The 118494-nt window shown below is 45.3% G+C and overlaps 3 protein-coding genes, 1 long non-coding RNA gene and 1 other non-coding gene across 12 annotated transcripts; 2 read left to right on the forward strand and 3 right to left on the reverse strand.

Annotated features, from left to right (window-relative positions):
- The first annotated feature begins 9100 nt into the window (after window positions 1-9100).
- Window positions 9101-72975, forward strand: EP300 (E1A binding protein p300). Its single transcript, XM_020876955.2, has 31 exons — window positions 9101-10450; window positions 28119-28756; window positions 33738-33914; window positions 35178-35439; window positions 36498-36611; window positions 37393-37638; window positions 40903-40996; window positions 41558-41695; window positions 43359-43476; window positions 44134-44305; window positions 46170-46247; window positions 46687-46796; window positions 48258-48395; window positions 49179-49616; window positions 51268-51447; window positions 51649-51793; window positions 53566-53684; window positions 55279-55518; window positions 55937-56025; window positions 57818-57898; window positions 59692-59748; window positions 60367-60444; window positions 62047-62114; window positions 62763-62913; window positions 63031-63177; window positions 63799-63912; window positions 64627-64792; window positions 65580-65744; window positions 66797-66958; window positions 69168-69449; window positions 69707-72975. The coding sequence occupies exons 1-31, from the start codon at window positions 10357-10359 to the stop codon at window positions 71879-71881; spliced, it is 7236 nt and encodes a 2411-aa protein (XP_020732614.2). The 5' UTR covers window positions 9101-10356; the 3' UTR covers window positions 71882-72975.
- LOC110126977 (uncharacterized) lies at window positions 57414-86571 on the reverse strand. 6 transcript variants are annotated; one of them, XR_002310603.2, is made up of 6 exons: window positions 86479-86571; window positions 83583-83622; window positions 66436-66573; window positions 59597-59686; window positions 58841-59025; window positions 57414-58000 (listed from the first exon to the last, which is right to left on the reverse strand). It is a non-coding gene; the product is annotated as an uncharacterized lncRNA (long non-coding RNA). The 6 variants fall into 6 exon arrangements; XR_011482927.1 differs by having other exon boundaries at window positions 66436-68941; XR_011482931.1 differs by lacking the exon at window positions 86479-86571 and adding an exon at window positions 84778-84863.
- Window positions 86572-88526: 1955 nt separating this feature from the next.
- On the forward strand, window positions 88527-107261 carry L3MBTL2 (L3MBTL histone methyl-lysine binding protein 2). Of its 2 annotated transcripts, none has more exons than XM_020876959.2 (17): window positions 88527-89119; window positions 90941-91181; window positions 92721-92854; window positions 95860-95983; window positions 96892-96971; window positions 98152-98269; window positions 98660-98794; window positions 99056-99144; window positions 100338-100569; window positions 101098-101174; window positions 101346-101450; window positions 102262-102409; window positions 102790-102872; window positions 103182-103416; window positions 103888-103953; window positions 104797-104885; window positions 105342-105431. In XM_020876959.2, the coding sequence occupies exons 1-17, from the start codon at window positions 89096-89098 to the stop codon at window positions 105357-105359; spliced, it is 1998 nt and encodes a 665-aa protein (XP_020732618.1). In that variant the 5' UTR covers window positions 88527-89095; the 3' UTR covers window positions 105360-105431. The 2 variants fall into 2 exon arrangements, with proteins under 2 accessions (XP_020732618.1, XP_020732617.1); XM_020876958.2 differs by having other exon boundaries at window positions 88530-89119; window positions 104797-104913; window positions 105342-107261.
- On the reverse strand, window positions 94728-94800 carry TRNAG-UCC (transfer RNA glycine (anticodon UCC)). Its single transcript has one exon. It is a non-coding gene; the product is annotated as a tRNA-Gly (tRNA).
- CHADL (chondroadherin like) lies at window positions 104770-116182 on the reverse strand. Of its 2 annotated transcripts, none has more exons than XM_070453408.1 (6): window positions 115861-116182; window positions 114187-114355; window positions 111947-113647; window positions 111302-111468; window positions 110455-110653; window positions 104770-108121 (listed from the first exon to the last, which is right to left on the reverse strand). In XM_070453408.1, the coding sequence occupies exons 1-6, from the start codon at window positions 115866-115868 to the stop codon at window positions 108089-108091; spliced, it is 2277 nt and encodes a 758-aa protein (XP_070309509.1). In that variant the 5' UTR covers window positions 115869-116182; the 3' UTR covers window positions 104770-108088. The 2 variants fall into 2 exon arrangements, with proteins under 2 accessions (XP_070309509.1, XP_020732620.2); XM_020876961.2 differs by having other exon boundaries at window positions 104770-104986; window positions 115861-116180.
- Between the last annotated feature and the right edge of the window lie 2312 nt (window positions 116183-118494).

The following is a 118494-nucleotide window of genomic DNA, read 5'->3' on the forward strand; positions in this document are numbered from 1 at the left end:
GTGGATAAGTTAACCCTTTGTTTGCCACATGAAGTGCCAATTCATTTTTGATAAATTAATAAATGACTTCACGAATCTTCTATTTAACTGGTAAAGAATCTACCTGCAACATGGGAGACCTGGGTTCGATCTCTGGGTTGGGAAGATCTCCTGGAGAGGGAAAAGGCTACCCACTCCAGTATTCTGGTCTGGAGAAGTCCATGGACTATATAGTCCATGGGGTCCCGAAGAGTCGGACACGACTTAGCGACTTTCACTTTCACACACCTTTAGCTACAGCAAGAGTGATTTCACTGGGCCTTTGTAGAGTCTGTTTCCCTTACTTGGAAAGCTGAACTGTGTGAAAGCATAGAATTTAATTAAAACTCAAGGACAGGTGAGAAGATTGATTTGGACCTGACTTGAAGTTTCTCTGACTTTGATTTATGCCAAGATGAACCACAGAAATAGTGCCAAGAGGGACTTCCCTGGTGGTCCAGTGGCTGAGACTGTGCTCACAAAGCAGGGGGTCTGGGTTCAATCCCTGGTCAGGGAACAAGATCCCCAACACTGCAGCTAAAGATCCCTTATGCCACAACTAAGACCCAGCACAGCCATAAATAAATACATTTAAAAAAAGAAATAGTGCAAAGAATAAACCTGCAGTGAGGCTGCAGGTAGGAAGACAAGGTGGGTATTCCACCTGAGTCTTGTGGAATGAGATGTCTGTAGGTTGGCAGAGTGGGGAAAACACCAGGTTTGCTATCTTATCAGCTTCTAATGACCTCAGCACCTCAAAACACCTTATGTCACCAGGTGGTACATGCAGCTCCCCTGTAAACCACTTTATCAGTGGCCATTGTCCAGGTTTGAGCTTTATAATGTGCACTGTGCCAGCTCTGGGCACTCTTCCCTTACCTGTGCCTGGACTACACAGCAAAAAGGAGTTGTTCAACTCTTTCAGGTAGGCCTCTTCCTTTTTAAAAAAAAAAAAACAAGCATAACCACTCTGAATTATTCAAGAGTCAGCTCCTAGGCTGTCTCCTAGAAGGACATCACAAATTCCAGGCCAAGGTGGTCATACCATCAACTCTGTGAACCTCTGTGTTAGCCTTCACTGCAGAGTATTGTAACCGATCTATTATTAATATATTTACATTTGTTTCTTTCACTCCATAGCAAGACCCTCCAAGGCCAGGACTGAATTTGATTTTCCTTCAGCTCTGTACATCCAGCTGTCCACTGGAGATCTCCATACAGGTGTCCCACAGGCAGATCACCCTGTCCAAAGCTCAGCTCATCTGCCCCCCAAGTGTCCAGAAAGCACCCAAGCCTCTTTCCTTGCATCTTTTTTCAAAATTTCTATTTATTTATTTTATTTTTGGATGTGCTGGGTCTTCCTTGCTGCTCACGGGCTTTCTCTAGCTGCAGCAAGTGGAGGCTACTCTTCATGGTGGTGCCCAGGTTTCTCAAGCGGCGATGTCTCTTGTTACGGAGTACAGGCTCTAGGGTGCTTGGGCTTCAGTAGTTGTGGAGCCCTGGGTCTAGAGCTCAGGCTCAATAGCTGTGGTGCATGGGCTTAGTTCCTCCATGGCATGTGGGAATCTTCCCAGACCAAGGATCAAACCCATGTCTCCTGCATTGGCAGACGGATTCTTATCCACTGTACCACCAGGGAAATCCTCTAATTGCATTTTGCATGTAGGTTGTAGTTTTCGGTTTACAAAACTCTCCTGTTAGATAGTGAGAAACTGGGGGCAGAAACCATATGAATTTTATTTGTCTTTGTATCCTTGGATCCCAGCCTAGACCTCCAATGTAGGAGCTATTGAATAAATGCCCACTGAACTGAACTGGGTGTCTATATCTTCAGGCCCAGGTTCCATACGGGTACCTGGGAAACGCTCAAGACAGGTTTGTTCCATTAGATTCGAGGAAAGATGCTTGTCCCAGAGTCCTCTGCCCGCCCTCCTTCTCTAGCAGGCTTGGATTAACACTGAGAGCCAATAGTTTGTCACATAGCAACAATAGTAAAGAATGAGCTACTGCCGCAGAGAGCAGAAGCTTGCCTGCTGCAGAGAGCAGAGCTATTTTGAGATCCTTTAGGTAAAGTCACAGTCTGATAGGCCCACGCGTTGTGGCAATAGTTACCCTCAGCTTAGGTGTACAAGGCACTGAAAACATCTTATTTGCATATCTGTCTCTTTTGCCATCCTTTGGAGCACCCTTTTAGAATACGAAGTAGCACATTTTAGGTCATGGTTTTTCTTATTGTGAAATCAATCAGCTTTTCATCTGCAATACTACTAACATATTTTAATATTCCACTGAATTACTGTACAGATGTGCTAATTTAGAGATCGAATGGCCACAAAACCCAAAAAAAAAAAGCAGGACTTAGGTCTCAGTCCAAACTTCCCGGCATGACACACAGGGCCCTTTGTGGCCTGGCCAGGCCCACTTTTTTGGGATCTTCTCCTCCCTGGCTGTTCTCATCAGCATATGCTCCAGGCTTGGTGAGCAGTATTGAGGCACCAATGTGACAAGTGCTTTCGCTCATGAATTATCCATCTTTGTTTGCCTTGAGAGAGACTCTATCACTCTTTCCAGGAACTGTTTACCTCTATGAGTTTCTTTCCAAATAGTGTGCCCAGAGGACAGGAATAATGTTTTTTCCCTTGTTGAAATCGGCAGTATCCAGCAAAGTGCTGGGCACAGAGAAGATGTTCGGGAAAGGTTGGTTCAGGTATAAAGAATGCAAGTTCTTCAGGTACCTTTCAGGCTCTGCTAGTCCACTTCAGTCCTGGTGGTGGGACACCATGCCTAATGACATGGACAATTATTACACATTCTATGGTTGTTTTTGTGGCGTTGGCACTGTGTGTCATTTTATAGAAAAGACATTGTGACTGTGTGTTTATGTATACAACTTTCTTCTTCCTTTATTCATTCATTCATTCAACAAACACTCACTGGCTGTGAATTCTGTGGCAGTTCCTAGAAGCGGTGCTTCCCACCCCAAAGGGTCAGTCGTAAGAGGCCTGTGCTTGAGGTTGGAACACCTACAGTCAAGGAAGCCTTGCCTTTGCCTCAGTTTGGGGTCCCGTACTGGATGGACACTTCACTTGCTTTAGCGTCCTAGTTTCCTAGATCATCAGTGAATACAAACACTTATTCTCCTTCTGTTGTAATTGTAAATAATTTGGGTCAAGATATTCAAGATATCCAGGAGAGAGGAAAATAGGCTGGCATCTTGATGGACAGGAAAAAAGAAAAAAAAAAGACCAAGTCCTTTTCAGGGCCAGAAAATCCTCCTTGCTGCATTAGAACAGATGAGGGTGGGAAGGGAGACCCACCCACCCAGACCAGATTCAAAAGTCAATGATATCCATTCATTTGTTCAAGAAATTTGAGTTGAGTTCTTGCTTTCCCTTGTAGCTCAGTTGGTGAAAAATCTGCCTGCAATGCAGCAGAGACGGGTTAGATTTCTGGATCAGGAAGATCCCCTGGAGAAGGAAATGGCAACCCACTCCAGTACTCTGGCCTGGAGAATCCCACAGAGAGAGGAGCTTGGCGGGCTACAGACCATGGGACCGCAAGAGTTGGACACGACTTACCGACTAAATCACCACTTGAGTTAGGAGCTGGGGAGAGAGAAATGGACCATATGGTCACCCTTCTCACTATCACAGGGAAAGACCAACAAGGAATGTAACAGCGTGTAATGTAGGGCAATTCAGAAGTGTAGGATACTGGCCATGGAGGCCCTGGGAAGGGTCAGTAACTTGGACTCAGGGACTGGGGAGGACTTTGGTGGAAACGTGCATGTAAGCTGAGATCTGAAGGGTGAATTGGCAATTAGGTGGAGAAAAGGGATGAGGGCGGTGAGTGTTTCAGACAGAAGGAATATTTGTATGACTGTCCCAGGCACAGAGATACCACAGCACGAACAGAACAGAAATAATTCCATTTGGCTGCAAGGAGGGAAGTTGAAAGGAATAAGACAGGTGGGCAAGAGCCATTTCTTGAACACGAAACTTTACCCTCATGATAAAGAGGAACTATTGAAGGCTTTTGAAAAAACACTTTTGGGCTCTGATGTCACACACCACAGAAATTCATATTGCAGAATGAAAGCTCTCACTCCGACACTGGTAACAGTTGGGTGCATATTCACTCCCATTATTATGATTAATAACATTTGTAAAAATAGAGCCATTCTTTACCTGCTGTCTTATCATTTTCTCCCTGTCCTTAGTAATATGGATATTTTTCTACAGTAGTACATATCTACCTACTAGCTTTTAAATGACCACATAATATCCCATCATTGTAAGGCTGTTTGATTGCTTTGTATTGTGGTAACAAAAAAAAAAAAAAAAATATATATATATATATATATATATATATATATGTATATTCCCTGGTTTCTCAGTTGGTAAAGAATCTGCCTGCAGTGCAGGAGACCCAGTTTGATTCCTGGGTCAGAAAGATCCGCTGGAGAAGGGATAGGCTACCCACTCCAGTATTCTTGGGCTTCAATTGTGGCTCAGCTGGTAAAGAATCCGCCTGCAATGCGGGTAAAGAATCCGCCTGCAATGCGGGAGACCTGAGTTCGATCCTGGGGTTGGGAAGATCCCCTGGAGAAGGGAAAGGCTACCTCCTCCAGTATTCTGGCCTGGAGAGGTCTATGGACTGGATAGACCACGGGGTCACAGAGAGCACAGTCGGACTTGACTGAGTGACTTTCACTTTCACTTTCTCCATCCCTCCTCCCCCAGTCCCTGACAATCGCCACTCTGCTTTCTGTCTTTATGCTTTTGACTGCTCCCGGTACTTTATATAAGTGGAAACATATCCATAGCGTTTTGTTTTGCTTTTTAAAACATTCACATGAAAGTGAAAGTGAAGCCGCTCAGTTGTGTCCGACTCTTTGCCACCCCGTGGACTGTAGCCCACCAGGCTCCTCTGTCCATGGGATTCTCCAGGCAAGAATACTGGAGTGGGTTGCCATTTCCTTCTCCAGGGGATCTTCCCCACCTAGGGATCGAACCCAGGTCTCCCGCATTGCGGGCAGACGCTTTAACCTCTGAGTCACCAGGGAAGCCCCATTCACATTCACATAGAGACAGGCGATTGGTTTGTTTCCCCTTTTTGGGTGAGGGACATTCTCATCTCTGTGTACTTGTATAATACATCCTAGAGATACTGGAATTTTCAAAGTCTGTAAACATTTGGTACGAATCTAAACATTTGTACTATGCTCTATCCCCACTAACAGTGTACAAAAGCCCCAATTCTCCACATCCTTGCCAACTGTTGTTATTTAGTTGTTAACTTGTGTCCGTGGACTGTAGCCCACCAGGTCCTCTGTCCATGAAATTTCCCAGGCAAGAATACAGAATGGGTTGCCATTTCCTCCTCCAGGGGAGCCTCCTGACCTAGGGATCAAATCCACGTGTTCTGTGTCTCTTGCATTGCAGGCAGATTCTTTACCTCTGAGACACCAGGGAAGCCCATCCTTGCCAAAATTGGCTATCAAAAAAAATTTTTTCAATGATGTAAAGTAATTAGCCTCCAACTAATAAAAATAAATGGAAAAAAAAATTTTTTAAGAACAGATCTTATTAAATGTGTGGTATAAAAAATATGTTCTTGCAAATGTGGACAACATTTTACATATAATATATCAATCAATAATTCCTTGTGATGGGTATACAGTCACTTCCGTGCACGTTCACATTTGCAGGGCCAACCCAAGTTCGTGAATCGTTTTTTCCTTGATGGCAAGTGCTTTGGAAAAAACTTTGTTGAGGCCGCACCTGTAAGAGTTCGCTTTAATTTTTGTGAATAGGTGACACTTGCATATGGTTCAATATCCTCGATTTGGAAGATAATTCAGGAAGTAGTATTCATAGGGCTTGATGACTCGGTGTGAGGAAGAAGGAACAGGGAAGAAGACTATGTGGATTCATGGATGGTGCCCAGAAATCCATCCACAAATAGACGGATAGTGGGGTTATTCGTAGGAATAGGAAACACAAAACAAAAGGTATAGATCCTGGGGAAAGGGGGCAGGGATGAACTAAGGCTACAGTGCCAGTGGGTCATAGGGGTAGCATCTCGACCAGATGCAACTGATGGATACACCCTGCAGTAATACCTATCTCCTCCTATTCTTGTGCCCATTATCTATGTGTGTTTGTGCTCAGTCATGTCCAATTCTTTGCGGCCCCACGGACCGTAGTCCACCAGGTTCCTCTGTCCATGGAATTCTCCAGGCAAGAATACTGGAGTGGGTTGCCATTTCCTCCTCAAGGAGATCTTCCTGACCCAGGGATTGAACCCTTGTCTCCTGCATCTCCTGCATTGGCAGGTGGATTCTTTACCACTGAGGAGTGGAGTGAGTGGAGTGAAGTCGCTCAGTCGTGTCCGACTCTTTGTGACCCCATGGACTGTAGCCTACCAGGATCCTCAGTCCATGGGATTTTTACCACTTTACCACTGAGCCACCTGGGAATCCCCAATATCTAGATGTCTGCTTTTGGCAATCAGGGGATCTGGAAAGCTGAATTAGTGATGAGAAAGGTTTCAAGGTGAACCGAGAATGTCTTAAAAGGAGTTAGATGACCCTGTTAGACATTTCCTTCTGACTATGGAGAAGTGAGTGTGGTAGCTGAGGAGTGATTGCCAGGCCTGACATGCAGGCCTAATCACCTTACATGCAGTGATCTCATTTTCATTCTCCCAGCAACTTTCTGAATTAGGTAAGACCTCTTCCCTTTTAGAAGGAACAACCAGAAACAACTAAGGTGTACTGAGTACTTGTATGCCAGGCACTGTGACAAACATTATTCATAAATTATCATGTTTAGTCTGTGAAACAGTAAAGTAAGTCTAATCAAGAAGTCCATTTTACCAACGAGGAACCAAATCACATAGCTGCCAAGTGACAGAGTCAGAATTTAAACCCAGTCCTGACTTTCTTACCTTCCTGTCTCTACTGTCTAGCGTGTGTCCCCCACTCTCCCACCACCCAGCTACCAGCGGGCAATTTCTTCTTTATGAATGTACTCTTCATTTACATGTAAATTTTCATTTGATTAGGCTAGATACAATCCAAGCTGAAGATTCAATCCCTCGTTTTTGAAAACATGTGCAGTTTTCACCCTGATCGCATTTTGTGTGATAAAATTCCTCCAGTCACTTGCAACATGGCTGACTTCAGCGTCAGACTCAGGGTGAAGACCCAGAGGAGTCAATTGCCTGGAGAGAAGGGCATTGAATCAGAATTCCCAGTTTACAGCAGAGCCTTCCCTTTGCCAGGTCCATGGCCCCTGACTACTCTCTGCAGAATTTTCCCAGGATGTTTCACAAGATATTCTCTGATAGGTGTTCTATACCTAGTCCCATGGTATGTGGGGCTAGGTGGGCCAGGGATGTTTGAATGCTGTTTAGCCTCAAGCTGCACCGTCGGCAAATGAGGCAAATCTTCCCCCCCAAAGTCATGAACTCTTAAAAAAAAATCAGATGAGAAACCTCTCAGGAGGAAATGATGGGCAAAATACCTAGGTGTTGTGGATGTTTTTTCCTCTCTGTCCTCTTTACTGTGAACCTGGGTATAAACTACTAAAGAGAACTGAATTATTCCTGAAGGCCAGTTCTGACTTTAGCCCAACAAGGTGAATCCATTCTATAACTTTAAAGGAAGTTGGTACTGCCCTTTTCAATTTGCCTTTCTGCTGCTGCTGCTGTCACTTTAGTCGTGTCCCTTTCTACTGCAGTTGGGGTAAATTAGGCCTGAAGTCACAGGACAGACTTCATCCCTGTTGGTAACCTGAGTTGCCTCATTAAGATTTTCACTTCTAGGTTCTTATTTATTCTAGTCATTCATTTAAAAGGCAATAAACAACATTTACAAAAATCAAAGTAAACTTGACAGTAAGGAAACATCAACTAAGAAGCATGAGATCTGAAACATGTTTTAAAAGTTTTTAACTATCTCCATAGAAACTGGTTTAGGGGTTTCTTTGGGGAGACCTTGCCATCAATTTACCCAAGGCCAAACAGAGAAATCCTGTTAACGTGTAGGATTGAACGAATGCTGGTAAGGCCTTCCTCTGCAAAACTGCTGTCACACACACATTTTATTTATATTCAAGCATTTTCCTCCATCATTTCCCCCATAATTACATTATCTTTAAAGCACTGCCTAAACATGGTGTTTTTGTTTTTTTTTTTTTCAAGCTGTTTTATTGAGAGCGGATTAAGAGAAATATCCTAAAATGTCCTCACGTCTTGGATGAGTTCAGAAAAATAATTCAAGGCTCCTTTGGTGAGAGTGCCGCCTGGTAGGGGCATGTGTACAGGTGGTGGGCAAGAAATGAGTTTAGTAGATCTGGTCTTAAAACATCTTCCCACTGCTGTTATTTTTGTTTCCTGATTATCAAAATAAAATATGTTCATTGTCAAAAAAACGTAACATTAAAAGAAAAAGGAAACAACTTGTAGTTGGTGTGATTTTTGGAAGGGAGCCCTGGGAAAGCGACGGAGAGGAACACACTATCTGTGGTCTGGAATATTGGGCGGCGGGGTATCCCTGCCTAATAAATTCAGCAGGGTTGGGAAGCCTGGCTTCCCAAGGGCCCTGGGCGCAGTGCCATCCCCAAGGCGCTCCTCTTCGGCCACCTGTGTGGCGACTTGTCGCCTGCCCTGAGTAGCTACGCGGCCCCGTCACACCCTCACCCAGTTCCCACCGATCTCCTACGCAAAGACCCAACCCAGGCACCTTCCCCCGTAAGTGTCCACCGACTGAAAATAGATCCCAAGCCCGCCCCTGACCCCCCCCACCCCGCGCCGCCTCCAAATCCTCCCCTTTAAAGGGAGCCACCGGGTGACGCCGGGGGAGTTTGCGGAAGCGCCAACCGCGTTGGGGCCTTGGGCGGATCCCGTGATTGACCCGGCCCCGCCCCCCGGCTCCTCTTCCCCCATTGTGTGAGCGGCTCGGGCCCAGGCCCCGCCCCCTGCCACCTCCCTCCGGAGGCCCAACCCCTCCCCTTTTTTTCACCCCCCCCCCTTGGCTCATTTCCGGCCGCCGCTGCTACCGCTAGCCTGTAAGGAGGATTCGGCAGAGGGAAGAAACAACAGCCGCCATCTTGTTTGTGTGCTAGGCTTGGGGGGGAGAGAGGGCGAGAGGGAGCGGGCGAGAGTGGGCAAGCGGGACGCCGGGCTGAGTGCGAACTGCGGGAGCGAGAGTGCGGAGGGGAGCTGGGCCGGAGAGAGGCGGCAGGGGGCCGAGACAGTGGCAGGGGGCCCGGGGCGCACGGGCTGAGGCGACCCCCAGCCCCCTCCCGCCCGCACACACCCCCACCGCGGCCCCGGAGCCGGGCCGGCGTCGACGCCTAAGGGGGGACCATTACATAACCCCGCGCCCCGCGGCGCCTTCGCCCGCCGTCGAGGGCGGCCCCAAGCGGAGCCCCGGGGGGCGGGCGCTCCCGGCACCTGGCCGCTGAGGGTGGGGGCCGTAGCGGCGGCCGTATTTATTTATTTTCCGCGGGAGGGGAGGGCGAAGGAAGAGAGAGCGCGGCGCTAGAGGAAGCCGCCTGCGCCGCTCGCCAGAAGCGGGGCCTCCTCGGTGGGCTCGGCGTCGGCGCGGGCAGGCGGCGCTGCTCAGCCCGGCCCCCCTCGGCCCTCTGGGCCGGCGAGCTCCGCGCCCGGCGTCCTCTCCGCGCCTCCGCCGCGCGATGTGAAGCGGCGGCGCCAGCCTGGCTCTCGGTTCGGGCGAGCTCTCTGCGGCCATTAGGGGCCGGTGCGGCGGCGGCGCGGAGCGCGGCGGCAAGAGGAGGAGGAGGAGGGTTCGGAGGGTGGGGGCTCAGGTCCGGGAGGGGGCACCGGGAGGAGGTGAGTGTCTCTTGTCGCCTCCTCCTCTCCCCGCTTTTCGCCCCCGCCTCCTTGTGGCGATGAGAAGGAGGAGGACAGCGCCGAGGAGGAAGAAGCTGATGGCGGCGGCGGAGCTCCGAGAGACCTCGGCTGGGCAGGGGCCGGCCGTGGCGGGCCGGGGACTGCGCCTCTAGAGTCGCGAGTTCTTGGGGATTCGCCGCAGCGGACGCGCTCGGCGCATTTGTGTGCCTGTGCCCTCCTCCGGGCCTGAGCCCAGGCCCGGCCCCTCGCACTTGCCCCTACCTTTTCTATCGAGTCCACATCCCTCTTCAGCCACCGCGATCCGGCGGAGAGAAAAAGGAACTTCCCCCCACCCCCTTCGGGGGCCGGCGGAGCCCCCTAAGCCCACCCCCAGGATCCGGGCGGGGACCCCAAGCTGAAGAAGAGATTTCCCGAGGATTCTCCTTTTCCTCGCCCGTATCTCCGAAAGAATTAAAAATGGCCGAGAATGTCGTGGAACCGGGGCCGCCTTCAGCCAAGCGGCCTAAACTCTCATCTCCGGCCCTCTCGGCGTCCGCCAGCGATGGCACAGGTTAGTCTCGGGAGCCCTGGCTTTCCACCTCCTCCTCAATCTTTTCTGCTCACTGCACCTTTATTCGTCCATATTTTCTTCTTCTCTCTTCCTAGTTCTCTGCTTCTTGATTGATTTTAAAGGTGTTTGAATGAGCTGATCGAAGGCGTCCAGTAGCCCAACCATTTTCTTTGCTTCCTAAACATTCGTTGCCACACTATGTCATATCGATGTGTGTTCTGGAATTAGGGCTCTTGAGTGGTGCTGTAGAAATGGCCTTTATTGTCGTTATCATGCAGTTTAATTTTGGAAATGCTAGTGCGTTTGAGTGTGAGTTTTTTTTTTTTTTTTTTTGCACTTTTAGTTGTAATTTGTGGTTAAGTGAGGAATTGTGAATTCTTTCTTCCTGATCGTTACTTGTCCTGTTTCCTCTACTTTCTACTACTCTTCAAGAATTCCTTTTTGCATAAGATTTTCTGTTGAGGATGAAGGTGTGAAAATTCTTGTTTTTACTTGTTTGTGTGTGTGTGAGATCCAGGATTTCAGGCTTGATGTGAAGTTAAACGTCAAACCTGAAATTTGGTATGAATTATTTTACTAACCATTCCTAGCTCCCTCCGCCCCCTTATTTGCTTTAAAAATCAATATGGAGCGCAGTTCATTTTATCTCTCATTTCTTTGGTGCCAGACCAAAATGTCTGAAATTCTGGGGTTTTAGGTTCGGAGAGAGCAGAGGCATTTTCTTTGCAGTTTGTAGTTACTTTCTCTTTGGGAAGAGTTGGGGGGTTAACTGATTCTATGGAGTTATGTACTTGGAAATCAAGACTAGAAATTAAGAGAGTCCCAGTCAAGAACTGCCCACGTAAACCGATCATACAAGAATTTGAAATGTGTGTTAAGTTTTGTATTTGTGGGTTTTGTCTTTTTACACTTTAAACAATGTATGAGGATCCAGATTGCAGTTTAAAAAACTTCAAATTTTTTACATCATTCAGTTGTGGACCAGCCTTTTGTCAAGAGAAATTTAAAGAGACTTGTATCATTCCCTTCTTACCGTGAGTTTGGTGCTATCCTGATGGGCACCAACCTTCTCTTTTGCTGTCATAGTTGTTTGAGGTGCCAGAATAATGAAGACGAAGAATGGCTGGCCATCTGACAGTCTACAAGATGTTCCCCTTTACTACGGAGCATCTCTTTAACACCCTTAGAAAACAGGCTCAACGTCATCCCTCCATCTGCCAGTGATAGTGCATAATGGAGTTAAATGTACCCTTTGAGTTTGTAGAGAACTTGTAAAGCATGGTTTTAAGTAGGTTTCCTTTCAGTGGATGAAAATGTAAGGATATGGCAAAATGCTTTGGATTCTTTGCTTTTATAAGATGTATCATGAGTTTAAGATAACCTGCAAAGATTGAGGATTTTTGCAGTTCTTCTGCTTCAGGCTTGTAACATTGACAGTGCGTGAACTTTGATCTGTCCTCATTCCTTGAAGTTTCTGTAGTCTTCAGGGATTTTTTTTTAACCTGTTTTTTTTTCTCAGAATTCATACACATATCGAGTATCGTATTCCTTTGCGCTTGTTAAAATGTCGCTCGGGAGGACTTTCAGATTACCTTTAGACTCATTTTCCACCTGTAGATTTTTGTGTTGTTTCTTTAGTTTTTGTGTACTGTGGCAGTTTTTGCTCTTTAGTTTTTGTATAATATGGTAATAGGTTTGAGTTAGCCAGGGACTGGGGATATTGTAAAGAAAACTTTTTACCTGTACTATTTTGCCAATTCCTCATTTAAGCAGTTTAGTCTTGGGAGTAATGCAAGGCCTGAAAGGGAGACTGTGCTCTGTTGTTCAGATACTTCTGTTCAGGTTGATCTGTGTACTTGGTAACTTTAACTTTTTGGTAGTGTTTCATCTGACTTACACACAGAAACTGATTTGTTCCTTGAAATACATGTGAATAATTGTAAGAGTACTAAATGTATCAAGTAGGTTTTTATATTAAAAAAATCCTCAATGTTGAGGTTTAACTCAGTCTTAGTATTAAGAGTTTATCTTAGTTACTTTTCTCTAAATTTTGTAGTGAAGATTGATTTTTGTACCCCCACCCTGCTTAAGATTCTATCTAATCCAGGAATTGTTTGGTTGTCTTAATTTTTAATGTTAACCAGTCTGGATTTTTTGATTGGGGCTGGAGGAAGGAGAATGAGCATTAAGAATATACTGTCCTCCTGTGAACTTCACATTGGGCGCCATTGTATTTCGATCTTGCATCCAGCACGGTGTAGTTTTAGGTTTGCAGGCAACTTGAATAGAAACATTTCACTCTTTATTTAAACTTGCAACTTCTGCATTTTTAGAGTTGCCACCCTAGGTAGTTTTTAAAAGTGAATGTAAATAATTCCTCAGTACTTACGGATTGATTTTATCTAGAACTGTTCAAAATGATCCCCAAATTCTAGACTCCAGAAACTTTTTTTAAATGATTGAGGCTTGCAGTTTTAGTAGTGTACGTGTACCTGCCAAGAGTGTTTACGTGTGCCAGTTTTATAGGGAAGAAAGTTGGAACCCAATTGGGTTGACATGCTAAAGCATTAAAAAACAAATTAGTGCTTGAATCTCCAAATTTGAACTTCTAAGGTTATCCACTGATGCAGAATGAAAATGGCTTATTTAATTCTCAGAGGTTCTTCTAAAAAATTTTCCAGGTTGCTTATAGTAGCTTGAATTAAGTTCAAGTTTTAGATGTCAAAATGAGGAGAAAGAGAATTACAGCTTTTGCATCTTTATGTTCCTGTCTCAATATTCCTACACAATCCATTGAAAATTTTATGTAACTTGGTATGGTTGGATCAGAACTGTTTGAGAAATCAAATGACTTTCTGTCCTACCACATCTGCTACCACCCTGCATCATAAAAGTATTTGTAAAAAAATTTGTTTTGGTAAAATTATTGATCAGAATAGTTAATATGTAAGTCCTGAAAATATTTCTTGAACCTGTTTCTGGTAACACCTTGAGTGACGGGAATGATGGGGATGATACTTGCCTTCATTGCTCACTGGACATGTTCTAGCACTGCTTTGTGTACACTTGATGCTGTATGGACAGAATGTGGAAAGAAGCATGACAGCATGATCTGGTATGTTTAGTAGGATTAAAGCTCCTTCTCATCTTGATACATTAAGTTTTGTGTATTTTTTTAGTGGCTCTACAGTGTACTCTGTCAGAATTGGCTTGGATTTTATGCCTGTTTTCATTTTGAAAGCAAAGGACAGCTATAGCTGCATTGAGCACTAGATTATGGTACACAAAGGATTTTTTGTGTGTGTGGCAAGGATTTTTTAAGTGTGTTTCTTTCTCAGGATACCATTGTCTCTTAGTGGTTTATCATCAAAGAAAATATTTTTGATTGGAGACTATTTCCTTTTTAGCTTTTACACCTGTGATACTATGTTTTAATTTTATTTTGGGGGCATGAAGGTTTGCTTGAGAGTTCTGCTTCTGAAGTTTTTGAGTTTTGGCTGCTCAGTCCAGCAAAGTATTGCTGACCTTGTTTTAAGTTAAATTGCAAAACATTTTAAGTACCTTAAACTCTGGCAATTGCTTATTCTTAAGACTTTGTAAGTTCATTTATAGGGCTCCCAGAAAGTTGTCTGTGGTTGATAGTGAGATAAGGTGATGTTTGTTAAGTTGTAAATCTTGTATGTGTTACAGTAAGGGTTCCCTTTTTCAGCTAGAGTTCATATTCTTTTGCGGAGGTAAGAAATGCATTGCCATATCCAGCGATTGGATGAAGGGGTGGGAGGAAAGGGTTTCTGCCTTGGTTGCCTTTTGGCATTGTTTTCTGTTTTACTTTGCTTTTGAAGCTTCTCCTTAGTGTGTTCTATAAAACGGAGGGGAGTTAAAACAAAAAGTTGAATATTAGTGCATAGTGGGTTTGTGAGAATAGTAAGCGGTAAATAGGGAAGAAAAAAAGAGTAGGAAGAATGTTGCAGATACAAGTGGGAGTGTAAAAAGCTTCTTCCTGGTGTATTTACAAAAACAATTCAAGAGTTATTCTGTCAGTTCTTACACCCAACAATTAATGGAAAAATAAGACATCTTGTTTGGTGTGATTTAAATTTTAAAGGTTTCCTCCTTTGAGAATTTCTGAAGTTTATTTATTTATTTTTAACTATGGCAGGCATTAAGAGAAATTAATGGGCAAGCTGAAACTTAAATTATGCCACGTGTAAAATATTTAAAACATTGGCTATTGCAGATGATTTTTTTTTCATTAGATGGATAGTAGTTTTCTTCTGAAATTTTAATGGGAAAATTTTTTATTACTGCTGAACTTAAATCAGAAAAGATTTAAGAGAATAAATATTGAGGTTTTAAGGCCTCTTCTGAACAATTTGGATATCATTTGTTTTTACATGTAGATATTTTAAAATAAATTCCCCAAAAGGCTATTAGGAGTAATTTAGTTGAGAGTGTAAAATTTAAACTACTGGGGGAAAAAGTAAAATTTAAACTACTGAGAAAGTGAGTGGTTGAGAGGATGGGTTTTAGAGTCCAACTAGTGGAGTTCAAATCCCAGACATGCCTTTATTAACTATGAACTTTAGGCCAGTTACTTACTTAATCTATCTGTCTCAGCTTCCTCACCTGTAGTACCCAATGTGTAGGATTGTGGTGAGGAATAAATGAGAGTTCTCTTTATTAAATGCTTAGAGTAGGGACTTCCCTGGTGGGCCACTGGCTAAGACCTCTGTGGTCCCAATGCAGGCAGCCTGGGTTCGATCCTGGTTGGGGAACTAGATCCTACATGCTGCAACTGAGACCAGGCACAGCCAAATAACTAAATGAAATAAATAAATACTAAAAATGCTTAGGATGGTGCTTGCTGTAATATAGTATGAGCTCATTAAATGTTAAGTGTTGTTAACCTTACTGCTAAATATACCCCCAAAAAAGCAGTGCTAGGTATATTTTTTAATGGATATACAGATAGGTTGGCTGAAGATAAAACCAAGTGCTTGAAGTTGAGAGAGTAGTCTTATAAGTAAGACTTACGGTGCAGAGTTAGCCTATATATCATCTACTCAAATGTGAAGTTTTTTGAGAATTTAAGAATATGGGAGCAGAGATTATGAGTGTGTGTATATATACTGTCACATATTGAAGGCAATTAAGAAAGCAGATTGTTACTGGAAATGCTCAAGGTAAGAATGTCTTTTTTCCTAAAGAATCGTGTGGTTGAGCATTATTTTTTATTTATCTGGGTCTTAAAACTTTCTTAAAGGAGGAGGAAGAAAAGTAGAAGGAGCAGGGTACAGCTTTTCAGTATTTTTGGCCACACCCAATAAGAAATACATTTTATGTGGAGAACCGGAGACCCTGTCTCAACAAGTGAACAAACAGTGCTTATCCTGCTTACCCTTACTTCTTGTGATCTACTCTGATATTTTCTGTTTTTTATTTTTTTTTTTAAAGTGGTGGTTGTGATCCACTACATTGATTTCATGACCCACTATGGCTTGTGGCTCATGACTAGTATTTGAAAAATACTAGTTTAAGAGAGTTGACAGGCTGCCAGTTAGTTGTCCTGTGTTGGACCAACATTTTCTGTGTGCTGGGCATTTATCTTCAGGATGAGGAATATTGTGGTAATCCAGAACGTCATGGACCCCTCGGTTTGCAGGTAAGGGGAGGAGAACAACATTCGAGTCCAATGGGGCCAGTGTTGTATTTGGGAAGTACAGTGGGAGAAACGGGGTTACCTAACCTGTAGCTACTGTTGCTCTGGTGGCTGTCTTTGAAGAAACTGGAATCTGATCTTGGGATTTGAAGGATAGACAGGGTTGCTAAGAGTGAGCCCAGGTTGAGGAGAAGAGTCTGGTCTGTCAGGGAATCTATGCATTTCATCTAGTTGGGGGAGAGCAAGAAATATAACTGCATAGGTTAGCAAGGGGCCAGTCATACAGGACTTATCTGGCGTTACGGTTTACTGGAGTTTAGACTTTCCATTTTAGCTTTTTTAAACGGATAGACAGAATTGTACCTTAGAGTCTAAGGCTTAGATGATTGACAAATGAGGAATGGTTTGAAAAGGAAAAGGAGAAAATAGGGAGACCAACGAGATAACTGTTTCAGAGTTCCAGCTGTGATGAGAGTGGCCTGGATTAGTAGATGAAAAGAAGTGAGTTTGAGGGGGCATGGGTGATCAGCAGAGCTTGGCGATTAATTATATGTCAGGATATTGCCAGAGAGGGAAATTCCCAGATTTCAAGTTTGGGCAGCAGGATTGATGAGGATGTCATTTACTGAGAAAGCAAGCATAGGAAGAGATGTGTGTGGGTATGGATGGGGGAGGGGTTTTGATGAGTTAAGTTTTGCACATTTTGAAGTTGTGCAATTCTGAATTGAGTAGTCATTATTTTCATTTGAAGAACCTTTCATTTCAGCTAACAAACATTGACTGCCTACCAAGTTGTAAGTGTTCGCACATAAAGACAAAGCAAGATGCAGTCTGGTCTCAAAGCCTTTAGAATCTGGTTGAATTGGTATACATATCTACACAGTTTCCCCATAAGTTATACTCTGATACAAGTTGTTAAAATGGGTTAGATGAAGGCAGAGGATAGAGATTACTTCTTTCTTGACATGTACACACTGCTATATTTATTATTTGTTTTTGGCCACACTGGGTCTCTGTTGCTGCAGGCAGGCTTTCTTATTGCAGGGAGCCGGGGCTTCTCTTGTTGGGGTACACGGGCTCAGGAGTTGCTACTTGCTGGCTCTAGGTTGAGTGGGCTTCAGTAGTTGGGGCTCACAGGCTCAGTAATTTTGTGGCATGCGGGCTTAGTTGCTCCAAGGCATGAGGAATATTCCTAGACCAGGGATCGAACTTGTGTCCCCTGCATTGGCAGGTGGATTCTTACCCACTGTGCCACCAGGTAAATCCAGGGATTATTTATGACAAAATGGATTTGAAGTATTAGGGGAAAACTTCATAGAGGAAATGTATATTTGAATAAGGGTAGGAGAGCATGACCTACCTTTTCTTAGAAGTAGGGAAAGTTGGGAATTTCCTGGCGGTCCATTGGTTAGGACTCCCGAGCACTTTCACTGCCGAGGGCCTGGGTTCAGTCTCTCAGCAGGGAGCTAAGATCCTGCAAACTGCAAGGGGCAGTTAAAAAAAAAACAAGAAGTAGGCGAAGTTGGAATGGTATTTCAGGTGGAACAAACATAAGTAGTTTATATGTGACAAGAACACAGACTATATGGTGGAATGTTTTCATAGGAGACAGATGGAAAAGGATGTTAGGGTCCTATTTTGAAAAAGACAAAAATATGAATTAGTGACATGGTCAGGGAAAGAGTAGTTCTAGTGACCTTGCACAGAATCGGTAGCAGCGACTGAACCTAACGGCTGGAACACCTAGGATTTGTCATTCATCTCTTGGACATGCACATACCTTTTGTCTTTGAGGGTTTTGGTAAGTTGTAATTACCAAAGTGAATTGTATATTTTCTTAAGATCCAAGTTTTGTTACCACTTGTTTGTCATACATGTAGAAAATACAGCTGATTAACAAACAGTCATGCTCCTCTTTTTCTTTACAGGTGTACAGTTTCTAGGAGCCTTTTTTTTTCCCTTGAAAGAAAAGGGTATGATAGCTTCTCTAGGAGCCCCTTAGGCATTCCCTTGGAACAAACTCCAATTAGGCAAACAAATCCAGCCCTCAGAGCAAAGCTTCTCACAAGATGTTACTATACTCAAAATCAAGAAATGATCAGTGGTAGTTAAGTTAGCATGCCGTTTAGGCTTAATATAAACATGTAATTGAGTTGATTGGGAAAGTGGGTATTTATTGAAATGAAAATAATAGTGTCCTCATCTTTTTAATTTCACGCCGAGAAATATCATAAATGTGTTAGTGTTAAGAAAAAAACTTCAGGTCAGTCACTTCCCAAAATATAGGTACACCTTTTGATGTCATGGTTGCAAGACTGTTAAGAATGCATATTTTGAAAATTAATGTGTGCTTTGCCTTTTGGCTTTCGAAATTTAGCACCAGCCAATATGCACAGCTGTGTGATCCTGTAAAACTTAATATTGATTGTTGTCTTTTATCAAATTTGTATAACTTCCAGATGTTTCATGAAGTATTAGAAGTCTTATCTGGCTTTCCAGCGTGGATATTTCTTTTTTTTTTTAATATAATATAGTTTTTGGCTGTGCTGGGTCTTTGTTGCTGCAAAGGCTTTTTCTCTAGCTGCAATGTGCAGGCTTCTCGTTGCAGAGTCGGGCTCTAGGGTGCACACACACGGGCTTCCATACTTGGGGTGCTCGGGCTCTAGAGCACAGGCTCAGTAGTCACAGTGTGTGGGCTTAGTTGTGGGATCTTCCCAGATCAGGGATTGAACCCATGTCTCCTATGTTGGCAGGCAAGTTCTTTACCACCGAACCACCACGGAACCCCCACTGTGGATATTTCATTACATTTTTTAGCGTTCCTCTAAATTCAGTATTGTAGTTTTGAGTGTCTGTGATCTTTTCCTTGACAGGTGGGTTTTTATGGTTAGATTAATTCTGCTTCATCTACAGAGTATTAAAATACTTCTGAATTACAGTACTGAATATGTTATTTATCATGAAGTTTACAAAATTGCCTCGATTTTAAAGGCCAACATTGTGCTTTTTTAAGCACCCAAAACAGCTGAGTTAATTTAAAAATAGAAGTGCCCCAAACCATTAAGGAGAGATCTTTGTGAGATTGATAGTTTCATATCTAGCCAAACTGTTTTCAGAATTATTAAAGTTCTGTAGATTTGACTTTCATCTCCAATCCTTATTTTTTTAAAACCTCAGATCTCTGCCCACCTCGTCACTCACCTGGCTCCCTTCAGTTTGCTGTGGCTCAGTTCCTCTCCACTCTTAACTTGTCCCATTCCTACTCGTCCTCTGGCCCCACCACGGGGATGAAAGAAAGGTTTTGAGATCTGGATTGTACATTCATTTAAAGGCACTTTTAATATCACCAGGGAAGTCCTTTAATATCACAGAGAAAGCTAGCTTAAAGGAGTGGATGGATAGATTCTGTCCTTAAGCAGATACTTGTGAATTGACTAGTTTTAGAATACTTTGTACAGGTATTTCACTTAATGTACACAGTTTAAGAAAACAGTTTTTATTTGAATTCAGCTTACCTGAAGTACAAAAAATAAGCCTGTTTATTCAGCAAATAAAGTTTGAACTTTCTAAGTGGGAAAAAAAATTAGTGCAAGAAATTCTCATGCAGTAGAATTAGATTTTGAGCCAAAATTATTTCAGTTTTGCATCCTAGTTTGTGGCTTTAAACTTCTTTATACTCAGACAATCAGTGTTTGGGGTTATATTGTTAGTAATCCTAATTTTGAAAGTTATACTTCAGTTATATATTTCACAGTAGTGAATGTTTGTCCAATTTCTCAGCTAACTATTTATTGCAAGAGATGATACAGCTAAATCTGCTGTGAGGACCACAGAAATATAGAAGACACCAAGGGTGATCTACAGAATCAGAATGTAAGAATGAAAGGGTGTTTTGACTCAAGACTAGTTTCCTACATGTTCAGTCCAAATTCGTTTTTGTTCAAATTGTCAGATTTTTCTTATCCACGGTCCATTGGATAAACTTAATGTATTATGCTAAACTTTTCAAACCAGATTTAAATCTGTCCTGTTAGCCACATTTTGTGTCACCATGTTTGGACTGAATGTATACTCAGGTGAAGAAACATTATTTTTGACCACATCACCTGGCATTTGGGATCTTATTTCCCTAACCCGGGGTTGAAACGAGCCCGCTGCAATGGAAGTGTGGAGTCTTAACTATGGACCTCCAGGAAAGTCCCGAAGAAGCATTTTACTCAAAGTCCTTTTGTATTTGAGCATCTGAGAACTGTATATGGAAACTTCTCAATAAACTGTTTGATAGAAGTAGCTTGCTGTTATGTTGATCAGTTGATACTTTGGAAAGTAAGCCTGAAATGCCTTACTGGATAGTGTGAGTTCATCATTTCAAGTTGTTCGTGATACTGTTCTACAGTGTTTGTCATGGGATGCTTCAAAGGTAATGGGATAAATTTCAGATTTGTACATTTGGATCTTCCCCATCCGGGGATCGAACCAAGGTCTCCCACATTGCAAGCAGATTCTTTACCAGCCGAGCCATCGGGGAAGCCCAAGAATACTGGAGTTGGTAGCCTGTCCCTTCTGCCCAGCCCAGGAATTGAACCGGCGTCTCCTGCATTGCAGGCGAATTCTTTACCAGATGAGCTACCAGGGAAGCCCTTTGTTCATATCATAATTTGCTTAAAATTCTTCAGTTGGGAAATTTTTCTCTTTACAGTAAAACTCCCAAGGTATTAACGTTAAGGACTCTCTAGGTTGCTGCTTTTATTTGTTGAATACATAAATTTTATTCAGCTGATCTGAACTAATCCCTGTGAAGGACAAGTTGAGATGGGGGCCTGAGAAGGTGATTATTTGAACCTTTGTATTTTCCTTTCCTTGAAGGAAAAGGAAGAAGCTGAGGAGCTTAGTAAGAGTCATGTATTGAGGCTGGTCAATATTGAAACCCACTGTTTAGTATTTGTTTAAATCCTGACATTTAAATTTCTAATTATTTTTCCCTTGCATCTCATACATACTACCTTTTGTTTGGGATTTGCTTTTCTACTAGTTTTAGACCATTGGGTTTATTTCTGTTTATGACAAACTAGTTAAAGATATAATCTCTCATTTTTAGTCATCTTTTTCCTATATGCTGCTCATGAACTTGCAACCAGGTTTTTTTCTGGGAAGCCCCTTGCGGAAGAACCTAATGGGGAAAGATTGGAAGTTTGATTGCTTAAATAAAACCCTCATGTTACATTTATTGAGCTTTAGTATTCTTAACCCTTTGGGGTTTCCCTGATGGCTCAGCGGGTAAAGAGTCTGCCTGCAATGCGGGAGAGACAGGTTTGATCCTTGGGTTGGGAGGATCCCTTGGAGGAGGAAATAGCAACCCACTCCCATATTCTTACCTGAAAAATCCCGTGGACAGAGGAGCCTGGCTGGCTGCAGTACAAAGGGTCACGAAGAGTCAGATGTGACTGAGCACACTTCTTAACTCACCAGTATAGAACTCATAACAGTTTGGGTAATTTTTTTAGTCTGTAAATATTTAAGTTTTGTTTAAAAATGTTCAGAAAAGTTATAGATCTCATAATGTTCACTGCTACTCTAAAACAACTGCTAAAAATGAAGTCTGTTTGCTTACTTACATAGAACATTCAGCTGGAATCCAGGGACTCTATTAAGAGTCCCTATTCAGTAACAAAATAGTACAGTCTGAGGGAAGCCAGTGTTGTATCACTAACTGCACCTATAAAATGAGAGAATCAGTAATTTCTAATCTTGGGCCCTCCTTGGGAGGGGCAGTGTTCTCTGAGAGCCCTCTCCCAGCTCCCCCCCCCCCCCCCCCCCCCCAGCATGTCCCTTCTGTGCTCGGTCGCTTCAGTCGTGTCTGACTCTGTGCGGCCCACCAGGTGCCTCTGTCCATGGGCTTCTCCAGGCAAGAGTACTGGGGTGGGTTGCCATGCCCTCCTCCAGAGGATCTTCCCGACCCAGGGATTGAACCCGTGTCTCTTGAGTCTCCTGCATTGGCAGGTGGGTTCTTTACCACTAGCGCCACCTGAGAAGCCCAATGTGGTTCTGCTTTTATATTTTGTCTGTTTCCAACTAAATACTACTAGGTGATCCTGAAGGATCCTTTGCTCAGTCCCACCTGGTATATAACTTTTAAAAGAGGATTAATGAATTTACACATTTTTTATAGACACATAAGTACTTTGGAATTTTAATTTTTTAATATGTAAGAACCATCTCATGAGTTCTTTAAAAAAAACTCCATTCATTCATGGGAGTAGAGTAAGTAGCCTTTTGATTGAAGAGGTAACATGAGCTTAGTTGGAAAGTAATTGGTAAATTAAGTCAGCTTGTAAGAATTAGGTTTAAACCCCAGGTATTTGGACCCCTTGAACTGTGCTGTTAGGTAGGTACCAGTGATGGCTGATGGCATTTGGGAATTCTAAATGTGCCGAACTCAGGCACAATCAGACCAGCTCAGGACAGTCAGTGGTAATCAAATGAAATGGTAAGATCTGTTTAGTCGTGGGTCGAAGTAGATACAACCCTTTTGAGTCATCTTGGCCGTGCCAGCTTTTCACTGATTGCAGTGAGCGGGGCTACTCTAGTTGCAGTGCACAGGCTTCTCACTGCATGCGGTGGTGTCTCTTGTTGTGGAGCTTGGGCTGTATGTGTGCGGGCTTCCGTAGTTGTGGTGTAGGGGCTTAGTTACCCTGTAGCATGTGGGATCTTTCTGGATTCAGGGATCAAACCTGTGTCTCCTGGATTGGCAGGTGGATTCTTTACCACTGAGCCACCAGGGAATCCCGTGACACTCTAGCATAGTCCTCCAAATTTAATTAATATAGTCATTGAAAATAACAAGTTTTAAGGAAAGGTTAAGAGAACTTTTATAAATTTGTGAATTATCCAATCAGATATAAATATAGTGTACAATTGCAGAATTGCTGGAAACATTTATTATCATATTCATTTATTGAGTATATGTGAGGTGCTATGGGAAATGTAAATGTTAAATGAGACCCTTATCTTTCAATACTCAAAAATTTGGTAAAGAAGATGCACACAAATATTTAGCTATAACAAAAGGTAGAAGATAGGAAGTACATAGTTGAGGTTGTAACAGTGAACCATCTTAGAAAATAGGAGTACTTGAATCAGACTGAGTTGAAACCTCAGTGGATCTTTTGTAGTGATCACTGAATTAGGTCTATTGAAAATAGAGGATTGCCGTTAAAAGAACAACCCTATAACCATTGTCAAGGTCTACCAATGTTAACTTTCCTGTCTGCTTCACAGTGGAGCCTAATTTTGTAATGAGATGTTGAATATTTTGCAACAGTAACCAAGTGCAGCAGATTTGACTGTAGTACAGGTTAAATTAAATCCTCAAGACAGGGCCTAGAGTAAGGCTTCTGTATTACTGAAGTTGATTTCTCCTCAATGAACTCTCTATATGTGGCTTTTAACTACTACTGAGATTCTTGGAGGATTAATGAGAATAATGTATTTATTGAGGAACCGCAAACAATATGACACATTGGAAGTGCCTTATAAAAATTTGTTTTCGTTATTATAAGGGAAGTCCCCTGTTAGAATTTTGAGTGGCATTGCATTGAATCTATAGGTCAGTATTGGGGAAGAATTGATGTCTTTATATAATATTGAGGATTTGTACCCATATGTTTTGTGATGTTACTCTGTTTATTTAGGTGGTCTTTAGCTTCATAGTTAACATATATCTTCTACTATTGTCAGATCCCCCCCCCCCCATTTCTTAAATTATTTCTAATCATTTTTTACTGATAGGCAGAAATGCAATTTAATTTCCTAACCTCTTACTATTTCCACTTCTTTGCTTTGGAGTTTCACTGTTGACAGGTGTATTGTTTGCATACAGTAGGTTATGTTTCTTCCTTTTCAGTCTTGACTCGTGAATATTTCTCGTATTATTGCTTTGACGAGAGACTCCAGTTCAGCACTGAATAGAAGTGGTGGTTTTGGGTATCTTTGTCTTGTTCTGATGCTAAAGAGGCTATTTTTAATGTTGGTGCATTATCCATAATTGCTGTCAGTTTTTAGGTTTTGGAAGAGCCCATTTTATCAATTTAAGGAAGTTCTTATCAGTTGTGTGTGTGTGTGTGTTTTTTAATTTTTTATTTTAAATGGGGGTGTTATTGATTTACACAGGCTTCCCTGGTGACTCAGTGGTAGAGTCACCTGCCAATGCGTGGGATGTGGGTTCAATCCCTGGATGGGGAAGATACACTAGAGAAGGAAATGGCAACCCACTCCAGTATTCTTGCTTGGAAAATTCCCACAGAGGAGTCTGGCAGGCTACAGTCCATGGGGTCACAAAAATAGTCAGACACAACTACAGACGAGAGCATAGTTGGTTTATACTGTTCTGTTAGTTTCCAGTGTACAGCAAAATGATTCAGCTATATGTATGTCTGTTCTTTTTCTCATCAGGTTTTGATTGCTGTAGTTTTGTTTTTAAAATTGTGATTGGGTGTTGACTTTTATCCAGTGCTTTTATTACAGTCATTGAACCTAATGTTTTATTTCTTCTCTGTTACTCTGGTGAATATGCAAACCTCTCTTTCCTGGATTCCTGAGATGATCCCAACTTGATCATGATATTACACCTATAAGACATTGATGAGTTTGGTTTGCTTTTTTTTAAGGATAATTGCTCCTGTGTTCATGACTTTTCTTTTCTTTTACTGGCCATGTGTGGCTTTTAGAGTATTTCTGTTTTCTAGAAGTATTTGTGTGAGATTGAATTGTCTTTTCCTTGAAAGTTCAGTAGGACATGCCTGCAAAAATTTATGTTTGGTCTTTATGGAAAAATTAAGTAGTGGTTCTTTGATAGTAATAGGAATATTCAGGCTGTCTATGTTTCCTTTTAAACGTTTTAAATGGAAGAATTCAATTTTTTTTTCTTTTTTTTTTAATTTTTACTTTTTCCATTTATTTTTATTAGTTGGAGGCTAATGGAAGAATTCAATTTAATAGAAAAAAGAATTCCCATGTGTCTGTTACTTCAGGTTACTAATAATTTTGTCCCCTCCCCCCCTCTGTTTTTTCTGCTGGAGTTTTAAAAAATACACCCCAGACTTCTTGTTTCACTAGAAATGCTTAAATATGTATCTCTTAGGATTTATTTTAATAACTTCTGTTGTCGTACCCAACAAAATTAATGATTTTCTCAATATTATCCATTAATCAGTATTTGTATTATCTTGATTATCAAAATGTATTTCCACAGTTGAGTTGAATCAGGTATTCAAACGATGTATTGTTGAATCTCTTGATAACTTCTACCATTGACTTGTTGGAGATGCAGGGATACATATAATTAGTTTTTGATTGAGGTTTATTGAGTGCTTAACAGGAATTTATTAATTTTTTCTCCAGTTTTTTTGGTATAAAATTGATTCGTAATGCCACTTTCTCTTATTGTCTTTTCCCCTTAACTTTCCCAGAAGTTTATCTTTTATTACTCTCTTCAAAGAACCAACTTCTGGTTTTGTTAATAACCTCTCCATTTTTTTTGTTATTGTTGCATTGCTTTTGTATTTGATCATCTTTTTCTTACTATTTTTCTTACTTTTTTTTTTTCAAATACCTTGGATATTTGTTGATTTCTAGCTTTAAAGTTTTGAAATGTATTCTTATTGTTACTCAGTTTCTTGTGATTTGTCCTTTAATTTGTCGCTTATGTATGTGTGTGTTTTTTACTTTTTATGTTTTTGGCCTTGTCACAAGGCTTGTGGGGCCTTATTTCCCCAACCAGGGATTGAACCCAGGCAGTGAAAACCTGGAGTCCTAACCACTGGACTGCCAGGGAATTCTCCATGTGTATATTTTAAATTTCTAAATAGGTAGAGATTATTTTTTCCTAAACACTAAAAATATGCTGATGGTGGAATGTTTCCTTGTGTACTCCAGGGGGACAGTAGAATGCAAAGTTGCTTAAAAGTTTGTATGATTCCAGTGTTGTGAATTATGTAAATAGAAAGAAATGAAGGAAATATATAATTGTATTAAGCAGTTGTCTTGAGTAGTGATGTCAGGTAAATTTTATTTGAAACCTTATTTATATTCCAAAACTATTCATGAGATAGTTTATTTTTATGATGGAGGGGCACATGATTTTTCAGAAGGAAAGAAAATAATTCTGTACTCTAAATCACGTCCTGAGATCCTGAGGTACAATTCAGTTCAACTAAAATACCACCCTTTAAGGAGTTGGTATGTAAATAAGTAACACATGTCATTCCCAGAGCTACAGTCTGGTTGCATAGGTGGGGTGAGGGGTGGTGGTGGGGAAAAGATGGCAGGAGAGGAGGAAGAGAAAGAGACATGCATGTAATTTCAGTGCCATGACAGAGTGAAAAAGAACAGGAAGTTCACATAGAGGAAGAATTATACTTATGAACCTGAGGGTAATTAGACCAAGAAGATCATTATTAAAGTGGAATCTTGTCTTTGGATGAATTATCTTTAATAGGATTATCAGGTGTAGATTCAACTATATTTACTTTTTAAATACCCAGTAGGGCCTTTTTTGTTTGAAATTATTTTTGGCTGCACTGGTTTTTCTTTCCTGCGTGCAGTCTTTCTCTAGTTGTGGTGCTGGAGCTTCTTATTGCAGTGGCCTCTCGTTGCTGAGCACAGGCTCTAGGACACCTGGGATCACTAGTTGTGGCATTTGGCCTCAGTAGTTGCAGCTCATAGGTTTAGATGCCCCCATGCCCAGTCAGGGATGGAACCCATGTCCCCTGCACTGGCAGGCAGATTCTTAATCACTGGACCACCAAGTAAGTTCAGCAGTACCCTTTTTTTTTTTAAAAGCAGTGCCCTTTTAATGTTAAAAAATACTTGGAGAATTAAAACGCAAAACACCTCAGTCCTTTATTTACATAACACTGCAATCATATATACTTTTGAGCAGCTTTCATTCAACTGTCCCCCTGGAGTACACAAGGAAACATTCCACCATCAGCATATAATGAATTAATACTGTCAACAACCAGGGACAGTTTTGCACTTCCAAGGCACATTTGGTAATATCTGGAGACATTTTTGATCGGCACAAATGGGTTAGAGGTACTACTAGCATTAACAGGAGAGACCAGGGATTTGCTGAATATGGTGCACAGGACAATTTTTCCTTCCTCACAAGCAGAACTATCTAGCCTAGAATGTTTAGTGGTGCCGAGAACAAGGGACCCTAAGTTAATCTATGATTTTCGCATATTCTTTTTGGCACGGGGGTAGGGCAGAGATGGAGTGGTAATGGTTTGTAGGTTGGTGAAGGAACTAGACGCATGGTTTCATATCTTACTCAGCTAGATTTTGGTTAAGGAAAACTAACCTGTGGTTTGAAGTCAGGTGAACACAACTTCATTCAGCTTTGTGGTAGGCGCTGTGTGATAGCAGTTAGAGGTAAGCAGCCCCTGTCTTCCTGGAGCTTACACTGAGTGGTCTACAAAGAGCAGATCTTTTTTTTTTTTTAATATATATCAATTGTCTTTTTTAATAATTATTATATTTTTAATCTTTTGTCTCATTCTGAATTAGTTTATGTATAGATTCTTTATTTAGTCCATGTATAGATTAGTTATTTTAACCCCTTTTAAGAAATTCTGGAATAGTAAACAATTTTAATTGTATATCTTTTTCATGACTGTCAATACAAACTTTCAGCGATTTGTAATGCGTATCACACTAAGATGTATTCTTCTTTGGTTTTATTTTAGGTACAGTTTATAAATGTTTAAACTTGTTAAATAAATAAACTTGTTGGTGTGATAGTACTCATATATATTTTATATGTACACACACACATACACAAACATGTAAAATAAAACTTTAGTATAACATGAAAAACTAATACAAATAGATAGTATTCCATGGAGTGAGGTTTAGAAATGATAGTTAATGCTTATCAAGAACAAGTATAGAGAAATTTGTAATTTTGACTATCATACTTTAACCTTTATCTTTCCTCTTTGTTTTTAGATTTCGGCTCTCTATTTGACTTGGAGCACGACTTACCAGATGAATTAATCAACTCTACAGAATTGGGACTAACCAATGGTGGTGATATTAGTCAGCTTCAGACAAGTCTTGGCATAGTACAAGATGCAGCCTCTAAACATAAACAACTGTCAGAATTGCTACGGTCTGGTAGTTCCCCTAACCTCAATATGGGGGTTGGTGGCCCAGGCCAAGGCATGGCCAGCCAAGCCCAACAGAACAGTCCTGGATTAGGTTTGATAAATAGCATGGTCAAAAGTCCAATGGCCCAGGCAGGCTTGACTTCTCCCAACATGGGGATGGGCACTAGTGGACCAAATCAGGGTCCCGCACCGTCTGCAACAGGTATGATGAGCAGTCCCGTCAATCAGCCTGCCATGGGAATGAACACAGGGATGAATGCTGGCATGAATCCTGGAATGTTGACTGCCGGCAATGGACAAGGGATGATGCCTAATCAAGTCATGAACGGTTCAATTGGAGCAGGCCGGGGGCGACCTAATATGCAGTACCCAAACCCAGGCATGGGAAATGCTGGCAACTTAATGACTGAGCCACTGCAGCAAGGCTCTCCCCAGATGGGAGGACAGACAGGACTGAGAGGCCCCCAGCCTCTTAAGGTGAGTGCGGTTTCGGTGTGTGCGCTCTGTCAGTATATCGTGAGTGTTCCAGGGGTGGAGGAGGCGGGCCTCGGGTTATTCATTTATTCTTTACTGTTCATGTTTAATCTTCTTATATTACGTAGCATTTCCCACATAGTATATGCCAGGGATCTATTGTCGCAAATTTTATACTATCTTCAGATAGACTTCATTTGTTCCCATTGCTTGGAATGTCCCTGGTTTTTAAGAGATGTGTTTTTTTTTCCTTATTGGTTGATCGATTTTAAGATGCATTGTTGTTTAGTCACTTAAGTCATGTCCAACTCTTGCGACCCATGGACTCCAACCTGCCAGGCTCCTCTGTGCATGGGATTTTCTAGGCAAGAATATGGGAGTGGGTTGCTATTTCCTTCTCCAGGGGATCTTTCTGACCCAGGGATCTAACCCATGTCTCTTGCATTGGCAGACAGGTGGAGCCTCCTGGGAAACCCTAAGATGCACTAGTTTGCCATAAAACCCCAACCAACATTCCAGGTGTTCTAATTAACCTGATTTTGGCTGTTATTTGAAAGGCTTTTCTTTTTTAAAAAGCCTACTTTCTTACCCTTATTAAGTAAAGAATGTTAAATACATTTTTAAATACATTTAAATATGTACTCTGTATAATTAAAATTTTATCAGCATATATTTGATGTTTATTCCTTCATATTTTTCCTACACATTTTATTCCTTTTTCTTGAAATGGCATCACACTATAGTTGCCAGTGTCTGACATGTAATTATTCCTAAGTTCTTGTTGATTGAAAGAGAGGGCTTCACTTGTAAGGTGACATTAGAGGTGGGAGAGATTTTCACATGGAGTTAGAAGCAAGCATGCTCTACTAAGAGGAATAATTTGAGCAGCAGCAGTACTTGTGTATTCTGAGATACCTGAGAATCATGATGGTGAGAGTTCTAGAATGAAACTAAAACGTAGATGAAGTGGGAGTGGGAACCCTGAGGTCACGTAGATAAATGAAAGCCCTTAAATATATATATATGTGTATGTATATATATATATATATATATATATATATATATGGGGGGTGTGTATTTTATAGCTACAGGGTAAAAGATATAGACATCTTAAATTAGGAAAGGATTCTGTTTGGTGTCAACTACCTACTCTGTAGGTTCTCCCTTTCTGGCACTTTTATGTTGCTGTGTTGATGTGGTTTACTTAAAATATTTGGAATGAGAACCAGAAACAAGAGGTAGAATATTTCTTTACCTCTTCTAGATTCTAGGGATATGCCTATTAAGAGTCCCTGCCCTCCTGATGTTTATATGGGGGCAGGGATGACAAACATTACACCTTCACTGATTGAGCAAATATTTACTGAGTTGTAGCTTTGATGCTGAAGCTAGAGCAGTGAATAAACTCACTTCATGGAACTTACTTTCTAGGGTACACATAAGATGTAAAGTAATAGTATTCTAGATAGTGCCGTGAAGAAAAATAAGAAAAGGCTCATTAGGAGAATGCCTAGGTTGGGTGGGTCACTGTTCTATTTATAATCTGAATCACAAATTTCTACATCAGCATTGTTTCAGGTTGGATATATAGCAGTAAATTAATCAGACAAAAAATCTTTGTCTCTGTGGAGCTTATATTTTCATGGAGAGGGGGAATTCAAATATAAAGACTTTATTACTAAAATATTTGTTTTAAGTGAGTATCACCTATATGAGTACTGAACCCATAAAGTTTAAGTAAAAGTATTAAGTATAAGGCAGAGAGGAAGAATCCATGCTGAGAGAGAAAAAGACAAGTCTTTATGCCAAATCCTGATGGATTTTAAAGGAGACTCTTACTCCCAATTTGCAGTCTTGATGGGTGTGGTTTTAAGTGTGCTGTATCAATTTGAAAAACAGTCCCTATGGGGAGGTGAGGTCCCTGAATTAAATCAGCAGTGTGAGAGTCATAGGAGTGAGTATGGGAAATGCTTAGGATTAGGTGTCTTTTCAGTTCTGAAAGATCCCTAGCATTCCTTGTTTATCATTGTACATACCACCCTGCCACCGCCTCCTCCACCCCCCACCAGTTGACACAGTGCCTGGGGGATGACTGGATATAGATGTATTTATCAAACCCAATAGGCAGACCAGGTCAGGATGTAGTTTAATTTTGTTTTTATTATTTGGGGATTCATGGAGTCACATTTTCACATTTACTACTGGTGTGCATTACTGTTGATACATGCAAGTCTTATTACGGGATTTTTGTCTCTTAAATATTCCTGAACTGTTCACATTGTCGTATACTGCTTTTCTGTTTGTCAGTGTTGTTACCATCCTGTGTTTTATGTGTTCCTGTGTCCCCTAAGTTTCTGTTTTTAATGCATCTGACACTAAGAAACAACCTGTAGAGTCAGATTTATTTTTAAAGAAAGATAAAACGCTCCCCTGCAGTTCCTCTGGTTTGTCTGTGGCTTCCTGGTCCTCTACCTTTTCAGTTGAGGTGGAGATCTGTATCGCTGTGGTCCAGGTAGGTGGTAGGTAGTTGGACATCTGGATCACATTAGCTGTAGAGAAGGGAACAAGATGAGATAACTAACTACAGTGTAGCAGAAATTAAGTACAGTATATTCCCTTCCTATTAGTGAGAGAGTAGGGGGGTTGAGTAGATAGAAACAGTAGGGGTGAGGGGGTTGGTTGTGTTTATTTTCTAACACAGGCAGCAAAACTCTGAGGGAGATGGCACACAAAAAGCCTGACAGTCTTTGTTGGTCACAGTGACCAGAAGTGTTGGGAATGAATTACTGCCATCTGACTGGCAGTTAGTGCAATCTGTATATTTGAGACCAGGGTCTGCTAGAGTGAACTTGGAGTTTCTAGGTTATGCATTGTGATTGAGGGAACAAGCAACATCAGGAATTGTTGAAACTTGGTGTAGGCAATCAAGGTGATGTCTATGTGAACAAATGTGTGAAGGACCAAACTCTACTAGGATGTACTTGATAAAGACATTATGCATCTTAACAAGAGACGTGAAGGCATCTTACAAATTCCAATGTTTTATTTACATAAATTGTGGACTCTTAAATGGCTTTCGTTTTACATCTACCCTGGATTTCCATGCTAATAAGAAACACAAGTGAAATCCAACTCCCCCAAGTGTAGGCGAGCACACTGTTGGAACTAAGTTAGTGTAAATATTAGTACTTTAAAAGCAATATGTAGCATCAGTGCTTCCAGCCCCATTTGAAACTACCAGAAGAAACTGGAACTTTTCATGTAAGCTTGTTTTTGTATTTGATTATCCCTACATTTTCACTGGTCAGATTCACATAGGAAATTCCAGTTATCAGAGACCAAATACGTTTTTACTCTGGCTGCATCCCACTGAGGCTGCCTGTTTTTTTATGTTTTCACTGGAACAGTGCCACTTCCCTCAGTCTCATTCCCTATCATCATCACTGCCTTTTTGTGAATTTAGTATTTTATTTCCTTTACAGGTTAGCATTCAGGAACCAAAAAATAGGGAAGCAACGTATGCCACTCACTGCCTAGTTATAGGGAAAGGGAAAAGCTGAAGCAAGTGTTGGAGATTCAAGAAACATGGTGCTCTCAGGTTTGCAAGTTAATGGGTAAGGGAGATAAGCAGTACTTCTGCCATGGAGAAGTAGTCAAGTTCTCATGCAGATAATGAAAGGTCTGGTAAGCCATCATTTTTTCCCCCTTGTGAGTAGAAGAAAGTGAGGACAGATGTCAAGAAAACCTGTTAGATATAGTCTACAAAAGCTGTGATCAGGGGCTTGAATTAAGACAGTGACAGTGGGCATGGATACATGGGACTGGGTGGCTTGAGGTAGAATTTGAAGGACCCTTTGATAGAATTGGATCTGTCTGAGAAAGATGAGAAATCTGGCATGATTCCTTTAGCATCCTTAGTTTCTATCCTGAGTGCTTGCTAGTAGGCAGTGACTTACCTAGGGGTCTTATGTGGAAGAATAGAATTGTGAGTTGCATCATTGTTATCAGTAAACCATTTGGCTTTTGAATAATTAATGCTGTGTTCTTTAAGCTATAGTATGATGGCTCTACATGGACTTACATAAAGACAGGGAAATACTTGTTTTTTAAAGCCATGCTCTGCAGCATATGGGATCTTAGTTCTCTGACCAGGGATCCAACCTGTGCCCCCTGCAATGAAGGTGCAGATTCCTAATCACTGGACTGCCAGGGAAGTCCCCAAACTTCCTTTTTAAAGTACATAGGGATTGCAGATACACTCAGATTACTTTAAGAGCCAAGGAAACAATTTAATAAAGCAGCTAGGTGTAAGATATCAAGAAATGCAGGCTTTCAAGTTTACACACTGTATCTAGATAATTCAGATTCAAAAAAAATTTTAAATCACTATTCTACTGTGTCCCTAAATTTAAAAAAGACACATCCCCCAAACTACCAGTTTTCTACCTTGCTTTTGGTATTTGTTTGTTTTTTTAACCCAGCTGCTCCATACAGCATTTGGGATCCTAGTTCCCCAGTTTCAAACCCATTCCCCCTACACTGGAAGCACAGAGTTTTAACAACTGGACAGTAAGGGAAGTCCCCTTCCTTTTTTTTTTTTTTGATGCTGGAATAAGCATTCAAATGCTTTGATATATCAAGTTCTCTAATATATTTTAGGATTAGTTGGTTTATTGAGTTGAATTTGTTAAGTTATAGTTTGCACATTAAATGAAAGTTATTTAGTTCATTGAAAGTGGAGATGAATGGCAGAACCTGCTTAGTAATTGTAGCTAAATGAAGACACATTTTTAATAACATCTCATGTTTATAGGAAATAACTAAATTTACTGTACCTCAGGCCCCTAGATTATAGTCTTTTTATATACGGAGAATTTCTTTTAAAGTTGTCTTTGTAAATTAGGAAGTGGAAAAGGAAAGGAAATAGTATGTCCTGTTAGTGTGGGGAATAAGATGTAATTTCTTTTCTGTTTCTTCTTCTTAGATGGGAATGATGAACAACCCTAATCCTTACGGTTCACCATACACTCAGAATTCTGGACAGCAGATGGGAGCCGGTGGCCTTGGTCTCCAGATTCCGACAAAGTCTGTACTACCAAATAGCTTATCTCCATTTGCAATGGACAAAAAGGCAGTTCCTGGTGGAGGAATGCCCAATATGGTGGGTAATCATCTGTCTGCAGATTTGTTTTCCATCTGACACTTGAGCAAAAGAAATGTGTTTGGGACTTCCTTGGTGGTCCTGTGGTTAAGACTCTGTGCCTCCAATGCAGGGGGCGTGGGCTCCATCCCTGGTTGGGGAACTAAGATCCCACATGCCATGCATGCTTGGTACAGCCAAAAGATTTTTTTTTTTTTCTAATTCTGTTAAACTTATGTTTTCTGTTCCTCTGTAAAGCAGAACTCTAGGATATAATGGGATGGTCCCTGTGATCAAGGAAGCATGTGCCTGCCTTCCATTTCACATGGTATTTTTTTTACTTGGGTATTGACCAGTAAGGATGTTAGTCCAAATAGAAGCAAGTGGGGCCGCCACAATGAAAGTTTTGGGGTCCTGCCATATTCAACTCCTTGTATACGCAATTCTTTCTATAGGATAGGAAAGTGGAACCTTTTTCCTCTTTGGTCAGTCATCTGGATATCTATTGATTTATATCTGGTACTGTACTGTTAGAGAGGAGTAACTTCCCTCCCTCTCAAAGTTACACATTATTTTTAACAGTGACTGTTGCTGTGGAAAAATCTCCAACTCTTCTAACATTGCTATTTTTCTAAAGTAAAACTATCTCTAGTTGTAAATGTGTCAGATAGTCCATGTTTGTCTTCAAAAATTGTACTATAGGAATTTTATTTCCTTTTCAGATACTTTAGTTTTTTGCTTTATGTCCCACAGTCATTGAATGCCTGTATTTCAGATACTCCTCAAAGTTTTGGAGACAGAAAGATTAACACGTTTCTCTGTCTCCAGAAATGTTTACTTTTCTATAGGAAGAAACAAATTTTGTCCAGAGTTTACAAAAACTAGTTTTTCACCCACCTGAAAGGCCCCTGCCAGGTCTCCCAAGAAACTTCACTATTTCAAAACCTAACTTGAACACGCCCTTCACAACAGATTTGTTTATTTTCCCCCTTGCACTGGACTTTACCATGTCCTTCTCATTCTTTTGCTCTCTGTATGTTATACATACTTTGATTATATTACCTGTTAATATAGTAATAGTAATTTATTTTCTTGTTAAGCTTCTTGATGGCAGAAGCCATCATTTATTTATCTTAGAATCCCCTGTGTTAAAAAATTGGGTCTGGCATCTAGTAGATGACATGGTAAAGGTTTTCATTGAAAATCTCCAGGTCCATATTTATTCAGGAGGTAGCACCTAGTGACACCTAACATTGAATGTGTCTTTACCCTTGTATCCCTTAGGGCCAGCAGCAGGCCCCACAGGTCCAGCAGCCAGGCCTGGTGGCTCCGGTGGCCCAAGGGATGGGTTCTGGAGCACATACGGCTGATCCAGAGAAGCGCAAGCTCATCCAGCAGCAGCTTGTCCTCCTCCTGCATGCTCACAAGTGCCAACGCCGGGAGCAGGCCAACGGGGAGGTGAGGCAGTGCAACCTTCCCCACTGTCGGACGATGAAGAACGTCCTCAACCACATGACACACTGCCAGTCGGGCAAGTCCTGCCAAGGTGAGTGGGCTCGGAGGTTTTTATACCCAGCAGTCAGTATTTATTTATAGTTAGAGCTGATCACATTTTCTCTCTCCTGAGACTCCTTACTGATAATGCTTTATTCTATGTTATGATAAAATTCAGTGTCATTTTGTGAGTATCTAGAGATGCGGTGGTAGAGGAAGTTTTAGAGACTTCTCTTTTGCAGGGGACTTTATTTGCCCCAGCATAGCCTTAAATATTGAGAGCTTGCTGTCATGTAGGCAAATACTAAAAAGAACGTTACAACTCACTATACTTGTGGAGCCATTAGGGATCTGCATGTGTTTTTCACTGGAGCGTAGTTGCTTTGCGCTGTTGTGTTTGATTCTGCTGTGCAGCACGGTGAGCGTTCTACATACTCATGTGTCCACTCCTTTAGATTCTTTTCACGTGTTAGAAAGTATTGAGTAGGGTTTCCGGCGCTATACAGTAGATTCTTACTAGTTATCTATTTTTCTATTTCCGTTGTGTAAATAAGTTCCTTTGTACCCTTTTTTGGGAGGAAGGTTGCACTGGGTCTTCATTGCTGCGTGCAGGCTTTCTCTAGTTGTGGTGTGCAGTGGCTGCTCCCTGTGGTGGCTTCTCTCGTTGCAGAGCACAGGCTCTAGGAACTCAGGCTGCAGTAGTTGTGGCACACAGGCTGTTGCTCTGTGGTGTGTGGAATCTTCCTGGACCAGGGTACCCTTGCATTGTCAGGAAGATTCCTATCTACTGAACCACCAGGGAAGTCCTGTACCCTTTTTTTTTTTTTTTAAGGGAAATCTGTTTTTTAAAGATTTTTCTCACACAGTGTTGTGGTCAAAATTAGAGGCTCTGGAAATCAGACTGCTTGAGTTTGAATCCTACTTTGGGTGCTCTGTGACTTTGTTCAAATTACTCAACCTGTTTTTGCCTGTTTTCTCAACTGTAAAATATAAGGATTAATAACCCTTTAGGGGGTGTTAGCAAGATGCATTAATAACATTTGTAGCACTCGTTATATGGTCGATAAGTTAGCTAATAGTAATGTAAAAAATCATTTTTCTTCTTATTAGTGGCACACTGTGCATCTTCTCGACAAATCATTTCACACTGGAAGAATTGTACAAGGCATGATTGTCCTGTGTGTCTGCCCCTTAAAAATGCTGGAGATAAGAGAAATCAACAGTGTAAGTGATGAAATCTTTTGAAATTTTTATATCAAAGTATTCTTAGACTCTTTACCAGTGCAATTTGGTGAGATTTAACCTACTTCTTGATTATATGAAGTTCCTGTGACTGCCAGTGCTATCATACTAGATTATTTCCACTTAACCTCAAACTTCATAATAATAAGGTTAGAACTGAAGTATTTACTACTTAAAATAAGATCCAGAAAGATCATTGCTTTGACATTGGGCAGATTATTACTCTTCTCTACCTGTGATCTAAATATTTAGATAATTTGAAATTAATGTTAGAGAAAGCTTGAGGTTATTTTTAGAAGCCTGGGGGTGATAAGCTTTTCTTAGAGAAAAAAAAGTGTCAAAAGTAGAAAGTGCAGCCACCACATCTCATTTAAGATTTAAAAATTTAAATCCTAAGTTTAGGATTTAGGATTGAAAAGTGGCATTTAGGATTGAAAGATAAATTTGGAACTGCATATAGCGTATTTCAAAAAGGAATGAAATTCCATAAATTAGTAAATAAACCATAGATATCCTAGTAGAGAATTAGGACTAGGAAATAGTTCCCTAGAAGGGGAAATACCCAAAAGTTCCCTGTTAAATTAAGTAATGAAATAAAATACCGTTTCTTTCCTGTCACACTGTCATGCATTCTTGGTGGGAAATAAGATGCATGTATTTCATAATCACACAACAGTATTTTTGTGTTTAAAACTCACACATGATAGTATTTCCTTTCTCAGCATCTTTAATGTTGTAATACTCTTTCTTCTGTTTTCCCTAGCAATTTTGACTGGAACACCAGTTGGACTTGGCAATACTAGCTCTCTAGGGGTGGGTCAACAGTCCACTCCCAGCCTAAGCACTGTCAGTCAGATTGATCCCAGCTCTATAGAAAGAGCCTATGCAGCCCTTGGACTGACCTATCAAGTAAATCAGATGCCGACCCAGCCCCAGGTGCAAGCGAAGAATCAGCAGAACCAGCAGTCTGGGCAGTCTCCCCAAGGGATGCGGCCCATGAGCAACATGAGTAAGTGTGCGTCCTCCTCGTCATGACAAAGGTGGCACCAGTTGTGTGTGTGATTGCCGTGGAACCTGCAAGGGTAGCTCCTTAGATTATTTTAGTCTGCGTGTATGTGTATGTCTCTTTTACCCGCTCTCTGTTCTCTCCCTCGTCTCCCCATTTTTTTTGTTGTCACGTGATTAATTTTTTGAAATAACTTTTAAAAGATTATAGTGTAAAAACCCCTTGTAATCCATATACCAGAGGCAACAGCTATTGGTGTATATCCTTCTTAATCTTGTGCATATATTAGTTTCTGTTTCTAGAAATGGGATCCCATGAGTTTTAACAGACTATTTCTTCATACAGTGTGAACATCTTTCTGTTTCTGTACCTAATGTATCCTTTTTGATGGTTCTATACTACTTTGTTGTATAGAACAGTCTTGTTATAGGTGGACATTTAAGTTTCCAAATTTTTTTATATTTTAAACTATAGAAAGAAATGGTTGTGTTTGGGCTGGAAGTATTCTTTTGGTTTGAAGTGTTTGATTATTGTTTATATAGATTACAGTGTATCTGGTAGCTGGAGTGATTTGCCTTTGAAATAGTTTATCAGATACACTTGTTTGCCTAACCTCTTTCTATGATAGAACAAAGGGAAGGGAAGAGTGAGCAGTATTCTGATACCCTAATTTGAGGATGGTTTTTATTCTATAATTATATGGGGAAAGAGATTGGCCCTATGACTATCTCTTTACTGTCAAGCAGTTAAACATCTAAGCAGTTTTGGTAAGCCCATGACTTAATACTTTGCTTCTTACTCCAAAATCGTTCATGGTGATGAAGTTCTCTGTAACTAGACAGCAGTCTGTTTTGAAGTAATCTATCATGCTTTTTCCTGTGAAACTTATTTTTGCCGTTCTGTTGATAGGTACAATAGGCTTTAGTTTTTGCACATTATTTTTTTATTCTAAATGAGAAAGCGAAGTTGGGCACACTATTCATAAAAATGTAAATCTTGTTGATTTTTATTTTTTAATTTTGATCTCTTCTACTGTTTTTTTGGGGGGCACTGTGCTGGGTCTTCATTGCTGTACATAGACTTCCTTTAGCTGCAGCAGGAACGGGCTACTCTGCAGGCTTCTCCTTACAGTGACTTCTCTTGTCACGAAGCACAGGCTCTAGGCTTGCGAGCTCAGTAGTTGTGGTGCAGGGGCTCAAAAGTTGTCCCTACTTTTAAGACATCTCTAGTGTGGATGAGCAAGTAAGTGAACAAACAGACAAAACAGCAGGATCTCTACTATATATTTCAGGTAATAGAAATTCTGTAGCAGAGAGGGGAAAGGGGGAGCAACTCCCAGAACTCCGCATTAGAGCTTTTTACTATAAGGCCCCCGTGGCCCTGTTTAACCACATTCTTAATCTTCTGATTACTATTGGATTCACTTAATGTATAAAGATTTTGTCAGGGCTTAGGAAAAAATACATGTTCTCCTAAGGCTTAAGTTTCTCCCTAGGGCTTAAAATATTATGTGTTTTCTCTTTGATTATTAGGTGCTTTGAATTTTTCTTTTGTTCATTTTTTTCTTTCTGACTTACTCTCTCAGTTGCCAGTAGTGTTTCTGTTCCTACCTTTTTGTATCTCAAGTGAATGCTCACTCTTAGGGTCTTAAATACAAATCTGTATAAAAGTATCTATTTAAAGTTATGATTGAGCCATTACTTGCAATCAATGCCAAAGATTAAATGAACCTGGATACTTTGGGAGGGAATGTCTGTTTTCATGTGCCATCAGAAGACACTAAGATAAATCAGTAATAGTATAATCACTTTTTTCTTTACCTTCATACTGTTGCCATCGGTGAAGCAAATCTGTGTTAAGGATGTGTAAGTTTCTCAAAAATGAGTATTTCATAGTGACAGATAAGCCACTACCAGCGACTGCATTTCAGAGCCTGCCTTGATGCTGTTAGAAGGAGCGTTCTGCCTAACCATTTGGGAAGCGTGATGAAAGAAGGCAATAGGATTTTTATTAGACACTGTTTAGAAATCAGTCAATTATTTGCATTTTAGGGAGGAGTTTTGTTTTCTTATTTTTAACTAAATATCTTGAAGGATATATTAATAAAATTGTTTATCAAAAAATTTTAACCACATGAAAATCTGGTTTAGTGTAAATATTGCCATTGATAGTTTTCTTTGTTTTAAAGAAGTAATATTCATTAAATCATTAATTAAAATAGTAATAGGAATACATAGAGCTATTCAAGCCAGTTTGAAAGAGTGGTCAATTTAAAATGTGTAACACAAATACTGTCTTTCATTCCCTTCCCTGGGGATCATCATCCTTAGGTTTCTTATGTTCTTACATAGATGGTGCTTATGAAAACACATACATGTGTTAAGTTCGGTTCCCTAAACAATCTTAGTTCTAGTTTTTTGCTGCTTTTGACACCATTACTCTTACGTTTATCCATACATGTGTGACTATAACTGTAAGATGGAATAGCAAGTGGAAATCTTAAGTTAGTGAAAATGTGTGTGCATTTTTTTTTTTTTTTCATTTGTTTAACAGTTACCAGATAGCTTTCCCAAGAGTGGATCAGTTTACACACCTATGAATTTTCATAGAAAATGCTGCTTTTCCCAAACCTTTCTCAACATTTTGTTTTCTCAAACTTTAAGGGAATTCATAGGAATTCCCTGATGGTCTAGTGGTTAGGACTCCATGCTTCCACTGCAGGGGGCACAGGTTCGACCACTGGTTAAGGGAACTAAGGTCCCCACAAGCCACTAAAATTCCACAAGCCCAGTGGCCAAAAAAAAGTTTCTGGAATTTCATACATGAAAAAATAATAATTATATGTTTTTCACGCATATTTTTTAAGCCATTGTATTTCTTTTTTTTATGTAAATTGTTCCTTTCCTCTTGGATTGTTCATGTTTTTCTTACTATGCTGTAAAGGTACTTTGTGTAGTAGCCTTTATATATGTGTTGCTGATTATATTGCAAATAATTATTATTTATAATATTAGCATTTTTCCTCCCAGATTTGTCATCTTTCTCTTGACTTTGTTTATGGTGATTATTTTACTTATTACTCACATTTCTCAATATCCTTAAAACTTCTGTTTTGGGTCTTTGGAAAGGACAAAAAATTCTTGTAATGTTTTATTCTAGTACTTTCATAGTTTTTCCTCTTCCTTTATATCCTTAATTTTTGTTGTTTTTGTTGTCGTTTTTTTTTTGTATTTAAAATACCGTCTCTTGCTTTTTGTTTTGACATAGGTGCTAGTCCTATGGGAGTAAATGGAGGTGTAGGGGTTCAAACGTCAAATCTTCTTTCTGACTCGATGTTGCATTCAGCCATAAATTCTCAAAAGTAAGTTTTAATCTTGGTTTGTGCCCTTGGTCAGATTTCAGACACTTGTTCGAGCTCCTTATTTGAGCTTTTTAAGTTTCCTTGATTGGACAATATCCTTGATGAATGATGACAAGTTATATGTTTTCTTTAGGCTCTCTATAACCTCTTTAGAAATTATATCAATTATTTGGAGTAACTGACACCTTTACAAATACAGTAGGAAGTTAACAAATGCAGCTGCTTAAAAAGCGAGATTGCTTTATCCCAATGTTAGCAATTAGTCCATTGCCCAGTGGATTCTTGGGTAAGCTGTGTCAAAATGACGGCTTAGTCTTGTAACACAAGACTTAGTCTTTTAAACACAAGATATCAGCCACCCCTCCACACGGTAAAATGTTGTGTGTTTTAATTGTTTCCCCTCACAAGTACAAATACATACATAGCATTTCCCCCAGACTTAAGTGTAAGCAGACTTGTCATAGTGTATTGACCCTGTTGCAGTCCTCGCTGTTAGCTCTGCTTAAATGAGAGCCTTTCTCCTACCCTTCTTTGCTAAAACTGTCTCACTCCTTTTTAAAGCCCAATGATGAGTGACAATGGCAGTGTGGCCTCTCTGGGTCCTATGCCAACAGCAGCTCAGCCATCCAGTACTGGAATTCGGAAGCAATGGCATGAGGATATTACTCAGGATCTTCGAAATCATCTTGTCCACAAACTGTAAGCTTGTTGGCATGTCTTATTCATAAGGAGTTACAAGGTCAATCTGTCAGGCACTTAAACACGAGAAATTACTGAATTTTTCTATAGCCTGGTTGCTGCTGATACTTCTCCTGTGGCTTTCCTACTTCCTATTCTCTGCTTCTCGACTTTTTCTCCATCATTTCTTAGGTGTCTTTTAGCTTTTAATCATGTGTGAGGATTCTGTCTAGTGACAAAATCAATATATATTAAAGATTATTTAATAATCATTTCCTTTACAAAGCTCATATTTTACAAGAAAAACTAGGTTTTAACTTAGATGATTAGAATAGTAGAGGCAACACAGCCTTCTGTTATCCTTGGTAAAATTTTTGTTATCTTGACAAATTGAATCTGTTTGGGTGGCCTCTGTGGTCTTCTGGTCCTCTAAATGTGTACATAGCGATTGCTTGTGAAATACCTGTGCACTGTTTCTTGTGAAGTTAATGTGTGCCAGGCACACTGCCTCACAAACACTGTCTTGTTGGATGAAAGAGGCGTAAGGCATATAGAATGGTAAAATGTAATATACCCAATACCCTAAAAATAGAGCTTTGCCCTCACTGGTTACAGAGCTTATACTTCAACAAAATGCAGCACTTTTTTTTTTTTTTTAAGAATCAGTCTTTTTTTTTTTTTTCTTCCCTTTTCTTAATAGAGGGATCTCCACTTCATCCAATTTTTTTTATTACCTTAAAACCAGGTAGTCTGTCTTATCTTCTTAGTTTATTTTTATGTTACATTAGCCTATCAGTTATACTTGAGCTTCATTTAGAAATTCTCAAATGATAGCACCAGAAATGGTATTTGGCACAAAGAGAAAACTGAAATTATTTTAATACAATGAACTAATAAGGAATAACCAAAACAAACTTATCTTGTGATCAGATTGTTTAGAAACTTAATAGAGACAGTAGGTTATTTGGGATTGATCATCTGACTTGATGTTAATATTATATGCTTGAGAACTTTTTACTAACTCGGATTTCCATTTATTTCTTCTCCACCTGGTTCCTTCTGGTGTAATACACAGCTGACCATGAGGTAACCAGATGATAAAATTCGTAGCTGAAATCACATTTGTCAGCCTTCAGGAAAGTTAGTGCCAAGCATTTTGGGGAATTGCTAGACAGTAAAAGACATTGAATTTAGCAGAATTTTTTTTGCATTTTTGCTCCCTTCACTTCAAGTTTTTAATCTTTTAAGATATTGTAGAGATTATTAGGTTTCTATTTTACTAACCTGAGTAGAAGAGTAGAAGGATCTTAAGGCTTTTGCTACATGCTGCTACAGCAAAGTTCAGGTTTTCTCACTTCCCTTTAAGAATATAGCACAGTATTTTTTTTTTTTTTTTTTTTGCCCTACATTAGAGTAACAGGGACCAGAGAGTATTTCTATAGAGTCATTTCTTATATTCTGATCAGGAAAACCCTTTGATTTGATTGATACAGACAGATACTTCTTTTGGTCAGTAATTTATGTTTTAACACATCTCAAGCCTTATTTTAAAATTTTACCTAAAGTATTCATTGTATAAAAATGAGAAAATACTAACCAGGAAAATATTTAAAATACTGTGTTTTTCTGTGATGAGAAAAAAAAGCTGACGTGATATAATAGTGGTAGGATTTTATATTCCTAGTGTTCAAGCCATATTTCCCACTCCGGATCCTGCTGCTTTAAAAGACAGACGGATGGAAAACCTAGTTGCATATGCCCGGAAAGTGGAAGGGGACATGTATGAATCGGCGAACAATCGAGTGAGCATCTGTTTTTTCTATTTAAAGCAAAAGTGGACCTCTTCTGGTTGTTTATTTTTGTTTCTCTTTGTTGCACATACACAGAACACTGTACCTCAGAGGACACCCTTTAGCCATTCTGTCCTGTAATGCACTGTGGAGTTGCGATAACAAAACACTCTTCTCAAAGTGTATGTCAAGAATCTTACATTTTTCCTCTTAATACAGCGCACTCATGTGGCACTTTATCTGGGTTGTCCTTCTGGCAGCTAAAAAGTGGTTGAGCTGTTAACCATGCTGCGTGCTATTTTCACTGGAATATGGTAGTGAATCAGCTGCTTAATATTTTCATCTCGAGTAGTATTTCTGTATCAGTTGAACTTTCTTCTCTACATTGGCACTTCTTTAAGAAGTAGCATATTCTTTGCACATGTTGGGAATTGTACTTTGAGAAGTCTTGCCTTACTATGTAGATTCATTATATAGCAGTTTTTCACTGATCATTTTAAATGTGAGCTCATATTTGGAATGGTCTAAGAAAGTAGATTCGAATGCTTCTTTTCCCTTTTCATTTTTGCCTTTTTTAAGTGAAGCAGATATTTGCTCTTAGTTCATTTTTCTGTTACCTGATAGTAGTTCGTCTTTTTTCCTCATCTCTACTTAACAAAATTCAAAAAGGCGGAATACTACCACCTGCTAGCTGAGAAGATCTATAAGATCCAGAAGGAACTAGAAGAAAAGCGAAGGACTAGACTGCAGAAACAGAACATGCTACCAAGTGCTGCAAGCATGGTGCCAGTTATGAACACAGGGCCTAACATGGGGCAGCCACAACCAGGAATGACTTCTAGTAAGTGCTTTTTATGTATTTTTAGGAGAAACTGAAATGAAATGGTTTCTAACCAAAGTCACTAATTTGCATTAGCTTATGTTACTATTCTAGAGCTTTTAAATGACTATTGCCTTTTCAAAGAACTTAGTTCGTTCTCTAGTAAAAACAGTAAACAGTATATTGAAGATTCCTAGACTTTGTTACTTGACATGTGTTAACAATATGGCATCATTTTTAGTGCCAAAGGTATTCTTCTCTCATAGTGACACCTAGGAACTGATAGACCATGGGTTTTTACTGACTTGCATGTGGTAGGCAGCCAATTGATGTAGACTCAGCAGGGAAGCACCTCACTGGCTTCATACATCCTAAACAGTATCAGATTACTTGTCACACTTTCTTCTTGACCCAGTATATTCATAGGCTAAGAACTGTTTATTTTCTTAGAAGAATCATGTAAAATTCATCTTGACATTTTCATTGTTTGGATTATAGAAGCCTTCTTGACGTAATGAATTAACTGAATAGCCAAAATGATTATGCATTCTGTTATGTATTGACTCATTACTAGGTTCCAAGTAATGAAATATAGTGTATGTACACAACAGTGAGGAAAAATGCAGGCTGTTTAAATGATGCGTGAACAGCTATGATGGGGAAAAGCTGTGGTTTTTGAGTCAGGAAAAGCTGGCTACCTGTAAGTAGTGCCAACTGAACCAGCAGGTACCAACTCTTAGGCCATTGGTGGATGGTGAGTAGGCTGAGAAATTCACACCCCACAGGTCTTGAAGTAGTCAGGTGGAGAGCTTTCAGCAGCCTCATGTGTTAACTGTGGTGTGCTAGATACATTTTCTCATTGGACCATGATGGTGAAAAGAATTGAGAACAGCATTTCTGGCAGAGAGAGCAACATGCACGGAGGCCCCACTAACAAGGGAAAATTGCAGGTGTGTGGGTTTGGGTTTTTTTTGTTTTTAGTAGATAGGTAGAACAATTGTTCAGAAACAAAGTCAAGACTAGAGTTGAGGACACTGCTTCAGTGCTGATAGTTTGAATTAAAGCAATAACTAAGATATAGAGACAAGTGGATAAGTTTGAGATGTTTGAGTGTGGTACAATTTACTTAGAAATTTGAGCCAAGTTTAAAGTTTGTCAGGTATTAAATTGTAATCTTATTTTAAAATACAAACAATGATTCTAGTGTAGGCAAGAACAAATATTAGTGGAACTGAGTAGCCCTAAGTGCGTATTTATAGAATGAAATCTGTCTCTTATCCCATATACAGAAATTAATTATAGAAGAATCCAATTTTTTTTTTTAACCATAAACATAACTAATGAGCAAACCACCTTTCATGAAAAAGGTGATTTTAGACCATATGGATTTTAATGATTCTTAATTATTTCTATTTTTGTATTTAAGAGGTACATGATATATAGTGCAGTATAATATGTATATTATTTAAAGTCAGTGTTCACACTGGACATGTATACATCAAAACACATTATTGGGGGGTACACAATCAAAATTGGTCACTGGACAAAATCTGTGGCTCTTGTCTATAGAGATATCCTTTTTACCAGTGAAATAATCAGGCTTAATCAAACGACGGCATATTAAATACTGCATTAGTCTTTTAAATATAAGATCTCATTATATTATTTCCTGTCAACACCAAAAGCATACTGGTTCATAAAGAAATGGACTAATACCATTTCGAGGCATTTTCTTGTATTGCAGAAAAGCATTTTCTTCAGATTCCTCTTTAGTTCAAACCTTTATTCTTTTGATAGACTGAATTCTATTAAGTTACTACTCCTATTTAAACGGGAACAGCTGCCTGAAAGGTGTGTTTCTAACCATTTCTCTATTCTGCTCTAGATGGCCCTCTCCCTGATCCATCTATGATCCGTAGCAGTGTGCCAAACCAGATGATGCCTCGGGTAACTCCACAACCTGGTAAGGTTTTTGTTTTTTAACAGAATTCCTAGTGTATTACAAGCTTAAAATTGTCGTCTTGATTCCTGCTGTCACTCAGCAGCAGGTATTATGATTGTCTACTTGAGAAATCAGAAAGCCTTTTAGATTAGGAGCCCAGGGAGGGAGGGAGGGTGAAGAGCAGGTTGACTGGCAGGTCTAGGCGCAAAAGATACAAACGATCAAGCATTCATTTAAAAACAACTAGCCAAGATGAGATTTATTCCATCCAAATTTGGTTGAGACCATACATTAATTAACAATGCCTTTCTGTAGCTATTGTGAATGAAACAGAGATTCTCTCACAGTTGGAAGCAGGTTCCTTTATTTGTCCTGATAAAATGACATAGAATTGTAAAGAAGAACTCTCTTATTCTCCAGTCACATGGTGTTCAGATTTAGTATTTTATACTGATTACAGGTTTGAATCAATTTGGCCAGATGAGTATGCCTCAGCCTCCTATTGGACCCCGGCAAACCTCTCCTCTTCAGCACCATGTACAGTTAGCTCAAACTGGAACACTTAATCCGGTAAGTTTGACCTCTGGGTCATCTTTTTGGCCTTTACTTGACCTTTTTAAAGTTCCTTTTCTCTGAGACAACAAATTCTAACACTTGATTAAACAGCTAACTATATGCAATTAGTTCTTAATGCTGTTGTTTTTGGGTGTGGGTTTTTTTGTTTTTTGTTTCGTTTTGGTATAGAATTCTGTTGTATTTAGCCCTTAACACAGATATGATTAAAACTAAACCATATACCACAATTAGGCAGTGAATACTAAAGTCCTTAATTTTCACCTACCTCTTTTTACCTATACTTGTTGTTTTTAGAAATTTATCCTGTGGAAATAATTCCTGAGATACTAAAAGGATATAATTTGAAGAAAATTCATATTAAGGGTGGTGTATTATGTGTTTTAGAAAATGGCCATAGCCTAAATCTACATTAAGGGATTCATTATGGTTAAATTGTGGTACATCTGTAAATTGGAATGCTTCATAAGTGGTAATTTCAGAACTTACATGATGGCATGAAAGCTGTTTACAGCTTTAATTGGGAAAAGCTTGTGTCTAAAGTACATAGGATCCTGTATAGTTAGGAACTCTCTGGATTATAATTTATATAAAATAAACACTAAAAGAAAGATTTGCTTCCAAATACTGTTCATATCTAGTCACAGTACTAGAAAGCTTGTGACAGCACCCAGTGACCATTGCCTAGAGTGTCACTCAGTGTTGAGTAGTCTGCACACTTTGACAAAGTCATCTCTCTTCCGTAATGCCTATCTTCCCCAAACACAGAGCCTGCCCAGGGAGGAAACTGTCAAGGGTGATGGAGGGGCAGTTGTCTGGTTCTCACGAGTGGAGAAGAGGGACTCTTGGGCATCTCACTGCTCCTTATGCAGATTGTAAACCTGTCATCCACCTTTCCATGTTGGCCCCCAGCCCTTAGCCTGCCTCTCAGAGTTATCAGTCATTGGGCCTTTCTGAATGTCCTGTTCTGGTCTGCTGTGTTTAATGAGGGATTTTATTTTTCATTTTAACTATGAGACAAACGCCTTTCTTAGATTATGAAGTTTTGGGCCTTTGGTATCCATAATTACTCATTATGGAGTCTTAGAGCTTATGCTTTAATAATACCTACATAAGCAAAAATCTCATGAAACTGATCTGCTCTCCTCACTTATAAAACAAGCAGTGGATAAAGACAGTTACCTCTGTACCTTGGTCTAGATGCATGTATGTAACTTCTTTAGAGTGGGCTTAAAAAATAAAAAAAGAGTGGGCCTTAGAGTAAGTAGTAAGGCTCTTCTCCATTATCTTGGCATGAGTGTCTGCTGCTGTCATGCCACTTTCTTCTTTTTCTTCCCCACCCTCCCATAGCAGAGCCAGAGCAATTAATTGGTGATTCCAGCCTTAGTCGAATAACTAAAATGAAGCAATTTGGTGCTCTGTGTTTTGTTTTGTTTTTGTGTGTGTGTGTGTGTACAGCCTATAGGCTACGGGCCTCGCATGCAGCAGCCTTCCAGCCAGAGCCAGTTTCTTCCTCAGACTCAATTCTCAACACAGGGAATGAATGTAACAAATATGCCTTTGGCTCCGTCTGGCGGTCAAGCACCAGTGTCTCAAGTATGTCTCACAGATGGTTGTTCTAAATTTGTGCAAATCTTAAAGCTTCTCTTGATCTAGGTTTTTACAGAGAACGGCAGCAAAATTAAGCTTTTAATAAAAATAGTTATGGACATAGTATTATGAAAATGAAGTGATGACTCTGTGATACAGCAGTGGTATTCCTTGCTAGTAAATAAGAAAAACATGATTGTGGTTTATTTGCTCAGTTGTGTCCAGTTGTTTGTGACCCCATGGACTATATCCCACCAGGTTTCTCTGGGGTTTTCCAGGCAAGAATACTGGGGTTGCCATCTCCTTATCCAGGGGATCTTCCCCACCCAGGGACTGAACCTGGGTCTCCTGGATTGCAGGTAGATTCTTTACCAACTGAGCTACGAGGGAAGCCTGAGTGAGAGAGATTAGATTTTAAAGAAAACCATTTTAGCCAGTTTTTAAAACAGTGAACTCTTTAAAAATGGACTCTTACTGAGTACTACAAAGCAGAAGAGAAAGAAGAGAGCATTGGACTGAGCTTCAGCATTGGCTGAAGAGAGCATTGGACGACTAGAAAACAGCATGTTCACCTGTCCCATGCCCCCACAGCGCCTGAGACATCTGCTTAACTGAGTACTATACTGGTTGGATTTTCCAAAGACAGGCCCCCAGTTAATAGGGTTTTTGACACATTTTGAAATGGAGGCATTCATTGCTGATTTCTGTTAAATGTATATAGCCTGCCTGTGTAAATATTTCTTTGATTCTGTTCTGAATTGCATCTTGTTATGTTTTTCTTTTTAACAGGCACAAATGTCCAGTTCTTCCTGTCCTGTGAACTCTCCTATAATGCCTCCTGGGTCTCAAGGGAGCCACATTCACTGTCCCCCTCTCCCTCAACCAGCTCTGCATCAGAATTCACCCTCACCCGTACCTAGTCGTACCCCCACCCCTCACCACACTCCCCCTAGCATAGGGGCTCAGCAGCCACCAGCAACAGCAATCCCAGCCCCTGTTCCTACGCCTCCAGCCATGCCACCTGGCCCACAGTCCCAGGTTCTCCATCCACCTCCAAGACAAACGCCTACGCCACCACCAACGCAACTTCCTCCCCAAGTGCAGCCTTCGCTTCCTGCTGCTCCTTCAGTCGACCAGGCGCAGCAACAGCCTCTGTCCCAGCAAAGCACAGCAGCCTCTGTGCCCACCCCGACGGCACCCCTGCTGCCTCCGCAGCCGGCAACTCCAGTAAGCAGAGTCTGGGCTTTAGGCAGAACTGTGTCAGCTGTGCTGTAGTTTTACACTACTTCAGTGTGGTTTCTTTTTTCTTTCTTTTTTTTTTTTGGCGGGGGGGGGGGGGGGGGGGGGGGGATGGCGGGAGGTGGGTTGGGGTGGTGAGCTTGTAAGATCTTAGTTCCCTGAGTAGGCATCCAACCTGGGCCCATGGCAGCGAAAGCGCCGAGTCACTGGACCTCGGGGGAATTCCCTGTGCCATGTCTATTCTATGTCATTTCTTCTGTCATTGTTGCCTCCTCAGACTAGAACCTCTTAATGTTTATGGACTTTTGCTGTCATACTTCACATAGAAGGACTTCAAAGATTTCGTTTAGATCTTGTGTTGACTGCAGTCATGTTGTATTCAGAGGCTTGAAAGCATGTTAAGGGGAGAAAAGCAACCAGACGTTTATTACCACACGTGAATTTTACAGATATTTAAAGAATCTTTTCAAACAGCCTGAACTGCTCTGCTCAAGAGCAAATGAACAAAATCATTGATTTATGAATGTCTGTGGTACTAGCCAAAGTTAGAAAATTGATGAGAAGGTGTTTCATAAGGGCCTGAAACACACCTTGCGAAAGGTGTGTTACCTGTGGAGCAGAGATCCAGATGTACACCTGACAGTTCCATCCTTATTAACAGAACTCAGCGTGTCACTGTTCAAACTTTCTACTTGATCACTGATACTAACACTTCATTTCTCTGTCCTGTTGGCACACTGAGAAGTGCTGTTAAGTCATCGCTACTTCTTAATATGTCGTTCATGTGTGACTGGTTCATCTTAGCCTCTCATATGTAAGAAAAGGCAGGATGCAAAAAGGCATCTTTATTCTATGTAGGATAGATTCTGAAAATACTGACTTCCCATTAAGAGGTATGTTATTGGAAGACTTAGGGAAAATAGAGATTGTTAGTTATCCCATTAGAATGTGATGGCTCAAACAGCTGCTCATTGTGGGAATTTATTATATTTTCCGAACTTGTACCTATGAACCTTTTTCTAAGGAGAAGTTAAAGCTAAAAGATTGCCCGTCAGTCATTCTTGTTTTCTTTCCATTTTCCTATAAACATGAGCTCCTCTGAGGCAGTCCTTTCTGAAACCTCCCTCCCAGGCACTGTCACAGAATGTTACTGGAGAAACAGTTGCTGACTCTTGTGTCTACAGCCAGCCAACCAATATTTGTTAGTCCTCAGTCTCCATTTCTTAAGCAAAATTTACTTCAGGGGGGCCAAGTAGGTAGAGTAAGTGAAAGCACCGTGCATGTACATGTGTGCTAAATCATTTCAGCCGCGTCTGACTCTCTGTGACCCTGTGAACTGTAGCCCGCCAGGCTCCTCTGTCCACGGGGATTCTCCAGGCAAGAATACTGGAGTGGGTTGCTATGCGCTCCTCTTCCAGGGCATCTTCCCGACCCAGGGATAGAATATGTTTCCTGCATCTCCTGCATTGCAGGCAAGTTTTTATTAGCGCTACCCAGGAAACCCCAAAACACCATAAATGGGTGTAATGACACTAATTTAGAAATAGGTGGTTATTCTGCCATCTTGTTATATAGCCTAAATTCTGGTTTTGTAACAGACGGACTTTTTTTTTCTCTCTCCCTGCCCTTTTCTACCCAGCTTTCCCAGCCAGCTGTAAGCATCGAAGGGCAGGTATCAAACCCTCCATCTACTAGTAGCACGGAAGTGAATTCTCAGACCATTCCTGAGAAGCAGCCTTCACAGGAAGTGAAAATGGAGCCTAAAATGGAAGTGGAGGCACCAGAACCAGCAGATACTCAGCCGGAGGATATTCCAGAGGTGAGAGGAGGGCAGTTACTGCCTTTATGGGTTAGAAACATGTTACAGGAAAGGACTCTGATAATTAGGTCTCATTTTACTGATTTCCATATGAGAAAGGGTCTTGAGCTCCATCCACAGGGGAGAGTATTAAGATAATGATGGTACTGCTACTCAGTTACATGTCTTTGGAATACCAAAAATTCCTACCTTGCCTTCTAGACTAAAGCAGAAGACTGTAAAGTAGAACCTACAGAAACTGAAGAGAGAGGCACTGAATTAAAAACTGAAACGAAAGAGGAAGAAGACCAGCCAAGTACTTCAGCGACCCAGTCATCTCCAGCCCCAGGACAGTCAAAGAAGAAGAGTAAGTTTCTTAGGCTCTGGGTTCATGGAGGCACAGGAAAAACTAAAGACTTCAGTAGAGTGAGATTGGGCTTCTTGAGCCTTGGAATTGAACTTTCATGCGATTTCATTAAGCTTGGCACCCTGGGCCTGGTCTTCATTATTACTAATGTTGGAGAAGGAATTTTCTTTAAGTGTGTTTGCTTCCAGCAGTCGCTGGGTGGCAAACAACTTCTCAGAATTCTTTCAGAGGACAGAAATTATTAAATAATACTCTGGATCAAAATGCAGGAAATAATAGCAATAATAATATTCTTTGTTTTCTTGGTTAACTGCTGTGCACCAGGCACTGTACCACACGCTGCCTTGTCTCATCAGAGACCCTCACAGCCCCTCTGTGAGGTCCCTGACCCCTCTTTCACAGGCTGGAAAACTGAGGCTCAGGCTGGTTCAGAGTCTGCTCTGAACCATGCTACTGAATGGCAATGAGGCAGACAAGCATGCTTAAGCAGAGAGTGTTACTAGCTAGTTTAGGACTAGAACTTCTTATGGCTCTAGTGACCCCTTCAGTGTCACAGATAGTAGGACTTACCTCAGGGGGAATCTGGTAGCTCCTGAGATGATATATATGAAAGTGTTCCATGAATACAATATACCTTAAAAAGATGGGGCTAAAAAATTATTTAAAAATAAGGTTGTTGGGACTCCTTGGTGGTCCAGTGTCAAGACTCCATGCTTCTACTGTAGGAGAGATGGGGTTCGAGCCCTTGTCTGGGAACTAAGATCCTGCTAAAAAATAAAGTTTTATATATGGAGATGTGATTTTGATGTAGGCTGTAACAAACCGTCTTACTATTAGGAATTTATATTTAAAACAGCTAATCTCACAAATTTGCTCAAATTCTGTTTATTTTGAACACAGCAAAATATTAATATAAGAGACAAGCTTTTCCCATATATTTGTTTGAATTTTTCATGGCAACCCCCACCATGTGGTGAAAAAATACTCAAGGTACTGACAGATACACCGTCTTGAAGATGAAATTAATTTGTAAATAGAAGAAATAATAAGCCCCTGCTCAGAGTGATGGACCCTGAATTGTCCAGCTTCTTAAATGGGAACATAAATTCATTCCATTTGGCACACACCAGCAAATCTTCCTGACTTTTGGGAAACATACTGAGAACACATTTGAGCATAATTTGATAACTGAGTATATCATTCTGGTGATAACAATTGAGTTTTTTTTTTCTTTACCATTAAAACTAACATTTGCCATTGAAACAGTAAATATGTCTACTTCTGAAGCTCTAAAACATCAAACATTTTAACGAAGGACTCTTGGCCTTCAGTGGTTCTGATTCCTTTGGTGATAAGACAATACCAGGTCTAATTTCTGACTTATACGCTTATATTGTTAAGGGAGGGCTTCTTACTCTTCTTGCTTGACAGCATCCCTTGCTCATTGTATCATTTGGAATATGCTGACAAAGTCTTTTCATATATTTTTGGAGCACTTAGGATTCTCTTGCTACTTGGTCAAGACTAAGTGGGTTTCTGACTAAGAAATTTAACTGAATCATGAAGGGTATTTAAAGATGACTAGACAGGGTGTTTTAAATTAAAGGATCTGTCTGAACCAGAAAATAGAAACACCCTTAGTTATCTTTCATGGGGACAACGTAGGGAATTTTGTGTTTTCTGGGTCTTGAGGTATATATTATGGTTTCAACTTGAACTTTTTCCCCTCTTTCTCTTAATTGGTAACTAATTTCTAATATACTCTTCTTAAGTTTTCAAACCTGAAGAATTACGACAGGCACTGATGCCAACATTGGAGGCACTTTACCGACAGGATCCGGAATCCCTACCCTTTCGTCAGCCTGTGGACCCTCAACTTCTAGGAATCCCTGTAAGTATGTGGGTGGTACTTCTCATTTCTCTTACAGTTTGTTAGCAGCTTTTTAAAGATAGAATTCGCATATTATACAAACCACCCATTTAAGTGTACAATTTAATGGTTTTTTGTATTAACAGAATTGTGCGACTATCACCACTGTCAGTTTTGGACCATTTTTCATCTTCCCAAAAAAGAAACTCTGTCCATAAGCAGTCACTTCCATTTCTGCCCACAGTCCCCCTGCTCCCAACCAGCTGCTGGCCTGCTTTCAGTCTCTGGTTTGTCTATTCTGGACATTTCATCAAATGGAGTCTTGTAGTATGTGGTTCTTTGTAACAGGGTTCTTTTCATTTAACATAATGTTTTCAAAGTTTGTCCATATTGTAGCACAAATCAGTACTTCATTCTCTTATGACCCACTAGTATTTGTATGGATATACATAGATTCTCTTTACCCACTCATTAGTCAGTAGTTATTTGGGTTTTTTATACTTTTTGGCTGTTGAAGATAGCGTGCTTGTGAATGTTTACATACAAATTTATGTGTGTATCTTTTTATTTCTCTTGGGTATATATCTAAAAGTGGGATTGCTGGCTCATATGCTTTATTTTTATCAGTTGAGCGGCAGTAGTTTCATGATAGAAAAGATAGACCCAAATTAGCTTCATCTGTTTTTAAAGTTGCCTTTATACACCAGACTACTGGCAAGTTTCATTTGAGAATTTTAAGTGGTGTTGGATAAGGCCTTGGAGTACTTCAAGGGGTAAAAATCTGTTGGAATCTTTTGTTTTTTTCCCCCTCTGTTTTTATAGATGAATCACCAATGATCTTAGTTTCATCTGTAGGCCCCGTCTAGTACTAAAATGCTAAGGGTCTTTGACTTCTTGGTCTTCAAGTTGATCACACACATACTATAATAAAGTGCCTGGAATTGCTCGTTTAGACCATTAGCTTGTTACGAGAAAGTCTAGGATTGAAGGCAAAAGGAGAACAGGGTGACTGAAGATGGGATGGTTAGATGGCATCACTGACTCAATGGATATGAGTTTGAGCAAACTCCAGGAGATAGTGAAGGACAGAGGAGCCTGGCGTGCTGCAATCCATGGGGTCGCAAAGAGTCAGACACAACCAAGCAACTGGACAACAACAAAAAAGTTGAAAATAGTTGTTATTAAGCAGACGGGGCAGAGAGAATATGATTTAAGGAAGTGTTGGGGGACTTCCCTGGTGGTCCAGTGACTTAAGAATCAACCTTGCAATGCAGGGGATTTGGGTTCAGTCCTTGATTGGGGAACTGAAATCTCACATGCTGGGGCGCATCCAGGCCTGAGTGCTTCAGAGCCCGCATATACCACAACTCGGGAGCCTGTGTGCCACACGGACAGATCCCACATGCCACAACTGAGATACGATGCAGCCAAATAAACAGATAGATTTTAAATAAATAAAAGATGTGATGGACATCAATCATTTCTTTGAACATTCAGACACATCAGAGATTCAGCGTTACCTAGAAAATTTAAAATGGTTATAGCTAGTTATGCTGTGGACCTTGAATATACTGAGATTTTTGGTAATGTTGTTTGGTGTCACTTTTCCTTCTAGGATTACTTTGATATTGTGAAGAGCCCTATGGATCTTTCTACCATCAAGAGGAAGTTAGACACTGGACAGTATCAGGAGCCCTGGCAGTATGTGGATGACATTTGGCTCATGTTCAACAATGCTTGGTTATATAATCGGAAAACATCACGGGTGTACAAATACTGCTCCAAGCTGTCTGAGGTCTTCGAACAAGAAATTGACCCTGTCATGCAAAGCCTTGGGTACTGTTGTGGCAGAAAGGTAAGAAGTTTTTGCACAGATAAGAATTACATTGAAAACTTGACCAGTTATAATCCTTGAATCATCAGATTTTAAGTTCATCTTGAGTTAGGGACTTGGTCATGTTTACCTGTGGTGCACTGTGCCTGGCATGTGCTAGTTTTCCTGTGTATGCCAACTCACATTGAACAACTCCTGTCCTCTTTAGTTCTTTGGTAGCTGGTGGAGAAATCAACAACTGTTAAGCTTACCTCAGAATGGTGGAATAGTACAGTAGTAAACTAGAATGGTTTTAGTTCAGTGAACTGTCTTAGAAACTGAAATTGCCCATTGTGAGAGACATAATGAGGACTAAGGCTTCAGTTCTCTTTCTGATGTGCCAGTGTAAATATTTTAGCTTGCCCTTCAAACCATATTCACCGAATGGTTTCTCTTGCAGTTGGAGTTCTCTCCACAGACACTCTGTTGCTATGGCAAACAGTTATGCACAATCCCTCGTGATGCCACTTACTACAGTTATCAGAACAGGTAAGCTCGACCTGTGTGGACCAAGGTCACAGTGTCCGCGTGTCCAGGGAGTGCATGCGGATGGACCAGCACACATACAGTCATGGTTCGTGTGTGACTTGCCTGAAAACAACTGTACAGCACAAGTTCTGGCCTTCGCATACCGCCTTTGAAAATTATATGATTTTCTAGCAGAAAGGAGCCTGGTGTCAGTTGTCTGGGCCCATATTTCTATAAGGCATGAAGAAGTCAAGCAACTTTATGAGTTGGTAGCATACATGAGGTTATGTCCCAGGCTCCACATTCTTTTCCCACTGTCTTTTTATAGCTTACCACAGCCTCTGGCAAAACAGAAAATTGTCAAATTAATTGGTCTGTCTCTCCATGAAATTCCCAAAACTACCCAGAAAACTTTTAACCAGAAATTTGTTACCCAGCTGTATCTTTTAGGAAATAATGCCCTTTTTGTGTGTAATGGATTCCTCAGTTTTTCTTGAAGCATATAAAGTCAGAGGATCCCAGGGTACTTGCTTTTTTCTCTATTAAGTACATCAAAAGGCACACCTCCAAAAACAGCTCAGTACTGGATTGTTCCTTACAAGATGCACATGACAGTGGATGGTATGCTTTTACTAAGTTAGCGACACTTCTGCAGCCTTTTCTCCTGCCAAAGTAAGGACTATAATCACACGGATTGCATTCATTAATCATGATTTGTCTCTTATTTTGTGAAATCAGTCAACAGTTTGTACCTGGCATGGGGTGTTGACTTGGGGTCTAAGACAGTCTAAGATAATGGCTGGACAGTCAGTACTTTGATAAAGTAGCCCCCATGGTGGTGGCTTTTTGCTGAACTTGTGCACTACAGCTGTATTTCTAGCTTTGAAAAAGTCACTTAAACTTTTTGTTTTATTTACAAAAAGCTGCATTCTCCTAATGCTTTGTAGTTGTAAGTAAGAATCCAGTTTTTTACTCATGAAAACCTAGAGAAAAAATGGGTCTCAAGTTGTTATTAGCACCTTATGTTCAAAAAAAGCAAGTGACAGCTGGCATGCTATAGTCTCATGCTATAATCTTGGCATTTATATACCATTTTTGGATTTTAAACACCAGTCTACAGTGCTTCCAGTCTTTGTACCAAGGAATATGTAATCGCATGTCTGCACATACCACTGCCTTTCATTTCCCTCTCAAACTAGGTGGCTACAATCAGTATTTAACTGCTTGTGCAGACTTTTTATTGTACTTTCCTTGGAATCAAAGAGAAATTGGTGTTTTTTGTTCTTTTCAGACCAAAATTGTTTCTAGATGATTATTTCCTAGTACTATGTCCATAGTGGATTTTTGTTTATCCTATCTTTGATTACTTGCATCAAGTAGCATTAATTACCCAAATGAAAAGGTATAGGTCTGTGTGAGACTTGTTTATTTGCTGTAATCATTTGCTACTTGTGATCCCATTGAGATATTTAATGCTAATCTGTGCTTTGCCTTGGCTTTCTGCTTTGTGTTGTCTTGTCTTGCTTTTATGTTTTTTGTTGCCCTGCAATCCCTCATTTCTTCGTTTGTTTTGTGTTTTTTTTTTTCTCCCTCATGCTTGTCGTTGTCTGCACTTGGCTTTGATTGCAAAAACCAAAACCCAAACTGTGGTGCCCATAAATCTGCATCATTGAATGTCCTTGTCGCCGTTGATGACCTGCTCTCTGCTCCCGTCCCCCTCCTTGGCCTGCTGTGATTGGTGGCTTCGTTGCTTGGCTTGGGCTGTGTTGTGTGAACGGAACAGTTCACCCCAGTATGGCCTTCTTGCCGACAGGTATCATTTCTGTGAGAAGTGTTTCAATGAAATCCAAGGGGAGAGCGTTTCTTTGGGGGATGACCCTTCCCAACCTCAAACGTAAGTAGCTATACTGTCTTTTCAGTTTGTTGTCAGGTGATTGTCCTCAGGCTTCTAAGTGATCTTGGATTTTATTGTCCAGGACGGTGTAGCCACAGGTAGCTATTTTAAATGCAAATTAAATAAGATTTAAAATTTCTAATTGGTGCTCCATAGACATTTGTGGCTCGTGGCTGCCATATTGATCAGCATAGATGGAGAACATTTTGATCATAGCAGAAGTTCTCTCAGTACTGATTTAGGTGGGGGTACAACAATACTGGATGGTAATAGATTCCTTCTACAAGGAAATAGCTTCTCCTAAAAAGTGAAAGTGTGGAGTGCAAAGTAATTTCGTCATTAATTGTTTTGAGTTTGAGGAGAATTGAACAAATAACCACCATATAGCCTTCTCATAAAGGTTAACAATACCAAAATTCTTAGAATCGTGAGTATCATAATATCGTTAGGGGTTTAGGAGGTTGTGAGAATGACTTATTATAAAGGGACTTGGTTGGACTTTTGCAGTCCACAAGCTGTTGTGGTTTGGTAAATGCCAAGAACATTTTTTAAACATTGCCTGAACTGCCTCTAATCTATAAGATTCAGGCCGTCAAATTTTTCACTCTTTTAGGAAGAAAGAACTATTTGGTATCCTTTAAATATTCTTCTCTTCCAATTTAACCTATAATCAACCAATTCAGAACATTTCTCATAGCAGTTCAGAATTGTTACGTTACTAGTAAAAACGGGGCTTCTGAGAAAAACTTGGTGTCTTCAAATTGGATTTTAAAGTTGTACTTTTCCTTCAGTCACCACTGACATATAAAATGGTGGGGTCTGGTACTGGTTTGGGTCCCCTTGAGCCTTGAGATTTTCTAACCTTGGCTAACCAGGGAAGTCAGGTCTAGGTAGGTTTCCCTGATGCAAAAAAGGGAGGCACCCTTACCACAAGTTCTGTACCTTAGGACAGCAGGTCTCTGACTTTGAAGTGTGTTAGGAACCCCTCTTCCAGTTCTGCAGTTGGCAGTGAGCCCAAGAGCGCGAGTTACTGACAAGTTCCCAGGTCCTTCAAGGCTGATAGTCTTCTGAACACACTTTGGGTAGCAATACCTTAGGGCACGTAGCGATGAATGTGGAGTCTGTAACTAGGAGAAAACAGTTTGAGTGGGGAAATCGCTTCATTTTTATGAGGTAGAATCACAGTAGTCTAAGTTAGGCCCCTAACTTAAAAACACTCTTAAATTTTTTTTTAAGTTTGTTGTAGGTGGCCTCCTGTGCTTGTGAGACTGTGAGCAGTGTGGTAGGCTAGATTTCAGGATAGGAGGCCATGTGAAAATTTTTTAATGAACCCTTTTTTAAAAATTAATATAAAAAGTTGCTTGACTGGACTGTCCTAAAAAAATTTTTTTTTTTAATAGTGGTTTATCTACCCCTATACACACTGTCTTTCATACTGCTAGACTGAGCTGTCTAGAAACATTAAACTATTCAAAGGTATAAATACCTAACACTAAGAGTAGTAGGCAAAATTTAAAAAGGAAAAGAAAAAAGTACAAATTCATGCTTTTAGGTCTTACTGGGTTCTCCTGTCAGTGGGAACAGATTTACCATAAAGTCATTTCCAAAAACATAGGCATGTAAACGTGCGTTTTGTGGGAGCTAAGAATGTACCAGCTGTGTGCTTGATGTAGTCTTAGGTTTAAATAATCTCCTTACCAGGTGGGGTTTCTGTCATTTGGTAGTTAGAACAATAGTCAACTTGCTAATCTTCCTGTGTTGCTTTTTCTCATTGTGTCCTCTTCTTTTCTTAGTACAATAAATAAAGAACAATTTTCAAAGAGAAAAAATGACACTCTGGATCCTGAACTGTAAGTAGTTCCCCTTGAGTAGTACACTTTCATTTCCCTTCTTCCTTTCATTCTCTTGGTTTGTGCAGCTAGTGTGATGATGCTATTATTCTTGGGCTAAATCTGTAACCTACATCTAGCAAAAAAGGTAGAAATGTTAAAAATTGAGGTTATGGTTTACATTTACATTTCACTACATCTTCCTATTATTTTGGTGCTTTATAGGTTCAGGTGAAGCACCAAGCTACCTCTGCTCAGTGCCATTATTCCAGCCTTGTCCTCTGTATTTTCCAACCATTTCATAATTCCCTCCTTAATTGTGACACCTTTCAGAGGTACAGAGATGTACTGGTACTAGGCATTCCTGGAATAGACAGGATGGTGTCAGACTTGGAGGTTTAAGCAGCAGTCATCTTTTCTTTCACTTCTTACTCCATAGTCATAGTTCTGGTTTAATGACTGAATTTAACTGTGTTTGAGATTCGCTCTACCTGTTACACTAAAGAGCTTTTAAACACTTATTAGTTCAATTCTTTGGACATGATTTTGGCCATCTCTTGAATTGTCAGAAAATGAGAAACAGCAGCAGCTTTGATTTGGTTAAAGTTTTGGATTTAACTCAGCGTTTTGCCTTTGCAGGTTTGTTGAGTGTACAGAGTGTGGGAGAAAGATGCATCAGATCTGTGTCCTTCATCATGAGATCATCTGGCCATCGGGGTGAGGCATCAGTATTTTCCCTAGACTTTGTTGTGAACTTTAGCAAGTTTTTGTCATCTTTGCAATGATTGTCTTTTAACATCAAAATTATTGCCTCTTAGAATTATTCTCTGGATTGGGAAAAGGTCATTAAAATTCAGTTTTGAAACAGTAACAAACCTGGAATCCAGAACAGGTGTTTTCTCCTATTGCATTGTGTTAGTTTGATTCCCTGGTAGCTCAGACGATAAAGCATCTGCCTACAGTGCTGGAGACCCGGGTTCGATCCGTGGGTCGGGAAAATCCCTGGAGAAGGAAATGGCAACCCACTCCAGTATTCTTGCCTGGAAAACCCCATGGACTGAGGATCCTGGTAGGCTACAGTCCATGGGATCGCAAAGAGTTGGACACGACTGAGTGACTTCACTTCAGTCCGTGTATAAACACTTCTCTCTGCTGTTTCACTTTTTCTAAATTCTTTGGTGGTCATTGTGCATCAAAAGTAAATATAGAGGATTTATCAATAGAGGTAACAGGAAATCTGTAGCACCTAGAAACTAGCAAGGAAATGTTAGGCACAACTCAGTGTTAGTCAGTCAGTCATGTCCAACTCTCTGTGACCCCATGGACTGTAACCCACTAGGCTTCCATGTTCATGGGATTTTCCAGGCAAGGATACTGGAATGGGTTGCCATTTCCTTCTCCAGGGTATCTTCCCAACCCAGGGACAGAACAGCTCTCCCACACTGCAGGCAGACTACTGACTGAGCCATAGGAAAGCCCTTAAAATGTTAGTTGTGTCAGCTAAACGTCACAGATTTTAAATGTTGCTAATATTGCAGTAGACTAGATGATATGGATAATGGAGGACGCCAAAACGACGACTTTGTTTCTGCTTCTGAGAGAACATTGCAGTGAGATTGTATACTGAATGGTGGCCCTGGTTAGAGTTTGAATTATTTAAAGTCTTTTGGGCAGTTGGATAACAGGTAACATGGGTGTTCCCCCCTGAAAGGCAGAGATGCATGAAAATGATGAGATACAGACTTCAGTGAACTAGATATTCTTGGGCCTTGTGTTTTGTTTCTTGAGTTATTCTCCACATATCTACTCAGGCTGCATATCATCAGTGCCTTTCACGGAAATAAGTGGATTTTTGTCCATTGTGACACTTAAATGTTTACTGCCACGGCTGCCTCTTGCTCTCCAGGAATGAGGCTGCTCCCAGCTCTGTTCAAGGGAGGGGATGTAATTGCTGGAACAAAGAGAATGTACATATGAAATCTAATAATGCTACTTTCAAAATGTCCCTTGATATTTCCACCGGTAGCATATAGACTTTTGCCAATGTGATTGGCCAAAAAATAAAATTTCGGCTTTAACCTGTGATTCTTCACCATTTTTGCACATGTAAGCTAATTTGTATGCTCTTCATGTCTTTTACTTACCTTTTCTTCTTAATGTTTTCTGAAAGCTCTTTGTACATTGGTTATATTTCTCCCAGGTTGTTTTTTTGTTGTTGATTATTTTCAACTTTACACATACTTGAGATAGATTCTGTAGAGTGCGTTACTTTAAATTCTTCTCTAACTTGTTTAAACAAAGTCTTGGTTTACATTTTAGATTTGTCTGTGATGGTTGTTTAAAGAAGACTGCACGAACTAGAAAAGAAAATAAATTTTCTGCTAAAAGTAAGTTCCATTCTTACAGGTAAATTTCGGGAAAACTTCACTGTTTAAAATTAACATCCAGAATGAATTATATAAAATGAATAAAAATTATTCATTAAAATAATGAACATTATTTAAAATATTTAACCAAACTAAACACCAAATAATTTTTCCATGCAGTAAATATCTGTAATATTGAACTGTAATATCCTTTTTGGTGTGAAATTAATTACACCTAATAATGTGTTAAAAGGAGCAGATGTATTTTTCTTGTTCCAAGACATTTCCTGATAGAGGCCAGAATTGCCTCCCATGAGTGATTCCCTCAGTTTTGTGTGGGGCTGTTTAGCCCTGTGGATCTTCTCCATCGGGTGGGGTGGCAGTGGTTTTAGTTTGTAGGTCGATGCCTCTGCAGTTTTCTGCTGTTCTGTGTTGTTGTTGTTGAGTCGCTAAGTTGTGTTCATCTGTTTACGACCCCTTGGACTGCAGCATGCCAGGCTCCCCTGTACTCCACTATCTCCCTGAGTTTGCACAAATTCATGTCCATTGAGTCAGTCATAATCTTTCTAGTATTGAAAAAGCAGAAATGAGATATGGTATTGAAATTTGACTGATAGTAATAAATGTGCACCTTGGTTACTCCTGAACTTGTAACTTGTAAATTCCTAGGACTGCCATCTACCAGGCTTGGGACATTTCTGGAGAATCGTGTGAATGAGTTTCTGAGGCGACAAAATCACCCTGAGTCAGGAGAGGTCACTGTTCGAGTAGTTCATGCTTCTGACAAAACTGTAGAAGTCAAACCAGGCATGAAAGCAAGGTATCTAGTAATTTCCCCCTTTGTTCTCTGTGGATCCACAATTGTTCACACATAGTTACTATTGATGATTCTGATCTGAATGAAATGTACTTTTTCCCTCCACTGTGAACTGTATAGATTTGTAGATAGTGGAGAGATGGCAGAATCCTTTCCATATCGAACCAAAGCCCTCTTTGCCTTCGAAGAGATCGATGGTGTTGACTTGTGCTTCTTTGGTATGCACGTTCAAGAGTATGGCTCTGACTGCCCTCCACCCAACCAGAGGTAGGACTTTACTGTGGCTACTTTCTAATTTGTGTGGAAGTTTGAAATTACAGTAAGGTGAACAAGCATAGTGAATAAGAAAATGTTTGATCTTCTTTTGGAAATGCAAGTTCTCGAGTGTGTAGCATAGAAGTGAAACCCAAAAAAATTAGAAAATACTGCTCTTTCTTGTTCATAATAACAGGGAAAGGCATATGAATGGCAGCCTAAAATATGACTTTTCAGAAAATGCACTTAAATCGAGGTTGTGTCGAGTACATTCTTGAGATAGATGTGAAAGAATGTCACACAAATGAAGTAGAATATGGTGTAGAATTTTCCACATAGTATAAAAGCCAGAATAAGAGTGCTGCAGAATGTATTTGGATCGCTCAATAGTGACTGATTATGCTGTGTCTGAGACCCCCGTAGGTGCTCAAATGGTAATAGAGCCACAGACCCACAAAACTCCCCTCATGGGCTCATGATCTAGTCATTTATCTAAATAACTGTAATGTTGTGTGATAAGCATTAAAAATGACAAGGTAAGCAAAGGGCACAGAAAAGAGAGATGTCTTTAGCCACATCATTAGAAACTCATTATGCAACTTGACCTGACTTCTTTCTCCCCATTTGATATAGGAGAGTATACATATCATACCTCGATAGTGTTCACTTCTTCCGTCCTAAATGCTTGAGGACTGCAGTCTATCATGAAATCCTAATTGGATATTTGGAATATGTCAAGAAATTAGGGTAAGCATAAAACCAAATGCTGGTTTTAAAGACAACTTGTTTAAGCTGATTAGTTTTAAACTGATCACCACTGTGGTATTTTGGTGAGATATAGTACATGCAAATACGTGACTTTTTTTTTTTTTTTCCCTCCACTTTGGCTTTCATCTGGCAGAACTATAACTTGGAGACCCTTTGAAATTTTTGGCTTTGCCATGGGAAAGAAATGAATATTGTGACTCTGGTTGCACCCATCCCAAATTACTTTATTTTGTTCAGTTAAGCCATTTGATACAGTTTGATATGAAGAGCCAGAACTTTTAACTGCACTTGATCCTTTCACACCTCTGAGTATCAAAACCAAAATCACACTAAGTTCTGGAAATACAAAACTCCTTCATACTGGTTCCTTACCTTCAAGGTATATATGTGCTTGAGAACGTTTAGCACCTCACCTTGCAGGTTATTCCTCTTGATAGTTTGCATTTCATTTAACTCTCTTGTTGACGTGGATTGATCTTCCCTTGCATTGTAGCTTTTGTTTGGTCTTTAAATGCAAATTGGAGATTTTTTTTGATCCAGGGTTATGCGTAGTTTGGGCATAGATCACATACTTCGTGTTATCTTGAGGAATCGTTGGTTTCTGTACTGATTCCTCTTTGTGGTTTAAAGTGGAGTATTCTTTCTAGAATGGATGATCTTTCTCTTCAGTGTTCCTTCTGTCTGTGTTGTTAGATACACAACAGGGCATATTTGGGCGTGTCCACCAAGTGAAGGAGACGACTACATCTTCCATTGCCACCCCCCTGACCAGAAGATACCCAAGCCCAAGCGACTGCAGGAGTGGTACAAAAAGATGCTTGACAAAGCTGTGTCCGAGCGAATCGTCCATGATTACAAGGTCAGGACCGGGGCTGACAGCACCGTGGCTTGACTAGTCCTGCTGCTCTGTATTCCACTTGTTTTACTACCTTAACAAAAATCTTGTGTTTGTTCTCACTCTTCCATGTAATTTGTAAAATAAAGCTAATTTGATAGAGTTTTTTCCCCTGAATTACCATTAGATGAAATAGACTCAGCAAAATATTTGATAATGATTTGTGACTGTAGGGTATCTCATAATAAGAAACTTGAGCTGTTAAATTTCTTACTTGTTTTTACTTATGGGGAGGGAAACATGAACTGGTGTTGTCCTAATAAGCAGCCCAGAAAATCATTCTTAACTATATGGTTTCTAGTATCTGTAACTGGGATTTTTCTGAACACATCTCTCAGTAGAAATGGCCAATATTTCTAGGGTTTTTGCAAGGCCAGTGTGCCTCCCATCACACTGCATTCTGTCTCAGGAGTGCTGGAGGCACAGGTGTGAATGCTGCTGCCTCTGCGTTTGTTCCCGACAGAGGCATTTGTCACTTGGTGACATAAAGGCAGATAATCTGCCTGTCTTCACGGGTAGAGGAAGGAGGAAGTCAGAAATGCTGACTTCAGACCAGACCTTTTCCCTGTTGGCGACACTGTCTCCCCAGGCACCAGGCTTGGGCATAAAATCCCTGCCGTCTTCCAGAAGACACATCTGGTTCTTCATGTTTCTTGCGTCCTTTAGCTGTGACTCTGCTGCTGTATGATAAACGCTTTTGTTTTTTCCCAAAAAAATAGACATTGCTATTTGTTCTTGGATATTTTCACAGGATATTTTAAAACAAGCTACTGAAGATCGATTGACAAGCGCGAAGGAATTGCCTTACTTTGAGGGTGATTTCTGGCCCAACGTCCTGGAAGAGAGCATTAAGGAACTAGAGCAGGAGGAGGAGGAGCGGAAGCGGGAGGAGAACACGAGCAACGAGAGCACAGATGTGAGGGCTCCGCGTCTCCCTGTCCCGCCTCTGCCCGTGTGACCCAGACCTGAGCTGAGGCTTCCAGCGGGCCCTGGGGCTCTCAGCTCTCTAAACTGGGCAGGCGGGGAATTTTGGTGTAGATAAGTTAACTGTGGTTCTAGTTTAGAGATTTTAAGCCCTTTTAGCACCAGACATCATTTTTAAGTGGAATCTTGGATTTCTAGTAAAGGAAACCCTGGAGAACAGAACATTACCTGTCTAGAACACAAGGTTGATAAACTGTTTGTGCAACAGTCTGAATTATGAATGTTTCAGGCCTTGCAGGCCATATATTGTCTCCAGCACATTCTTTTTTCTCTTCTTCTTTAAACAACCGTTTAAATGTAAAAACCATCCTTCTTAGCTGTACAAAAAACAGATCTGGGCCAGAGTTTACCAGTCCCCCAACAGAAGCTGCCTAATAGCAGGTCATCTGAGGAGTTTTTCCTTGTCATTTATTTCCCTGTAGTATATCTCAATTGCCCTTGCTGAGTCTGAACTACTGAAATCACCCTTAGTCTAAGAACTCTTTACAGCCTGCAGTTAAGACTCCTCGACTGAATGTTTTTAAAGGTTTTTTTTAATAGTAGGTCCATAAAATTTTAGAAAGTGAGTCAAAGGAAACAGAGCCAGGGCCTTTGGCTCCCTACTCCCATGGACACTTCACTACCTGCTGCTCGCTCCTCTCCCATCCTCAGACTTGGTATGGCCTGGCTCCACCTAAGGTGGCTTCTGGTCCGCAGCTTTCGCTGGCCAAAGAGCTGAGGCTGTTGGTATCTAATAAAGAGACATCAGCAGCGATTTTTCACTGGGAGAAAATTAATGCAAAAACATTAGTAAACCTTAGTTTACTGTAAACAACAGCTTTAGAAAGAGGAGCAATGAAGAGAGAGCAGCTGTTAGGTTACGATCTGTTGCTCCATTAGAAACTTGTTCTTAACAGTTATTAACAAATAACTGTTCTAAACTTCTAAACAGTCTCTTAACAAAGAGTTATTAACATTTTCTTGTTCTCTTATGCTAACCTGCAGGTGACAAAGGGAGACAGCAAAAATGCTAAAAAGAAGAACAACAAGAAAACTAGCAAAAACAAGAGCAGCCTGAGTCGGGGCAATAAGAAGAAGCCAGGCATGCCTAATGTATCCAACGACCTCTCACAGAAATTGTATGCCACCATGGAGAAGCACAAAGAGGTAAGATAAGAGAACAGCCCCCAGAGTGGAAAAACCAAGGCCAGGGTCCTCCAGAACTCCCCACCATGGTTGGTATTTATGATGTGAACACCAGATCATTTGAAACTCAGAAGGAAAAAATCATTTGAGGGAGAAGAAAGCAAAGAGAGGGTGGTGAGAACAGGAAATGGTAAGGTGTCTTACTTAGATTTGTAGCTGTCACAAAACTAGATGGTGTTGGGGAAAGTGTAAGCATAGTTTGTCTGACCCTATTGTTGGTAACCGTTTTATGTTTGTGTTTCTGTCTATTGTTCAGAAGATTGGCTTGTTGGATATCTTTTGGGTATCTTTGTGGTTTTGCTTTACACCAAAGCCCCTTAGAACTCCATTTGGCCATTCAGGTTTCTAATGGAGCTTTGGCAAAACGAATGAATGTTTTGCCTTACTGAAAGGGAATTGGCAAATGGAGAGAATTGAAGAAAAGAGTTAAACTTTCATATATGCACTTGTGAATGCCTTCACAGCAAAGTTAAAACTTTGAATTATTTCATTATTTATATTGTTTATTTATTGTTTGGGAATATGAGTATGTTGGCTTTTTTTCTGCTTCGACATTATTGTTGGTAAGATAAGGCATCTTGAAGGGTCATGTTGGTTTGTTTAAAATCTGTTTACCTCCATGTTCAGACATCAGGTTCTTACAGGAAGAGGCTATTAATGTGGAGAGGGAACTGATGGCTTGATTTTAGGTGTGGAACTCTGTCATAACAGCGATTGGGAAAGGCCCCTAGAGTATGTTGTAATAGGTGTGACTTCAGTTGTAGATAGATCATCTGAAGAATATGTGGGTAGTAGTCTCCTGTTAGTTAGAATCTAATGTGATCAGTTTATTAAATTTAGCTATTGTTTTAGCTCTAGGGTGACATACAGCAGAATCAGTCACAATGGGTGTTACTGGAGGTTGGCCATAGTGAAGATTTCCTAGGGAGTCACCAGGTCGCAAGGTCAAATGCAAGTCCTCCTCTGAGCTTTTAACTCTGACTTTCATACATCTTTACTCAGGGTGAATGCTCCTTGTCCTATGTTGTTTTGTGGCATGCACAATCTTAGTCCTGTGTCCTGTCCCCCACCCCCACCCCGGGGCCGAACCCATGCCCCTGCAGCAGAAGTGCAGAGTGTTAACCACTGGGCCACCAGGGGAAGTCACTATGTTCTTTTTCCTGACTTTTGTTCTATGCCAACATTGCTGCCCAGATATGTAACATATACTGCCAGTTTGCACAGATTTTCAGCCTCAAAAATACTGACAGAATATAAAAGTGGGAAATACAGCAGTTAAAAGTTCTTTTTTTTTTCCCCCAGTTACAAATTCTTGATCTCTTGAAGGTTCCATTTTACATTTTATTATTACAGAAATAATAGCAGCTTCCTCTTGGAGCCTTTATACCAGTGGTTATGGGAATCAGTGGTTGTGGTGTGTCTTTAAACTTCAACAAAAAATTTTTCTGTTCCTGTAGCAAGGAAAAAGGAGGTTTTGCTTTTTTATTCTTCCCACCCCTACCAATTTTTTTTCCTTCCAAACTTAGAGGAAAGTTCTACAGAAGATGCCCTCCTGGTGCCTTCACCTAAATTCACCAGTTAACGTTCTGCCACATTTTATTTCAGTAAGCTCCTCCTAAGACAGAGGACACGCTCTGCATAAGTGTGCTGTGACTTCACACTCAGGACACTTCACCCCTGCTGCCACCTCCCGTCTGTGCCTCTGCTCCATGTTGAGTTGCCGTGTCTCAGTTCCTGGCCTTATTTTCTTTCATGACATGGGCATTTTGTGAAGACTCCAGGCCAATTGCTTTGTAGAATATCTATCCATTTAGGTTTTTCTGATTTGTTTCCTTATGATTAGAGTCAGGTTAAACCATGGATTGCATCTTAAAAGTTGACCTCTTTGAAGCAGAATGTCCCCTGTATGGCGCTGTATCTGACCATTCTTCTTTTGAAGAATTACTGAATGAGGTAGGAAACATAAGATGTAGATGTTTTAGGCCATTGTAGTCAGTTTCAAAAAAGAGAACAGAAATGCATGAAGCAGGAGAACGAGGGCTGTATTGTGTAACCTTGCAGGGTGGTCACAAAATGAAGCCAGGCATCCCAGCCCCCCAGGTGCGCAGCCTGGCCCAGCTGTCTGCGGTACTCTAGTTCCAGAGTCCAGAGGAGACTGTCTGTTTTGCAGGTCTTCTTTGTGATCCGTCTCATCGCCGGCCCTGCTGCCAACTCCCTGCCTCCCATTGTTGACCCTGACCCCCTCATCCCCTGTGACCTGATGGACGGGCGGGATGCCTTTCTCACCCTTGCAAGAGACAAGCATCTGGAGTTCTCGTCATTGCGAAGAGCCCAGTGGTCCACCATGTGCATGCTGGTGGAGCTGCACACCCAGAGCCAGGACCGCTTTGTCTACACCTGCAACGAGTGCAAGCACCACGTGGAGACACGCTGGCATTGCACCGTGTGTGAGGTAGGTCCCTTGGCGGGGAGGGCTAGGGGCTTCCAGGTACGTGAGAGGCGGTTCAGAGGTGGTGCTGGCCTGGGGGCAGGCTCCAGGGCCAGTGTGAGGACCAGAACAGGCCAAGTGGGGCCTGGTCTCAGATTTGAGTGGTTGGGCTAAAGCAGCTTTCTCTAAAATGGGGCTTTTTAGCCCAAGCAGGATATGTAAATGCATTTGAATGGCTTGAATCCTGCACCTGTGTTGACCTGCACCTGTGTTTTCCCCAGGATTATGACTTGTGTATCACCTGCTACAACACTAAAAACCACGACCACAAGATGGAGAAGCTCGGGCTGGGGCTCGACGATGAGAGCAACAACCAGCAGGCTGCCGCTACGCAGAGCCCGGGAGACTCCCGCCGCCTGAGCATCCAGCGCTGCATCCAGTCACTGGTGCACGCCTGCCAGTGCCGCAACGCCAACTGCTCGCTGCCGTCCTGCCAGAAGATGAAGCGGGTGGTGCAGCACACCAAGGGCTGCAAGCGCAAGACCAACGGCGGTTGCCCCATCTGCAAACAGCTCATCGCCCTGTGTTGCTACCACGCCAAGCACTGCCAGGAGAACAAGTGCCCCGTGCCCTTCTGCCTCAACATCAAGCAGAAACTCCGGCAGCAGCAGCTGCAGCACCGGCTCCAGCAGGCCCAGATGCTGCGCCGGAGGATGGCCAGCATGCAGCGGACTGGCGTGGTGGGGCAGCAGCAGGGCCTGCCCTCCCCGACCCCTGCCACCCCGACCACGCCGACAGGCCAGCAGCCCACCACCCCACAGACGCCCCAGCCCCCGCCCCCCTCTCAGCCCCAGCCCACGCCTCCCAACAACATGCCGCCCTACTTGCCCAGGACTCAAGCTGCTGGCCCGGTGTCCCAGGGCAAGGCAGCAGGCCAGGTGACCCCCCCAACCCCACCTCAGACTGCTCAGCCCCCGCTTCCGGGACCCCCACCTGCAGCAGTGGAAATGGCCATGCAGATTCAGAGGGCAGCCGAAACGCAACGCCAGATGGCCCACGTGCAAATCTTTCAGCGGCCAATCCAGCACCAGATGCCGCAGATGACTCCCATGGCCCCCATGGGTATGAACCCGCCCCCCATGGCCAGAGGGCCTGGTGGGCATTTGGAGCCAGGGATGGGGCCCACTGGCATGCAGCAGCAACCCCCGTGGGCCCAGGGAGGACTGCCCCAGCCCCAGCAGCTGCAGTCGGGGATGCCCCGGCCAGCCATGATGTCAGTGTCACAGCATGGGCAGCCCCTGAACATACCTCCCCAGCCGGGCCTGGGCCAGGTAGGTGTGAGCCCTCTCAAGCCAGGCACTGTGTCTCAACAAGCCTTACAGAACCTCCTGCGGACTCTCAGGTCTCCCAGCTCCCCCCTGCAGCAGCAACAGGTGCTCAGTATCCTTCATGCCAACCCCCAGCTGTTGGCCGCGTTCATCAAGCAGCGGGCGGCGAAGTACGCCAGCTCCAACCCGCAGCCCCTCCCCGGGCAGCCAGGCCTGCAGCCCCCCGCCATGCCGGCGCAGCAGGGGGTCCACTCCAGCCCCGCCATGCAGAACTTGAACCCCATGCAGGCAGGCGTCCCAAGGGCCGGCCTGCCCCAGCAGCCCACACAGCAGCAGCAGCTCCCACCGCCCATGGGCGGGATGAGCCCGCAGGCTCAACAGATGAACATGAATCACAGCACCATGCCCTCGCAATTCCGAGACATCTTGAGGAGACAGCAGATGATGCAGCAGCAGCAGCAGGGAGCGGGGCCGGGGATGGGCCCGGGGCTGGCCAACCACAACCAGTTCCAGCCCCCCCAGGGTGTGGGCTACCCTGCCCCGCAGCAGCAGCCGCCACCGCGAATGCAGCATCACATGCAGCAGATACCGCAAGGGAACATGGGACAGATGGGCCAGCTCCCGCAGGCCCTGGGAGCAGAGGCGGGAGCCAGTCTGCAGGCCTACCAGCAGCGGCTCCTTCAGCAACAGATGGGCTCCCCGGCCCAGCCCAACCCCATGAGCCCCCAGCAGCACATGCTCCCGAGTCAGGCTCAGTCCCCGCACCTCCAAGGCCAGCAGATCCCATCTCTCTCCAATCAAGTGCGATCTCCCCAGCCTGTCCCTTCTCCGCGGCCACAGTCCCAGCCCCCCCACTCCAGCCCTTCCCCACGGATGCAGCCTCAGCCTTCTCCACACCACGTCTCCCCACAGACCAGTTCTCCACATCCTGGACTGGTCGCTGCCCAGGGCAACCCCATGGAACAAGGGCATTTTGCCAGCCCGGACCAGAATTCGATGCTCTCTCAGCTCGCTAGCAATCCAGGCATGGCAAACCTCCATGGTGCGAGCGCCACGGACCTGGGACTCGGCACCGACAACTCAGACTTGAATTCAAACCTCTCACAGAGTACACTAGACATACACTAGAGACACCTTGTAGTATTTTGGGAGCAAAAAAAATTATTTTCTCTTAAGACTTTTTGTACTGCAAACAATTTTTTTGAATCTTTCTTAGCCTAAGAGACAATTTTCCTTGGAACACATAAGAACTGTGCAGTAGCTGTTTGTGGTTTCGAGCAAACATGCGAGATGAACCTGAGGGGTGATAGAACACAAAGAATATATTTTGTTATGGCTGGTTACTGCCAGCCTGTTTTTTCCCTTGTGTGTTTGGTTCAAGTGTGCACTGGGAGGAGGCTGAGGTCTGTGACGCCAACCACACGCTCCTGCCTTGCACCTCCAATAGGTTTTATTATTTTTTTTAAATTAATGAAAATATGTAATATTAATAGTTATTATTTACTGGTGCAGATGGTTGACATTTTTCCCTATTTTCCTCACTTTATGAAAGAGTTAAAAAAGAACATTTCTAAAACCAGAGGACAAAAGGGGTTAATGTTACTTTAAAATTACATTCTATATATATATAAATATATATAAATATATATTAAAATACCAATTTTTTTTCTCTGGGTGCAAAGACGTTCATTCTTTTAAAAATGTTTAAAAAAAAAAAAAAAAACCCCTTTGCTCCCCTCAAGTCAACTTTTGTGCTCCAGAAAATTTTCTATTCCGTAAGTCTGATCGTAAAAACTTCAAGTATTAAAGTAATTTGTACATGTAGAGAGAAAAATGACTTTTTCAAAATATACAGGGGCAGCTGCCAAATTGATGTATTATATATATTGTGGTTCTGTTTCTTGAAAGAATTTTTTTCGTTATTTTTACATCTAACAAAGGAAAAAATTAAAAAGAGGGTAAGAAACGATTCCAGTGGGATGATTTTAACATGCAAAATGTCCCTGGGGTTTCTTCTGTGCTTGCTTTCTTCCTCCTTACCCTGCCCCCACCCCACACACACACACTTTCTGTAAAACTTGAAAATAGAAAGCAAAAACCCTCAACTTGTAAATCATGCGATTAAAATTGATTACTTATAAATATGAACTTTGGATCACTGTATAGACTGTTAAATTTGATTTCTTATTACCTATTGTTAAATAAACCGTGTGAGACAGACAGTTGATTTTGTTTCACTTCTTGTGGTTGCATCGGTTTAAATGCCTGACGCCTAGGATTTTGGGCAGAACGTATAAGCACTAGCTTAACAGCCCTCCCTAACTATTACATGAAGTGATTTTGTGAAAAGATAGATTTTTTAAAAATAGATTTTGATAAATCCATCCAAAATTTTGGAAAAAGACTTGTCAGGGAGAAAGAGAAGTAACGTTAATTTTTCCAATTTGAATTGATACTAGCCTTTATCAGCTTGATACAGCTCCTTCTCTGTGGTCCCCTGTGTATGACTGCTTGGTCTTCATTCAGTCACCCTCATCTTACAGGAGTAAGAATGACCACCTGAGGGGTCATACCTGCCGAAGTCACAAGTAGCTGCACTGGAAGCTGGGGCAGCAATACAGCCCTGTTCTCTGTGATGCTTTATTTTGCTGACCGCCAGCCAAGAAACCCTGGGGGGACGAGGCTGTAGGGAAAGACACTCTGGAAATAAAACCCACAATGGGAAGGTCGAGAGAGGCCAGCACAGAGTCTAGTACTGAGCTGGGTGTTGAAGAACAGGAAGGGAACTGGCCCTTCCTCTATGGACTATTACATCTGCTGTGGACAAGTCTGAAAAGTCAGAAGGACCCTGGAGTGAGCTGCTCTGGCAGCATTTGGCAGGTCTTCCTTGTTACTCTAACACAGCTTTAATTTACACTGACTGGATCATCTGCTAAGGGCTAAGGAAAGAAGACCCTCTTCAAATACCTTAATTCAAACTCCTGTTTGGCCTTTCCACTAGTTTACTTGGTCTCAGCAAAAATAACCAGTATGTCCATGTGAGGTGGACCAGCACACTCGGCACCCACTCCAGAAAATGTAACCCAGTGTCCACCTGCCTCAGGTCAGTGGTCCAGCAGACATACACGCAGCACCTACATTCTGTGCCAGGCCGGACAGATGGGGATGTAGCCTTGCCCTCAGGCTAGCCAGCTAGTGATCTAGAAGAAAAGACAAAATGATGCTTAAACAAGATAAAAGTGGAAAGTCTTAAGTGGTCTAAGCAGGGAACAGAGGAAGTAGGGATAAAAGCTTCTGGCTATTGGGAAGTTTCTAGGGAGGACAGCACTTAAACTGTCCTTTGTGGGGACTGTCCACAGCTTTGTGGGAGAGATGGATGGGATCCAGAGGAGAGAGGTGAGGAGGGTCTCCACCCCTGAAGAGAAGAGTCAGTTCCTACTGGGAAAAAAACAGCTTCAGGTCCACATGACAGACCAGAGAGAAGTGAATGCCTGTTACAGAAAGGTCCCCAGTTTGGTCCCAACGACTAGAGACCCAGGGTAGATCTGAGCACCCAACAGGGAAGATACTTAGAATTCCATCCATTTCCAAGCAGTCAATTCCCAGGGTAGATAACCCTAGTCTCTTTGGCCAAATACAGCTGGATTGAAGTGTTAACATTCTCGTCCCAATGTTGCAAGGAGGAAGTGGGAACAGAAATAATTAAATGGGGAGGAGGACACAAGCTGTCCTTGCCCAGGCCAGAGGCAGTGCTAGGGAGGGGAAAGATATGAATTAATATACAGCCAAGAATACAAGAAGGTGATTCCAGTGTTTCTGTGTATTTGAAAATTATCAGAATGAAAAGGTCTAAAAGGAGCCCCAAGTTTCCAATTGGGCTGTTTCTCAGACATCAATCTAGGAAATGAGACCGATGGGTGCAGCAGTATTCAGGTGCTTTTTCATTTACTAGCTCACTGAATCCTCAAAACCAGCTCCAAAAGCTGACAAATGAGAAGAATGCATCTTGGGTGTGTATGCAAGGTCACACAGCCAGAGCGAGCCAAAGGCCTGCCGGATTCCAGCCCTTCCTCCCGCTGGCATCCTTTCTCTCACTGCAGAGAAGCCCCTGTGATGGCTGCACAATAACTGATGACACAGGGCTGTATTCCAAACAAATTCAAAACACAGACTGAAAACTGAAAGGGGGAAAAAATTAAGGTAAGTTCCAAGCTGCTTCTCCAACCAGAGAACCTGATCTCTAGACAGTTTCCCGAAGTGTTAAGTGCATGACATAGTCACGCTGTTCAAGAAGCGGAGAGCACAGGCCAGCATCAAAAAGGATAAAATATCTAAGAATAAATTTAACAAAAGAAGTACACAATTTGTACACTGAAAACTACATAATATCACTGAAAGAAATAAAAGGACATCCTTGTTCACAGATCAAGACCAAATATTGTCAAGAAAATACGGACATACCTTGTTTTATTGTGCTTCACTATTGTACTTTGCAGATACTTTTTTTTTTAACAAACAAGATTTGTGTAATCCCTACATCAAACAAGTCTACCAATGTCATTTTTCCAATGATATTTGCTCATTTCATTTCTGTGTCACATTTTGGTTAATTCTCCCAATATTTCAAACTTTTTCATTATTATATCTGCTATGGCAAATAGAAGGGGAAAAAGCAGAAGCAGTAACATTTTATTTTCTTGGGTTCCAAAATCACTGCAGACAATGGTGACTGCAGCCATGAAATTTAAAAGATGCTTGCTCCTTGGAAGGAAAGCTATGACAGACAGCGTATTAAAAAGCAAAGACATCTCTTTGCCAACAAAGGCCCGTACAGTCAAAGCTATGGTTCTTCCAGCAGTCATATATGGATGTGAGAGTTGGACCATAAAGAAGGCTGAGCACCAAAGAATTGATGCTTTTGAACTGTGGTGCTAGAGAAGACTCTTGAGAGTCCTGTGGACAGCGTGGAGACCAAACAAGTCAATCCGAAAGGAAATCAATCCTGAATATTCATTGGAAGGACTGATGCTGAAGCTGAAGCTCCAAACTTTGGGCACCTGATGCAAAGAGCTGACTCATTGGAAAAGACCCTAATGCTGGGAAAGACTGAAGGCAGGAGGAGAAGGGGTGGCAGAGGATGAGATGGTTGGATGGCATTGCTGACTCAGTGGACATGAATTTGAACAAACTCCGGGAGATGTGATGGACAGAGGAGCCTGGTGTGCTGTAGTCCATGGGGGAGAAAAGAGTTGCACATGACTTAGCGACTAAACAACAAAATGGTGATCTATGATCAGTGATCTTTGATGTTACTATTATAATTGTCTTGGGAAACTATGAACTATGCCCATCTAAGATGGTGAACTTAATCTATAAATACATGTGGTCTGACTGCTCCACTAACTGGCCATCCCCCATCTCTCTGCCTCTCCTCAGGCCTCCCCATTCCTTGAGACAAAACAATACTGAAATTGGGCCAATTAATAACCCTATGATGGCCTCTAAATGTTCAGGTGAAAGAGTCACACATCTCTCTCCCTTTAAAGCAAGAGCCAGAAATGATGAAGCTTAGTGAGCAAGATATGTCAAAAGCTAAGATTGGGCTGAAAGCTGGCCTCTTGCACCAAACAGATTAAGTTGTGAGTGCAAAGGAAAAATATTTGAGGGAACGTAACATTGCTACTCCAACGAACACATAAATGATGACAGCAAAGCAGCCTTACTGTTGATGTGGAAAACAAAGTTTTAGTGATCTGGAAAGAAGATCAAACCAGCCTCAACAGTCCCTTAAGCCAAAACCTAATCCAGAGCAAGGCCCTAGCTCTTTAATTCCAGGAAGGCTGAGAGAGGTGAGGAAGCTGCCGAAGAAAATTCTGAGGCTAGCGGAGATTGGTTCATGAGGTTTAATGAAAAGAAACCACCTCCGTGACACAGAAGTACGAGGTGAAATACCAAGTGCTAATGAAGAAGCTGCAGCAAGTTGTCCAGAAGATCTAGCTAAGATAATTAACTCAATGATTGCACCAAACATTTTCAATGCAGATAAAACAGCAAATGAAGACATGAAGAACTGACTCATTAAAAAAGACCCTGATGCTGGAAAAGACTGAAGGCTGGAGAAGGGAATGACAGAGGATGAGACGGTTGGATGGCATCACTGATTCAATGGACATGAGTTTGAGCAAGCTCCAGGAGATGGTGAGGGACAGGAAAGCCTGGCATGCTGTAGTCCATGGGGTCACAGAGTCGGATACGACTGAGCAACTGAACAATAACAATAACAAATGAAGACACTATATAGGATTTTCATAACTAAAGAGAAGTCAGTGCAATGCCTGGCTTCATATCTTCAAAGGACAGGCTGACTCCCTTGTTAAGGAATAACAGAACTGACAACTTGAAGTTTAAGCCAGGGCTCATTTGCCATCCTGCATATTCTAGGACGCTTGATAATTAGGCTAAATCTACTCTGCCTGGGTTCTATAAATGGAAAAACAAAACCTGGATGATAGTACATCTGTATAAATGTTGTTTACTGAATATTTTAAGCCCACTGTTGACATACTGCTCAGAAAAGAAGATCTCTTTTAAAATAGTGCCACTTCTTGACAATGCACCTGGTCCCCCAGAGCTCTGGTGGAGATGTAATGAGATTACTGTTGTCCTCATGCCTGCTGACATCCCTTCTGCAGCCCGAGGTTCAAGGAGTAATTCCTACTTTCAAGTCTTATTTTTAGGAAACACATTTCATAAGGTTATAGCTTCCACAGATAGTGATATTCCTCTAATGGGTCCAGGCAAAATCAGCCGAAAGCCTTCTGGAGAGGATTCACCACTCTAGCTGCCAACAGATTCAAGGCAAGAGGTCAAAATGTCAACATTAACAGGAACTTGGAAGATGATTTCAACCCTCGTGGATGACTCAGGCATTCAAGACTTCAGTGGAGGGCTTCCCTGGTGCAGTGGTAAAGAATCCGCCTGCCAATGCAGGGGACATCGGTGCAATCCCTGATCTGGGAAGATCCCACAAGCCATGGAGCAATTAATCCCGTGCAATACAGCTATTAAACCTGTGCTCTAGATCCCAGGAGCCACAATTACTGAAGCCCGAGCTCCCTAGAGCCTGTGCTCCACAAGAAGAGAAGCCACGGCAATGAGAAGCCCTAGCACCACAGTTGGAGAGTAGCCCCCGCTCACCACAAGTAGAGAAAAAGCCCAAGCAGCAACAAAGACCTAGCACAGCCTAAAATAAATAAAAAATTTTTAATTAAAAAAAAAGTCTTCAGTGAGACGAAGTAACTGCAGATGTGGAAACAGCAAGAGAATGACAAGTAGCACCTGAAGAAGTGACTGAATTGCTGCCACCTCATGATAAAATTTGGGTGAGGAGTTGCTTCTCATGGATAAGCAAAGAAAGTGGTTCCTTGAGATGTAGTCTACTCTTAGTGAAGGTGCTGTGAAGACTGTTGGACAACAGTGGGGTAGAAGGTTACAGAAACCTAGGTGGTAACACCAAGCGGCAGGGCTTGAGAGGACTACCCCAACTTTGAAGGAAATGTTCCAAATAGGAAAAGGAGTACGTCAAGGCTGTATATTGTCACCCTGCTTATTTAACTTCTATACAGAGTACATCATGAGAAACGCTGGGCTGGAGGAAGCACAAGCTGGAATCAAGATTGCCGGGAGAAATATCAATAACCTCAGATATGCAGACGACACCACCCTTATGGCAGAAAGTGAAGAAGAACTAAAGAGCCTCTTGATGAAAGTGAAAGAGGAGTGTGAAAAAGCTGGCTTAAAGCTCAACATTCAGAAGACCAAGATCATGGCATCCGGCCCCATCACTTCATGGCAAATAGATGGGGAAACTGTGGAAACAGTGGCTGACTTTATTTTTCTGGGCTCCAAAATCACTGCAGATGGTGACTGCATCCATGAAATTAAAAGATGCTTGCTCCTTGGAAGGAGACTTATGATCAACTTAGACAGCATATTAAAAAGCAGAGACATTACTTTGCCAACAAGGTCCGTCTAGTCAAGGATATGGTTTTTCCAGTGGTCATGTATGGATGTGAGAGTTAGACTGTGAAGAAAGTTGAGTGCCGAAGAATTGACGCTTTTGAACTGTGGTGTTGGAGAAGACTCTTGAGAGTCCCTTGGATTGCAAGGAGATCCAACCAGTCCATCCTAAAGGAGATCAGTCCTGAATATTCATTGGAAGGACTGATGCTGAAGCTGAAACTCCAATACTTTGGCCATCTGATACGAAGAACTAACTCATTTGAAAAGACCCTGATGGTGGGAAAGATTGAAGGTGAGAGGAGAAGGGGATGACAGAGGATGAGATGGTTGGATGGCATCACTGACTCAATGGACATGAGTTTGGGTAAACTTTGCGAGTTGGTGATGGACAGGGAGGCCTGGCGTGTTGTAGTCCATAAGGTCGCAAAGAGTCGGACACGACTGAGTGAATGAACTGAACTGAACTGAAAAGTTGAAGCTACAACTACTGAATTTTCTGAAGGAAACATACTAAAAAAAAAATCTCTGCAAATCTGGAGAGGCAAAGATTTCTTAGGATGCAAAAATCATGGCTCGTAAAAAAATTTTTTTATTAACTTGAGTAAAACACAGTTTAATACTCATAAAACACCATTAAGAAAATGTGGACAGTCCACAACCTGGGAGATAATATTCACAGTACATATACTTGATATACTCAACAAAAGACCAGCATCTAGAATAAAGAATCCCTACAACTTAATAGTAGGATGACAAATAACCCAATTAAAAAATACACAAAAGATTTAAGCACACACTTCACATGATAAGATATATGAATAACAATAAGGAAATGAAAAATGCCTAACATCATTAGTCTTCAGAGAAATGCAAATTAACACCACAAGATATCATTATACACCCACTAAAATGGCTCAAATTGAAAAGGCTGTCAATACCAAGTGTTGGTGAGAACACCGAACGACTAAAATTCTCCCAGCGTGCCATTCAATGTGTAAAATGCCAAACTCTGGAAGACAGCTTGACAGTTTTTTATAAATTCAATCATACCAGTATTCTAAGGTCCATGAATTCTATGAAAATTCCTAGGTACTTACCCCAAACATTTGTCCATGCAGAGAATTGTATATGCATGTTCCCGGCAGCTTTATTCATAACAGCCTCAAGCTGAAAACAACCTAATAGCACCAGGTAGATGGAAACTCAGCCACCAGGACACCGCCCAGCAAAGAAAGAAACAACCTAATTCATGCAACACCAAGGATGAACCTCGAAAGAACCAGATGCTTAGTGGAAAAAAACAAATTTATAAGTATATACTGTATTAGATTTATGTGAAATTCTAGAAAAGGCAAAGCTAGTCCATTAGTAGCAAAAATCGGAACAGTGGTTGCCGAGGGCCAGAACGGGGGTAGAGGTTTCTGGCTGTGAGGGCTGCCGCTGCTGCTGCTAAGTCACTTCAGTCATGTCCAACTCTGTGCGACCCCATGAACCGCAGCCTACCAGACTCCTCCATCCATGGGATTTTCCAGGCAAGAGTACTGGAGTGGGGTGCCATTGCCTTCTCTGGACTGTGAAGGCAACTATCAGTAAACTCCCTGGGATGGTGGGAATGCTCGGTTTCTTGTGTGGGAGTGAGGGTACTCATTGAACCGGACTCACTGCATCTCACCTCACCACAGAGAAGCCTCCTGGCCAGAGGCCACATCTTCCCTAGCCTCCGCCACCGCCAGACCACCGATGCCAGCAAACACTGAACTTCACACTATGCAGCGTGCGTGACAAACAGCATTTCACTGCACTCTCTGGTAAGGATGTTCTGTGATGGTGCAGACCTTGGCCCTAACCCTAGAATATAAAGTAAGCGTCTGTCCTACACTGAGCCACTAGCCACAGGTAGCGACTGAGCACCAAAAAGGCAGTTCCTACAACTGGGGGACTGTTCTTTAATTTTAGTGAATTGAAAGGGAAATGGCTACTGTAGACAGCACAGCTCCAGCTCTCCCAGAAGTGAGGACCATAATCCTCATTTTACAAGTGAATAAACTGGGATTCTTGCGAGGTCCCTCTGTCAGTATATGGGGAAAATGTTAAGCTTCTCCCACTCAGGGTCAAAGAGGAAACGTGAAATTGATTGTCCTCTAACAGGTCAGCTCAAAGATACAAAATCATCACAAAGAAACAGCACAGTTGCCACGCCTACAGTGACGTTCCCAACGTCATTGCTACCCCATCAGAAGGGCCGATCAGCAATGGCTTTGAGAGAAGACAGGCCATTGCAGACACATGTCCCAGCCCCGGCAAAGGGTCAGCCCAGGGATATCCAGACTCTCCATGCCAACCACCTCCTGGGGTGTGGTCCTAGATGTGGGGCCACAGTCTGGGACTGCCCGTCTCCCCCACCCCCAGCCCCCGGCCATGCAGCTGAGACAGTCCGCTACTTCTCTAGGCAAATGCATTAACTAGCGTGTGTCCATCAGGCCCACGCCCTTGCTTGTGGCACCCTGGCGTGAGAACTGGAAGAGCTTCCTGGTGCTGAGGCAGGTTTCTGAGCCTGCAGGTGCAGATCTGCAGGTACCAAGCTGGCTGGTGAAAGTGATGAGGGCCTCCCGCTGGACTCTGTCCAGGGGCAGCTGGCCTTTCCCAGGGGACTCCCCAGCTCTTCTGCAAGTCTCCTCTGCGAGGGACCATACTAGCCATGGGGCTCAGCATAGGGCCAGGGACACGCTGAAAGTGCTTGATGGTGGCTCAAGGCCTCCTCCTCCAGGAAGCTGCCCTGATAACTGACGCACAGACTCCTTCCTTCAATGGACAGAGCACTTGCTGTCACAGCACGTTTGGGCTCTTGGTCACATGCTGTCCCCACTGTGCAGCACCACATTCCTCGCTAGCCTGCCTTACAGCCCTGTGCACACCGCCAGTCCTGCCTCCGCCCGCACCAGGGTGTGACGAGCACCTGCTGACCACACAGCTCTCAGGGACGACGGCATCACCTCCTCCAAGAGGTCCTGTACCACCGCCCTCTGGCACGCTGCCCTGTGTCGATGGGCTCCAGGACCCTGTCTCTAACCGATACTTTTCCTGTTTATTATTTGTTTCAACCCTGTTGACCCGTTTAAGCCCTGGTTCCCACTGGCTGGGTGATTTTGGTCAGTGGGAACAGTTGCAGCCAAAAGTTCTTGAGAACTTGCCCCTGCCAGATACCGCTATGCTTTCACACACATTGCCTCATCTAACACTCACAAAATCCCAGCAAGGTAAGTTCTGTTATTACTCCAGTTTTCACATGAGAAAACTGAGATGCAGGAAGATTCAAGAACATGGACTTCCTTGGTGGCTCAGTGGATAAGAATCCACCTGTCTATAGGGAACCTAGGCCTAGACAGCATATTAAAAAGCAGAGACATTACTTGGCCGACAGAGGTCCATCTAGTCAAAGCTATGGTTTTTCCAGTAGTCAGGTATGGGTGTGAGTGTTGGACCATAAAGAAAGCTGAGTGCCAAAGAAGTGATGCTTTTGAACTGAGGTGTTGGAGAAGACTCTTGAGAGTCCCCTGGACTACAAAGAGATCCAGCCAGTCTATCTTAACAGAAATCAGTCCTGAATATTCATTGGAAGGACTGATGTTGAAGCTGAAGCTCCAATACTTTGGCCACTTGATGTGAAGAGCTGACTCATTTGAAAAGACCCTGATGCTTGGAAAGATTGAAGGCAGGAGGAGAAGGGGATGACAGAGGATGAGATGGTGGGATGGCATCACCGACTCCATAGACATAAGTTTGAGTAAACTCTGGGAGTTGGTGATGGACAGGGAAGCCTGGCGTGCTGTAGTCCATGGGGTTGCAAAGAGTCAGATACGACTGATAAACTGAACTGAACTGGTCCAAGTGTCACACTAGTGGTTAGCCTCACTAATCAATATTGAGTGCACTTATCATAGGAAACCAGTAACATTTTCAGATTTAACTGTGGTCAGTGGAAGAATATGCTCCTGCTACTCAATTTGTTAGATAAGGCCCACACCTGTTTTGCATCTCCCTTTTTGAAATGTCAGGATTGCATTAAAGGAATTACTTCATGTGTCCCCACAGCACCACATCACATTTAGAAAGAGGGGCTAGAACATCACCATGGATTTATAAATTTTTATCCCCTTCCCTGCAGGAGGGATTGGGCTTTTTTTTTTTTTAAAGGCTTCCTAGTTGATATCAAGGTGATCAGCTGAAATGAGCAAAAAGCATGGTGGGTTGTCATGAGGATTAAATAAAACACTCAAAGGCACCAGGCCTAAGGAGCTGTTTATTAAATATTCAGACTCTGAACCTGGATTGATCAACAACGCGTTTAGTGGTTTAGTGAAAAGCTTTCTCGGCACCAACAAGGCTGGTTTACTTAACTTCTCTAAGCTTCACTCTCCTCATTTCTAAAAAAGATAAAAAACCCCTCTGGCCGTTTAAGTTTGTTGTGGGGAAAAGCAAAGTTACAGGACAGATGATAACAGGCAGCCTGGAAACACCTGATGCACATCACAGTAGAAAATACTTGGCCTCTCTTCCCTTTCACAGGCCGATGGGGACTGAAAAAAACCAGCATCTCTTAGGGTCCCGGTCAGTGTCTGTGATAATAAACTGCCACCTGCACAGACCTTGCTACATGTATTAGTAAATACACCCCTCAAAAATGGGCATTTGATGAGCACCCATCAATTAACCGTACACCTAGAAATGGTGCCCACCAAATTAACTGCCATTATTGTACAAAGAAACTTTCAGTTCCTTTAACTGATACTTCAAAATTCCTACTTACATTTTGCATTTGCCTTCCAGTAATCTGCTAGGAGGTGAACCTGTCAATAGGAAGGAGAAAAATTTTCTATCACTAACGCCCTCAAAAGAACGCTTACACTCAGTTGGAATTTTCAGAATTCAATCACCCCCAAACTACCTCCCAGTTTTGATTCTGCCTAAAGGACTCCTCATAGTTGGTCCAGCACAAACCAAGAAAAGTTTAAAAAATAGTAAGAGTCAAAACTGCTGGGGCCTGGTGATCTTGTTTGCTGGGACACAGTCGTTGGGACTTGGGAAGGGGCAAGCAGATTCCGCAAAAGAGCTACTTAAACTAATAGCTAGGAGCTCAGATGAGGTCACAGGATGTTTAAGCTTTTCAGAGCTCTATGCTCAGCCAGGCAGTTAGCCTACATACCTTTGACTCAATCAACATTAAGGCTCCGCCCCTAGATAAATGTCTCTAGGACACAATTTCTCATTTGGGGAGGCTAATAAAACGCTTCCTTGGTGCGTTGTGAGGAATTCTGACAACGTATCTGAAAGTGCTCTACCCTTTGCAAAGCACTGCTCACATACTAGTTATGTTTTCCTAAGTCCAGCCATTTTCACGTCAGAGCAAAGTGTGGCTTACAGAGATCAAACGTCTTCCTAAGGTCTCACAGAGAACCAAAGCAGAGCTCGCTCGGTTTTCTGCAACCATCCAGCCTTTCTCAACTTTCAAAGCCTGGTTCCAGAACGCGTTTTCCTCAGCCCAGCGCAGCGGATAAGACACAGAAACGGCCCGGGGTTCGCACCCCAGCACTGCCTCTCACGGCCTCCTAGGACACACGTCTGCTCCGTGCGCCTCAGGGGAAGGAAGGGGTGGCGACCCCGCCTGGCCAGTCTGGGTACCTAACAATGGCAGTTAGCTTCTTGTCAGCCCAGTTGGCACTCCCTCTCCTGCTCTCTCCCCGCTCGGGGGGCTGCAGTCAAGGCCGGGGCACTTTGAAGGCTCGCTGCGTGCCAGGCACTGTGCTCGTGGCTCTGGCCGACCGCGACCCCCTCCTCAGCCCAAGACAATTGGTGGTGGTGTGCGTGTGGGGGTCATGCCGTCCCATCCTCCCGCTCACGGGCAGGCGGGCATCCCAGCTCTGGCAGCCCCCCGTTCAGTACTTCTCCTATTTCGCTGCCCCGCGACGACCCCAGCGCCCCTACCCTAAACGGCGGCCACTGACCCGCCCTGACTGGCCCCCGGCTGTTCAGCAGTCCGGGCAAGCCCGCGCAGCAGCTGCCCAGTCCGGCCGGGCTCGCACCAGCAGGAGCTGCAGCCTTCCCGCGGAGCGGGCGGGGGCGGGGCGGGGCGCGGGGCGGGGCGGGGCGCGGGGCGGGGCGGGGCGGGGCAGCCGGCGGTTGGTGCTGGGAACCCGCGCGCGCTGGCGGGCCACGTGACCCACTGGTCGGTATTGCGAGCATCTCCGCCCCAGGCTGGCATTCCGGCCGCGTAACACCAGCGGGGCGCGCCGAGATCTGGGCCTAGCAGTTATCATCCCATTTTGCAGATGAGGCTAACTGAGGCCAGCCCAGAGTCACAGGGCGGTGGGAGGCGGGTGGAGGCCTGCCGGGTGTCAAAGCGGTTAGCACCGTGCCGGCCCCTGGTTGGGGCGGGAAAGCGTCGGTCTCCTTTCCTTTGGATTATGTTGGAACGGAAGCCCTAAGAGGGCAGGAACTGTGCCGTTCGGTGTTGTGCCCCGAGCACAGTGAGCACGCAGTAAATCATTTGACTCAATGACTTACTCCGGCCCTGCCTACCTCTCTAACTTCAACTTTGAGTCACCCAGCCTTCTCCTCAAAAACTTGTAAAAGAATCTGAGAAAGTCCAGACAGGAGGGGTATGATATGGAAAAGAGCACCCAGCCTGCACTTGTGCAGAGGAGTTAATCCATTTAGAGAAGAGGTGAAGAGAGACCAGCTAGAAGGCTTCAGTGAAACCCAGAGCAGGATGATGGTGGTCGTGGTTTAGGGGTGGCAGTGGAGATAGAAGGGGAAATGTTTGAGATAGGTTTTGAGATAGGTTTTGGAGAATTAAGGGGATTTGCTGATGGATTGAAAGTAAGGAATGGAGCGAGAGGAAATGAAGAGGCAGTTCTTGAGTGGCTGATGGTGCTGGATATTGAAATGGGGAAAACTAGGAGAGAAATAGGTTTAGGTTAAGGGAATAAAGTGTTCTGTTTTTCTATTTATGGTGTAAGTTATCTCTACAGATATGAGTCTGGTACTCAGCGGACAAACACATGGACTGAAGATGGGAATCCGGGCCATATAAATGGTATTTACAGCATTAAGAATGAAAGATATCACTTATGGTGAGAAGAGAAAAGAAGCAAGCAGGACAGAGCCCTGAAGATCACCTGGATTTAGAGTTCTGGTATAAGAGGGAGGCCCTGCAAAGGAGAGGGGACTGGCCAGAGAAGCAGGAGGAAAACCATGAGGGACCCAGAAAAAACAGTGTTTCAGGAAGCATGGAGTCATCAGTTTTGGCAAATGCCACTGAGAGAAGAGCGATGTGGCTGTACATCAGAGAAATTGTACTTGAATTTGACAGAGTGCTTTTGGTGGAGTGTAGGGATAGATGGAGAATTGAGGAGAAGTAGAAGTGGAGGTAGGTAGTGTGCACAGACAATTCAAGACATCAAGGGGTGGAAGAGAAGAGAGAAATGGTCAGGGACAGAGGAGGTGATTTCAAGGGATTTATTTGTCTAGAACGGGTGACACATGAGTACATGTGTGCTGTTATTTGGGAATGATCCAACAGAGAGCAAGAGATTTAATGATCCCAGAGAGAGGAGGGCAGTGACTCACAGAGGAAAGACCTCAGAAAGAGGGGAGTATATAAGATTGTATATAAAGGCATAGCTCAGACCAGCCAAAAAGCATACCTTTGTGACAGCTCAGACCAAAGACCCAGGAGCTCCACTGCAGAAGAAACAGCCACACTATTTCAGGGTAGCCACTGTTGCTTAGCAACCTGTGTTTAATAAGATGTTTCAACTGAATTCCTCATTAACTGCCATTTCAACTTAGGCTAACAGTTCACATCACTGGGACCTGCTTCAGCTTCCTTCCCTCCCCCAAAGCCGGGTACTTTTGTGGAAATGCCATGAAACTGGAAAGCTCGGGTTTCTGCTTTCTTCTACTGTTGATGATATATCCATTGAGATGTGAAAAAATAATACATCACAGAGAAGATGGATTTAGCCATCTTAAAGGGAAGTTGTTGAAAACTGCAGTGTTGAGGAACTTCCCTGTTGGCTCAGTGATTAAGAATCCTCCTTCCAACGTGAGGGATGCAGGTTCAATCCCTGGTTGGGGAACTAAGATCCCACATGCCACAGAGCAATTAAGCCAGCATGCCCCAACTACCAAACCTGTGCACTCTGGAGCCCATGTACCACAATTAGTCCATATGCCACAACGAAAGATCCCACATGCTGCAACTAAAACCCAATGCAGCCAAATTTTTTTTTTTAATTGCAGGGTTATATTTCTAACTCAAGACTCTCTGGTGAACACCACTACCTTCTTGCCCTCTTGGAGGCATATCAGGCTAAGCAGAATTTCTAATTCCTTCTATTCAACCACCCAAACTCACTTATTCCTTGTACAGTTTTACCCACTACAGAACATGGTCAACCCATTTGACACATTTACCCAAAGTCATTGGATTCCTCCCTCTTCCAAACCTACTCCATATAGTTAGTTACTGCCTCCAACATACTTCTCAAATTCTTCTACTTTTCTGCACACCCTCTAAATCTGCCTGGTCCAAGTCACCACCATCCCTCCCCTGGATTAGTACAGGAGCCTTCTAACTGGTCCCCCTGCTGCTCTCGATCTACCTCCAACACACTCTCCATGCAGCATCCAGAGAATGAGCTCTTAAAAAAAAAAATTAAACAATCTACTCATTGCCTTAAAAATCTTTAAAGGTTTCTGGTTACATTTTTCTGCCAACTGGAGCCCTTTACCACCTCCTCTAAATTCTGTGTCTGGGAACTTCCCTGGTTGTCTGTGGCTAAGACTCCACAATCTCAATGCAGGGGGCCCAGGTTTGATCCCTGGTTAGGGAACTAGATCCCACATGCCACAGTTAAGAACTCGAATGCCTCAACTAAAGCTCCTTCAGGCCACAACTAAAGATCCCCCATACTGCACCTAAGACCTGGTGCAGTCAAATAAAAAAACACAGAATTTTTTTAAAATATAGGATACCTTTTGGTGGCAGAAGAACCAACAGTACTCATGGACAGCGCGGGTAGGTGGTTAGAGGTAGAAAGTTTTGAAGAAAACAAATTAAGAAAGACTTTCACATGTATCTAGTGAACCTCAAATTTAGAAATATATTTAACATATGTCAAGGCCTACTTATTACATTTAGATTCTCAAGAGTATAGTATAGCATAGGCAAAGAATTTGGATTGAATCTTGAAATTCCAATCAAATGTGATTTAAAAACTGTCTAAACTCAAAGGGCCACTGTTTCCTCATTTGTAAAACAGTAACTGATTGTCCCTGATTTAAGATGTTTGTAAAGCTCCATGATAGAATTTCCCTGATGGCTTAGTGGTAAAGAATCCACCTGCCAATGCAGGAAACAGGGCTCTGATCGCTGGTCCGGGAAAATCGCACATGGTGTGGAGCAATTAAGCCCATGTGTCACAACTAATAAACTTGTGTCTTAGAGCCCGGGTGCTCTGCACAAGAGAAGGCGTGGCAATAAGAAGCCCACGAATTGCAAGGAAGACTAGCCCCCACCCCACCCCACCCCCATCTCTGCAACTGAAGTCCACACAGCAAGGAAGACCCAGCACAGACAAATGAATTTAAAAAAAAAAAAAAAAAAGCTCTACTACAGCACCTAGAACTGTGAGTAAGGACCGTGTGGGAAATCCCAAAAGAATGAAGCAGAGAGCCTCATATCTGAGGTTTATTTCAGGAGATGGTGATGCAAGGTAGAGTGTTCCAGAATTTTGAGCATGTGGGACATTTATACCATTGGACTTAAGAGCATTCCAGTTTCTGCCTAAACAGGGAACTGTCTCTCTGCTAGGCATCCCCACACTAGGGCACATTTAATTTCTCATCAGGGAGAGGGCGAGGTTTTCCCTGGAGGGTGCCTGAACAGTACCTTCTTAGGTATTCAATAATTGTTTAATGAAGAACGGAGTCGGTGTGATAGCAAGAGGTTATCGTGGAGAAACAAGAACTATCCTCCCGGGCCGGGCAGGTCTAGAGCCGGGAAATTTTCACGTCGCCATAGCAACGACCCCCTCCACGCGCAGCCCAGAGGAAACTACAAGTCCCATAAGTAGCCGCGGGTTCCCCGCCTCCAGGAGAGGCGGGGCTCAGGAGAGAGCGGAACCGGCTTTACCTCTTTCCTGCAGCGTGATTGGCCCTCGGCCCTTGGAGGCGGCCTATGAGTGCGCTCCGGGAGAGCGGCGAAGCTAATATGGCTTCCTACACCTGGTGACGGTTGAAGAAACTGTGTTAGGTCTCATGGAGAAGCCCCGGGGCGTCGAGGTGAGAGGGAGAGGACTTCTCGTGACTGGGAAAGGGAACCCCGAGAGCCTCGCTCGGTGGGCCTTCGTTAGGCCTTTGAGCGACGCCTGGAGGGTGGAGGATGGACGGATGGATAAACAGGTAGTTACGCTGAGCGAGGCCAGAGGCGATTGGTGTCGCCTTTTGCTCCCGTTCTCCTGGGTCCGAGTGAGGTTGAGAGAGGAACAGCTTCACTGGCCTGGGGGAAGAGGAACTGGATTCAGGATATGAGAGCTCCTGAATCTTCCTTCTCCCCCTTGTCTCATGGTGGCGTCTTTAGGGACTATGAGGCCAGTCACAGCCTGGTGGGAAGTAAAGGAAGATTAAAGTTTAATAAATATTCCGTATCTGGAGCGTATCCGTGCGTTGTCTCCCACAATAACAAGTCTTGTGTTATTGTCTCTTTTTATTACGGATCATGCAGCTGAGGCTTGGAGAGGGTGGTGCTACTCCCCAGGAGGGTCACACAGCTGTAAAGTGAAGGAGATGAGCACTAGGTCTGTCAGGTTCCAAAACTCTCCCTGTTTGACTTTTTCCACTCTTCCCACCACCTGTAACCCATACATCCTTTCATCATTTGGCTTCTGGTCACCTTATATTTGAATTTCCTTTCTGGCACATTTGCATGTGTAGTGTAAATATAAAGTGGAATCGCTCAAAAGCGCTACAAGAGTAAAGAAGAATCATCGTCAGTGTAGAGTGTGAATAACGCCCAGTTTTAGAGCTGTCGCTGACTGCTGAGAACAGAACTAGGCTTTCCATAGCGCCTGGGTGCTCATAGCAGCCCTCTAAAGAAGGCTTGTTACAGCCATTGTACTGGTGGAGAACCCCAGAGCCCTAAGTAGGAGAGCCTGGATTCCAACTCCGGCATATCTGATTTGAGAGCCTGTGCTTTTAACCAGTAATGAGCACCAGCATTTATTGAGCACTTGCTGTGTGCAAGTCACTATTCTGAGTGCCTTTCCCATGTTAACCCTTACTTCTCCCCCAAAGCCTATGAAATAGGTGGGATTGTCCTCATTTACAGATGGGGAAACCGAGGCACTGAGATTGAACTGCTGCAGGTCATATAGTAGGGATGGTTTTGGAGTCTTAGCCTAGAGCCCAAACGCTTCACACCTTTTCTGCTACATGCCAGTTAAATTCATATACAATACCTCATTTTACATTGCACATCTTTTGAGCCAAATATTTTTCTTGTTTTATAGATGAGAAAATTGAGACCCAGACAGGTTAAAACAACTTACCCAAGGACCCACAGCTAGTTAGGATCAAGGCTGAGTCCAAAGCTGTGGTATGTCCCACAGTGCTAGTATGTCATTTGCCTCAAATCCTCTTTAGGGCAGTCTGGGCCCCAAATTAACTTTCGTTTGACTTAAATTGTTTTTAAGTTGAAATTACTTTGGTGTACATCTGCTGAAGGGGGAAGAATGAGTTTCTAAAATACATCTTTTCCAAAATGTCTTCATGAGGCCCCATGCTTAGTATATTTTCACATCACTGTATTCTGTGTAAATTGTGGTAAAATGTCATCATGTGTGAATTCGCAGAGGACCCTGGTGACTTCCTAATACATGTTTCTGTCTTGCTAAGGTATTCTTTTGACTTGCAGTTGAGAAATGTATAAACAAGAGTAATGATCCTGATGTTTACGAAAGGGGTGTTTGTACCTGCCACTCGGCCCAGAAGCGTTGACTTGACCAAGAACTGGAAAGGGAGTTGATAGCAGACCTGCAGTTTCCATTGTCTTACAGTAAGCCAAGCATGATTGCTTCTGCCTGCTTTGTGTCATCCTTTTCCTAGGAGACTCCGTCTTCAGAACCGATGGAGGAGGAAGAGGAAGACGATGACCTGGAGCTCTTCGGCGGCTATGACAGTTTCCGGAGTTATAACAGCAGCGCGGGCAGTGAGAGCAGCTCCTATCTTGAGGAGTCAAGTGAAGCAGAACATGAGGATCGGGAAGCGGGGGAGCTGCCCACCTCCCCGCTGCATCTGCTCAGCCCTGGGACACCGCGATCCTTAGACGGCAGTGGTTCTGAGCCAGGTGCCTTCAAAGTGTCCCCCGAAGATAGGGAGGTTTCAGAGGCTATGGATGGAGAGGTAGATGTAGGCCAGGTGCGTGGAGCTGTGCAGGTGTAAAGGGCTCTTTGATCTGATGTCTAAGGACCCGTGAGAGAGACAGAGGCACTCCAAGTATCCCCAAGGGTCATTTCAGTCTAATTTCAAGTTGTGATTTCATTCTTTTCACACAATTAATATTCATTCAGCACATATTAGATGCCAGTCATTAACATGGTGGTGCTTTTGCGTTTGTGTAAATAATATTTGGTGGATTTCTAAGCCTGGGTCTTGAGAATATATGACACCTAATGTGATCTGGTTACTCTCTGGGAAGGGACAAGAAATAGCTTGTGAGTTGGAAGTGAGAGGCAAGGAAATACAGAATTAAGTGACCTCCAGGTAAGAGGATGAGGGCAGATAAGAATCCCCGTGAATCATCTGGAAGCCAGTTGGCTTCAGAGGTATGATGCTTGCATAGCTGCTGGACCTCTGTGTCAGGGCCTCCAGTGTGGGGACTGCCTGTGCAAAGAGGCAGGTTAGATGGTCTGTGATGACACTCCTGTTTCCTGGTCCCTTTACTCTTTAGAGGAGGAGCATCTAATACTCTTTGTCCATTCATTTGTCTTCTCTTCCTCTCTCCCCTTTTATTTTTATTTATTAAATTATTTATGTTACTGTTGGTTGCGCTGGGTCTTCATTGCTGCACGTGGGCTTTCTCTAGTTGTAGCAAATGGGGGTACTTCGTTGTGGTATACGGGCTTCTTGTGTGGCTTCTCTTATTGTAGACCACAGGCTGTAGGTGCACGGGCTTCAGTAGTTGCAGCACATGGGCTCAGTAGTTGTGGGGCACGGGCTTAGCTGCATTGTGGCACGTGTAATCTTCCCAGGCCAAGGATCAAATCCGCCTTTCCTGCACTGGCAGGCAGATTCTTAGCCACTGTACCACCAGGGAAGTCCTATCTCCCCTTTCTTTTATTTTTCTCCCTTCTGTCTTCTTCCAGTCATTCTCTTAGAATCTTAGCACTAGAATGAACTATTAGAGACCATCTAGTCTGGGGGTGCACACACCTGGCCACACATTAGAATCATCTGGGGAACTTCTCATAACCACTGATGTCTGTGTCCCACCACAGATCAGGTCATTCTAATCAGGGCATTTTTAAATGCTTTCCAGGTGATTCTAATGTGATATCAGGGATGAATCATTGATCTAGTTGAGCCTCTTTAGAGATGAAGAAAACAGGCCCACAGAAGTTAAATGATATGGGTACATTTTTGTCTTCTCATTTTCCTCTTTGCAAACTTTCCCCGGTTGTCCTCAGGGATTCTCCTTAGCCCCAGTGCTGGCACACACAGCCAAGGGAAGCCACCCAGCTTCACGGTACACACCCAAACCACTTCCTCCTATTCCAGTTCTGTCAGCCTTAGGGGGTTAATGCAGTGCCCCAGGTTTGAAGGGCCCATCATTTTGTTTGAATTGGGGTGATGATCGAGGGAGTCACCTGCTAAATTCTCTTCCCAGCTGTCTGTGAGATGTGTGGGATCGTGGGTACCAGGGAAGCCTTCTTCTCCAAGACCAAGAGATTCTGCAGTGTCTCCTGTTCCAGAAGCTACTCCTCCAACTCCAAGAAAGCCAGTATATTGGCGAGATTACAGGTGAGAGGCAGTCACTTGGAAGACCCTTCCCGGGGCCCTGGGTACTGAGTGAGGAACTACCAACTGTGCTGGCGAGGGGCCCAGAGGGCTTGGGCAGGACATTGCTTGTGGCCTTCTGAGGTTGTAAATGGCCTGGTATTTCTTATGCACCCATTTCTGGAGCTCAGTAAGTTGCAGATTCATGGAGCTACGCTTCACCCCCAACCCTCACCCCTCAGGGTCTGATGTGTCCTCAGAAAGTTCTCTTTTTGGCCGTGCTGCGTGGAATGTGGGAATTTCAGCTCCAGGGATGGAACCCATGCCCCCCTGCAGTGGAAGTGCAGAGTCCTAACCACTGGGCCACCAGGGAACCGCTGCCCTCAATAAGTTGTATATAAGAACTCTGGGGGGAGTCTGGCACCCATGTCTTCCTGCTGCACTTTTACAAATGCTCTGAAAGGAAGCTGGGAAATGGGCCACAAGCTTCTCCGGCCATGGTGGGTTTGAGAAGATGGTGTCTCGTCTCTGACTCCATTCCACAGGCAGATGCCTAGAAAGTCTTAGCAACCTCGAGTTAACTATTGACATTTGTAGAACTCTGAGAAGGGGGAGGATTCTTGGAGATGTGTTGTCTAACCCACATACTGATTGACAAGTGTGCTGAGGTCCAGAGAGGAAGAATGATTTACCTATGGGCTCTGTAGGAAGAGGACTGAGCTGAAACTGGAGCCTCTTCTCGGGAGCCTGGCCTTGTGTCTTCACTATGCTGGTTTGCAAACTTGACTACACATAGGGGTCACCTGAAAAGTTTCAAAAATCTCATGAAGATTATGGTTTAATTGGAAGGGAGCACAGCCTAGATATAGGCGGCTTTAACGAGCACCCGAGGTGATTGTCCAGTGAAGCCTGATGCTTATTGTGTGTCTCAGCCCAGCTCTTCTAGTTAAAGCCTCGTGCAGTGCATGTTATCTCTCACTCATGAGACAGTTACTGTTGTCTCCCTCGCTTTGCAGATTTTAGTCAAGGCATAAGAAAGTCCTTCCCAGTGAGCTAATAATAACATTGTTATTAACTACAGTCTGGGGATACTTGAGAAGGGCTTGGCACCCTCAGTCTAACCAGTGATTCCTAAAAAATGAATTTTTAAAGATTCCTGTTTCAAAGACTCAAAAATTTTTACTCACTTACTCCAAGGTACACAAATAAAATTCAAGAGCCAGGATTTGGCGCCATGTCTGTGTGGAACTTCAGTTCAATTCAGTCACTCAGTCATGTCCAACTCTCTTCGACCCCAGGAACTGCAGCACTTCAGGCCTCCCTGTCCATCACCAACTCCCGGAGTTTACTCAAACTCATGTCCATTGAGTCAGTGATGCCATCCAACCACCTCATCCTCTGTCGTCCCCTTCTCTTCCTGCCTTCAATCTTTCCCAGCATCAGGGTCTTTTCAAATGAGTCAGCTCTTTGCATCAGGTGGCAAAAGTATTGGAGTTTCAGCTTCAGCATTAGTCCTTCCAATGAATATTCAGGATTGATTTCCTTTAGGATGGACTGGTTGGATCTCCTTGCAGTCCAAGGGACTCTGAAGAGTCTTCTCCAGCACCACAGTTCAAAAGCGTCAATTCTTTGGCTCTCAGCTTTCTTTATAGTCCAACTCTCATATCCATACCTGACCACTGGAAAAACCATAGCCTTGACTAGATGGACCTTTGTTGGCAAAGTAATGTCTCTGCTTTTTAATACGTTGTTTAGGTTCGTCGTAACTTTTCTTCCAAGGAGTAAGTGTCTTTTTATTTCATGGCTGCAGTCACCATCTGCAGTGATTTTGGAACTTAAACCGACATTTTTTTTAATTTTAAATTTTGTCTGTGCCACTTGTCTTGCAGGATCTCAGTTCCCCGACCAGGGATTGAACCCGGGTCCGTGGCAGTGGAAGCGCCAGATCCTAACCACTAGACCATCAGGGAACTCCCTAAACCCACATTTCTATTTCTTTAATCTCTCTTTTTTTTATTTAAACTTTTTACTTTGTATTACAGTAGCTTCCTTTGTGGTTCAGTGGTAAAGAATCTGCCTGCCAATGCAAGAGAGGTGGGTTTGATCCCTGTGTCGGGAAGATCCCCTGAAGAAGGAAATGACAACCCACTCCTGTATTCTTGCCTGGGAAATCCCATGGACAGAGGAGCCTGATGGGCTACAGTCCATGGGGTTGCAAATGAGTCGGACACAACTGACTGAACAACATAGCCGATTAACAGTGCTAATGATAGTTTCAGGTGGACAGCAGAGGGATTCAGCCATACATATGCGTGTATCCATTCTCCTCCAATCATTGATCTCTTGAATAAATTTTCTGGGCCTCTCTGATCAGTGCTTAAGCTACAAATTACAGACCAGGTCTTCCCCATAACTCAGATGGTAAAGAATCTGCCTCTGATGCAGGAGACCCAGGTTTGATCCCTGGGTCTGGAAAATCCCCTGGAGAAGGAAATAGCAATCCACTCCAGTATACTTGCCTGGAGAAAAATCCCATGAACAGAGGAGCCTGGCAGGCTACAGTCCATGGGTCACAAAGAGTTGGACATGACTAAGCAACTAATACAAACACAGGTCAGTAGGACCCCTTTGAGTACCTCATAAACTGTTCAGTTCATGAGCCTTCTGAAACCCCCTCTCTGCCATAAACCCATAGGAGCACCAGAGGAAGGAGAAGGCTGAGAGCTGAGGCCAACAGCAAGAGGTTCCTTGCAGCAGCAGGGCTTAAAAGATGGAAAATTTATCCCTCCTTGCCCTCTGGCTCTGCCAACCCCCCCACCCCTGCAGGTGAACAATAGCTAAGTGCTTATTGAGTTCAGCACGGTATGTGACCCTCACCCTTGCAACTCCCCCCTGAGCTAAGCATTATAATTGTTATCATCTTGATTTACAAGTTAAGAAACTGGAGTCCCAAAGAGGTTACCTGGGCAGTCCAAATCCAGAGCCTTGTTATCAGCCTTTAGGCTACAGATGCGCTCTCCTCCCTCCAGGGAAAACCACCTACCAAGAAGGCCAAAGTCCTGCACAAAGCTGCCTGGTCTGCCAAAATTGGAGCCTTCCTCCACTCCCAGGGGACAGGACAGCTTGCCGACGGGACCCCAACTGGGCAGGACGGTAAGTCAGTGGGGACTGGCGCTCAGGAAGCCGGTGGGGTGTGGTGCCAGGACTTGGCGAGTGGGGGGGGCCGCTCCCTAGGAGCCAGGATTGGAGAAGGGGGCCAGCTAGAAAGGACCAGCCCAGGCTCGCTTTAGATGGCATCTTCCTCACCCGGGAGTAACTGTGAGATGGCCCAGAAGATCCCTCAATCACTCTCCCCTTGAGCACTTAAAAGCCAAGAGTTAGCTTCCTTTGTTTAGCATTGCCTGTAGCCCTCTGGCTTTTGTTTCCCTGGGGCAGTGGAGACCTAGATCTCCTCTGTGAAGAATGGTGGTAGGATTAGCAACTTCTCTTTCTTTCTGAGTGTAAGTAGCTGTTTCTAAATAAATGTAGGCTGGAAGCTATGCACTAGGTGGTCTGACACAGCTGCCAGATCAGGGCTGGAGGGGCTGTGGTTTGTGCACCTCCCACCCATCTAGATTGGCTATGGCCAATGAGAGGTTGGGGACAGTCTGAGGAATTTAAGCCCGAGGGTCTTTGAACTTCCGTCTTTCTCTTGGGGGAGGAAGATCAGACATTTCCCTCTGAGTGTTCCTCTACTGCTGAGAGTCTGGCGGCCTCTGGATGAGGTCCTCCCCATCCCATCCCCATGGCCACTGCTGGGGCAGGTATGGGGCGAGCCCAGGCTGTACGGAGGGGAAGGGGCCTGTGCTCCCGCTCCCCAGGCACGGGCTCCCGGAGTGGCCACTGCTGGGGCAGGCGTGGGGCGGGCCCGGGCTGTGCGGAGGGGAAGGGGCCTGTGCTCCCGCTCCCCAGGCACGGGCTCCTGGAGTGGCCACTGCTGGGGCAGGCGTGGGGCTCCTGGAGAGCCTGCGGTGGGGGCTCCCCGCTTCGGCCCCTCAGCTCTGGCCCTCTTGGTCCCGCAGCGCTGGTCTTGGGTTTCGACTGGGGGAAGTTCCTGAAGGACCACAGCTACAAGGCTGCCCCCGTCAGCTGCTTTAAGCACGTGAGTGCCCCGGGCACCAGGGGGGCGGACAGGGGCCCAGGCGCGGCCGCCGGCTCACTGCTTTGGCAGCAGGAGCGAACAGGATGAAGTCTGGGTGCCCGGCTTTGTGGCTCGCTCCAATTCACCTTTCTGTCCACTTGTTCTTCACCAAGTCCTCACGGACCCTCACCAAGAGCTTCGAGCACGTCCCATGGAGGTCCCCCCCAGGCTTATTCACATAATAGCACTTTGTGCTTTGGTATCCAGAGCCAACTGTAAGAATCCCCTTCTCTTTCCCCCATTTTTAGTGCTTTCCTGTTGACAGCTTGGTGCTTGTGAACTGCCCTGGACCCATTGGCTCCCGGGAGGCAGATGGGGCGCCTCCTGGAACCCCTTCTGCTAAAGGCTCCCTGACTCCCTGTCACTGCATACTCAGTTGCATCTGACTCCTTGAGACCCCATGGACTGTAGCCTGCCAGGCTCCACCATCTATGGAGTTTTCCTGGCAAGAACACTAGAGTGGGTTGTCATCTCCTCCTTCAGAGGATCTTCCCAACCCAGGGATTGAACCCTGCATTGGCAGGCAGATTCTTCGTCTTTCAAGCCAATTTCCTATAGCCCAGGAAATCTGGAGAAGGCCTATTTATTTTATTTTGGCTGCACTGGGTCTTTGTTGTGGAGCCAGGGGCTTCTCATTACGGCACAAGGGCTTAGTTGCCCCTTGGCTTGTGGGTGCTTAGTCCCCAACCAGGGATTGACCTCACATCCCCTGCACTGGCAGGCAGATTCTTGTCCACTGTACCACGAGAGAAATCCAGCCACCCCGTGTGACGATTGAAGGAGTGCTGTTTGTGTCTTAGAAGTGCCTGTCGCATAGTGAGAGTGGGAAACTGCTAGGTGTCTGCTGGCACAGGTGTGATGTGCCTGGGAGGGTGACAGCTAGGAGCCAGTCCTGTAGAGATTAGCAGCGCTGTGTGACACCCCTACTCCCATCCCCTGACTCGGCTCTTCACAGGGGTGGGCACCTCAGTTCATCGCTTCTTCCCTAGACCTGGGCCTGGCCTTCCATGCACAGTGAGTGAGGGGAAACACCAAGGGGCAAAGGAGAAAGATACAGCATCCTGTGAAGCCCTGCATCCAGCCTCTCTCCTGCCCACCCGGGTGGCTCACTGTCCCCTTGAACCCTCTCACCACTACGCAGGTCCCACTCTATGACCAGTGGGAGGATGTGATGAAGGGAATGAAGGTGGAGGTACTCAACAGCGATGCCGTGCTCCCCAGCCGGGTGTACTGGATTGCCTCGGTCATCCAGGCAGCAGGTGGGTGCTCCTCTGAGCAAGGCAGGGTCAGGGGCTGAGGGCGACATCTCCAGATGGACAGGTAGTGTCGGAGCAGACATCAGCTTCATAAAACAAAAAACCCGCCCACTGGAGTTTCGTTCTCCCTTTTTGCTATGCTTTCATGTTACCTACTTCTTAGAGGGGACCACAGAGCTTGGCGAGTTTGGAAACTCCCATTCTGAAGTTCATTCCAGGGTAGATCAGACCGTAGAAAATTACTCCCCCTACTGTGCCATACTGCCTTCCAGGTACATGGCAGGGGTTTGTTTTCACTCTGGCTATTGCAGAAGGGGTTCTTGGAGTAGGCAGCCTGGTTTAGGCTGGAGAAGCAAGAAGCCCTAAGAGTTACCTCTCCTTCCTCCTGCTCAGGGTACCGGGTGCTGCTCCGGTATGAAGGCTTTGAAAATGATGCCAGCCATGACTTCTGGTGCAACCTGGGGACAGTTGATGTCCACCCCATCGGCTGGTGTGCCATCAACAGCAAGATCCTGGTGCCCCCGAGGAGTGAGTTGATGAGCGTGCTGCCCATCCTGGTTCCTGTGGGCCCCTGGGAGAAGTCAGGCCAGCCCAGAGCCCACCTGCCTCCTCCCTTCCTCTCCCTTGTCCAGAGGCCCCAGGGCAGGTCCAGGTTGGGGAATCCAGGACTGCCGGGCTGAGAAGGCAGAAATACGTTATTCAGGCCCCTCTGCTACTCTCTGGGGCAGACTGGCACCTGTCAGCAGAGTGGTGGCAGTCTGTACTCAGGATTCTGCTCTGCCTCCCCAGCCATCCATGCCAAGTTCACCGACTGGAAGGGCTACCTCATGAAACGCCTGGTGGGCTCCAGGACGCTGCCCGTCGACTTCCATATCAAGGTCTGGCAGAGCACCCTGGGGTCTCCTAACTGGTCTGCTCCTGCCCCTTTCCCCTTCTGTCTGTCCTTTGTGCTGCTCACTGGAGTATTTTTTCTAAGACCCCCTTGATTTAGCCATCAGAGCAGCTCCAGATTCCCTAAGTATGGGTGGTGGGCATCATCTACCATTAGGTTCCTCCCTGCTTTGAGCCAGCCTCATTGGTCATGTTGCTTTGTCTGCTGGGTGCTCTTCCAGATCCTTCCTTTGCTCATAGTGTTTTCAAGAGTGTTCATTCAACTGGGCTTCCCAGGTGGCGCTAGTAGTAAAGAACCTGCATGCACTGTTAGAGACCTTTATTCATTCAATAGATTTGACTTAAGTGCTTGTAGTATACAAGGCACTGCCATCTGGCACTCGCCCCCTCCTGGTGGGATTTGGAATTGCACTGCTCAGTCCCCGCCACTACTAAGAAACTGGAATGGTTCTCCCTGAGTCTGCAGTGCCCCGGTGCTGGAAAAGCCCCACAGAACTTCCTACCCGTCCTCTATCCCAGGCAGGACAGCGCCAGAATCTCAGCAGACAGAACTGTCTTTTCACCCCGGCCCCACCACCGGGGCTCTAGAGCAGCTGTGGGATCTTGGTCACTATCCTTGGCTGTGTCCAAGGGGCAGGCATTACTGCTGAGGTGCTAGGAGAGCCGTTCAGAGCTGCAGCCTGGCAGGGCCAGGGCTGAAATTAGAGGTATCGAGGCAAAGGGTGCTCAGTTCTCTAAACACCAGGCTGGTTTAGTGGGTGCTGTCGGCAGGGGCTGGAAGGTAGGGAGCACCGGGAGGGACTCGTGATCAGAGTGCAGATCCCTGAAAGAGCACAGAGCTGGACCCCAAGCCCAGATTTGTTGCTCAGCTCTGGCACTGATGACCCCGTGTGACTCTAGGTGAGTCACACGACCTCCCTGGGGCACTGTTTGCTTAATCTGAAAAGCAGTCTGTGATTCCCATCACAATGACTTGCTGGCATTTTGGTGCACACATTGTAAATATTCTATCATCCCAGGGCCTTAGGAGCCAGGGTGGAACCTGGTGGGCAGGAGGGGCTCCTCTGCCGGTTTCCTCGCCCCCCACCCCGTCCCGTCCTCTGGTTACTCCCAAGGGACAGGACAGGACAGTGAGAGGGAGGGATCAACCCAGCAGGCCTGTGTTCTGATGTCATTGCAGATGGTGGAGAGCATGAAGTACCCCTTTCGGCAGGGCATGCGGCTGGAGGTGGTGGACAAGTCCCAGGTGTCCCGGACCCGCATGGCTGTGGTGGACACAGTCATCGGGGGTCGCCTGCGGCTCCTCTACGAGGATGGCGACAGTGATGATGACTTCTGGTGCCACATGTGGAGTCCCCTGATCCACCCTGTGGGCTGGTCCAGGCGAGTCGGCCACGGCATCAAGCTGTCAGGTTAGCCGTCCCTGGCCAGCATGGGCCTGGGTCAGGGTGGGGGCACATCTCTGCATCCCACAACTAATCTGAGTAATGGGGACAGTCATGTTTACCCTGAGCATGGCAGGACTTGACCAGGTGTCCCGAGGGGTTGCGTGACTTGACCAAGGACACTCAGCCTGAAGTGTGTTGTGTGTTTTAGTTGCTCAGTCGTGTCCAACTCTTGGCAATCCCATGGACTGTAGCCCGCCAGGCTCCTCTGTCCATGGAATTCTCCAGGCAAGAACACTGGAGTGAGTTGCCATTTCCTTCTCCAGCCTGAAATGGTAAAAGTTAATTCGCAACTACAGGCTCCAGGCCACATCCTCTCCTGGCAACATAGGAGGAGTCTGGGTCCTCAGGGCTGAATAGTTCCAACAGAGAGCTCCTGGTGGAGGGGTGAGGGGCTGCTGAGCAGCCCCACATTCTGGGGGAGGTGTGGAGATGGTCGTGTTAGCAGCTTCAACTTCCTTCTCCCCCTTCCTCCCTCCACTATCTCCCTAAAAGAGAGGCGCAGCGACATGGCCCACCACCCCGCCTTCCGGAAGATCTACTGTGACGCTGTTCCTTACTTGTTCAAGAAGGTGAGGCCCAGCCCTGGGCACTTCCCCTTGGCCACAGGTCCACTCCAGACCTGAGGCCCTGGATCTCCCCTCCCCTCCCCGTTTCCTTGTCAGGCCAACAGCAGCTGAGGCCTCTTTCCCACTCGTCCCCGGGCCAGTCCAGAGATTGCCCAACTGCCCCATTCCTTTAAGGTTCGAGCTGTCTACACAGAAGGTGGCTGGTTTGAGGAGGGGATGAAACTGGAGGCCATTGACCCCCTGAATCTGGGCAACATCTGCGTGGCGACCATCTGCAAGGTGAGCCTGGGCTCCTTCCGGCCTCCAGCAGCACTTCCTGTGGGCAGGGCGCTGGCAGAGCGCCCCCTACTGGCTGCTCCTGAGTGGCCTGGTTTTTTGCACACATAGACTTAGCTCCTGGCTCGGAATCTGCTTTCTCGTCAGGGGTCAGAGGCTTGCCAGCCCTATGGGCTGGTCCAGGCCTGTCGGCCACGGCATCAAGCTATCAGGTTAGCAGAGTCCCTGGCCAGCCACCTATGGGTGCTACTGAACACCTGGCCTGAGCCTGGTCCTGGGTCAGCTGTAGGCCTTCCCGCCACCACCTGCTGTCTCCTTTGGGGGCTAGTCTTGTCACGCCACAGCCGGGCTGGCGTTGCCGCAGACCTCGGTTACTGCTGCAGCCTGAGGAGCCAGCAACCACCCCTCAGCCCTCCTGGGGACACGATGATTCGTCCATCTAGCAAATCTCCAGGCTGGGCCCCCAAGTTCACCCTGAGAACACAGTGACAAAAGGACAGACAGTTCCTGCTGGCACAGCATGTGGTGTCCATTGAGGGGGTCAGGAAGATCCCCTAGGAGAGGAAATAGCAACCCACTCCAGTATTCTTGCCTGGAGGGGCTTGTCGGGCTGCAGTCCATGCAGTTGCAGAGTCTGACATGACTGACCACACATGTGGAAGCTAGATGATTTTACCATTACACGGGTTACATGAGTGCTGAGTGCTCTGCAAAGCAGCTCCATCCTCATATCCCTATCCTGTCACCTCACCCTGGGGTGGGGGTGCAGTTTAGAATCCCAGGTTCTGTCTGTTTCCCTCTCTGCCACCACTAGGTACTCCTAGATGGTTACCTGATGATCTGTGTGGACGGGGGGCCCTCCACAGATGGCTCTGACTGGTTCTGTTACCATGCTTCCTCCCACGCCATCTTCCCAGCCAACTTCTGCCAGAAGAATGACATTGAGCTCACACCCCCGAAAGGTAAGACTGGCATACAGTCAGAGGGAGCAGGGTTGAGGCCACAGGCCAAGCCAGACTCCGGGAGCTTGAAGTCTGAGTGGACTGGAGAGGTGACGCACTCTGCAAGGCCACCACTAGCCCTTGGTCTGGGCTGGCTGGGCCCCATGGCCCCATGTGGCTTGGTGAGCAGAGCTCCCACCTGTCCCTCTGGGCAGTGAGCACCCTGTACTGCAGGACCGTGGGCCTAGAGCAGGTGCCAGCCTGGGGAGGAGGGAAGAATGTTGCTGGGGAGACTGTGGGCTGAGTCCTGATGGAGCTGCAGGAGCCCCTTTGGCTCTGTAGGGGGCTTTCCAGGACTCCCCCTCACCTCCCTCCCTCCTCATCTCCGCGTTCCACTCCAGGGTACGAGGCTCACACTTTCAGCTGGGAGGTCTACTTGGAGAAGACTAAGGCGAAGGCAGCTCCATCAAGACTCTTCAACATGGTGAGGAGACCAACCCTGCCCACCATCACCCGAGGTGGCGATTCCAGCCCCTTCTCTTCTCGAGTCCCTGCTGCTAAGATCAGTTGTTTCAGGGAGAAGTGCCAAACTCTGATGCGGATGCGTGCTGAACAGTCAGCCAGTCCCTCTCCCAGAGGGGCTGGCACCTGGGATCACAGTGCAGAGTGGTTCCTGGTCTGAGGACCACCCCCCCAAACCCCTGCAGGCAGGCTCGGACCCGCTCCCACACCCAGGGCTGCCCCGCCAGGGTGGGGACCTAGCTGATTTGCTCGGCCTTGATGCCCATTCCAGGACTGCCCCAACCATGGCTTCAAGGTGGGCATGAAGCTGGAGGCCGTGGACCTGATGGAGCCCCGGCTCATCTGTGTGGCCACTGTGAAGCGGGTGGTGCACCGACTCCTTAGCATCCACTTCGATGGCTGGGATAGCGAGTACGACCAGTGGGTGGACTGCGAGTCCCCGGACATCTACCCCGTCGGCTGGTGTGAGCTCACCGGCTACCAGCTCCAGCCACCTGTGGCTACAGGTCTGGGCTCTCCTGGCCCTGAAGGGCTCTTGACTTTCTTTTTCCTTCCTGCCACTCTCCGCCCCACCTCCCCCACCACACACCCACCTTTGGCCCTCTGGCGTGAGATCGAGCATCTCCTGGACCACTTCCTGGGAGAGAGTGGCCCTGGTCTCCCCCTTCTGCTCCTGACTTCTCTGTCTCCCTCTCCCTCTGGCCTGCAGAGCTCCTTCTTTGACCTTGCCCACTCTGTCATATGCTCGTGCCCTTGTGCACCAGGTAAATCACCCAGGCCCCTCTGAGCACCCTGGTGATGTGGGTGGGCAGAAGGGACAGCTGTCATCCAGTCCCTCCCCACAGCCCCTCCCATTCTCACGGCCCAGCTCTGGCTTTCCTTCAGGGGCGTCCCCTGTGTAAGGGAGGCCGGTGAGGGGTGGGCAGGGATCTTGGGACGTGCTCTTTTCACTTCATGTCTGTGTCTTTCAACAACAGAGCCCACCACGCCTCTGAAAGCCAAAGAGGCCACAAAGAAGAAAAAGAAACAGTTTGGGAAGAAACGTAAGTGATACTCTAAAGCTGCCCAGCTGGGGTGGGACCTGGGATCAGCTGAGCCTGTGTACCTGGGCGGGGGGCCACTACCCAGATCAGTCACACTCTTCATGGCCCCACCTCTCCTTTGCCCCTTGCCCCATGAGCCTATCCATCACCCTGTGTCTTAGGGACCCGGATCACAATTAGGGAGTCTTCTGGTCTCTGGCAATGGTCAGGATGCTGAGGAAAAGAAACAAGAGGCTGTATGGGTTGGAGCAGGGGTCGCGGGTGGCCTGGTCTCTGAGGCCTTGTGCAGTTGCGGTGTATGAGAGTAAAAGATTTAAGAGCAAACAGACGGAAGTCATTCTCTCATGACCCCCAGGGGGAGGGAGCAAGGGTGACCCCCGAGCATAGGGACCTCTCACAGGCCGACCCAACCTCAGCAGACCCCAGGCTGAGCTGCAGTGAGCTGGGCTCCCCGACGTGGTCTCCGCAGAAGAGAGGATGTCCCGAAAGGGAACAGAGAGGAAACAGACACGGTCCCTGGGCAGGGTTAAGATCCTGTGAGGGTGTGGCATGGATCAAGTGACAGGACCCTGTGCCGTTGAGAATCAGGGCTGGGAAAATCACGCTGTAGACGTGAAGAAAGTGAGGAGCAGAAACAGGAAGCTTAACCACCATGGTGGGGTGGGGGCACTAATCCGTTACTGGGGAGAAGCTCTGAGCCTTGGGCACACAGCCCTGAGGGGTGAGGTCAGAGTTTGGGCCTTGGTCCTCCCCGGCTGATACCTTCCCCTCTGCTGGGCTGCCGGACCACTGTTTCATGTGGATACAGCCCTCGCCTGGATTGAATTCTGTTTTTATTCCAAGGAAAAAGAATACCACCGGCCAAGACGCGGCCCCTCAGACAGGGGTCCAAGAAGGCCCTGCTGGAGGAGGACCTGCAGGCGGCGGCGAAGGTGCCATCGGAGCCCACTCCTGATGAGAGTGAGAGCTTCCCGCACAAGGCTGGGGCCGGTGGGCGGCTCCATGCTTAGAGGCCGGTCCTCTCCTTCCCCACCTGGGCACAGAAGAGCAGAGTCAGGCTTGAAGGGCATTTTCTGGGCACCGAGTAGCCTTTCTCAGACCACTGGGCCCAGAGGGCTTCCCAGACACCCGCCCCCAGCTCTGAATGGAGCCGAGCACTGGCCTGGCCCTCCCCACCCCAACCCCAGCCCATGCACTTAGCAGGGTGGGCTGCCTGCCAGGCTGGTGGGACAGGGCCCTAGGCCTTGGCTACTGCCTGCCCCACAGAGGGGAAGGGGCTCTCCCTGCCACACCCCAAGGGCCCCTGTCTGTAGGAAGCCCGGTTCCTTCTCCAGATCTTGAGCTCCATGCATCTCTCCTTCTTGCCCTGCACCTCTCTTCCTCTTCAGTCATCACTGTGCGTGTGAAGGAAGAGCACTTGGACGTGGCCATGGCCGACAAGACCCCGAGTCCGGAGCTGCCTGTCCCGGTCGAGAACATCAAACAGGAGATGGATGACTGAGCCTTCCTCGTTGCCAGCCAGAAGCCAGCCTAGGGCGCCTCTCTCGCCACCAGGCCAACCTACTTTACTTTGGAGACTGAGCCTTTTTGCATAAATTTTGCCTGGTACTGTGGGGGCCAGGCACCCAAGGATCAGCCAGGGTCGCCTCTGGCCTCCTCTCCAGCAAGGCCATGAGACGGGGGCCACCTGTGAGCAGCTCCCTCTCCAGCGAGAGCTCCTGAGGCTCTTCCTCACTCGTCCCCTCCACTCCCCCACACTGCTCCATTGGCCGGGGGGGGCTACACATGGCAGACAAGTTGGCTAATGGTTAGGCCTGCGCAGATCTCGAGGTGGGGACAGTAGTCACCTGACAGACGTGAGTGGTGTCAGGGGTACAGCCTCTGCCCCAGACACCATGCGGAATGGCCCCTGCTGCCTGGGTTGGGGCTCTGCTCTTCCTGGCACCCCAAGGAGGTTGGGGAGCCCTGTACCGGCGCCCAGCTCTGGCAGCAGCTGAGCAGCAGTGACCGTCACGTAGGTCCCAGTGACTTGTGAGGTGGCCTTGATCTGTTTTTCCTTGGCATGAGTACTGATTGCATTTCCAAGAGGAGCAGAGGCAAGGTCTGCCCCCTAGGAAAGGGAGCTTGCCAGGGCCTCAGGTGGGGGAGACCACACCAGTCCCTATGCCATGGGAAGGGGGGTGGGTCTGGGTGTGTGCACACGCGTGCAAGCATCCCCTGAGAGAGAAGGTGCCACCATTGTTGAACTTGACCCACTCTGGAGCCCAGCTGGACTAGGACCTGTCCTTTTCTTTCTCCCTTCCTCTGTTAACCAGGAACAGGTCTGGCCTTGCCAGAAAGTCTTGGGGCCTCGACACGGGATGTCCGCCCTGCTGGCTGACGTGGCCCTGAAGGAGCTCCTGGAGGCAGGGACATGCTTCTTGGTCCTTTGCCTCACTGTGCGTGTCCTTAACTCCATAATAGATTTTGATTCTGCTGCTCCTCTGAAAGTACATTCTAGAAGTTCACCTAGTGTCTGCCCACATTTCAGCTGCTTCTGTTCCGCAGTTAAGTCTCCTTTGAAGCTGTCTTCTCCCTCTGACCCACCGTCTCTTCAGGAGACCTGGGACCTAAGTGGTAACAGGCTGCTGTCCTCAGCCCCTCTTGCCCTCCACCACGTGTTTGAGTAGAGACAGCATGGCTGGGTGTGTCCCTGTGTTACCCTGTAATAGCTGCCACAGTCCGTGCCTGCCAGATGGGATGCTGACCTTGGGTGTGTAGAGGACCCTACTGTTAGATGTCATCCCGGAGATGGGCGACCAGCCCAAGGGGAGCCAATTTCAGTTCAGAGAGAACCAGATCTTCTGTCCTTTCCTAAAGGCACTGTGCAGGCTCAGGTGGAATAGAAACGAGGCCTAGGAAGCCCCCTCTTGCAGCCTGAACTCCCCTAGATGTGACAGGGGCCGTGCCTCCCCTCACCCCACCTCATGGTGATGGGTGGGTCAGTGGAGGAAGGTGGCTGACAGTAGCGTGCAGTTCCACAGCCTGCTCGCATGGCCTGCCTTTGTTGAGGGTGATTGCCCAGCTGAGAAGAATCATTGTCCCCTCTGCTCTTCCCTTTAAAGGATCAAGTTCTGACTGAAGAGCTGGGGTGATGGGACTTGTTTGACCTTCAGTTTTGCTTCTTCCTGAGTGAAGAAGTTGATGCCCACAGTGCGTGAGCACAGCACGTAGGGCTAGGGGACAAGTTTAGCTGCCGATCCAGCCCCAGATGGGCTTCCCACACTTAAATCCTCTGAGATGATTAAATCCCTTTCTTGCTGCAGTCAGTCCGTGTTCCTTCTGTTCTGAGACGCCACCCCACCAGGTCGGCTACAGAGGCGGGGAGAGTTCACCCATGAAGAGTGCAAGACACGTCTCCACAGCAGACACCGTGGTACTTGTCTCTGCCACTCCCCTCCAGGACCCCGGGCTCCCCAGAGGCCCAGCCCATCTTCACGCCCCTCGTGACCAGCATGAAGGTGCCCTCAGCGAGCATGTGACCAAGTGTACACACATCCCTGGGCCCTGGAGGTTAGTCAGGCACAGATGGACGTGTTGACCTCCAGGACGTTTTAACTCAAAGCACAGAATGAACCTTGGCCCTCCACTGCCCTTGCCATTGGATGGGACGATAAGTCTTCAAGTTCCACAGCAGTGGTGGGGGTCGTGGAGGGAGGGGGAAACACCTGAAGGCTGGAAGATGTCCTGAGGAACAGAAGCCTCTCCACTCCTTGCCCCACTGCCCGACGGCCTGCAGTGAGCACCTCTCTGGGGCAAACACTGGTGGAACCCCCTGCACTTTCCTTTACTGTCACCCCATTGGCCCCTTGGCTGCTTGAGGGATGGGGAAGCAAGGGAATTGGCGTTTGTGACAGCCTCATGCCAGACTAGTTTACAAGTGTTCACACCACTTACTTCATCCTTGATCCTGTGAGGACATGGTGACTTTATTTTACATGTAAGAGAAAGAAGGCTCATTAAAGTTCAGTAACTTGGTGGCCTAAGTTGACAAGAAATGGCAACAGGGGGATTAAACCAGCTTGTCTTGGCCAGGTCACAAGACTCGGTGGCTTCAATCTGGTGAGCAACCCAACGCAGAACATTCTGCCAGGGATCAGGGCCTGTGTCCTTCAAGGCCTTTGTATTCCTGGGAGGAAGCAGCTACTTTAAATAGAAGTAGAAATAAATCCTAGGGCTTCCCTGATGACTTAGTAGTAAAGAATCTGCCTGCCAGTGCAGGAGATGCTGGCTTGATCCCTGGTCTAGGGAGATCCCACATGCTGCAGGCCAACTACTGAGCCTGTGCTCTAGAACCCAGGAGCTGCAACCCAGCCCACGGGCAGCTAACTGCTGAAGCCCAAGAGCCGCCACAAGAGAAGCCTGCACACCTCAAGAAGAGGAGCCCCCATTTGCTGCAATTCGAGAAAAACCTGTGCAGCCAAGAAGACCCAGCACAGCCAAAATAAAAGAAACCCCTGGTGTGATCACTCACCTAGAGCCAGACATTGTGGAATGTGAAGTCAAGTGGGCCTTAGAAAGCATCACTATGAACAAAGCTAGTGGAGGTGATGAAAATCCAGTTGAGCTATTTTAAATCCTAAAAGATGATGCTGTGAAAGTGCTGCACTCAATATGCCATCAAATTTGGAAAACTCAGCAGTGGCCACAGGACTGGAAAAGGTGTTTTCATTCCAGTCCCAAAGAAAGACAATGCCAAAGATGCTTAAACTATCACACAATTGCACTCATCTCACACGCAAGTAAAGTAATGCTCAAAATTCTCCAAGCCAGGCTTCAATAGTATGTGAACGGTGAACTTCCAGATGTTCAAGCTGGTTTTAGAAAAGGCAGAGGAAACAGAGATCAAATTGGATCACTGAAAAAGTGACAGTTCCAGAAAAACATCTAGTGCTTTATTGAGTATGCCAAAGCCTTTGTGTGGATCACAACAAACTGGAAAATTTCTTAAAGAGATGGGAATACCAGATCACCTGACCTGCCTCCTGAGAAATCTGTATGCAGGTCAGGAAGCAACAGTTAGAACTGGACATGGAACAACAGACTGGTTCTAAATAGGGAAAGGAGTATGTCAAAGCTGTATATTGTCACCCTGCTTATTTAACTTCTATGCAGAGGACATCATGAGAAACGCTGGGCTGGATGAACCACATGCTGGAATCAAGATTGCTGGTAAAAATATCAATAACCTCAGACATGCAGATGATACCACCCTTATGGCAGAAAGCAAAGAACTAAAGAGCCTTTTGATGAAAGTGAAAGAGGAGAGTGAAAAAGTTGGCTTAAAACTCAACATTCAGAAAACTAAGATCATGGCATCTGGTCCCATCACTTCATGGCAAATAGATGGGGAAACAGTGGCAGACTCTATTTTTGGGGGGGCTCCAAAATCACTGCAGATGGTGACTGCATCCATGAAATTTAAAAGATGCTTGCTCCTTGAAAGAAAAATTATGACCAACCTAGATAGCATACAGTAGATAGTAGAGACATTACTTTGCCGACAAAGGTCCAGATATCTAGTCAAAGCTTTGGTTTTTCCAGTAGTCATGTATGGATGACAGTTGGACCATAAAGAAAGTTGAGCGCCAAAGAATTGATGCTTTTGAACTGTGGTGTTGGAGAAGACTCTGAGAGTCCCTTGGATAGCAAGGAGATCCAACCAGTCCATCCTAAAGGAAATCAATCCTGAATATTCATTGGAAGAACTGATGCTGAAGCTGAAACTCCAATACTTTGGCCACCTGATGCGAAGAACTGACTCATTTGAAAAGACCCTGATGCTGTGAATGATTGAAGGCGGGAGGAGAAGGGGACGACATAGGATGAGATGATTGGATGGCATTACCAACTCAAGGGACATGAGTTTGAGCAAACTCCAGGAGTTGGTGATGGACAGGGAGGCCTGGAATGCTGCAGCCCATGGGGTCACAGAAAGTCAGACTCAACTGAGCGACTGAGCTGAACTGAATTATGATCCCAATTACTTTAAAAAAAAAAAAAAAAGGAATTCAACTATATGTTTTGTCAAATGTAATGTCAAGGGGGTGATGGAGTCTGACCCGTGGTGCCAACAACACATCTGTACCCTTGCTCTTCCCACCCCAGCAACAAGTGAGACCCCCGAGATCGGGTGGGAAAAGGCTGAATCGACAGCAAGCCAGCAGTGACCGTCACTGTGGGATTCTCCTGGACACACATCGTCCCGGGAGGCTGCAGCTTAATCAGGCCACTGTCCCAGGGGACAAAACGGCGTGTGGTCATTTCTTCACAAGCCCCATCTGAGCTTAGCCCAGAGCTGGAGAGGGTGGACATCACTCTCAGATGCCACCAGAAATACATCTGGTCCCTGCCCAGATCTACAACCTCATGAAACTGAGACCAAGAGAAAGACCCTTACCACCGTAAGGGCCTTAAAACCTGACCCACCCGAGGCCTCATCGCCCCCACCCCTCGGCCTACCTCGTTCACTCTCTGCCATCTTCCCTTCATGGGGGTCCCCCGGGCGCCAGGCCTGGGGGCCGGGGTCCACTTGGCCTTCCTGGCAGCCCGGCCCCGGCAGGCTTCAAAGACAGCAGCTGCGGCCTTCACCCTCTGGCCACGGGCACTGGGGGGGGTGGCACAGGTGGCCCCCACGCGCAGGTTCAGACCCGCCAGCCACCTGAGAAGAAATGGGGCGGGGAGCCCCCGTGCCGAACTTCCCTGAGGACAGCAAGGAGGTCCTTGGGTTTGGGCACAGTGGGGCCGAGTGGATGAGAGTGGACACACCAGTTAAGTGATCCTGAGCAAGTCAAACCTCAATCCCCTCCCTGTAAAAGGGGGCTGGTAATAAACAGTGGTGGAGGACTGGTGAGCCAAAGCGATGGAGACAAGCTCCTGAATTTAACGTCATCTTACAGTCACCACCAGGAGGTGGACACAGTCACCATCATCCCCTTTACAGATGACTTAACAGCACAGAGAGCCCACGTGGCTCAAGAGGAGACAATCACAGAGGCGGCTTTGAGCCCTGGTCTCTGGGCTCCAGGGCCCTTGCTGCTTTCTTGGGCAATGAGGTACAGTGCTCTCACATGCTGACTAGGTCCACTCGGCTGGGCAGATTCCACCCCCACTTTATGAATGAGGGAACAGAGGCTCAGGGAAACTCACCCCAAGCCCTGTGGGGTAGCTCCCCAGGGAGGGTAGCTGGCCCTGGCAGGATCCTCCCCCACCATAGGTGCTCAAATGGCACCAACCTGGTGTCCCCAGGGAGACGTGGGGGCTTGAGAGCAGCTGGCCCCAGCTGGGGGGTTCAGGTGGGGGTGCTCACCTGTGAAGTGGGAGCAGCTGGCAGTCACAGCGGAAGGGGTTGCCGCTGAGGTCAATGAGCTCCAGCTCGCTGAGACCGGGCAGGGCAGGCAGTGTCTGCAGCTGGTTCTTCTGTAGGTGTAGGCTCCGGAGCCGGGGCCCCAGGCCCGAGAAGGCTCCAGGAGAAATCTGCAGGAAGGCGCCAGGCCCTGGTGTGAGCTCCTGCCGGCCCGTCCCAGCCCCAGGCCTGGGGAGTGGAGAGCCCAAGGCGGGGGCAGGAAGGGCAGTGCTGGTGGAAGACCCAGGCTGGTCCAAGGCCAAAGCACTTGCCCTCTACAAGTCACCCAGACCCCCAGTTCACGGTTCTTTCTGCTAGACCCTATCCCCCACACAATAACAAAAGCCCTGCCCACAAAGCGTGTAACAGCAGGTAATCCCACAGACCCTGGGGAGCTCCCGCCTCCAGGCCTCAGCAGCGTCCTCCCTGCCTCCATGTGGCACTGTGTTCCGGCCTGCTCCATGGCCCACGCCTGAGTTCCTGGGGGCAGGCGCAGTGCCCAGCTCATCTCAGGGCCCTCACGCCCAGCCTCGGGCCCAGCGAGGCAGGGCAGCGGTGTGGGCTGAGAACACAAGCTGCCTCCCCTTGCCCCTTCTCCCCTGCGCCCACCTGCTCCAGGCCACTGCTGTTCAGAAAGAGGTGCTGCAGCGAACGGCCCACAGGCCGGAAGGCGCCATCTCGTAGGGCCCCGAGCGGGTTCCCCGAGAGCTGCAGCTCCAGAAGGGCTGGCAGCCCCTCCAGGGCCTCAGAGGGCACCTCGTCCAGCTGGTTCCTGTCCAGGTGCAGCTTCTCCAGCTCCCGAGCAGGGGCCAGCGCCCCAGGGGACACTCGGGTGAGGCGGTTCCCACTCAGGTAGAGCCAGCGCAAGGCCCGCCCGCCTTCCAGGTCACCGGGCGCCAGGTGGTCCAGGGCGTTGTCCTGCAGGTGCAGGGAGAAGAGGCTGGGCAGGGCGAGCAAGGCAGCCCCTGGCACCCGCACGAAGCGGTTCCGCTCCAGGTACAGGTAGCCCAGGCGGGGGGCCCCCTCGAGGGCGGCAGCGCTGAGGCCAGAAAGCCGGTTGTCCGACAGGTAGAGGTAGAGAAGGCTGTCCAGCCCCGCCAGGGCGCCCGCCTCCAGCTCCGTGAGGCCGCAGTGCTGCAGGTGCAGCGACACGAGGCGGCCCAGGCCCGGGAAGGCCGCTCGGGGCACCACGGGGAAGCGGTTCCGCCTGAGGTCCAGAAGCTGGGTGTCGTTGGGGAAGCCGCGGGGCACGGCCTGCAGGCCCCGGCCCTCACAGCTGCTGTGCCGCGATTCGGGGACGCACACGCAGGTGCGCGGGCAGGGCCCGGCCGCCCCGGCCTCCTCCCCGGAGGCACCGGCAGGGGCGCGGGGCCGCGCGGCCGCCAGCTCGTTGGCCTCCTCCTCCGCCGCCGCCCCGAACTCGGGGCAGCGCAGGTCCAAGGGTCGCAGGGCGTCCAGGGCCTCCCCGCGCAGGCGCCGAGGCCCCCAGCACGCGCCGTCCGAGCGCACGCGCGCCCGCGCCAGCCACTCCAGCAGCGGCCGGGCCCGGCAGCCGCACCACAGCGGGTTCCCCTGCAGCCGCAGCCGGCGCAGCTGTCCCGGGCCCTGCAGCGGCGGCAGGGCGTCCAGCTGGTTCCCGCGGAGGTCCAGCGTATGCAGGCGGGGGCAGAGGGCGAAGGCCCGGGCATCCAGGGCCTGCAGGGCCCCATGGTCCAGCCTCAGCTCCCGCAGGCCGGGGAGCGCCAGCCCGTCCTCCTCCCCCGCGTAGGTGAAGGGGTTGTGGCCCAGCTCGAGGCGGACCAGGCCACGGGCCTGGGACAAGGCCATCCCGGGCAGGGCCTGCAGCTCGTTGTGGTGCAGGCTGAGCCGGCGCAGGGCCGGCAGGCCGGCCAGGGCCTCTGGGGCCAGCACGCTGAGCGCGTTGTGCGACAGCTGCAGCCAGCGGGCGCGCACCAGCCCCTGGAACGCCATGGCGGGCAGGTAGACCAGGGCGTTGTGGGCCAGGTTCAGCGTGGTCACCGCGCCCAGCGCCCCGAACGTCCCTGGCCGCAGCTCCTCCAGCAGGTTCCCCGCCAGCTCCAGCCGCTGCAGCGAGCCCAGCCCGTCCAGCGCCTCCTGGGGCAGCGCGCTCAGGCGGTTGGAGGCCAGGTTGAGGAGGAGCAGGCGGCCCAGGCCTCGGAAGGCCCCTTCGGCCACCAGCTCCACCTGGCAGTACCGCAGGTCCAGATGTGTCAGGTAAGGCAGGTCCCGGAAGGCAGCCGGGGGGATCTCCTTCAGCATGTTGCCCTGGAGCTCCAGACGCTGGGTCAGCTGAGCCGGGAGAGGAGGGCGAGGCTGAGGGGCACCCGGACCACAGCCTGTGCCCCTTGCTAACGCTGGCATGTGCTCTTCCGTCACCTGGAACAGTCTCCCCCTGCCTTCTCTTCATCCTGCTCCCTGACACCTCCTCCAGGAAGCCTTCCTCCTCAGCCCCCCGGGTATCCCCGGCTCTGGCACTTTCCACGTTGAACTGTCACTGCCCCCTCTGCTTTCACTCTCCTATCCAGCTCTTGACTCCACGGGCAGAGACCATAACTTATCCCAGTAGATCCCTAGTTCACTGCCCCAGGGCCTGTAATTAACTCAGTGTCTCTTATAGGTCACTTAACTTGTTCCAGTCACTTAGGATTTTAAATAGATCATCTCCCTGTAGTTGGCTGTTATCATTCCCATTTTACAGATGTGAAGACGGAGGCTCAGGGAGGCAAAGTGAGTTGCCGGAGCCTCCCCCAGCCAGGTAGTGGCAGATCCTCCGGTGCTAGCCCAGGCTCCTCCTGCTGTCCTCCCCCACCCCACCTTGCCCTGCTGACCTCAGGGATGGCGGTCGGCACCTCGGTGAGGTTCTGGTGCCGGCAGGCGACATGCCTCCTGGGATTGTCGCAGACGCAGGCCTGCGGACAGCGCTGGGCCACCGCACACCGGTTTGGCCCCAGTGGCAGCAGCAGTGGAAGCAGCAGCACCAGGGAGACACTCTGGGGCCTGGCAGAGAGAAGGGCCAATTGTTTGCAGAACAAGAGACCCACACTGTCCGCTTCCCTGAACACTGCTTCTTGTCCCAGAGCCCCTCAGACATTTTCCTCCTCTGGTGCTGGGGAGCTGTCATTACCCTGAGCCTCCAACCCCTCCATTGAGCTGGGATTCCGTGTTTTACACCAGAGGCAACAGGATCAGACCGAGGGACGACCTGGCGAGTCTCTGTGACTGTCTGCCCAGTGCCTTGGTGAGGCTTTGCCCAGTCCAGAGGAGTGGACAGGCTGTACAGAGGCTCCTGGGTCCAGCGGAGGCCTGTCCTCCCAGGGTGAGGTCGGCGATGGAGAGTCAGCCGTTCCTCAGACTGATGTGGCATCGGCATTCTGGTGCTAGGGAGCATGACACCCACCTTGAGAAGACGGCCCGGCAGCCAGAGGGGCAGACCCAGGCCTGGCCCGAGTGAGACTAGACTTTGGGGGACCAGGTGTCATGGGGTCCAAGAGCCTCAAGGAGCCTTAGTGGCTGGCCAGTGCCACTCTGACAGGCAGGCTGGTAGGAGCTCCGACTTCTCTCCTGTTTATTCCTCTGCTGTCCTTTCTTCATCTTAGCGCCACCCAGCTGGCCTGGCCTGGGGGAAACTGAGGGTATGGCCTTGGGGCTGTGCTTTGGGCCAGGTCTGTCCACTTACCCGTCTGTCCACCCACCATGCGTCCACTGCCCAGCAAGACCCCTTCACCTCCCAACTGCTACCTGCCTCCTCACGGGGCCCACCATGCCACGGTGGCACTCCTTGCTCCCCCAGCCCTCTGCTCACCACCAACACCCAGAGGGAACTTTCCGAAATACAGGTGGGCCCTGACACCCCAGCTGAAAACCCTCCAGCATCTCACTGCCTATGCTGGTAAGTCCCGAGTCCTGACTCCCTGACAGGTACCCACCCGCTGGAGCCTTCAGCGTTCCCGTTGGCTGCCCTACCGTAAGTACGCAGAGCAGCTCCCTCCTGTCTGCCTGCCACGCGAACCTCACCAGCTCTTCCTGTGTCTGTCCTCAGCTCTGTGAGCAGCCCTTCCTGGCCCCTGGGCTGGCTCCTACCCTGAGCCACCCCATTTCTGCTCACTGACTTGTCACTGTCTATTTTGCAGTCTCCTTGGAGTCCCAGGGTCGAGCCTGGCCTTGGGGCTGGTGGCATCCTCTAGAGTCTGTAATGAGGTTGAGTCTCAGGGCAGGCTGCTGTGGGGTGGGGGGTGCATGGGGACAGATCCCTGAAGGTCAAGCATCCAGGCCTTGGAGGGCTGCCAAGCTCTCAGCCGGGCTCCTGGAGGACTAGCCCAGGGGAGCTCCTGGGAGCAGCTGCACCCGCCATCTTACACAAAATCTTGAGACCCTCGGAAAATCTCGGTCCAGGAAGATCCCAGGGCCCCTGCCCCCCAGCCCTGAGAGGCCCAGGGGCTTGCCTGCAGCCATGCAGCTTCTCTGACCCCCTCCCCCGGCAACCCCGGGGCCCCAGTACTCACCCCGTCATGCCGATCGCACGGCCAGTCTGGCCTGGAGGCGCAACACAGAGAAAGGCTGGCGACGGTCCCCCGCCTGGACGCCGGGGGAGCCCCCCCTCCCGGCCTGCAGACCTGGCAGTGGGGGCAGAGCTGAATGGGAGGCTTTGTGAGGTGAGGGAGAAATGGGCATGGCGGGAGCAGCGGCTGGAGTTACAGGGCCTCAGACCGAGTCCCTGGGCCAGCCCAGCCAGGAGGGGCCTCGAGGGGCCGGCCAGCCCGTGGGTCCCAGGCCGGACTTCCTCCTGCTGTGGGTCCTTGGGCAGGGCTGCGCCTCCTGCTGTTAACCTGTTCCCACAGTAACCAGCTCTCAGGGCTGTGCCTGGCACACAGCAGGGACTCAGGAACAGATAACGGCCTTGTTTGTGCTTACATCTGCATATATTGTTCAACACTTGACACAAAGTATTCTGCAAATTTGTTCTTTTTCCACTCAACATCATGGAACTAAGCTGATTAGTTAGTATTGGATAGTATTTCATTGTATAAATGTATCGACTTATCCATTAGATGTTATGGTTGCCTCCATTTTTTTATTACAGTGTTGCACAGAATACCTAAATACTTATCTTCCTAAGGACATGTACACTTCAAAAAAAAAATGAAAATAGTTTATCTAGACCATAGCAATTATGTATCCTATGATTTTCCACACCCTATGATATTTTAGATGTGTTTCTGGTGGAAATGTAGCTTTCATTCTGTTTTAACTTTTTTAAAGCAAGAAACAGTGTCACACCACACGCAGACTTCCACATGTGCTTTATTTCACACAGCAAGTTCTATCCACAGTATTCCACAGTGTGTATTCTTTCATGTCTGGGCCTTTTTTTTTCAATCAGTATTGTTTGTGAGATTCGCCTGTGATGTGTATTTTTAAAATTTGTCCATTTTCATTTTTATCCAGCATTCCCTTCTATAAATATTCACAAGCAGCATGGGACAGCGGCAGGAGTGAGATCCGCCCCAGATGGAGGTAAGGAAGAGATGTAGCATCTCCTTGTCTCTCCCTTCTACCCAAAGGCAACCACTTTCATGCAGTAGTATAGTTTTTAAATATATCAAACAGTGCCTATTATTTTGCAAACATGTTTCTTTCACTCAGCCATGTTTTTGAAGGTTTATTCAGTAGATACATGTAGCTTCTGCATCTGGTTTATTCATTTGGAGTGCTACATATATCTCACTGCATGTCTGTGTGCCATAGTTTATTCTACTGATGGATGTTTGGTTATTTATTTTGGCTGTGCTGGGGTCTTAGTTGTGGCATGTGAGATCTTTGCTGTGGCATGCAGAATCTGTAGTTGTGGCACCTGGGAATCAAGTTTCCTGACCGGGAATCAAACCTGGGCCTCCTGCATTGAGAGCTTGGAGGCTTAGCCACTACACCACCAGGGAAGTCCCATTTGGCTATTTAGTTTTCTGCTATTCCTCACCAAGCTGCTCGTCTCCTTGTGCTCGCGTACAAGTTTCTCTCAAGTAGATCAGAAATGGAACTTGTGGTCACAGGCTATGTGCGTTTTCAGCTTTCTCAGTATCTGCCAAATTACTCTCTAAAGTGGCTTTTATTAGCTTGACATCCCTCCAGCAATGTGTAAAACGGGCCAGACTCATTTCTTTCCTGGTGTCATATTTGCCAGCCTGGTCTATAATGGTATTATCTGTAGTTTTACTTCACATTTCCTTCAAATTGGATGTATATTCTCAGCACGAATCCTTGTTATCTATGTTGCAGTGTCTTTTTCTGCTCTCTCACCTTGTCTGTTAACTTGTACGGTATTTTTGGTCACTTGGTTTTCACTTTATTTTTTAAAATTATTTGGCTGTCTGGTCCTAACTGCGGTGATGGGCTCCAGGGCGCAGCCTCAGTAGTTGCAGCCTGTGGACTTAGCTGCTCTGTGGCATGTGCTAGCTCCCTGACCAAGGACCCATGTCCCCTTCGTGGCGGCAGATTCTTATCCACTGTACCACAGGAAGTCCCCACTTTTTATTTGGATGAAGGCAAATTTCCTTATGGTTTGTGCTTTTTGTGTGTAAAAAATGTTCTCCAGTGTTTGTCTTTCAAAAAGGCTATGGCTGTCAGGCAGATGGAGTAGGACCACTTTGAAGAGTGGTGCACGAAGGCAGCCTGTGCCTCTACCCCGTCCTGACCCCCGCCCTCCCCAGGCTAACTCCCGTGCTGAGCTGGGTCTGTCACACACGTGTGTATGCCGGGTTTGGAACCCAGGGTGCTGGGCTGAGATTTCCTTCGCTCGAGGCCGCTGTTGATTCATCTGTGGGGGTCACGGTGTGCTTCAAGCCCACACCACGCTTTCACCTTTGTGTGACGTGGCCTTTGCTCCTGGGTCCATTTTCCTGATGTGCCTGCTGTCGGAACAGTGCTGCTCCAGGCACCCGTGACCACACTGCCTGGGGCTTCCAGGATGGAATCGATGGTTTGCGAGCCACTGGCCCACAGCTGAGCTCCGTTTACTGGGAACAGCCTGGGGTTGAGCAGGACGTCTGCAGCTAGGGGGCGGTCACAGGCTGCTCCAGCAGAGGCATCCGTGATCTCACAGACCCCAAGTCAGGGCGCTCAGGGACCTGGAGCCTGTGTAA

This window comes from Odocoileus virginianus, chromosome 23 (assembly GCF_023699985.2).
Source record: "Odocoileus virginianus isolate 20LAN1187 ecotype Illinois chromosome 23, Ovbor_1.2, whole genome shotgun sequence".
In the NCBI taxonomy this organism is placed as follows: domain Eukaryota; kingdom Metazoa; phylum Chordata; class Mammalia; order Artiodactyla; family Cervidae; genus Odocoileus; species Odocoileus virginianus.

Coding starts and splice junctions, on each gene's coding strand:
- L3MBTL2 (XM_020876958.2), top strand. CDS start 89,096: ATGGAGAAGCCCCGGGGCGTCGAG. Junction 98,795..99,055: donor GATCCTGGTGCCCCCGAGGA/GTGAGTTGATGA, acceptor CTGCCTCCCCAG/CCATCCATGCCAAGTTCACC. Junction 103,417..103,887: donor CCAGCCACCTGTGGCTACAG/GTCTGGGCTCTC, acceptor TTTCAACAACAG/AGCCCACCACGCCTCTGAAA.
- CHADL (XM_070453408.1), bottom strand. Junction 113,648..114,186: donor TGCCGACCGCCATCCCTGAG/GTCAGCAGGGCA, acceptor CTCCCGGCTCAG/CTGACCCAGCGTCTGGAGCT. Junction 110,654..111,301: donor CAGCTGCTCCCACTTCACAG/GTGAGCACCCCC, acceptor ATTTCTTCTCAG/GTGGCTGGCGGGTCTGAACC.
- EP300 (XM_020876955.2), top strand. CDS start 10,357: ATGGCCGAGAATGTCGTGGAACCGGGGCCGCCTTCAGCCAAGCGGCCT. Junction 37,639..40,902: donor GCGGCCCATGAGCAACATGA/GTAAGTGTGCGT, acceptor GTTTTGACATAG/GTGCTAGTCCTATGGGAGTA. Junction 62,115..62,762: donor AAATAAATTTTCTGCTAAAA/GTAAGTTCCATT, acceptor GTAAATTCCTAG/GACTGCCATCTACCAGGCTT.